The sequence below is a fragment of the Coregonus clupeaformis genome, chromosome 24 (genome assembly GCF_020615455.1).
Source record: "Coregonus clupeaformis isolate EN_2021a chromosome 24, ASM2061545v1, whole genome shotgun sequence".
Lineage (NCBI taxonomy): Eukaryota > Metazoa > Chordata > Actinopteri > Salmoniformes > Salmonidae > Coregonus > Coregonus clupeaformis.
In genome coordinates, this window is record NC_059215.1 from 54,779,821 (window position 1) to 54,923,999 (window position 144,179).

The window sequence follows — 144,179 nt, forward strand, 5'->3', positions numbered from 1 at the left end:
TGCGTGCGCTGCAGGATTTTAATCCATGACGGCGTAGTGTGTTACTAATGGTTTTCTTTGAGACTGTGGTCCCAGCTCTCTTCAGGTCATTGACCAGGTCCTGCCGTGTAGTTCTGGGATGATCCCTCACCTTCCTCATGATCATTGATGCCCCACGAGGTGAGATCTTGCATGGAGCCCCAGACCGAGAGTGATTGACCGTCATCTTGAACTTCTTCCATTTTCTAATAATTGCGCCAACAGTTGTTGCCTTCTCACCAAGCTGCTTGCCTATTGTCCTGTAGCCCATCCCAGCCTTGTGCAGGTCTACAATTTTATCCCTGATGTCCTTACACAGCTCTCTGGTCTTGGCCATTGTGGAGAGGTTGGAGTCTGTTTGATTGAGTGTGTGGGCAGTTGTCTTTTATACAGGTAACGAGTTCAAACAGGTGCAGTTAATACAGGTAATGAGTGGAGAACAGGAGGGCTTCTTAAAGAAAAACTAACAGGTCTGTGAGAGCCGGAATTCTTACTGGTTGGTAGGTGATCAAATACTTATGTCATGCAATAAAATGCAAATTAATTACTTAAAAATCATACAATGTGATTTTCTGGATTTTTGTTTTAGATTCCGTCTCTCACAGTTGAAGTGTACCTATGATAAAAATTACAGACCTCTACATGCTTTGTAAGTAGGAAAACCTGCAAAATCGACAGTGTATCAAATACTTGTTCTCCCCACTGTATGTATTCACCCCCTCTGCTATGAAGCCCCTAAATAAGATCTGGTGCAACCAATTACCTTCAGAAGTCAAATAATTAGTTAAATAAAGTCCACCTGTGTGCAATCTAAGTGTTACGTAATCTGTCACATGATCTCAGTATACACACTACTGTTCACAAGTTTGGGGTCACTTAGAAAAAAAAATTGTCCATTAAAATAACATCAAATTTATCAGAAATACAGTGTATACATTGTTAATGTTGTAAATGGCTATTGTAGCTGGAAACGGCTGATTTTTAATGGAATATCTACATAGGCGTAAAGAGGCCCATTATCAGCAACCATCAGTCCTGTGTTCCAATGGCACGTTGTGTTTGCTAATCCATGTTTATCATTTTAAAAGGCTAATTGATCATTAGAAAACCATTTTGCAATTATGTTAGCACAGCTGATAACTGTTGTGCTGATTAAAGAAGCAATAAAACTGGCCTTCTTGAGACTAGTTGAGTATCTGGAGCATCAGCAATTGTGGGTTCGATTACAGGCTCAAAATGGCCAGAAACAAATAACTTTCTTCTGAAACTCATCAGTCTATTCTTGTTCTGAGAAATGAAGGCTATTCCATGCGAGAAATTGCCAAGAAACTGAAGATCTCGTACAACGCTGTGTACTACTCACTTCACAGAACAGCGCAAACTGGCTCTAACCAGAATAGAAAGAAGAGTGGGAGGCCCCGGTGCACAACTGAGCAAGAGGACAAATACATTAGTGTCTAGTTTGAGAAACAGGCGCCTCACAGGTCCTCAACTGGCAGCTTCATTAAATAGTACTCGCAAAACACCAGTCTCAACGTCAACAGTGAAGTGGCGACTCCGGGATGCTGACCTGCTAGGCAGAGTTGCAAAGAAAAAGCCATATCTCAGACTTCCCATCTTAATCTTTTATTTTTATTGGCCAGTCTGAGATATGGCTTTTTCTGCAACACCACTAAGCAAGGGGCACCACCAAGCAAGTGGCACCATGAAGACCAAGGAGCTCTCCAAACAGGTCAGGAACAAAGTTGTGGAGAAGTACAGATCAGGATTGGGTTATATGAAAATATCTGAAACTTTGAACATCCCATGGAGCACCATTAAATCCATTATTAAAAAATTGAAAGAATATGGCACCACAACAGACCTGCCAAGAGAGGGCCACCCACCAAAACTCACGAACCAGGCAAGGAGGGCATTAATCAGAGAGGCAACAAAGAGACCATAGATAACTCTGAAGGAGTTGCAAAGCTCCACAGCGGAGATTGGAGTATCTGTCCATAGGACCACTTTAAGCTGTACACTCCACAGAGCTGGGCTTTATGGAAGAGTAGCCAGAAAAAAGCCATTGCTTAAAGAAAAAAATAAGCAACCACGTTTGGTGTTCGCCAAAAGGCATGTGGGAGACTCCCCAAACATATGGAAGAAGGTATTCTGGTCAGATGCCCAACACCTCTCATCACCCAGAGAACACCAGCATCATGCTGTGGGTATGTTTTTCATCGAATAGTTATGCACACTTAAGTTTTCCATTTTTTTGTCTTATTTCTTGTTTGTTTCACAAAAACAAATATTTAGCATCTTCAAAGTGTAAATCAAATGATACAAACCCCCCCAAAAAATTGTTTATCCCAGGCTGTAAGGCAACAAAATAGGAAAAATGCCAAGGGAGGTGAATACTTTCGCAAGCCACTGTATCTGTATGTGTGGAGTACAGAGACGAGGTAGTCATTCAAAAATCATGTTAAAAACTATTATTGCACACAGAGTGAGGCATGCAATTTATGTGACTTGTTAAGCAAATGTTTACTCCTGAGCTAATTTAGGCTTACCATAACAAAGGGGTTGAATAGTTACTGACTGAAGACATTTCAGCTTTTCATTTTTAATTCATTTGTAAAAATGTCTAAAAACATAATTCCACTTTGACATAATGGGTTATTGTGTGTAGGCTAGTGACAGAAAAAATATCAATTTAATCAATTTTACATTCAAGATGTAACACAACAAAAAGTCAAGAGGAGTGAATACTTTCTGAAAGCACTGTATTTACATTTCCACGCTATGAGGTTGGAATAATACTGTGATAATGATAATGCCCTTTTAGTATAAGAGCTGTTTGAAAAGAACGCCTGAAATTTCAACCTGTTTTGGTGGGAGGGAGTTTTGGCCTTCAATGGTGACATCACCATGCGGTAAATTAGTTAATAGACCAATAAGAAAAAGAGCTCCAAACATCTCTGCCAATAGCTAGGTTTCCATCCAATTGGCGTCAAATTTCCATGTGAATATGATAAGATCTGCATAAATAAGATATGCGCATATCTTTCCCACCAGAGATGTGTTTCCATCAATTTGACTTGTTGTGGCGAAAAGTCTGTGCGTGATGAAGTAGAGCACCTAAAAATAACTTTGCGGTTAAATTCCCATGTACCTAATAAAAAATACAAGTTAAATGGGTTTCCTAAAAATGTTGCATTATATAGTGAATGTGCCCCCTCTGGTATTGGAATGTGCACTCTAGCCAACAGTTCCCAGATAGCCTACATGATGAGATTATTATGGACAAAAGAGCAAGATTATTTTAATTTGTCAAATGGCAGCCAAGCATCGATCATCATGGCTCCAGAATAAGACCCTAGATATTTATTGGAAAGGAGCATCAAGCTCATCACCTTGCACTTTCACCACCCTGTGAAGTTCATCATAATTTAGTTCATCTGTATTGTAATAAACACCATGTCTTCCTGAGTCGTAGTGGGAGGACCACACAACATGTCATCACGTGACTCCAAGTTTACTTCCATATGATGGTTATTATATCAATATTTGTGCATAAAAGTGTTTCAACCGCCATTTCTCGCATACTTAATTTTACGCCCACCTTGTCTAGAGTATTTTGTTTTGTTGACATTTGGAAAGTTTACCGACAAATTTGCTTTTTCCATTAGGCCTGTCTTGACATTTTTTATCCGACAAGTACTTTACGCGATTAAAAAGGTTGGATGAAAACCTGGTTACTAACAGCACATTTTCAGTTTCCCCCTCCCCACTCAAACCACTCACAGACAGTCCTAGCACATTTCTTGCTTGAGAGATTGTTCTTTGCTAAGAAACTATTTTTGTTTATTTTGACCATTTTAATTTAAAATAATCACAGTAAGGTACATAATTGTTACCCAGAAATGATTTGATATTGAGATAAAAACGGCTGCATTGGACCTTTACTGATATACTACATCAACTATGACTATAGTCAACTCATCCTTGACCGCTGGCTATGTCCCTTCCGTCTTCAAGAGAGTGAGAGTTGCACCCCTTCTCAAAAAACCAACACTCAATCCCTCTGATGTCAACAACTACAGACCAGTATCCCTTCTTTCTTTTCTCTCCAAAACTCTTGAGCGTGCCGTCTTTAGCCAACTCTCTTGCTATCTCTCTCAGAATGACCTTCTTGATCCAAACCAGTCAGGTTTCAAGACTGGTCATTCAACTGAGACTGCTCTTCTCTGTGTCACGGAGGCTCTCCGCACTGCTAAAGCTAACTCTCTCTCCTCTGCTCTTGTCCTTCTAGACCTGTCTGCTGCCTTTGATACTGTGAACCATCAGATCCTCCTCTCCACCCTCTCCGAGTTGAGCATCTCCGGCGCGGCTCACTCTTGGATTGCGTCCTACCTGACCGGTCGCTCAGTATCAGTGTGGATGACGGATCACCACCTCAAGCTGAACCTCGGCAAGACGGAGCTGCTCTTCCTCCCGGGGAAGGACTGCCCGTTCCATGATCTCGCCATCACGGTTGACAACTCCGTTGTGTCCTCCTCCCAGAGTGCGAAGAGCCTTGGCGTGACCCTGGACAACACCCTGTCATTCTCCGCTAACATCAAGGCGGTGACCCGATCATGTAGGTTCATGCTCTACAACATTCGGAGAGTACGACCCTGCCTTACACAGGAAGCGGCACAGGTCCTAATCCAGGCACTTGTCATCTCCCGTCTGTTGGCTGGGCTCCCTGCCTGTGCCATTAAAAACCCCTACAACTCATCCAGAATGCCGCAGCCTGTCTGGTGTTCAACCTTCCCAAGTTCTCTCACGTCACCCCGCTCCTCCGCACACTCCACTGGCTTCCAGTTGAAGCTCGCATCTGCTACAAGACCATGGTGCTTGCCTACGGAGCTGTGAGGGGAACGGCACCTCCGTACCTTCAGGCTCTGATCAGTCCCTACACCCAAACGAGGGCATTGCGTTCATCCACCTCTGGCCTGCTGGCCCCCCTACCTCTGCGGGAGAACAGTTCCCGCTCAGCCCAGTCAAAACTGTTCGCTGCTCTGGCACCCCAATGGTGGAACAAGCTCCCTCACGACGCCAGGACAGCGGAGTCACTCACCACCTTCCGGATACACTTGAAACCCCACCTCTTTAAGGAATACCTGGGATAGGATAAAGTAATCCTTCTACCCCAACACCCCCCATTTTTTTTATTATTTTGTAAAGTGGTTAAAACTCACCTTGTCCGAGAGAGAATTACACAGCTATCAAAACACCACGCCAAGGTAAGCCTACACCAAACACACAATTAATTAGATTTATTTTATTTTATTCCCGTTGTGAAAGATGAATGGAACCATTTATGTATTTTTATGGGTATTATGACGCGTCCACTTTGGCGGACTATAGAACAGTGTCTGGTCTTGAGTGTGAAGTCACCAGCTCTGCTGGTCAGCTACTGTGTAGCAACCTAGCGCTGCCAAAAGCCATGGTCTGCCCTAGAAAGTCGAATGTAAATTACGATCGCCAGAACTGCTCCCCAAAAGATGTGATGGACAGTTTGGGCTCCAAAATGTGTTTCTTATGATCAAATTCGATCCCCACAGCGAATTAATTGAAAATTCGCTACAAATCGAGATATTTAATTAAATTGTGATCCACTCTGACTACTACATTTGTAGTCACACAGGACCACGTGCTGACACAGACCAATCACAAGCCAGCAGGCTACAAGGAGGCTCGCTCTCATGCCATAGACATTAATTAAGGTTACCGCTCCGGTACCGCTTGCCGTGCCTTGGGTGGCTGGAGTCTTTGACTATTCTTTGGGCCTTCCTCTGACACCGCCTAGTATAGAGGTCCTGGATGGCAGGAAGCTTGGCCCCAGTGAGGTACTGGGCCGTACTCACTACCCTCTGTATCACCTTACGGTCGGATGCCGAGCAGTTGCCATACCAGGCGGTGATGCAACCAGTCAGGATGCTCTCGATGGTGCAGCTGTATAACTTTTTGAGGATCTGGGGACCCATGCCAAATATTTTCAGTCTCCTGAGGGGGAAGAGGCATTGTCGTGCCCTCTTCACAACTGTCATGGTGTGTTTGGACCATGATAGTTTGTTAGTGATGTGGACACCAAGGAACTTGAAGCTTTCGACCCTCTCCACTGCAGCCCCGTCGATGTGAATGGGGGCGTGTTCGGTCCTCCTTTTCATGTAATCCACGATCAGCTCCTTTGCCTTACTCACGTTGAGGGAGAGGTTGTTGTGCTGGCACCACACTGCCAGGTCTCTGACCTCCTCCCTATAGGCTGTCTCGTCGTTGTCGGTGATTAGTGATTAGGCCTACCACTGTTGTGTCGTCAGCAAACTTAATGATGGTGTTGGAGTCGTCGTGGGGGAACAGGGAGTATAACAAATCATTATGGTGGGAGACTATAACACAGTGTTAAGTACCTCCATGCCCTAAAGGAAATCACTCTACAAACTATCATCACCATGCCCTTAAGGAAATCACTCTACAAACTATCATCACCATGCCCTTAAGGAAATCACTCTACAAACTATCATCACCATGCCCTTAAGGAAATCACTCTACAAACTATCATCACCATGCCCTTAAGGAAATCACTCTACAAACTATCATCACCATGCCCTTAAGGAAATCACAAAAATTATGGACACATTAGAAATAGTGGATATTTGGAGACTAAAAAACCCTGACCTAGTGAGATATACATGGAGGAGACTTAATCAAGCTAGTCGTCTTGACTACTTTCTTGTCTCTTTCTCTCTTGCATCAAAGGTTAAAAAAGTATAGATAGGAGACAGAATGCGATCGGATCATCATCTAATTGGCCTTCACATACCGCTTACAGAATTTCCACGTGGACGGGGATATTGAAAATGTAATCAAAGTCTACTGGAGGACAATTTATTTTGAACTAAGACAAAATAATTTATAACTGAGTACAATATAGGTTCAGCAAATCCGCTTATTGTTTGGGATACCTTAAAATGTACCTTCAGAGGTAATTCAATCCAATATTCATCAAGAATAAAAAAGCCGTTTCTGTCTAAAAGAAACAAGACTAACAAGGGAAATACATTAACTAATAGTACAGGTAGATAGCAATACAAACGATACTACAGAGATACACAATATGTTAGAGGAAAAACTAAAAGAACTGGAGGAACTTATTCAAGAACGATCTAATGTAATCTATTACAAAAATACAGCAAACTGGATGGAATATGGAGAAAAATGCACCAAATTCTTCTTGAATCTCCAACACAGGAACACTACCAAAAATAATTTGCAGAAACTCGTTGCTAAAGACGGAGTCACCTATGATTCTCCGAATGATATTTTAAAAGAGGAAGCTAAATATTTTAAGCAGATGTTTTCTTTTCCGTTTCATCCTCAACCTCTGAATGACGATTACTGTAAGGAATTATTTCCCAATAATACAAAAGATGGAAAATTAACGAAATGTACAAAAAGATCAGTGCAAAGGCCAAATTACAGAGGAATAACTTTTTTAGACTATTTCGTCCTTTCAGTCTGGAAAACCCCCAGGGCTTGATGGCACCAGGGCTAGATGGCACCAGGGCTTGATGGCATACCGGTAGAGGTATATCAAGCCTTTTTTATATACTCAAAGCGCCATTATTAGCTTGTTTGAACTACTCTTATAGAAATGGTAGTCTGTCAGGTACTCAGCAGGAAGGTCTGATTTCACTATTATTAAAACAAGACCCAGATGGCAAATATAAAGATCCAGTCTATCTAAAAAAACTGGAGGCCTCTTACATTTCAATGTTGTAATGCAAAAATACTAGTGAAATGCATAGCACTCAGAATTAAAAAGGTTTTACCAGGTATTGTTCAGGTTTTTTACATGGACGATACATTGGAGATAATATACGACAACTACTAGAAACAATAGAACAACATGAAACATCTAAGAAGCCAGGCCTGGTATTTATAGCGGATTTTGAAAAGTCCTTTGATAAAGTAAGACTGGATTTTATTTATAAATGCCTGGATATTTTCAATTTTGGTAATTCTCTTAGAAAATGGGTAAAAGTAATGTATAGCAACCCTAGGTGTAAAATTGTAAATAGCGGCTACTTCTCAGAGAGTATTGAATTGTCAAGAGGAGTTAAACAAGGGTGTCCGCTCTCACCATATCTATTCATTATGGCCATTGAAATGCTAGCTATTAAAATCAGATCAAATAACAACATTAGAGGATTAGAAATCCAAGGCTTAAATACAAAGGTGTCCATGTATGCCGATGACTCAAGTTTTATATTAAGTCCGCAAGCTAGATACCTGCAATGTCTCATTGAATCTCTAGATAACTTTTCTGGACATTCTGGACTAAAACCTAATTATGACAAGTGTACAATATTACGTATTGGATGTTTAAAAAATACAACTTTTACATTACCCTGCAGTTTACCTATAAAATGGGCTGACGGTGATGTAGACATACTTGGTATTCATATCAAAAAATATATAAATGAGCTCTTCACAATGAATTTCAATAGAAAACGTGTAAAAATAGACAAGCTCCTGCAACCATGGAGAGGTAAATACCTGTCTATTTATGGAAAAATGCCCTGATTAACTCCTTAGTCATATCTCAGTTTACTCACTTACTTATGGCGCTGCCTACTCCTGATGATTCATTTTTCAAATCGTATGAGGAAATAATATTTCACTTTATCTGGGATGCTAAACCAGACAAGATAAAGCGTGCCTATCTATATAATGAATATGAACTGGGTGGGCTGAGATTGTTAAATGTAAAAGCACTAAACCTCTCTCTAAAAGCTTCACTTATACAAAAGTTTTACTTGAACCCTAAATGGTTTTCAAGTAGATTACTAAGAAAAGCTCATCCATTGTTTAAAAATGGCCTTTTTGCCTTTGTGCAGATTGCCATGTCTCATTTTTGATTAATTGAAAATGAAACATTTTTCAAAGTATCTGTCTTTTTCAAAAACCATTGCAGAGCTGGTTACAATTTAAATTTCATCCCCCTGAAAAGATAGAACATATATTACAACAAATATTATGGCTGAACTCAAATGTGCTGGACTCCAATTATTTATTGAAAAATGTTTGAAAGGGGTATTTTGTTTTTAAATTATATAGTAAATTGGAATGGTAGAGTTATGTATTTTATGGAGTTATCAGAATTGTATGGGAAGGTCTGCTCAATCCAAGATTACAACCAGTTGATTACAGCATTACCCCCAAAAATGGAGGAGGCAGATGGCAGCAGGAGGAGGTAGGGAACTGGTCTGTCTGACCAATATAAAGGATCAAAACTGGCGGAGGAATAAAAATAGCATAATGAGGAAAGTATACCAGTTTCATTTGTGGACCAGTATGTTGACAGCTGTGCCAACAGATTGCAAAATAGTTGTAAGAGATTTTTGATGTACTGATTCCATGGTACAAGGTGTATGAGTTGATCTATAAGATAAGATTCAAGAATTTTCAGCTAAAATTATTGTACAGAATTCTTGCCACCAACAAAATGTTGAATAATTGGGGCATACAATCATCACAGCTCTGCAGATTTTGTTGTGAGGATACAGAATCAATAGACCATTTGTTTTAGTATTGCCCTCAGGTAGCCTGCTTCTGGTCTCAGTTTCAGGAATGGCTGAAAAAGCATAACATTAATCTAAAATTGACCCTAGAAATAGCATTGTTGGGAGATCTGGAAAGACCTGGTCAGTCAAAGACTAATATACTAACACTCTTAGTAAAAGTATTTATCTTCAACTCGCAATCTGTGGATTCTATTCGATTAGATAGATTCAAAATGTATGTTAAACATCACAGCATAGTTGAAAGATACAGTGCATTCGGAAAGTATTCAGACCCCTTGACTTTTTCCACATTCTGTTGCGTTACAACCTTATTCTAAAATTTATTAAATCGTTTTTTCCCCCCTCATCAATCTACACACAATTCCCCATAATGACAAAGCAAAAACAGGTTTTTAGACAGTTTTGCAAATTTATAAAAAAATTGAAAACGGAATTATCATATTTACATAAGTATTCAGACCCTTTACTCAGTACTTTGTTGAAGCACTTTTGGCAGCGATTAAAGCCTTGAGTCTTCTTGGGTATGACGCTACAAGCTTGGCACACCTGTATTTGGGGAGTTTCTCCCATTCTTCTCTGCAGATCCTCTCAAGCTCTGTCAGGTTGGATGAGGAGCGTCGCTGCACAGCTATTTTCAGGTCTCTCCAGAGATGTTCGATCGGGTTCAAGTCCGGGCTATGGCTGGGCCACTCAAGGACATTCAGAGACTTGTCCCGAAGCCACTCCTGCGTTGTCTTGGCTGTGTGCTAAGGGTTGTTGTCCTGTTGGAAGGTAAACCTTTGCCCCAGTCTGAGGTCCTGCGCACTCTGGAGCAGGTTTTCATCAAAGATCTCTCTGTACTTTGCTCCGTTCATCTTTCTCTCGATCCTGACTAGTCTCCAAGTCCCTGCCACTGAAGAACATCCCCACAGCATGATGCTGCCACCCCCATGCTTCACTGTAGGGATGGTGCCAGGTTTCCTACAGACATGATGCTTGGCATTCAGGCCAAATAGTTAAATCTTGGTTTCATCAGACCAGATAATCTTGTTTGTCATGGTCTGAGAGTCTTTAGGTGTCTTTTGGCAAACTCCAAGCGGTCTGTCATGTGCCTTTTACTGAGGAGTGGCTTCCGTCTGGCCACTCTACCATAAATGCCTGATTGTTGGAGTGCTGCAGAGATGGTTGTCCTTCTGGAAGGTTCTCCCATCTCCACAGAGGAACTCTGGAGCTCTGTCAGAGTGACCATCGGGTTCTTGGTCACCTCCCTGACCAAGGCCCTTCTCCCCCGATTACTCAGTTTGCCCAGGCGGCCAGCTCTAGGAAGAGTCTTGGTGGTTCCAAACTTCTTCCATTTAAGAATGATGGTGGCCACTGTGTTCTTGGGGACTTTCAATGCTGCAGAAATATTTTGGTACCCTTCCCCAGATCTGTGCCTCGACACAATCCTGTCTCGGAGCTCTACGGACAACTCCTTCGACTTCATGGCTTGGTTTTTGCTCTGACATGCACTGTCAACTGTGGGACCTTAAGTAGACAGGTGTCTGCCTTTCCAAATCATGTCCAATCAATTGAATTTTCCACAGGTGGACTCCAATCAAGTTGTAGAAACATCTCAAGGATGATCAATGGAAACGCTAACCGGATGCTTCACATTTATACATCTGGTGAAATATCTGGGTCATTGTCTATGGCGACGTTGGCTAGCTAAGTCAATTATGTGTATAAACCCTGGATGACTGACAGAGGGCGCTGTATTGAAGCCACCGCGAAGCCATCTTGGCACTCCTCCTCATTGTAAAACGTATTTTGGAAGCACACACCTATGAGGGGCCTCCGTGTTGAGGATCAGCGTGGCAGATATGTTGTTGCCTACCCTTACCACCTGGGGGCTGCAAGATACATACTGACAAGATACATGTCTCTACGCCCTACAAATGGGAGTTGTTGTCCACAAAGCGGCACAGCGGCCTGTCTCGCTCCCGCCTATCCTTTCTTTGGATTGGTGGATACATCTCATTATTGTAATCCTTTTTTGAATATTCGATGAGGGTTGTTGACGTCAACCACCTGTATTCAATAGAGAGATTCTATGCTACTAGCCTCATGCCATGAATATGCATAGCCATCTCTAGAAAATATCAGTACACTTGTAACAATTTAAGCATTCCGAAACTTCTATTATATCAAATAAATCTCACATTTTTTTGTTGACCAAATTCGACTCTCTCATTGACCTGCTGGAGGGAGACAGATTTTCCGCCAAGTTGGGCCTCCTCTTCCTCTCTGGGTTGACTCTCTCAGGCAGGATGAAAACGACTACATCACCCATGATCCTTTACTAGTTATGGCCAGTACAAAATTGCATGTATTTAAGTATTGTTGTAGTGGGGACAGTAACATAAAAAAATACTTTAAGGAAAAAATATGTATTTATTTTTTCATTTGTATGTTTAGCTCACATAATATAATTTAAAAGTATGCATTAAGTTGTCTGTAATAGAATGAACGTGCCAAAAACGAATGTAGACATTAATAAATGCATTGCTATAGCTTCCAAAATATGTTTTACAATGAGGAGGAGTGCCAAGATGGCTTCGCGGTGGCTTCAATACAGCGCCCTCTCTCAGTCATCCAGGGTTTATACACATCATTGACTTAGCTAGCCAACGTCGCCATAGACAATGACCCAGATATTTCACCAGATGTATAAATGTGAAGCATCCGGTTGGTGGTTTCACTCACTACCAAATATGGTGATGAGAGGAAGCCCATTGGCTGTCAAGTGGGAGAAGATGGAGCGAGATGGATTTTAGTCGACATTCTACTCATTTTTACATTTTACATTTTAGTCATTTTAGCAGACGCTCTTATCCAGAGCGACTTACAATTATTGACTGCATACATTCATCAATTTTCTCATCGATGAAACATTTGATCTCCATACAGTTTTATGTTTGCAAAACTAGAATATGTAACAAACAGAGTGGACTGCGCGTTGTAGACTTTACACGTTGCACAAGTTTCAAAAAATGACGTTGTTTAGAAGGAGTGCAAGGGCAAATTGAGTTATTGCACACACGCACTTCACAGAGTAGGCATTCCCTAACGGAAATATGCAAATAAATGCTAGAACGCGCCAATAGGATCTCACTAGATCGTGCTTGGCTATGCCCACCTCCTTGCTTGTTCTGCCCACTATGATCCATTTGCTCCCATTGGAAACGACAGGCTCTGGTCTATCTTACATTTTAGTCATCTAGCAGACGCTCTTATCCAGAGCGACGTACAGTTAGTTAGTGCATAAATTTTTCATACTGGCCCCCCGTGGGAAACGAACCCACAACCCTGGCGTTGCAAGCGCCATGCTCTACCAACTGAGCTCCAGGGGCCCTTGTGTTAGTTATAAAAATATTTGACATCGCGTACAAGTGTGATCAGGGATTTCTATTGGAGAAGCAGTTTCTAGCTATCTTCATACTGTACTGTCTTTGATAACATGCACAGTTGAATGAGTACAGACCCCTTTCTGTGTTTGCAAACATTGCCGCACAAGGGCGATGCGCGCAAGTTGGTGGTAGAACAAGGGGGAGTTCTTAAACAAGGCCAGCAAAAAAAGCCTCTATTTACATGTTGCTTATGAGTGCATTTCCCACTAGTTTTGAATTATAGTTAGATTTTAAGGCTCCGATAAATGTCCTGCTTAATATAATGTTTGTGTCATCATCGCAAATCAACTGCATTACACTTAAAAAAACACTTAAACTTCAACCAGTAAAATGGCTCTTTGGCTAGCTTTTGCTACTGCCTATATCAATTAGCGTTAGCATTGTAGCTAACATCTGCTGCATCAACATAGTTATCACAACCAAATATAATCTTAGCGACTGTTCAAGTAAGAATCAAAACATAATTGTAAGCGTATGAGAACTCCAAAAAGTTATTTTGTTTAGAAGTAATAAAAACGTTGAATGGGTGCCACTAGAGATCCTGGTTCGAATCCAGGCTCTGTCGTAGCCGGCCGCGACCGGGAGACCCGTGGGGCGGCGCACAATTGGCCCAGCGTCGTCCAGGGTAGGGGAGGGAATGGCCGGCAGGGATGTAGCTCAGTTGGTAGAGCATGGCGTTTGCAACGCCAGGGTTGTGGGTTCGTTTCCCACGGGGGGCCAGTATAAAAAAATAAAATGTATGCACTCACTAACTGTAAGTCGCTCTGGATAAGAGAGTCTGCTAAATGACTAAAATGTAAATGTGCAGATGGTGATGACATTCTTACTGCGACTCGCACGAATCTATGCGTGACGTAAGTGTGTCGTGTACTGGAAAAGGGTATATATGGTTAGTTATTAGGGTAGTGACAAATATACACTGTATGTCTTTTTTGGGGGGAGGTTCCCCTTTCCCATGTTGTATCACAAAGTGTAATGGATCTATACTATTGCTCAGTTGGGGGCAGTAATGCAACATATTGGATGCCAACCGCGGTTAAACCCCACAGAAGAAGAAGTAGAAGAAGAAGAAGCAGAAGAAGCGCAGTTTGAGCTACTCCAGGAAGTTTCGTTGCAGACTAGCTCAGAGCTGCCACCTCTCATTGTGTAACTCAAATTGAAGGTCGACCGGGGTACTGCAGGCTGCCATTAGCAGCTAAATTATCCTTCAATGTGCGATTTTAAAATAATTGGTTCAAGGACATATATCTGGTGTATTAGAAGCAATTATTGGTACCATGATTGTCTTCTAAACATTTTGTTCTTTACACGAAGATTGTCATTTTTCCATTCACTATAACGGGGATCCTGTTTGCAGCAAATAATGCCTGCAGTACCGAGGTCGGCCATGAACTTCCTTGGCTTCAATGACATGGGGCAGTCGTTCTCCCCTGCACGCCACTCGCCAGAAGGCCCAGAGCAAACATAGGAAGCGCAGTTGTTCTCGCGAGATCTAAACTTAACCAGCTCGCTAGTGCAAGATGGAGAAATGAAATTTACACGCATCTAAGGTAAGCAACTATATGCATATCCGCGTTAACATTGGGCTATAGTATGATGAATTGTTGAAATTAGGAGTCTTTAAAAACTGTGTTCATATTTGTTTGATAGTGCTAAGCAGGGGTCTGAAATGCGCTTCGTTTTAGGCTAAAATACGGACATTCTGCTGTGTGAACCGCCATTATTATTTTAGCCATGGACCATGCATAGTCCCACCAGAGGTTTCTGTATTTGGTCCCACCGACTGAAAAACCGTTGTGGCAAAGATCATTTAAATACACTCTGTGGTTGTGGTGCGCCATGCACGCGCGAAACAGACACTGCAGCTTGCGTGTTTTGTGAAAAGCTTGCTATGCTTCCTGCATTTTGTGGACCGTAAAGTCATTTGCAAGAGGCAGATGCCCTTTGGTTTGAGAATTACAATGAGTTAGTCGATTAACCATGTAAACACGAACCTCAGCGGCAGAGAATCACATATCCCGTTACGACTGTAACTACTAATAGTCTAGGATCTAGTCGAGATTGCAGATGAAAGTTTAGCAGAAAACCGACACCAATGTAAAAAGAGGCCAGCTAGCTAGCGAGTTATTAAGCTAGCTAGCTCTGGACATCACATTATGCCTGTATTTGGATTGACAGGTCGTTTGTTTGATGAGTAGATCATAGAAATGGTATTCAGAGCAGAACAGCCAGCACACATTCATTTATTACTAGTAAGTAGAGGTTGTTAGTTGATTTAGGTCAGATCAGCCCATTTGGATTTGAAATAAAATGATGTATTGTTGACATTGTGGGACTAGTCAGTAACATTTGAGTTGTTCATATTTGATTATTAATAAGCCCAGTCTTTTTTGTCAATTTCTCATGAGCCTTTAGATTGATAATTCATCCAATTTCACAATCTGCCGCCAATATTCAATTTTCTTTTATCTATGATGGTTCCCTCATACCCTTCAGATTCATTGAATAGATGGGTCTACCATGGTCTTAGTTCTTTTTTGTTCATCTATAGGTTTGGAATGTCCCCTCAGGGCCCCAGCTGTCCCCCAAAAAACATTTTGCTCAATAGATGTGGTTGTTTTTAGGCTTTCAGATTGTTTTAGGAGACCACACAAAACTATGCTAAGGAGGAAGAAATGATGTTGGCGCTAATGAACCAAAGCAGTTTCTGGTATGTACCAACTACTAGTAGTATTGTACTACTACTATAATTTACAATAATTATTTATCTCTTCTAACAATGTTGTTGTTCTTCTGTTATAATTGTATTATGCTGTTTATTTAACTATAAGAATTAGGGGATGACTTGAGAGTATTTATTTATACTAACATGTTTCATTTTACTTTGAATTGTAGCTAAAAGCATTTTGGGCATCAGAAAGCCATTGAATAGCAATACAGTCTAATTGATGTCAGACAGACAGCGGCAGATCAAGATTATTCCAGTGTCCCACTGTCTTCTAGAGACCATTGTTTTCCTTCTGACATCCTCCTGTCATATAGTGTGGTTAACCTTCTTGCTGCAGGGCTCTAAGGGGGCTTTCACACAATTTGTTTGGAGTGTTTTATTCCCCGAACTCTGGTTCGTTTAACCCAGGGGTGTCAAACTCATTTTAGCTCAGGGGCCACATGGAGGAAAATCTATTCCCAAGTGGGCCGGACCGGAAAAATCATGGTATATATAACTTAAAAACAACAACTTCAGATTGTTTTCTTTGTTTTAATACGATCAACATACAACATAAAGCTGGAGCCTGAGGACAGTGTGTCCAAAATAGTACAAGCACAACATCACTATTAATCATAAAACACGTCAAGTTTATTTGAAAAAGAAAAAGAAAAAGAACACACAAACACACAATGCCTCAGTGATTAACAGAACTGTTTCACAGATCACAGAACTATATCAGGGTGTCATTTCTCAGGCAGAAATGTAGATACAAATAATGAAATCCTGTTCCCCAAACAAGTGCAAGAACCACAGAGTCAAGAATAGGTTAAATATACAAATAAAATAAAAACAATTAAAAACAATAGCACATCAACATAAAAACATATAAACATAAAGCTGGAGCCTGAGGACAGTGTCCAAAAGCACAACATCACTATTAATCATAAAACACCAAGTTATTTGAAAGTTCTGAGGACAAAGAACACACAAACACACAATGCCTCAGTGATTCACAGAAGTATATCACAGATCACAGAACTATATCAGGGGTGTCATTTCTCAGGCAGAAATGTAGATAAAAATAATGAAATCCTGTTCCCCAAACAAGTGCAAGAACCACAGAGTCAAGAATAGGTTAAATATACAAATAAAATAAAATCAATTAAAAACAATAGCACATCAACATAAAAACAACATATAAACATAAATCTGAAAGCGTTGCTCAAACTCCCGTAACAGTCCCGTTATTTTATCTTTGAACCGCTTCATGTCTGCCACATGTTGGGTCGCGCACACATTTTTCAGACAGGGGAAGTGAGCTGCATCACCACCGGCAAGTTGCGTCTCCCACAATGACAGCTTCAACTTGAAAGAATGTATGCTGTCATAATACTGCGTGACAACTTTGTTGCGCCCTTGCAGCTGTTTGTTCAAGTTATTCAGGTGCTCTGTAACATCCACCATAAATGCAAGGTCCTGCATCCATTCTGCGGAATGAAATTCTAACACTGGTTTGCCCTTTTCTTCCATGAACTGTTCAATTTCTTCTCGTAAATCAAAGAAACGCCTCAGCACAGCAACTCGGCTTAACCATCTTACCTCAGTGTGGTATGGCAGGCCATAGATGTGGTCTTTCTCTCTGAGAAGGCTGTCAAACTGACGGTGATTCAGGCTTCTGGATCGGATGAAATTAACAGTTTGGATGACCACCTTCATGAAGTTATCCATCTTTAATGACTTGCAACACAAAGCCTCCTGGTGCAAAATACAGTGAAAAGTCAAAAAATCACGTCCTCCATTTGCAGATTGCACTTTCTCTCTGAACTTTGTCACAACGCCTGCTTTTTTCCCGATCATTGAGGGCGCACCATCTGTAGCCAGGCTGACAGCGCGGGACCAGTCCACTCCGACCCTGTCCAGCGCGCCGACGAGTGCGGTAAAATATCAGCTGCTGTCGTTGTATCTGTCATCGGCACCAACTCCACGAACTCCTCGGTGACGGTCAATGTGTCATCAACTCCGCGGATGAAAATGGCCAGTTGTGCAACATCTGTAATGTCCGTGCTTTCATCAATTGCAACCGAAAACGCAATAAATGACTTTACTTTTTGCTTCAACTGGCTGTCCAAATCCACTGAAAGATCGGAAATCCTGTCTGCAACTGTTTCTTGTCAGGCTGATATTTGCAAAAGCCTGCCGCTTTTCAGGGCACACAATCTCCGCTGCCTTCATCATGCATGTTTTTACAAATTAGCCCTCACTAAATGGTTTTGAAGCAACTGCGATTTCATTAGTAATGAGGTAGCTAGCTTTCACTGCAGCGTCACTGATGTCTCGGCTGTGAGTAAACACAGACTGCTGTTTCTTCAGACCCGCCAACAGTTCATTCACCTTCTCTCATCTCCGCTGTCCTTGAAAGTTGTCATATTTGTCGGCATGAAGACTCACATAGTGGCGACGAAGGTTATATTCTTTCAGCACTGCAACATGCTCTGAACACACCAAACATACAGCTTTCCCATTCAATTCAGTGAATAAATAGGATGACCATTTTTCTTGGAACACTCTGCACTCTGCGTCCACTTTTCTCTTTTTTGACAGAGACATATTGGGGCAATGAGGGTGCCAAAGCACATAATGTTAAAAGTAGAAGCCGTAATAAATATTGCGGGCAAAACAAAGTAGCTCATTGGCTGCACGTGATTGACCTACTTGCTCTGCCCCGGTATAAACAGTTTGCTTGCTTAACACAATTGCTATTGCGCCATCCAGTGGACGCAATTGGAACAGCAGTTAATTTTATTGAAAAATTGATTTTATACTTTACAAAATTATTATTATTTTTTTTTTTCAAAATCATCTCGCGGGCCGGATTAAACCCGTTTGCGGGCCTGATACGGCCCGCGGGCCGGACGTTTGACACCCCTGGTTTAACCCTTTTAGTTCGGTTCGTTTCGACTGGTGTGAACACTATCTGCACTCGGGAGCACACTAAACAACACACCGTGGTTTTCTCAAAAAGGCTGGTCTCGGTCCGATTCCATTCGTACTGTGATGCGGTTCGCTGCAGGTGAAAACGCAGTCTGGACCAAACACAGGAAAAGAACCAGAGGCGAGCTATATTATTGGTTGTTTGACTGCAAGCATTTGATGAAATGCACGCAGCATCATCATTTCATATCTCAGGAATATAGGCGACTGAATATAGCCTGTTCACCTCGCAGTTAGAGCAGCTATTGTGCTATTTCCTGTTCTTTTTGGAAGATCAAATTAGCTAAAGTAATATGACGATTGGGACACACAAGTGATGCTTCATGTCATGATAAACATAATTGGATTTAACGTGAGCATTTTGTGCAATAAACAAATTACTAGCATGAACACGTGATTTTGTTTAGGCCTTTTAGTTTGTTTGACATTTGGCAATATGAAACCAACCTGACCAAATGGAGGGGAAAAAAACAATGTAACAAAAAATCTAACTCTGATTCGAACTATAGCTCAAATAATTGGCCAAGAATGCATATACAGTGCCTTCGGAAAGTATTCACCCCTAGACTTTTTCCACATTTTGTTAGGTTAAAGACTTATTATAAAATTGATACAATTGTTTCCCCCCCCCCCTCAATCTACACACACTACCCCATAATGAAAAAGCAAAAACAGGTTTAAGAAGTGTTTGCTAATTTATACAGTACCAGTTTGGACACCTACTCATTCAAGGGTTTTTCTTTATTTTTTTAACTATTTTCTACATTGTAGAATAATATTGAAGACATCAAAACTATGAAATAACATATGGAATCATGTAGTAACCAAAAAAGTGTTAAACAAATCAAAATATATTTTATATTTGAGATTCTTCAAATAGCCACCCTTTGCCTTGATGACAGCTTTGCACACTCTTGGCATTCTCTCAACCAGCTTCACCTGGAATGCTTTTCCAACAGTCTTGAAGGAGTTCCCACATATGCTGAGCATTTGTTGGCTGCTTTTCATTCACTCTGCCGTCCGACTCATCCCAAACCATCTCAATTGGGTTGAGGTCGGGGGATTGTGGAGGCCAGGTCATCTGATGCAGCACTCCATCACTCTCCTTCTTGGACAAATAGCCCTTACACAGCCTGGAGGTGTGTTGGGTCATTGTCCTGTTGAAAAACAAATGATAGTCCCACTAAGCCCAAACCAAATGGGATGGTGTATCGCTGCAGAATGCTGTGGTAACCATGCTGGTTAAGTGTGCCTTAAATTCTGAATAAATCACAGACATTGTCACCAGCAAAGTACCCCCACACCATCACCTCCATGCTTCACGGTGGGAACCACACATGCAGAGATAATCCGTTCACCTACTCTGCGTCTCACAAAGACACGGCGGTTGGAACCAAAAATCTCAAATTTGGACTCCAGACCAAAGGACACATTTCCACCGGTCTAATGTCCATTGCTTGTGTTTCTTGGCCCAAGCAGGTCTCTTCTTATTATTGGTGTCCTTTAGTAGTGGTTTCTTTGCAGCAATTAGACCATGAAGACCTGATTCACACAGTCCCCTCTGAACAGTTGATGTTGAGATGTGTCTGTGACTTGAACTCTGTGAAGCATTTATTTGGGCTGCAATTTGAAACTGGTAACTAATGAACTTATCCTCTGCAGCAGAATAAACTCTGGGTCTTCCATTCCTGTGGCGGTCCTCATGAGAGCCAGTTTCATCATAGCGCTTGGTTATTGCGACTGCACTTGAAGAAACTTTCAAAGTTCTTGAAATGTTCCGGATTCACTGACCTTCATGTCTTAAATGATGGACTGTTGTTTCTCTGCGCTTATTTGAGCTGTTCTTGCCATAATATGGATTTGGTCTTTTACCAAATAGGGCTATCTTCTGTATACCCCCCGTACCTTGTCACAACACAACTGATTGGCTGAAACGCATTAAGAAGGAAAGACATTTCACAAATTAACTTAAGAAGGCACACCTGTTAATTGAAATGCATTCCAGGTGACTACCTCATGAAGCTGGTTGAGAGAATGCCAAGAGTGTGCAAAGCTGTCAAGGCAAAGAGTGGTTATTTGAAGAATCTCAAATATAAAATATTTTGATTTGTTTAACAGTTTTTTGGTTACTACATGATTCCATAGTGTTATTTCATAGTTTGTCTTCACTATTATTCTACAATGTAAAAATAAAGAAAAACCCTTGTATGATTAGGTGTATCCACATTTTTGACTAGTGTATTATTATTATTCTTTTTTAAACTGTCACATTTACATAAGTATTCAGTCTCTTTACTCAGTACGTTGTTGAAGCGCCTTTGGTAGCGATTACAGCCGTGAGTCTTCTTGGGTATGACGCTACAAGCTTGGCACACATGTATTTGTGGAGTTTCTCCCATTCTTCTCTGCAGATCCTCTCAAGCTCTGTCAGGTTGGATGGGGAGTGTTGCTGCACAACTATTTTCAGGTCTCTCCAGAGATGTTCGATCGGGTTCAAGTCCAGGCTCTGGCTGGGCCACTCAAGGACATTCAGAGACTTGTCCCGAAGCCACTCCTGCGTTGTCTTGGCTGTGTGCTTAGGGTCGTTGTCCTGTTGGAAGGTGAACCTTCGCCCCAGTCTGAGGTTGTGAGCACTCTGCAGCAGGTTTTCATCAAGGATCTTTTGTACTTTGCTTCGTTCAGCTTTGCCTCGATCCGAACTAGTTTCCCCAGTCCCTGCCGCTGAAAAGCATCCCCACAGCATGATGCTGCCACCATGCTTCACCGTAGGGTAGGTGCCAGGTTTCCTCCAGACGTGACGCTTGGCATTCAGGCCAAAGAGCTCAATCTTGGTTTCATCAGACCAGATAATCTTGTTTGTCATGGTCTGAGAGTCTTTAGGTGCCTTTTGGCAAATTCCAAGTGGGCTGTCATGTGCCTTTTACAGAGGAGTGGCTTCCGTCTGGCCACTCTACCATAAAGGCCTGATTGTTGGAGTGCTGCAGAGATGGTTGTCATTCTGGAAGGTTCTCCCATCTCCACAGAGGAAGTCTAGAGCTCTGTCAGAGTGACCGTCAGGTTCTTGGTCACCTCCCTGACCAAGGCCCTTCTCCCCCGATTGCTCAGTTTGGCCAGGCGGCCAGCTCTAGGAAGAGTCTTGGTGGTTCCAAACTTCTTCCATTTAAAAATGGAGGCCACTGTATCTTTGGGGACCTTCAATGCTGCAGAAATGTTTTGGTACCCTTCCCCAGATCTGTGCCTCGACACAATCCTGTCTCGGAGCTCTCCGGACAATTCCTTCGACCTCATGGTTTGGTTTTGCTCTGACATGCACTGTAAACTGTGGGACCTTAAATAGACAGGTGTGCCTTTCCAAATCATGTCCAATCAATTGAATTTACCACAGTTGGAGTCCAATCAAGTTGTTGAAACATCTCACGGATGATCAATGGAAACAGGATGCACCTGAGCTCAATTTCGAGTCTCATAGTAAATGGTCTGAATACTTATGTAAATAAGGTATTTTTTAATACATTTGCAAAATAATCTAAACCTGTTTTCACTTTGTCATTATGGGGTATTGTGTGTAGATTGCTAAGGGTTTTTATTTATTTAATCAATTTTAGAATAAGGCTGTAATGTAACAAAATGTGGAAAAAGTCAAAGGGTCTGAATACTTTCCAAAGGCACTGTAATGCTGGCTTCACCTTAATGCTGCAATTGCATGGGCAAATGGAAGAGTAAACCCAACAGTTCATTGCATTCATCTAATTAATTTTACTAGATTGCCAAAAGTATGTTTGCTCACCTGCTGATGTTTTACATTTACGAAGTGCTGCTTGCTAAATGATAGTGGAGACGAGTTCTGCCTACACTGGTATACCTTCGGCTCATTCAGGGGATAACATTACCCAGTAGTTACACGGTGGATGGATGGTGACTTGTGTTTATGTTTTAAAGAACTTAATAGAGGATCTATAGATACAAGTCTTGTGATAAAGAGAATAACTGGACAATTTGGTTGCTGGATAGGGGATAGATAAAAGGTGTGCACCAGTACTGGAAAAGGTAAAAGGGGGTGTTTTTGATAGTTACTATTTTCTGAAAATAATACTTTATGTGAACAAAAAAATTGTCCTCCACCCCACAAAGTATTTTGATACTTAATAACACACAGGAATTCAAATCCGAAATATTTCTGCAGTTAAAATTAAAAGATAAAAAGAGATATATGAACATATTTTAGAGGGAGGGATAAATGAACGTCCATCTCATATCACAGGTAACTAGCTACGCAAATTTGAGCAACTAAAACTCTGAAATACACCACCAACTCGCTGTCACGTTTGGTCGGTATGGGGGAATGATTCAGCGGGTTATTATACGTTTCGGCTAGCTAACCAACTGGCTAGCCAGCGCGTGTGCGGTAAGTGAGGGCGTCTTTTTATCCACCTCAAGCATAATATTATTGGAGGAGGTATGGTAAAACATAAACGACCGATTAGTTCACGTCTAGTCGGGTGTGACTGTTGCCAGCTAGCGAGTTGTGTGTATTTGTGAATTGGTAAGGATGCAGGGCAGGAGAGTACGGGCTTCTTGTGAGGCCTACTGCAGCCGGGCGCTAGATTTGACGGCGTGTTTAACCGTTTGAGGAATGGGGAAAAAAAACTCGCGGTAGCCGTGGTTGAATCGCTCCACTTTTCATTACTATGCTAGCCTCAGCATAACTTGTTAATTTGCTAGCGAGTTTACCACACATTCGTTAGATACGTCTTATTTTCTATTGCCTCTAGTATTTGATTTTTTTGTGTTGACATCCTCAAAAACAATATTGAAAAAAGTAGCTAGTTAGCCAGTTCCCCACTGTCTGCCAGCTAGCTAACTAGCTGCTAACTTACCTCCCACCCAGACATTTTGGCTTAACGCGAATTTACTCGTTTTCTTTCGAAGAGGTAGCAATTCATATTTATGATTAAAGTTTAGCTAGTTACCCGACTGAAATTGTTTTTCAATTAGCTAGATAGCCGCGTTAGCTAGTGAACAACTCCCTTTTTCAGCTAGCTAGCTAATCATTTCCTTACCGCAGTAGCTAGCGAGCTACAGTAACGTAAGCTAGCTAACAGTTGCCTAACTACCATTCGGTTGATGCTGTGTTTTCGTGTATGCTTCTTTGATAACGTAAGCTTTGTTTTGGATAACAACATGCTTGTCTGATGTTAGGCTAGGTTGCTAGCTAGCTAATTTTGTTACGTTGAGTATGACCCTTGGCCGCGCGTTATGTAGAGAACGTTAATGTTAGCTAGCTAGCTATTAGTTGGCCATATGACATTTTTTTTAAACAAGAACGCTGGTAGCTAGTTAGCCAACTGCGATGTTCTCGGATTCTGCGGTCTATTGGTGAACATTCTTTGTATTTTCAATACAAACGTTTGAATGCTTTTGAAGTACTTGCCCTGACAGGTTCAAGACATTAAACTGGTAACGTCATCATTCAGCTATTCAGTTATGTTGTAATGTAGATTAATATAGCTAATATACTGGTTAACTTGTTCATCAAGAGATTGTATCAGCAAGGTTTTCAAACGCTTCGAACCAGCTGAGCAAAGTCCCTGAATTCAGTCAATTGCAAACAGGTTGAGGGTTGCATGCAGCCATAGCCTTTCTGATTTGTCTGGGGTTTGTAGTGAACCAAGCCTTTTAGAGATAATGTGAAAATTACCCATGTTTGATCGTATGTTGCTCAGAGAAATACTGGTGGAAATGTGTGGATGTGCAACTACCCTTAGGCCTATACTTTTGAACCCACACTTGGCTGTCTTGCTCAGAAGCTGTGTCCAGACTGCTGACTGTTACCTAATTGTATAGGCTACCTGATTGGAGTCTGCACCACTGAGCAAATTGATGTATCTAGTTAGGCCCTCCTTGGTCTGTCTGTCTGTGTTGGCAGGGGGCATGTTAGAGTTCAGAAATCCACATTTTCATAACACAGACCATCCAAAAAATCTACATTTTAAACCATTTCACCTGTGTTTTATATTAAAGTAAAGTTTTTTTTTTGCTTCAATAGAGTGATCAGGGGCATGCAACTATAATTTTCCTTAACTGAAAATACATTAGTGCAACACATTAGGCATAAAATAGCTTCATTTTCATCAGATGACAACAGAAGTGCAACGCTATTTGGCTAGCAGCCACACAAGTAAATGAGCTGACAATGAAAAAGCAAGGTGATGCATGGCCATCATATTTCTAATGTTTATCATAAAAATAATGCAGCCAGCTACATTTCCTAATGTTTTGCTTGAAGTTAATCTTGCATTTTACTTGAGAAAGTAGGCTACACGAAGAAAAGCACCAGAGAAAAGTAGCTAGACATCAGCTGTATGCTGATTGTTTATTCTCATCCCAGTGAAGTGCAACTGAAGCGTCAAATTAGTCTGACACAGAGCAGAAATTACAAAGAGGCATTATAGATCTGCGTTTACAAAATGCAGCAAGATATTTGTTATACGTTATCTTTTTTTCTTCATGGAAAAACACAGAATTCTGCGTTAACACGACCCCTGGTTGGACAAGAGACACCCATTTTTCATGGGAGGAATGATTTTTGATTAGGGCCAAATGTCAAAATGAGTTTGTTATGACACTTCACACTATTCTCTCCCTTACAAGGGTTGAAAGGCTTGTAGGGAAATTAGTGCCTTGACACAGGAGAAAATGACTTTGATTCCTTCATATTGCCTGCATCTTTGTAATGTGAATGACTGTCTTTCTCTTGTTTTAGGCATTGTGAATGAAACATGCTGTTAAGTGGGTATTGCCAAATTACTTAACTGTAAGTGACACATGTATATTCTTCTTCTCTAAAATACACATTGCATAAGTTCCATTTCAGTCCGAAATCAATTAAACTTACCTTGTACTATTTAACTGCTCATTTCTGTTGATCAAATCAAATTTTGTCACATGCGCCGAATACAACATGTGTAGACCTTACAGTGAAATGCTTACTTACAAGCCCTTAACCAACAATGCCTTTTTAAGAAAGAATACCAAACAAATCCAAAAAATACAATATAAAATAATACTAAATAAAAGTAACAAATAATTAAAGAGCAGCAATAAAAATAACAATAGCGAGGCTATATACAGGGGGTACCGGTACCGAGTCAATGTGCGTGGGCACTGGTTAGTCGAGGTAATATGTACATGTAGGTAGAGTTATTAAAGTGACTATGCATAGATAAACAGAGTAGCAGCTGCGTAAAAGAGGGGGTGGGGTGGGCAATGCAAATAGTCTGAGTAGCCATTTGATTAGATGTTCAGGAGTCTTATGGCTTGGGGGTAGAAGCTGTTTAGAAGCCTCTTGGACAATTTCCATGGAAACACATGCATTGTTTTTCTACAGACTGCATGTTAATCTATGATATGTTCTGCATTCCAACAGGATTATCAGATAGAAGCTATTGACAATGAAGGTTGACAGAAGCAAGTTAAAGAAAACCCCCACAGAAGCTGTGAGTATGCATCATAATGTTGGCTCTGTCTGTAGTCCGTCTTGGACTCACTAGGAGGTCCCCAGGCCTGCACTCTGTGTACATGTCCTTTACAGTCCTCCCCCTCTCGCTCTCTACCACCCTCCAAACTCCTCTCTCGCCCTCTCTTCCTCACAGCCTGCGGACTGCAGGACGCTCATAGAGAAGCTCAAGGGATGCAGCGACGAGCAACTGCTGTTGGAGCTGCAGCACATCAAGACCTGGAATATTGGCAAGGTGAGCAGGAGGGTAAAATACCTAGGGGAGGGAGAGGCACTTAACAAATTATTTGTTAATGTCACACTTCTGGGTGACGTTCATTCTTTGTATTAGATCACATTTTCATACAGAGGCGGTACCTTACCCGATCAGGTAAATATATAGAAATGTTTCAGATTTCCCAGAACCAGTTTAAGAAATGTTTCAGGTTTCCCAGAACCGTTTTAAGCTTCCTCCTCATTTTTAATATTATGCGTTTTAGTCAAATCAAACTTCATTTGTCACATGCGCCGAATACAACATGTGTAGACCTTACCGTGAAATGCTTACTTACAAGCCCTTAATCAACAATGCAGTTCAAGAAAATATTTACCAAATAAACGAAAGTAAAAAATTATAAAAAGTAACACAATAACAATAATGAGGCTATAAACAGGGGTTACCAGTACCGAGTCAATGGCTTAATCTGGATCTGGGAAACCGGCACTGTGTATTAAACCGACATGACCCTGAATTGGGGTCACCTGAGACATATCCTCGTTCACCTGGGCTGTAGAACAAACAATCCTCTGACACGTAACAGTTATATTCATTACATTTCTATCTGTAACGTTCCACAACATTTGTCTGCTGAACGTGGCCCAGGTGTTGATGCTCAATCAGCAGAACGTTACCTGTATCTTAAGTGATTTCTAGAGTCCTCACCTGCCCCTCTCCTCTCCAGTGTGAGCTGTACCACTGGGTGGACCTGCTGGACCGCTTCGATGGGATCCTGTGTGACGCGGGCCAGACTGTGGAGAACATGTCCTGGCTGCTGGTGTGTGACCGGCCGGACAACGGGCAGCTCAAAGCCCTGCTGCTAGCCGTGCTCAACTTTACCGCCCTGCTCATCGAGTACAGCTTCTCCAGGCACCTCTACAGCTCTATAGAGGTAGGAGTAGGACCACTCTTCAGTTAACACAATGACCAGGGACAGTAGGACCACTCTCCAGTTAACACAATGACCAGGGACAGTAGGACCACTCTCCAGTTAACACAATGACCTGGGACAGTAGGACCGCTCTCCAGTTAACACAATGACCTGGGACAGTAGGACCACTCTCCAGTTAACACAATGACCAGGGACAGTAGGACCACTCTCCAGTTAACACAATGACCAGGGACAGTAGGACCACTCTCCAGTTAACACAATGACCTGGGACAGTAGGACCACTCTCCAGTTAACACAATGACCAGGGACAGTAGGACCACTCTCCAGTTAACACAATGACCAGGGACAGTAGGACCACTCTCCAGTTAACACAATGACCAGGGACAGTAGGACCACTCTCCAGTTAACACAATGACCAGGGTCATGTTCAGTAGGGCATACTGAATATTCAACTGTGGACCACTTCTTATCAGACAAGTTCAGGTTCCCTTAAACATTTTCTCCCTTCTGACACAACCCATTTGTTCACAATGACTCATTTGTTCACAATGACGCAGTTTCCTCTCCCATTGTGTGGGTGAAGCGGGCCTCCCTGCCTAGCTCTGTTGGGACCCCCCTGCCTAAAATAGTTTGACATCTTGGTTTAAATTGACAGTTTTTATGCCAGAGGGCCTAGGTGTTGCTTTGGGGGCCTTTGGAAAAAAATTATCTAGGAGACACATTGTGTAAAGGTTAAATTAATAAACTGTCTCCTTCTCTCTGGGTGATGCACCTGTCACAAACCTAGGTGGAATGAGCCAATCAGTCTCTCACTTTCTCTCCTCACAGCACTTGACCACCTTGTTAGCGTCGTGTGACATGCAGGTGGTTCTGTCTGTGCTGAACCTCCTGTACGTGTTCAGTAAACGCTCCAACTACATCACCAGACTGGGCTCCGACAAGAGGACCCCTCTACTGGCACGCCTACAACATCTGGCTGAGGTACCGTACAGGTGGCAGAAGAAGAACATGTTATCAGATATCCTGATAAAGACATGCTTGTTGATTGCTTGTTTATGCATGTCCATGTTAAGCCGACTAAACTTTGATTATGAGTGACAGAGCCATTTGTTTTTGGCTTTCAGTCTTACTGGTTTTCAACATGTAAGCCACAGCTTAATTTGTTGTTAGCACTTGGTGTTGTATTTCAAAACTAACTGGCCAACCGTATAGAGCAGTAGAGTAAAAGGTATTGTCTGTTAATGTATGTGCCTTGATATTTAGCCTAGGTAATGAAGTTACAGTGGGGGAAAAAAGTATTTAGTCAGCCACCAATGGTCCAAGTTCTCCCACTTAAAAAGATGAGAGAGGCCTGTCATTTTCATCATAGGTACACGTCAACTATGACAGACAAATTGAGAAAAAGAAATCCAGAAAATCACATTGTAGGATTTTAAATGAATTTATTTGCAAATTATGGTGGAAAATAAGTATTTGGTCACCTACAAACAAGCAAGATCTCTGGCTCTCACAGACCTGTAACAACTTCTTCTTTAAGAGGCTCCTCTGTCCTCCACTCGTTACCTGTATTAATGGCACCTGTTTGAACTTGTTATCAGTATAAAAGACACCTGTCCACAACCTCAAACAGTCACACTCCAAACTCCACTATGGCCAAGACCAAAGAGCTGTCAAAGGACACCAGAAACAAAACTGTAGACCTGCACCAGGCTGGGAAGACTGAATCTGCAATAGGTAAGCAGCTTGGTTTGAAGAAATCAACTGTGGGAGCAATTATTAGGAAATGGAAGACATACAAGACCACTGATAATCTCGATTTGGGGCTCCACGCAAGATCTCACCCCGTGGGGTCAAAATGATCACAAGAACGGTGAGCAAAAATCCCAGAACCACACAGGGGGACCTAGTGAATGACCTACAGAGAGCTGGGACCAAAGTAACAAAGCCTACCATCAGTAACACACTACGCCGCCAGGGACTCAAATCCTGCAGTGCCAGACGTGTCCCCCTGCTTAAGCCAGTACATGTCCAGGCCCGTCTGAAGTTTGCTAGAGTGCATTTGGATGATCCAGAAGAGGATTGGGAGAATGTCATATGGTCAGATGAAACCAAAATAGAACTTTTTGGTAAAAACTCAACTCGTCGTGTTTGGAGGACAAAGAATGCTGAGTTGCATCCAAAGAACACCATACCTACTGTGAAGCATGGGGGTGGAAACATCATGCTTTGGGGCTGTTTTTTCTGCAAAGGGACCAGGACGACTGATCCGTGTAAAGGAAATAATCAATGGGGCCATGTATCGTGAGATTTTGAGTGAAAACCTCCTTCCATCAGCAAGGGCATTGAAGATGAAACGTGGCTGGGTCTTTCAGCATGACAATGATCCCAAACACACCGCCCGGGCAACGAAGGAGTGGCTTCGTAAGAAGCATTTCAAGGTCCTGGAGTGGCCTAGCCAGTCTCCAGATCTCAACCCCATAGAAAATCTTTGGAGGGAGTTGAAAGTCCGTGTTGCCCAGCGACAGCCCCAAAACATCACTGCTCTAGAGGAGATCTGCATGGAGGAATGGGCCAAAATACCAGCAACAGTGTGTGAAAACCTTGTGAAGACTTACAGAAAACGTTTGACCTGTGTCATTGCCAACAAAGGGTATATAACAAAGTATTGAGAAACTTTTGTTATTGACCAAATACTTATTTTCCACCATAATTTGCAAATAAATTCATTAAAAATCCTACAATGTGATTCTCTGTATTTTTTTTCTCATTTTGTCTGTCATAGTTGACGTGTACCTATGATGAAAATTACAGGCCTCATCTTTTTAAGTGGGAGAACTTGCACAATTGGTGGCTGACTAAATACTTTTTTCCCCCACTGTATATGAATAGGTTTTAGGAGCTGTTCTGAGTCTGTGTGATTTTGTTATCCCTGTAGAGTTGGGGAGGGAAGGAGAATGGCTTCGGTCTGGCCGAGTGCTGCAGGGACCTGCCTATGACGGTGAGGCTGAACCTTTATCTTTGTCACAATCTATAAAGGCTAGCGGTCTCCAGACAATTGGCTCATTTGCTTTGTAATGATTACTTTTCCCATTATGACTGTCAAATGATACTAATGATGTTTGTTTTCATCAACCCCCCCGACTCACCTATCCTCTCCTCTGTTTGCATCACTCACCCCTCCCTATCCCCCTGTCTCTCTCCCTGCCCCCTCTTTGGTGGCCTCCCTCTCCTTCCACATCTCTTCTTTTGGCCTCCCTCTCCTTCCACATCTCTTCTCTTGGCCTCCCTCCCTCTCCTTCCACATCTCTTCTCTTGGCCTCCCTCCCTCTCCTTCCACATCTCTTCTCTTGGCCTCCCTCTCCTTCCACATCTCCTTTCTCTTGGCCTCCCTCTCCTTCCACATCTCCTTTCTCTTGGCCTCCCTCCCCTCTCCTTCCACATCTCCTTTCTCTTGGCCTCCCTCCCCCATCCCTGTAATGGTGACCTGAGCAGAAGTACCCTCCCAGTGCCACCACACTGCACTTTGAATTCTACGCTGAACCTGGCCCTGAGGTCAAAGTGGAGAGGAAGGTAAAGACTGACACATTTTCTTGTACTGTACCAGAAAGCAAATATTAGTGTGCAACTAATGCATGTCCCTGGTCTTTAGTAAGTAATGTCTTGTTATGAGTGGATTTATTGACCATTTGTGAACTTTCTCTCCGCCCAACAGAACAGCAGTAACACATTACACTACATTCACATCGAACAGCTCGACAAGGTAAGGGACAAATGTTGTCTATTTTCTCCGAGCATTTAATTAATTTAACCGAAGACTGTGAAAAATAGTCAATTTCCCCTTTAATTCGTTTAGGATTAAGTTGCTTTTCTGACGTTGATCCCACATTCATATTAAATCATTTTCCTGATGTTCTATCTTGTCCTGCTCACATTCTTCCCTGTTGTCTTTCCAGATCTCTGAGAGTCCCAGTGAGATCATGGAGTCTCTGACGGTGATGTACAACATCCCTAAAGACAAGCAGACCCTGCTGTTCACACACATCCGACTGGCCCATGGCTTCTCCAACCACAAGAAGAGACTACAGGCTGTACAGGCCAGGCTACACGCCATCTCCATACTGGGTAAGAGGGAGTGTAGTGTGTGTGTGCTGCCTCGATATAGTTCAAAAGAGGTTATAATTGATTGGATTTATATAGAACTTTTCCAGACTCTCAAACCGTCATTTACCGCCTCCAATGATATGGTGGTTTCCTTCAACCAATGTTCAGTCGGCCGTCAGTGCTTATGTCTCTGTGTTCTGATGTTTACCTGTGTTTCCGTATTGTCTATGTCTGACGCATCAAATTCAATTTTCCCTCTGGGGATCAATACAGTTAATTAATTTCATCCATTTCATGAGTTTGCGTGGTAGCTAATTGTATTGTGGCGTTCTCTCCCTCCACAGTGTACTCCAATGCACTCCAGGAGTCGGCCAACAGTATTCTCTACAACGGCTTGATAGAAGAGCTGGTGGATGTGCTACAGATTACAGACAAACAGCTAGTGGTAAGAAATTAAGTTTACCCCTCTCTCCTTTCCCCTCGGTCTATCCTGCTGCCCCTAATGGATTGGTGGGTCTGTGTCACATACCAATAGCAGGTGTGAAATTGGAGCCAATATTGTGACTGCAATCATGTCATATTATAGACCAGTATCAGATGTCACTGGATTGTAGTTAATGTAACTAATACAAGACAGCGATCACTGCAATGTGGTCAGATTTTGTCCAATGTTTTGGAATTGCATGACAATACAATCATGATTGTCTTGGCATTGTATATGTCCCTAAAGTGTTCCCACAGTCCTGGAAAAAAATGATATCCTGAAAAGTCCATGAAAACAGACCTTTAGGCCTATATGTAGGCCTCTATGCAGCTCTGTAGTTTCATGAAAACCCTGTCTCTTTCCTCAGGACATAAAGGCAGCGTCATTACGTACCTTAACATCCATAGTGCACCTGGAGAGGACACCCAAGCTGTCCAACATCATCGACTGCACCGGCACAGCCTCCTACCACGGCTTCCTACCTGTACTGGTGCGCAACTGCATACAGGCCATGATCGGTGAGTTGTCTGTCAGTGGAAGAGGATCATTGGTCGATTTGTACTTGGACTGGTTTTGATGCCAGTCCAATGAGAAGACAAACATTTACATTTTAGTCATTTAGCAGACACTCTTATCCAGAGCGACTTAGTTTGATAGGTACAAACAATGGAGTAACACAACGTGAGATCTGGGGTTATGGTCGGATATGACTGTTGTACTAAGCTCTGAAAAGAAACTCTAAGATCTATTCTTCTAGAGTCTATGGGTATTTCAGTTTCCCGTCACTATGCCTGTCTGTGTGACTGAGTAAAATCCAGTGGCGGCTGATGGACCCAGCTCTAGGAAGCAGGGCTGCCTTAACAAATGGGCAACTGCATCAAAAATAATTGATTGAAGTGACCGTTGAACAGAGATCAATATCCCTGACTGTGCCTCTAACCTCCTGCGGTGGGTGTGTTTGTCTCCTCAGACCCTCTGATGGAGCCGTACCCGCACCAGTTTGCCACTGCTTTGTTCTCCTTCCTCTACCACCTGGCCAGCTACGACGCTGGGGGGGAGGCCCTGGTGTCCTGTGGGATGATGGAAGCCCTGCTCAAGGTAAAGAAACACTCGCTCACCTGGCGTCTACTCACCAAGCATACTCGTATCCTTTTTATTCTGCTGAGCTGGCCTGGTTTCCCTATGTACATATGCTGCGCAGGTGTCTGATATTTTCAAGATCTGTTGATCGCCCAAAGATGTCTGTGTATGTCCGGTCCAGCATACTCGCTCGCTCTGCAAAAAGGCTGAACAGACCTAAATATATCCTTCCTGCTTATGTTGCCCGTAGGTCATTGTTTTTTAAGACAAGAATAGGCTTGGTCTGTGAATCTGGTCTATGGTGTTTGGATGCACCCAGTCTCAGCTCCCTCTCCCTCACTTCCTCTGTAGGTGATCAAGTTCCTGGGGGACGAGCAGGACCAGATCACGTTTGTCACGCGTGCGGTCCGAGTGGTGGACCTCATCACCAACCTGGACATGGCAGCCTTCCAGTCACATACCGGCCTTACCATCTTCATCAGCAGGCTGGAGGTAGGGTCCTGTACACAGGCACGTACACACCTAACACACAAGGGCAGGCTCCTCTGCCTATCTCTTTTGCCCCCAGCCAAAAACGCTTATATTAGTTTAAATTGACATGTTGGTGCCAGAGGGCTTTGAAGTTGCTTTGGGGGCCTTTGTGACCCACCTGGGAAATAATAAATGTGTTGCATAAATAACCTGAGTGGGTGACGACACACCTCACTGCCTGGGATCTGACGCAGCACTCTAGGGGCTCTGTATTTTGCTCGGAGTCATGGCTTGAACAACCGTGTGCCAAACTCCTGTACACTCTCCTCCTCTCTCTTCCTCCTCTTTCTTTTTATCCCCCCCTCCCCCTCTTTCACTCTCTATCCATCTTTCTCTCCTTCTCCCTCTCTCTCTCTCTCTCTCTCTCTCTGCAGCATGAGGTGGACCTGTCGAGAAAAGAGTGCCCTTTTGTCATCAAGCCAAAGATCCAGAGACTCAACTCTACCGTGGAATCTGAGGACATGGACACGGACGCGGACGGCCAGTCAGAAAGCGGTAGGCTCCTTTTCTTTTCTGTTGTCAATCAACTGTTCTGTACATCGGGCTATAGCCCTACATTTGTTGAAGAGACCATATTAAGGGATCAACATGGTTATAATAGCACTAGTTTAAGGTGTTAGTCTAAAAAAGATACCTTGTTTTGGTCAGTCAATATAGATCCATTTGATTTGACTTTTGCTGAGGGTTAAACTGTATGTGGACTTACTGTCCAGTGATTTACATTTTTTACATTTGTCATTTTAGCAGACGCTCTTATCCAGAGTGACTTACAGTTAGTGAGTGCATACATTTTTCATACTGGCCCCCCGTGGGAAACGAACCCACAACCCTGGCGTTGCAAGCGCCATGCTCTACCAACTGAGCTACAGGAGGCCAGTGATGGTTCTATAATAGTTAGCTAGCTACGTGCTGTAGTGTTATGGTCGCTACCAACAAACTAATGAGCTCCCAAAACTAGAATGAAAAGAGTTAAATGGTCTCCATTTTTCCACGTTTTCCTTTCCTTTGTTATGGGTGATAATATAGATCCAGAGTTGGCTGTTGTGGCTGCTGGCTCTGGTGTTGTGGCTGCTGGCTCTGGTGTTGTGGCTGCTGGCTCTGGTGTTGTGGCTGCTGGCTCTGGTGTTGTGGCTGCTGGCTCTGGTGTTGTGGCTGCTGGCTCTGGTGTTGTGGCTGCTGGCTCTGGTGTTGTGGCTGCTGGCTCTGGTGTTGTGGCTGCTGGCTCTGGTGTTGTGGCTGGGTGTGGTGGTGTTATAACTGAAATATAATAAGAACTGGAGACTGCGTCCAAGATGTCCAACTGTTATTTTCAAGGTAATATACTCACGTTCACAGAACGCCAATTCATGAACTGTCTATATCCTGCTTGCATCTGGTTTATATGGACCAACATCACATGCGCACTAGCACTGTGTGCACAGGAAGCAGCGATGACGTTATCCAAAAACATGGTAGACATTGGATAAATCTAAAATGTTAATATCTTAACAGTGATTAGGGGGGGAATAGACCTCAGCTACAATGATTTGAGTAATTCAATGTATGTTTTGTGCACGAAGGTGATGACGTGTCTTATTAGTAATTTTCCAATCTGACTTCTCTGTGGCCGTCTATGGAAATGGTCTTTCTGGGCCGGGCGTCAATTAAATATAGGGACGTTAACCGTTAATTGGTTAGCTGCCGAAAAATACATTTGACCAGTCATGCTTATCGGTCTATAGATTAATTTGCATAATTTAGTGGAATTAAATTGGCGTGTTTTTATTATCGTTAGTCGTCACGCATCTTATTTATCACGCATACAGAGCCTAGTTTGAGGAGCAGAATATCCTATCACCTATCAGACAGCGCCAGAGTAGCTCCTCACTGGAGTGAAACGTGCTTTTGTAAGGCCAGTCATTGTGCAACAAATAACAATTCTAAATGCAATCACTTTAACTTTGATGGCCACAATTTAAAAGGAAAAATATTTCTCAATCTTAACTCATAATTAAAGCGCCCCTCCCATTTGCCATGGGAGCCTAGTTTGAGGAGTGGAGTATCCTATCACCTGATAGTACAGTCATGGTCAAAAGTTTTGAGAATGACACAAATATAAATTTTCACAAAGTCTGCTGCCTCAGTTTTTATGATGGCAATTTGCATATACTCCAGAATGTTATGAAGAGTGATCAGATGAATTGCAATTAATTGCAAAGTCCCTCTTTGCCATGAAAATGAACTTAATCCCCCCAAAAATGTTCCACTGTATTTCAGCCCTGCCACAAAAGGACCAGCTGACATCATGTCAGTGATTCTCTCATTAACACATGTGAGAGTGTTGACGAGGACAAGGCTGGAGATCACTCTGTCATGCTGATTGAGTTAGAATAACAGACTGGAAGCTTTAAAAGGAGGGTGGTGCTTGAAATCATTGTTCTTCCTCTGTTAACCATGGTTACCTGCAAGGAAACACGGGCCGTCATCATTGCTTTGCACAGAAAGGGCTTCACAGGCAAGGATGTTGCTGCTAGTAAGATTGCACCTAAATCAACCATTTATCGGATCATCAAGAACTTCAAGGAGAGAGGTTAAATTGTTGTGAAGAAGGCTTCAGGGTGCCCAAGAAAGTCCAGAAAGCGCCAGGACCGTCTCCTGAAGTTGATTCAGCTGCGGGATCGGGGGCACCACCAGTGCAGAGCTTGCTCAGGAATGGCAGCAGGCAGGTGTGAGTGCATCTGCACGCACAGTGAGGCGAAGACTTTTGGAGGATGGCCTGGTGTCAAGAAGGGCAGCGAGGAAGCCACTTCTCTCCAGGAAAAACATCAGGGACAGACTGATATTCTGCAGAAGGTACAGGGATTGGACTGCTGAGGACTGGGGTAAAGTCATTTTCTCTGATGAATCCCCTTTCCGATTGTTTGGGGCATCCGGAAAACACCTTGTCAGGAGAAGACAAGGTGAGCGCTACCATCAGTCCTGTGTCATGCCAACAGTGGGCTCACTCACAATTTTGCCTAAGAACACAGCCATGAATAAAGAATGGTACCAACACATCCTCCGAGAGCAACTTCTCCCAACCATCCAAGAACAGTTTGGTGACGAACAATGCCTTTTCCAGCATGATGGAGCACCTTGCCATAAGGCAAAAGTGATAACTAAGTGGCTCGGGGAACAAAACATCAAAATTTTGGGTCCATGGCCAGGAAACTTAATCCTCAAGAGGCGGGTGGACAAACAAAAACACACAAATTCTGACAAACTCCAAGCATTGATTATGCAAGAATGGGCTGCCATCAGTCAGGATGTGGCCCAGAAGTTAATTGACAGCATGCCAGGGTGGATTGCAGAGGTCTTGAAAAAGAAGGGTCAACACTGCAAATATAGACTCTTTGCATAAACTTAATGTAATTGTCAATAAAACCTTTGACACTTATGGAATGCTTGTAATTATACTTCAGTATACCATAGTAACATCTGACAAAAATATCTAAAAACACTGAAGCAGCAAACTTTGTGAATACCAATATTTGTGTCATTCTCAACTTTTGACCACGACTGTAGTCAACGGTAGGCAGTTTATCAGCGCGTCACCCACCACTTTGCAATGTGAGCTTGAGGCAGGAATTATCTGGAAGCTTTACTTCAAATAATGAGGCATGTCTTACCTTGTTTCAAAGTAGCCTTGTGAAAATCCATCCATAGAAAATACTTCCTGATGCCAATAACAGAATTGCGTTTTGGCAAATGTTTGATTATTATTATTTTTTTAGCTGCTTCATTACTGGAGTTGCGTGTTCAATGATAGGCTATAGCATTTTGACTGTAAGATGATTTGCTTGTTATTGTTGCATGTTAATGAGGGTCAGTTAGTCGACAGAAAAATTGACTGATGTACATCCCTATGCAGTACCGAAGCAAAACTGTAGGACCAGTCGAAACCGTGCTTCTAGACTGGAACCCTGGCCCCTCGGGTGTTATGGCTGTGTGTTGTGGCGTTATGGCTGTTAGCGGTGTGGCGTTATGGCTGTTAGCGGTGTGGCGTTATGGCTGTTAGCGGTGTGGCGTTATGGCTGTTAGCGGTGTGGCGTTGTACTGTTATGGCTGTTAGCGGTGTGGCGTTGTACTGTTATGGCTGTTAGCGGTGTGGCGTTGTACTGTTATGGCTGTTAGCGGTGTGGTGTTGTACTGTTATGGCTGTTAGCGGTGTGGTGTTGTACTGTTATGGCTGTTAGCGGTGTGGCGTTGTACTGTTATGGCTGTTAGCGGTGTGGTGTTGTACTGTTATGGCTGTTAGCGGTGTGGTGTTGTACTGTTATGGCTGTTAGCGGTGTGGCGTTGTACTGTTATGGCTGTTAGCGGTGTGGCGTTGTACTGTTATGGCTGTTAGCGGTGTGGCGTTGTACTGTTATGGCTGTTAGCGGTGTGGTGTTGTACTGTTATGGCTGTTAGCGGTGTGGTGTTGTACTGTTATGGCTGTTAGCGGTGTGGTGTTGTACTGTTATGGCTGTTAGCGGTGTGGTGTTGTACTGTTATGGCTGTTAGCGGTGTGGTGTTGTACTGTTATGGCTGTTAGCGGTGTGGTGTTGTACTGTTATGGCTGTTAGCGGTGTGGCGTTGTACTGTTATGGCTGTGTGTTGTGGTTGCTAAAACTGTGTCTTCCTAACAGTGTCAGAAGAGAGGATGGAGAGCAGCCCTGGTCCCTCAACGTCCTCTGGCTCCAGACCTGAGACAGACCACCGAGCACAGAGCAGCACTGCCAGCACGCCCCGCACAGGTACAAACACCCTCAGCTTAGACTATCACAGGCTCAGTCAAGCACACACACGGGCGCTCACACTCATATGTGTTCCATCTCCCATGTGTTCTCTCCCTCCAGGCGTGCAGTGTATTCCCCAGAGAGCAGCTCTTTTGAAGTCGATGTTAAACTTCTTGAAGAAAGCCATCCAGGACCCTGCCTTCTCTGATGGCATCCGTCACGGTGAGTGAGCTATGATAACCAGACTCTAAAAAGCATGACCAATGGACATACTCTAGACTTAAGCTATCTGGGGGAAACTGGCCCTATATGGTCAGATGGGTTAAGGTTGTAATGCTTAAAATAGGTACTGGTGCTTCAACAAAACCATGATGTAAATGTATTGTGTGAATGCCCCCTGGACTAACCTCCTTGTCTCTCTGTATGGCCTCTCTTCTCCAGTCATGGACGGGTCCTTGCCTACCTCACTCAAGCACATCATCAGTAATGCAGAGTACTATGGACCTTCTCTCTTCCTGCTGGGTGAGTACTCAGGTCACACAACATGCTTCAGAGAAATCTTCGATGAGATGCATTATATTATACAGTATGTTTAGTAATATCACTTGATCATTGAGACAATTCTGCAAAGTCCATCAAAGCATATGCCAGGTTGATGTTAAGAGGCAGAAAGGAATAGTATAATTAGTATGTTCAGTTTTTTCTGATTGTAAAAATGTCTCTTGTCCCCCCCCCCCCCTCTCTCTTTCTCTCTCCCTCTTCCACAGCGACGGAGGTGGTGACAGTGTTTGTGTTCCAGGAGCCATCTCTGCTCTCCTCCCTGCAGGATAACGGCCTGACTGATGTCATGCTGCATGCCCTGCTCATCAAAGACGTGAGTCTCACAGCACTCCCTCCCCTCTCGGCTCACCCCGCATTCAGGCACTAGTCGCAAAAAAACTTTTCTGCAAGTGAAAGCATTAGTATAACGTCCAATCCCCTTTCTCCCCCTCTGAAATGTGGAAGGATTTAAACCAATCTAAACCGATCACTGTCCCGCCAACATTTTTCTGGTTGGCTGGACGAATCTGGGCAAAGTGGAACGTAGAAAATAGAGCATTGTGAGATAGCAACACAAAGCGGGATATGAAACGTCCACTCCATGGTCGTCAATGTAGGTTTGCTTTGATAAGTGCGAGGGAAGTTTTTGTCGCTGTTGTCTGAATGCGGGGTCACTCTTTCTCTCAATCTTTTCTCTCCCTCTCTTTGGTCGCTCAGCGGATCTCCCCTCTCATCTCCTCTCACTGCTCCCCCTCTCATCTCCTCTCACTGCTCCCCCTCTCATCTCCTCTCACTGCTCCCCCTCTCATCTCCTCTCACTGCTCCCCCTCTCATCTCCTCTCACTGCTCCCCCTCTCATCTCCTCTCACTGCTCCCCCTCTCATCTCCCTCTTCTCCGCTCCTACACATTTGACATATTTAAATGTCACATTGTCTTTTTCAACAGGGTCATACATAAACAACAGTGTAACCAGTGGACATAGCGCCTACACTGCCTAGCTTTCTCCTCCCCTCCTCCTCCATCTCCTCCCCTCTTCCTCCATCTCCTCTCCTCCTCCTCCATCTCCTCTCCTCCTCCTCCTCCATCTCCTCTCCTCCTCCTCCATATCTTCTCCCCTCCTCCTCCTCCCCTCCATCCATCCCTCCTCTCCTCCTTCCCTCCCCTCCATCTCCTCTCCTCCTCCCCTCCTCCTCCATCTCCTCTCCTCCTCCCCTCCTCCTCCATCTCCTCTCCGTCACACAGCGTTGCATTAAACAGTCATTCTCCCTCCTTGGTTTCACCGCTTCCTCTCCTCCTTTCCTCCCTCACTCTTTCCTCCTGTTTTTCCCCCCACTCCTGATTGCCTTTACGTTTTGGTTCTCTGTGCGTACCCTCCCTTCCCCCTAACCTCGTACCCTCCCTTCTCCCTTCCCGCTACCCTCGTACCCTCCCTTCCTCGTACCCTCCCTTCCACCTAACCTCGTACCCTTCCTTCCTCCTACCCTCGTACCCCTCGTACCCCCCTACCCTCGTACCCTTCCACCCCCTAACCTCGTACCCTTCCCACCCTAACCTAGTACCCTTCCACCCCCTAACCTCGTACCCTTCCACCCCCTAACCTCGTACCCTTCCACCCCCTAACCTCGTACCCTTCCTTCCCCCTAACTTCGTACCCCCCTAACCTCTTACCTCCCTCCCCCTGACTTCGTATCCCCCCTAACCTCTTACCCTCCCTCCCCCTACCCTCTTTCTCTCCTTCCCTACCCTCTTTCTCTCCTTCCCTACCCTCCTTTCCTCCCTTCCCAGTCCCCTTCCTCCCAGTTGTTCCCTACCCTCGCCACTCTGTCTCTCACTCGCTCTCTCTCTTCCTCCCCTTTCTCTCTCTTTCTCCCTTTTCTCTCTCTCACAGTCTCTCTCTCTGCAGGTCCCGGCCACCCGGGAGGTGCTTGGTTCTCTCCCTAACGTGTTCAGTGCCTTGTGCCTGAACGCGCGAGGCCTGCACTCCTTCGTCCAATGCCAGCCCTTTGAGCGCCTCTTCAAGGTGTTGCTGTCACCTGACTACCTGCCTGCCATGAGACGACGCCGCAGCTCTGACCCTCTGGGTGAGTTGGGGGTGTGTGTGTTAGTTATAGCAATCTAGTACAGCGAGAGAGACCTTTGAGAGAGCGTGAGAGGTGTGTTAACTTAAAGGAAGCTACTATATTGGGACACTATTCACTCTGTTGAAAAATACAGTACCAGTCAAAAGTTTGGACACCTACTCATTCAAGGGTTGTTCTTTATTTTAAATATTTTCTACATTGTAGAATAATAGTGAAGACATCAAAACTATGAAATAATGGATATGGAATCATGTAGTAACCAAAAAGTGTTAAACGAATCAAAATATATTTTATATTTGAGATTCTTCAAATAGCCACCCTTTGCCTTGATGACAGCTTTGCACACTCTTGGCATTCTCACAACCAGCTTCACCTGGAATGCTTTTCCAACAGTCTTGAAGGAGTTCCCACATATGCTGGGCGCTTGTTGGCTGCTTTTCCTTCACTCTGCAGTCCAACTCATCCCAAATCATCTCAATTGGGTTGAGGTCGGGTGATTGTGGAGGCCAGGTCATCTGACACAGCACTCCATCACTCTCCTTCTTGGTCAAATAACCCTTACACAGCCTGGAGGTGTGTTGGGTCATTGTCCTGTTGAAAAACAAATGGTTGTACCACTAAGCCGAAACCAGATGGGATGGCGTATCGTTGCAGAATGCTGTGGTAGCCATGCTGGTTAAGTGTGCCTTGAATTCTAAATAAATCAGTGTCACCAGCAATACACCCCCACACCATAACACCACCTCCTCCATGCTTCACGGTGGGAACTACACATGCAGAGATCATCCGTTCACCTACTCTGTGTCTCGCAAAGACACAGTGGTTGGAACCATTTTTGACTCCAGGCCAAAGGACAGATTTCCACCGGTCTAATGTCCATTGCTCGTGTTTCTTGGCCCAAGCAAGTCTTTTCTTCTTGGTGTCCTTTAGTAGTGGTTTCTTTGCAGCAATTCGACCATGAAGACCTGATTCACACAGTCTCCTCTGAACAGTTGATGTTGGGATGTGTCTGTTACTTGAACTCTGTGAAGCACTTATTTGGGCTGCAATTTCTGAGGCTGGTAACTCTAATGAACTTATCCTCTGCAGCAGAGTTAACTCTGGGTCTTCCTTTCCTGAAGCGGTCCTCATGAGAGCCAGTTTCACCATAGCGCTTGATGGTTTTTGCGACTGCACTTGAAGAAACCGGATTGACTGACCCCCCCTCCACAAATGCACTTTTAACAAGGCACACCTGTTAATTGAAATGCATTCCAGGTGACTACCTCATGAAGCTGGTTGAGAGAATACCAAGAGTGTGCAAAGCTGTCAAGGCAAAGGGTGGCTACTTTGAAAAATAAAACATATTTTTATTTGTTTAACACTTTTTTGGTTACTACATGATTCCATATGTGTTGTTTCATAGTTTTGATGTCTTCACTATTATTCTACAATGTAGATAATAGTATAAATAAAGAAAAACCCTGGAATGAGTAGCTGTGTCCAACCTTTTGACTGGTACTGTAGGTGTGTGTGTTTATAGGAATGTATACTGAACGAAAATATAAACGCAACATACATTATGCCTGCCCGTACCATAACCCCACCGCCACCATGCGGCACTCTGCTCACAACGTTGACATCAGCAAACTGCACCCACACAACGCCATACACGTGGTCTGCGGTTGTGAGGCCAGTTGGACGTACTGCCAAATTCTCAAAAATTATGTTGGAGGCGGCTTATGGTAGAGAAATGAACATTCAATTATATTTACATTTTTGTCATTTAGCAGACGCTCTTATCCAGAGCGACTTACAGTTAGTGAATACATATTTTTTTATACTGGCCCCCCGTGGGAATCGAACCCACAACCCTGGCGTTGCAAACACCATGCTCTATCAACTGAGCTACATCCCTGCCGGCCATTCCCTCCCCTACCCTGGACGTTGCTGGGCCAATTGTGCGCCGCCCATGAGTCTCCCGGTCGCGGCCGGCTGCGACAGAGCCTGGATTCGAACCAGGATCTCTAGTGGCACAGTTAGCACTGCGATGCAGTGCCTTAGACCACTGCGCCACTCAGGAGTACAATTATCTGGCAACAGCTCTGGTGGACATTCTTACATTTTAGTCATTTAGCAGACACTCTTATCCAGAGCGACTTACAGTTAGTGAGTGTATACATAATTTTTTTTTTTTCATACTGGCCCCCCGTGGGAATCGAACCCCCAACCCTGGTGTTGCAAACGCCATGCTCTACCAACTGAGCTACATCCCTGCCGGCCATTCCCTCCCCTACCCTGGACGATGCTGGTCCAATTGTGCGCCGTCCCATGGGTCTCCCGGTCGCGGCCGGCTACAACATAGCCTGGATTCGAACCAGGTTCTCTAGTGGCACAGCTAGCACTGCGATGCAGTGCCTTAGACCACTGTCAGCATGCCAATTGCACGCTTCCTCAAAACTTGAGATATCTTTGGCATTGTGTTGTGACAAAACTGCACATTTTAGTGGCTTTTTATTGTTGCCAGCACAAGGTGCACCTGTGTAATGATCATGCTGTTTAATCAGCTTCTTGATATTCTACACCTGTCAGGTGGATTAAATATTTTGGCATAGGAGAAATGCTCACTAACAGGGATGTAAACAAATGTTTGACAAACGTTTGACAGAAATAAGCTTTTTGTGCATGTGGAAAATTTCTGGGATCTTTTATTTCAGCTCATGAAACATGGGACCAACACTATACATGTTGCGTTTATATTTTTATTCAGTGTAGTATGGCGACACTATACACTGTTGATTCAGATGTCTGTATGTAACCATGCTGGTGTGTGTGTGTACAGGAGATACAGCGTCCAACCTGGGCAGTGCTGTGGATGAACTGATGAGACACCAACCCACTCTGAAGACTGACGCCACTACTGCCATTATCAAGGTGGGTTTACAATGACATGTACAGGAGGCCTGGAAAAACTGTTATGATCAGCACCATTGATCAGGGAAAAACTGAAATGATCAGGGAAAAAATTGAAATGATCAGCACCATTGATCAGGGATGGGAGTGAGTACTCCAGTACAGGTTTGTATTCGATTACTAATAATCGAATACAAGTACTCAATTTACAAATACAACTATTTTAGCAGGTTAAATGTATAAGAACTGACAATTTCCAACTAAGATGTTTATTATTTTGGAGTATGTCAAGTGCAGTGACTATGTTAAAGTTGTGTATCAGAACCACCAGTAATTTGGAAAAACCTTTAGCATACTGCAAACTTTTTTGGCCTTCAGCCCCATTTCACGCTAACATGTGATTACTCAATTACTCAAAATGATTGTAGTGCGTGCTCAAACACTCATTCAAAGGCCCATCCCTACCATTGATCATGTCTAGACTTCTAGTTGTAACTCAGCATGTGACTTGACCAGGAAAAACTGAACTCTTATTGCGGCTTTTAACTAGGGACAGAGTTCAACTGGTTCAGGTCACATGGTCACAAAAAAACTAGGACCCTAATCATATAGATTAACCTTGTAAACTGCTTAGTGAATTAGCACAACATTATTGTTTCTGTAACAGGAACAACTCATTATTTATGCCTAGAGGGGTTTTTACGGTATGGTAAATTAACACACCCTTGCCTTGTTTACACTAACACTCAAACTTGTCTTATCTTGCCAGCACTGACTTTGCTGATGGCTATTTTATTGAGGAACATTTTTCTTACTATGACTGTGATATGTGGTTGTCTCACCGAGCTATCTTTAGATGAACGCACTTAACTGTAAGTCGTTGTGGATAAGAGCGCCAGCTAAATGACTAAAAGGTAAACTGTCCTCTCCCAGTTACTGGAGGAGATATGTAACCTGGGCCGAGCCCCGGAGTACATCTGTCAGAAGCCCTCTATCCAGAAGACTGATGGCACCGTCACCGCGCCTCCCGCCCGCTCCTCCCACGCCGCCGAGGAGGCCTCCAGCGAAGACGAGGAGGAAGAGGAGGCGCTCCATACCTTCACCCAGCAGCAGGGGGAGCCAGAGAGCAACAGACAGTCAGTGCCAGTTGAACTGTATGACATACCAAATCAGAGATGTGATTCTTCCTGATCATTTCAGGATTTATTGCTCCTGATATTATTATTTTTCTCTATATTCATAAATCATTTATGTATTTACATTTTGTTACATGTTTGTGATCGGTAGTTGGGATAATGGGGTTTCTGTCGTTTTTCCTATAGGGTTGTTGGCACTGAAGAGAGGATACCAATTCCTCTGATGGATTACATTCTGAATGTGGTACGTGTGTTGATGCACCTTCTCTGGTTATTTTAGTGTGATGAAACTATCACCTGCAATAAAGCACACTTAAATCAAGACCCTCTACACTCACCAAAAATTGTCAATGAAGTGATGACAGACAATTTTAGTCTCTCCAAGATCACATTATGACATTGTTTCTCTTGTGTTCAAAATTAATCTGAACATTTGTACAAAATAATGACTTCTGGGAGCATATAACGGTGTGCACTATCGTCTAATCAAACACTTTTTGGGACGTGCTTAGTCACTGTCACTAGCCGGCTACCACCTGGTTACTCAACCCTGCACCTTAGAGGCTGCTGCTCAATGTATATAGAGATATGGAATCACTGGTCACTTTAATAATGGAACACTAGTCACTTTAATAATGTTTACATATTGTTTTACTCATTTCATATGTATATACTGTATTCTACTGTATTCTAGTCAATGCCACTCCGACATTGCTCGTCCTAATATTTATATATTTCTTAATTCCATGATTTTACTTTTAGATTTGTGTGTATTGTTGTGAATTGTTAGAGACTACTGCACTGTTGGAGCTAGGAACACAAGCATTTCTCTACACCCGCACTAACATCTGCTAAATATGTGTGTGTGACCATACCCCTTAACCTTCCCCTGTTGTGTTCCTTCCCAGATGAAGTTTGTGGAGTCGATCCTGAGTAACAACACGACAGACGACCACTGTCAGGAGTTTGTCAACCAGAAGGGTCTCCTGCCCCTGGTCTCTATCCTCGGTCTGCCCAACCTGCCCATCGACTTCCCCACATCAGCTGCCTGCCAGGCTGTAGCCGGGGTCTGCAAGTCCATACTGGTGAGACCTGCCACTGGGGATATGGGGTTGGGATGGGAGGTGTGTGGTTATGATATGGGGATAGGAAGCCTGCCAGGCTGTAGCCGGGCTCTGCAAGTCCATACTTGTGTGACTAAGAGATGTGGGGATATGATTTCAGGGAATTTGTTAATGATTGATCTCAAGCAGAGCTGAAAAATGGACTAATGACTCTTTAGAATATAGTACCTGTGCTATTGTGATGGTAGGCTTATATTCCTGAGGTTCTGACTGTGTTGTGACTAAACTCCAGGGAGACCTGTTAAATGTAACACAGTTCAGTCTCTGGTCCCTGTGACTGTGCTGTATTGATACTGAAGCGTTGCTTGTTGTCCCGTGGTCCACAGACCCTGTCCCATGAGCCCAAGGTGCTCCAGGAGGGGCTGTGTCAGCTGGACAGCATCCTGTCGGCCCTCGAGCCGCTCCACCGCCCCATCGAGGTCCCCGGGGGTTCCGTGCTGCTCCGAGAACTCGCCACTGCCGGTCACGTGACCGACGCCACGCTGTCGGCCCGCGCCACGCCACTGCTGCACGCGCTCACCGCCGCGCACGCTTATATCCTGATGTTCGTGCACACCTGCAGGGTAGGACAGGTAAGATACCTGGAAACCAATCAGCAAGGACCTCTCATTATGTCACACCACACCTGTAGCCCACAAAGTAGAGGCTGTAGATTAGGTTTTGATGTTTGTATTAATTTAAAGATGTCAACAGCATATAATCAACCAACTGTAGAGGTACTGCAGCCTCACGGTCTGTGGATTTTAGAGAGCACCACCTCTGTGGATTTAGGGCGCACCACCTCTGTGGTTTGAGGTAATTGTTGGGAAGGAGTTGCTTGACTGTGAGTGGTTTAGTATTGGTGTGTGCATTAACCGTCCCCTCTTCCCCTGTGTGTTGTGCAGAGTGAGATCAGGGCCATCAGTGTGAACCAGTGGGGCTCCCAGCTGGGTCTGAGTGTTCTCAACAAGCTGAGCCAGCTCTACTGCTCTCTGGTCTGGGAGAGCACCGTGCTGCTGTCCCTCTGCACACCCAACAGGTACGCTACCTCTGATAAGCCTGTCTGATACGCTCTCTCTCTCCTCCTGGCTCTAGCTCTCTTTAGCCCTCTATCTTTTGGCCTTTGGGTTCTCACTTGTTCTCTCTCTCTGCCCCTCCGTCTTGCTGTGTGTGTGGCTGTATCTCTTCCTCAGCATGCATTCAGTCGACAGAACACAGTAACTCTTTCTCTCCTGTGTCTCTCCTCTCCTCCCCCAGTCTCCCCCCAGGCTGTGAGTTTGGCCAGGCTGACATGCAGAAGCTGGTTCCCAAGGAGGAGAAGCCGTCTGGCAGCACCACAGCCACTGTTTCCGCCTCTGGATCCAGGAGAACTGGTAACGGAGACCCCCTACTACTGAAAAATAACAAAAAATAAAATTATCAAATGGCTAAGAATGATAATTCATGAAAGCAATAGGACATTTGTTGGGCAATGTTTGGCAGTGTGCTTTAGGCAGTTTGTTTTTCTTTTTACATTCTAAAAACAACTGTCAACTTTGGAATGTTGGAGTTTGTTGGGCATCGTTTGAGCAAGAAAGGAATGTAGAAGCATATTTTAGCCAAACTTTCTCTTCCAGCACAGCCACCTCTAGCTCTAAACACTAGCCCCCCCCTCGCTCTCCCTAGCTGAGTCTGAGGCTGTTGCTGTGGACCCCTCTGCCACGGGTCTCCTGGAGGGGATAGGGTTGGACGGGGATACGCTAGCCCCCATGGAGACTGACGAGCCCACCGCCGGCATCTCTGACCCCAAGACCAAGTCCAAACTGACCCCCGCCATGGCTACACGCATCAAGCAGATCAAACCCCTGCTCTCCGGTGAGAACATCCAGGAGTTATCTTTTTATTTTATTATTTTTCACACCATTGTCTATTTGTAAAATGGTAGTCCCATCAAATACAGCAATGTACTGTCAGAATCTCTGCGTTAGTGAAGAAAGGGTGTATGTTTCCTCTGTCTATAACTCTCTGGTGAAGGTTGAAACACCTCCGTTGTGACTGCTGATTCTATATTTTTGAATGCTGGCTGTCTCTTTCATCCTGGTGTGGTAACTCTCCCCTCTCTCTACTCCAGCGTCGTCTCGTCTGGGCCGGGCTCTGGCCGAGCTTTTTGGTCTGCTGGTGAAGCTGTGTGTGGGCTCTCCAGTCCGCCAGCGTCGCTCTCACCACGCCACCAGCACGGGCACAGCCCCCACCCCTGCCGCCCGGGCCACCGCCTCCTCCCTCACCAAGCTGCTCACCAAGGGCCTTAGCTGGCAGCCCCCGCCCTACACCCCCACCCCTCGTTTCAGGTACTCTACTATTATACCCCCACCCCTCGTTTCAGGTACTCTACTATTATACCCCCACCCCTCGTTTCAGGTACTCTACTATTATACCCCCACCCCCTCGTTTCAGGTACTCTACTATTATACCCCCACCCCTCGTTTCAGGTACTCTACTATTATACCCCCACCCCCTCGTTTCAGGTACTCTACTATTATACCCCCACCCCTCGTTTCAGGTACTCTACTATTATACCCCCACCCCTCGTTTCAGGTACTCTACTATTATACCCCCACCCCTCGTTTCAGGTACTCTACTATTACACCCCCCGCCCCTCGTTTCAGGTACTCTACTATTACACCCCCACCCCTCGTTTCAGGTACTCTACTATTATACCCCCACCCCTCGTTTCAGGTACTCTACTATTATACCCCCACCCCTCGTTTCAGGTACTCTACTATTATACCCCCACCCCTCGTTTCAGGTACTCTACTATTATACCCCCACCCCTCGTTTCAGGTACTCTACTATTATACCCCCACCCCTCGTTTCAGGTACTCTACTATTACACCCCCACCCCTCGTTTCAGGTACTCTACTATTATACCCCCACCCCTCGTTTCAGGTACTCTACTATTACACCCCCCACCCCTCGTTTCAGGTACTCTACTATTATACCCCCCACCCCTCGTTTCAGGTACTCTACTATTATACCCCCACCCCTCGTTTCAGGTACTCTACTATTATACCCCCACCCCTCGTTTCAGGTACTCTACTATTACACCCCCACCCCTCGTTTCAGGTACTCTACTATTATACCCCCACCCCTCGTTTCAGGTACTCTACTATTATACCCCCACCCCTCGTTTCAGGTACTCTACTATTATACCCCCACCCCTCGTTTCAGGTACTCTACTATTATACCCCCACCCCTCGTTTCAGGTACTCTACTATTATACCCCCACCCCTCGTTTCAGGTACTCTACTATTATACCCCCACCCCTCGTTTCAGGTACTCTACTATTACACCCCCCACCCCTCGTTTCAGGTACTCTACTATTACACCCCCACCCCTCGTTTCAGGTACTCTACTATTATACCCCCACCCCTCGTTTCAGGTACTCTACTATTATACCCCCACCCCTCGTTTCAGGTACTCTACTATTACACCCCCACCCCTCGTTTCAGGTACTCTACTATTATACCCCCACCCCTCGTTTCAGGTACTCTACTTTTATACCCCCACCCCTCGTTTCAGGTACTCTACTATTATACCCCCACCCCTCGTTTCAGGTACTCTACTATTATACCCCCACCCCTCGTTTCAGGTACTCTACTATTATACCCCCACCCCTCGTTTCAGGTACTCTACTATTATACCCCACCCCCTCGTTTCAGGTACTCTACTATTATACCCCCACCCCTCGTTTCAGGTACTCTACTATTATACCCCCACCCCTCGTTTCAGGTACTCTACTATTATACCCCCACCCCTCGTTTCAGGTACTCTACTATTATACCCCCACCCCTCGTTTCAGGTACTCTACTGTAACTCATAACGGCTACCTTGGTTGTGTCCTGATTCTCTACCGTCTCACGAAACGTACACCTTCACACACTCTTATGTTCGAACAGTGGTGGAAACTTCCTTTAGCCAATGCTTACATGAATCCAATGCACACTTCTGGAGAAGGATAGAGAATGATGAGACAACCCCCAAGGCTCTTCTATAGACCTGAGAGGATTGGATAGGAATCAGATGTGTGGTCTCATGGTCATGATGTCTCTGCTCTCTCTCTATCCCTCCAGGCTGACATTCTTCATCTGCTCGGTGGGTTTCACGTCCCCCATGCTGTTTGATGAGAGGAAGTACCCCTACCACCTCATGCTGCAGAAGTTCTTCTGCTCCGGAGGACACGACGCGCTCTTCGAGTGAGTAGACCACCCTCAGTTAATAGCTGACTGACTTGCATTACTGGTACTTCTTTCCATTGAATTTGTCAGACGACCTGTAGCTACTGTTAATTCGAAATGACACGACGACTAGGTTCCAGTTTAACAACATTTAATTCACCGTATTTCCACAGTACACAGTTGCCATTGCACTCAGGCCAGGTCCATCCACAGAGAGACTACCACACAGGCATACTAATAACAGACTGATAGCACCGTAATAACAGAAATATAGGGATACTTACAACATGAACTTAACAATCTCCCACTTTTCTTTAAAGACAAATAAAACATCAACAAAATAATTAAATGTCCCAAGTATTATTTAAGTTACCCATTTACAAATGGGTTGTGTGACAAAGTTTTAACTTTACATTACTGAGTGCCTTTAGGAGCACAAGACCGGATGCTCCCTTTTAAGTTAGACAAGTCAGCAAGCTGTTCCTTTGTGGCCGACCACAGAATCCGCTGGATTCTCTGTGCTTGAATAAGTTCCTTGATGCAGCTTATCTCAAGACAAAGACTTTTCTCTGTGACAGACTTGGTTGACTTGACAGCATCAACTAAGGAGTAGTTGTCAGTGACACAAACTACAGGTAGAATGTGCCGTTTTCTCACCAGTGGTAAACTCTGAACAGAGTTGCCAGAAAGTTGGCATTGTCAATTCCATCCGCAAGAGCAAGGGTTTGTCCAGGAAGTGTGCTTCGGACAACCCTTCTGATCCTCCCTTCACCCATTAACACCATTAGATGTCCACCTTGTGTGCCTCCATCTCTAAGGTTCCCTAGGGAAGCATCACTGAAGACAACTGGTTTCAGAGAGTCATCTTTTCCAACATGCTGAAACTTTAGTCACTTGTTGTGATTTCAGTTTACGAACAACTTTGTTTTCCACATGAATGGTTTGTACAGTGGCATGTTTTGTGTTGTATGCCAAGTTGCAGCCATCAAACATTACATCAGGTCTACTCTGTCTATGACCTATCTTTGACCTCAATTGATCAGCTTCAATTCCACAGAGAGGGGAATTCCTTTGTACGGCTCTTGAAGAAGGTCGGATGTGAATGTCCCTTGACAGCTCTGTTCCCTGCAAAAATGCAGATTTTATGTGTATGGAATTTTTCTGGCAGATCACTGTCAGCAGCAATCTGAGTGACTCTGTGGCGCATGTCGGTGAGTATTTTGGGAGTTATTTAGCAGCCAGCTCCTCAAAACCAACTAGATGTGCTTTTGGCACTATTCCAGTTAAGGATTATTTAAGGGTACACACCCACCTTGTTGAGACACGTTTTTGGCCCATGTCTTTGACTTCCTCATCCAATTACTGAGCTCATCTAGTTTAGCTGAGTCAAATGACACGTCCTTTGTTTCAAGTACATCATCATTTTGAATGTCATTCTGTTTTTCTCGATTTTTCCATTGGTTCAATTCTGAGATGATCTACAAGTGACAGGTCAGCTGACCCTGTTGTACCAGAAAGTGTAGCTGGTTCAGAGTACTGCAAGTTGTAACAGTTCTGGTGTTTTCCTTTAGGTTTTCCTGCTCGTCCAATGACTGTTGCTGTGTGTGGAATACCACTTTCTCTGTCCATGTATTTAAGTTTGTCCAGTTTTCAGATTGGAACAACCATGTTGTCTTAACACGTGGCTGTTGTTGAACGTTTTCCTAATTTGAACCCTCAACAGTATTACCCGTGTCATGGTTGAAGGTCTCTGCTCCATTTCCTGTGTCAGTTTCAGTGTCCATATCATTGGATGCGACATCTAGTATGTTTGTGTCTGTTAATGTGTCCTTTTGGTCATTTTCAGTAGGAGGCTGATTCTCAGCAACAGCCCCTCCATCTTGTTGATCATTTACTTTCCGCAATCTTGAGTGATGCACCCTGACAATGGTGCCTCCGTGCCTCACAAATATCACCATACCATCTTGGCCAATGACGACTCCCGGTCCTTTCCACTCTTAAGTCAACTCGTTTGTAGTACACTTTGTTTCCAGTCTCGTACTTCTCATCGGTGGGTCGAAGCCGTTTACGCAGAGCCCTGCGAATTCTCTGAACACTGCTTCAGTGACCGCTTTTCTCGCTGCATGTATTGCTGAAAGGTGCTTTCCCGCCCATGCACTCACACTGGTCCCTTCTAGTGCTGGTAGCTTGTCAACCAGTACAGAGGGAAGATTAGGGTTCTGCCCAAACACTAGTAAGCATGGGCTGTAGCCATGAACATTGTGCATAGTTTTTTTTGCCATCAAAGCCCAAGCTAGGGCTGTTTTCCAGTCACATCCATTGTCTTGCTTCACTTTCAGCATAATCTGTGAGTGTTTGATTATGTCTCTCCAGAAGTCCATTGCTCCATGGACTCTATGCACCAGTTGTCTTTTATTTCCATGTTGAATTTCTCTGCCATTTCTCTTACTTCATCGTCATTGAATTCTCCTCCATTCACTGTACAATTTCTGGGGCGGGCCATGCACACTTATCCAGGAATTAATGAAGTGCTTGACGATTTTACTGGGTTTCTTTGTATTCACGATGCTTCCAGCACTGAAGCGTGAAGTGGTGGATTATGTGAAGGTACCACACACTTGGTCCTAACTCATGGAGATCTACAGCCACTGTTTCATTGTACTTGGAAGCCAGTGGCAAACGCAACAGCTGGTCTGGGCTTAGGTTTGCTGTTCTTCTGGCATGTCTCACAACTGTTAACTGTCTGCCGTAGAATGGAAATACTCTCATCATTATTATTCCCAGAACTGCTGAGTCACTTCTGAAGTCTCAACTGTAGCATGTCCAAACGGTTTGAAGTTTTAAGAATACTTTGTGTTTTTCCTCTGTGGTCATGTTCTCTGTGACTGTCAATCGCCATGTGCTCTGTGTCCGTCAGAATCTCATTTTTACATGGACTCTGTGTGATGTCTTTGTCTAAAATGTTTACACAATAGTGGCCTGAGGTAGTAAGTTAAAGGGTCACTGGTTGTTTAAACATCACTGCCTTGTTATTTTTTATGTCTAGAACAGCCCCTGCCTTCTTGAGGGAAGCTTTGCTTAATATTAAAGGGATATCTACAGGGACCACCTCTCTTTCAATGTGACACTGTCTGACCAATTTTTGCTGGTATCTTGACTCTCTTGGTAGAATGGACGATTCTCCCATCTCCAAATTTGAAAGCTGTGTTGCTTGGTGTGTCTCATATTTTGTACTACTTTCATATTTAGTTCACTGACATAGCTATCAAGCCATTTTGCTCCACACACTGTGCGTGTACATGCAGTATCAATCACAGCAGATCCTAAGGATTCAACTATAAAGATCTCAGTATCAGAAGCAGATTTGTTTGACAACAGTGTAATGTTACACTGCTCTGTCTCTGTTTACATTTTCATCTGTTAGTTTAACTTCTCATTTTTATGAGGACCGTCTTTAACCCAATGTTAAGTGCTTTGACAAATAGCAAATTTTGATCTCCTTCCATACCTGTCCAGTGGATTTGTGCCGGGCAATGGCGCCCTCGTCTGGTTGTCTTGAGAACGTGACTTGTTGGGGCCTTCTCTCTGCAGCTCAGTGTAAGATGCTGGGTATCTCACTTGCATTCCATCTGTTATTGACAGACTTTTCACCCCCAAAAATATTTTGTGCCGACTTCATTGACGCAAAAGGCAGCACAGTACAAGCAGTGAAAGCCAACTGTTTCTCCCTACCATCCAGACAGGCAGTATCTAGCAACGTGAAAGCTTAACACTGCATCCGGGAGAACCATGTCGTACTTGCGCATCCTATTGTACCACTCTTCGAAATCAATTATGTAGTCCGTCATTGCAACCGAAATGTCTCTAGTAACACTGTCAATGTTTGAATACGCCTCGTAGGCACAGTCTTTCTCTTCTTTAAGAAACACAGATTCCAGTGCTCTGATCAAAGATCCCATACTGTCATCCTTGTTCAAATCCTCAATGGATATTTCCAGTGCTGTATCTCTCTCTCTCTCCCCTCCAGCGATAATACCACCGCAAGTGCTTGCTTTTTCTCGTCCAGATTAGTAACCCGTGTCCAGATTCCAAGTTCATTTTTCCAACTTTCATACGACCTCTTCTCGTCGAAGCGAGGTGGCACACTGTAGTTATTAACCATCCTCTGCTACCAATGTTAACTCAAAATGACACGACGACTAGGTTCCAGTTTAACAACATTTAATTCACCGTATTTCCACAGTACACAGTTGCCATTGCACTCAGGCCATGTCCATCCACAGAGAGACTACCACACAGGCATACTAATAACAGACTGATAGCACCGTAATAACAGAAATATAGGGATACTTACAACATGAACTGAACAGCTACAACCAGGCGTATTACTGTTGCTGCTCAGCTCAGACCATAATATCTGACTGACTGTACATATGGCACTGCCTTATTGTCAGGATTATCAATAGAATGATTATGAGTAGGGCTTTGAGTTTTCCCTGACAAGGACAAATTCGGTGCCATGATTGTGAGTGTATCAAACCAGAGCTCATGTTTCTCTGCCCGGCGGCGCTGACACATCTCTCCTTTCCCCTCCTCTCCCCAGGACATTTAACTGGGCCCTGTCTATGGGGGGTAAGGTGCCCGTCTCTGAGGGCCTGGAGCATGCAGAGCTGCCAGACGGGACAGGGGAGTTCCTGGATGCTTGGCTGATGCTGGTTGAGAAGATGGTGAACCCCAGTACCGTGCTGGACTCACCCCACAGCCTGCCTGTCAAGGTCCCCGGGGTCACCCCCACCACCCCCCAGTTCAGTGCCCTGCGATTCCTCATCGTCACTCAGAAGGTAGGGGGATTGGTTAGTGGGGTGTGTTTTTTTTTTTTTCTATGTGTGTGTGTTACATGAATAAATTAGATTTTTTTTTAGATACACGTTTCAAAGAAAACAAACGTTGTTCCCTCTCTAATCCTTAGCCACTCTCTCTGCCTCCCATCTAGGCGGCGTTCAGCTGCATCCGCAGCCTGTGGAACCGGAAGCCCCTTAAGGTGTACGGGGGCCGAATGGCTGAGTCCATGTTGGCTATACTGTGCCACATTCTGAGAGGAGAACCTGTCATCCAGGTGTGTGTTCTTATATGAAAGGTGCGGTGGCACACCAGAAGAGATAAACTGATGGCGAAGTATTTGTAATGTAAACTCATTTTCTTTGTGTCAAATAATCCTTTGAGGGATGGTCGCTAGGGGCACGTAATTAAATGTCATTAATTCCTTCCAGGAGCGCCTGGCCAAGGAGAGGGAGGGCACGGCCCGTCCAGAGGAGGAGGGAAGTCCTGGGGCCTCTACGCTGCCTGTAGGTTCCAGCTCTGGAGGTGAGAGGGAAAGGTTTATTTTCAATAAGGCAACATTACATGGTATTAATGGCAGCAAAGGCTGAATTATTTGATACAATTTATTTTGTATACACACGAAGGATAAACGCACAATAACTATCCAACAACACATTATGATTTACACCACTTTAATGTAAAATCCAGGTGCAGGTGGATCAGGAGGGGCCCCTGGAGCAGCAGTGAGTGCAGGAGAGTGCCCTGCCGGGTCAGTACCAGGACCGGCCATCGGAGGCAGTACAGCACCACCTGCACCAGGGGGGGCAGCAGAGGACTCCACTAACACTACTCCCAGGAGAGAGCCACCGGTTAACCAGGCTCAGCTACAGCAGGTGAGGGGACAGGAGGGAGGAGGGTGTGGCTTTCGGTCCGTGTGTGTTTTTGGATTCCTTTAGATTTGGGACCGTTTGTTCATAGAAATGCCAGTTTTTGTCAAAGTTTCCTCATAGACAGTTTTTGGCATTGAACATACATCATTCGACAACTTTGATAGATATAACTGCTAGCATTGCTAGATACTGTTGAGCGCATTGATTTGATGGATTCTGTTGCACATTCACAGCACTGTTAGCATTGGTTGAAATTGAACTGTTCTGTTGTCAACCTCTTGTCCCCTTGAACCCTCAACTTGGTGTGGCCTGCTCCACTTTGTCTTGTTATGACAGGGTCAGGGAGGAGGCAGAGAGAGGCAGCCAAATGTCAACCAGCAGCAGCTACATCAGGTATACAGCTAGCTGACTCCACACCCAGCCTCAATCTGAAAAATAGGAACGGAGTCGATTTATACGTAGTCTGTTTTCTGAGTATGGACATGCTTCCCCTACGCTGAGCTGAACTTGCACGTTCTAGACAGCGCAAATAGGCGCGAGTAAACATTTGACTAGAATTGAATCTGATCTCTTGTGTTTGTAATGGGGTCACGGCTGAAGGGGGCCGGGAGGGAGGGAGGGGAGGGAGCAATAGAGAGTGGGAGGGCGGAGGCACACTTTAATGTGAAAGCAAAACACGTTAAATAAAATGGAGGGAATTGTAAAACATTGAGGCATGAGAACAGGGTAGAGGGCCTGATGACTGGGTAGAGGGCCGGATGTGGTCCTATGTAGAGATTAGGGAGGATGTGATGTTATGTAGAGGTTAGGGCCGGATGTGATGTTATGTAGAGGTTAGGGGAGGAGGTGATGTTATGTAGAGGTTAGGGGAGGAGGTGATGTTATGTAGAGGTTAGGGGAGGAGGTGATGTTATGTAGAGGTTGGGGAGGAGGTGATGTTATGTAGAGATTAGGGGAGAATGTGATGTTATGTAGAGATTAGGGGAGAATGTGATGTTATGTAGAGGTTAGGGGAGGTGGTGATGTTATGTAGAGGTTAGGGGAGAATGTGATGTTATGTAGAGGTTAGGGGAGGATGTGATGTTATGTAGAGGTTAGGGGAGGATGTGATGTTATGTAGAGGTTAGGGGAGGTGGTGATGTTATGTAGAGGTTAGGGGAGGTGGTGATGTTATGTAGAGGTTAGGGGAGAATGTGATGTTATGTAGAGGTTAGGGGAGGAGGTGATGTTATGTAGAGATTAGGGGAGAATGTGATGTTATGTAGAGATTAGGGCCGGATGTGATGTTATGTAGAGATTAGGGCCGGATGTGATGTTATGTAGAGGTTAGGGGAGGATGTGATGCTATGTAGAGGTTAGGGGAGGTGGTGATGTTATGTAGAGGTTAGGGGAGGTGGTGATGTTATGTAGAGGTTAGGGGAGGTGGTGATGTTATGTAGAGGTTAGGGGAGGATGTGATGTTATGTAGAGGTTAGGGGAGGATGTGATGTTATGTAGAGGTTAGGGGAGGATGTGATGTTATGTAGAGGTTAGGGGAGGAGGTGATGTTATGTAGAGGTTAGGGGAGGATGTGATGCTATGTAGAGGTTAGGGGAGGATGTGATGCTATGTAGAGGTTAGGGGAGGATGTGATGCTATGTAGAGGTTAGGGGAGGTGGTGATGTTATGTAGAGGTTAGGGGAGGATGTGATGTTATGTAGAGGTTAGGGGAGGATGTGATGTTATGTAGAGGTTAGGGGAGGATGTGATGTTATGTAGAGGTTAGGGGAGGATGTGATGCTATGTAGAGGTTAGGGGAGGATGTGATGCTATGTAGAGGTTAGGGGAGGATGTGATGTTATGTAGAGGTTAGGGGAGGATGTGATGCTATGTAGAGGTTAGGGGAGGATGTGATGCTATGTAGAGGTTAGGGGAGGATGTGATGCTATGTAGAGGTTAGGGGAGGATGTGATGTTATGTAGAGGTTAGGGGAGGATGTGATGCTATGTAGAGGTTAGGGGAGGATGTGATGCTATGTAGAGGTTAGGGCTGGATGTGATGTGTAAGAGTGATGATAGAACATAATGGATGATTTTGAAATGTACACTGAGTGCACAAAACATTAGGAACGCCTTCCTAATATTGAGTTGCACCCCTCCCTTTTGGCCTCAGAACATCTTCAGTTTGTCTGGGCATGGACTCTACAAGGTGTCTAAAGTGTTACACAGGGATGCTGGCCCATGTTGACTCCAATGCTTCTCACTGTTGTGTCACGTTGGCTGGATGTCCTTTGGGTGGTGGACCATTCCTGATACACACGGGAAACTGTTGAGCGTGAAAAACACAGCAGCGTTGCAGTTCTTGACACAAACCGGTGCGCCTGCCACCTACTACCATACCCTGTTTAAAGACACTTAAATATTTTCTTGCCCATTTACCCTCTCCATGGCACACACACACAATCCATGTCTTAATTGTCTCAAGGCTTAAAAATCCTTCTTTAACCTGTCTCCTCCCCTTCATCTACACTGATTGAAGTGGATTTAACAAGTGACATCAATAAGGTATCATATCTTTCACCTGGATTCAACCTCTGTCTGTCATGGAAAGAGCAGGTGTTCCTAATGTTTTGTATAGTCACTGTATATAATGCTGAGATTGACTCACTGATCACACTGTGCCTTAGCCGTTGGTCTGCTCCTTTTCTCACTCTGTTTATCTCTCGCTCTCTTTTTTGTGCTCTCTGTTATGCACTCTCTCTCTCACTCACACACACACACACACACACACACACACACACACACAAACATCAGCAGTCACAGTGCTTTACAGATACCCAGCCTAAAACACCAAAGAGCAAGTAATGCAGAGGCACGATGGCTAGGGAAAAACTCCCTAGATGGAATTGTTCTCTAACCCTGTCCTGTGACCTGTTTCTCCTCTAACCCTGTCCTGTGCTCTCTCTCTCTCTCTCTCTCTCGCTGTCTCTCTCTCTTTCTCGCTGTCTCTCTCTCTTTCTCGCTGTCTCTCTCTCTTTCTCGCTGTCTCTCTCTCTCTCGCTCTGTCTCTCGCTCTCTCGCTCTCTCTCGCTCTGTCTCTCTCTCTCGCTCTGTCTCTCGCTCGCTCTGTCTCTCGCTCGCTCTGTCTCTCGCTCGCTCTGTCTCTCGCTCGCTCTGTCTCTCGCTCGCTCTGTCTCTCGCTCTCTCTCGCTCTGTCTCTCGCTCGCTCTGTCTCTCGCTCGCTCTGTCTCTCTCTCGCTCGCTCTGTCTCTCTCTCTCGCTCTGTCTCTCGCTCGCTCTGTCTCTCTCTCGCTCGCTCTGTCTCTCTCTCGCTCGCTCTGTCTCTCGCTCTCGCTCTGTCTCTCGCTCTGTCTCTCTCTCGCTCTGTCTCTCTCTCTCTCGCTCTGTCTCTCTCTCTCTCGCTCTGTCTCTCTCTCTCTCGCTCTGTCTCTCTCTCTCTCGCTCTGTCTCTCGCTCTCGCTCTGTCTCTCTCTCTCTCGCTCTGTCTCTCGCTCTCGCTCTGTCTCTCTCCTCTTTAACCCTTGTTCTCTCCTGTGTCTAGCTGATGGACATGGGTTTCTCCAGAGAGCATGCCATGGAGGCCCTGGTCAACACCAGCACCATGGAGCAGGCCACAGAGTACCTGCTCACACACCCTCCTCCTCTACTCAGCGGAGCCGTCAGGGTAAGACCACATACACACAAGACACATGCACACTCAGCCACGTTCCATTGACACACTATATGCTCATATTACACGCACACACACAGGAACACGCACATGCACCAGAACACGCACATGCACCAGAACACACACATGCACCAGAACACACACATGCACCAGAACACACACATGCACAGGTACACACACAGGAACACACACGTCCCCTCCCGTAATGTGTATTAAGTGTACTGCTCTGTTCGTTTGTCTGTAGGACATGACCATGTCAGAAGAGGACCAGATGATGAGAGCCATCGCCATGTCTCTGGGACAAGAGGTCAGCATGGAACAGCGCTCTGATTCGCCCGAGGTGCGCCGCCACACACACACAGACACGCCCCACTCACAGGCATACGGAGAGAACATATTGATGAATGAATGGACGACGGCTCATGAATGAATAACCAGGACCCCCTCCAGAAACAAGCTGTGGAGTCTACAATACACCCTAGGCACTTGTGTAGATCTGAAAGTATTGGATAGGTGTGTAGCCTAGCGGTTCAGAGCATTGGGCAAGTAACCGAAAGGTTGCTGGTTTGAATCCCTGAGCCGACTAGGTGAAAAATCTGTTAATGTGCCCTTGAGCATGGCACTTAACCCTAATCGCTCCTGTAAGTCGCTCTGGATAAGAGTGTCTGCTAAATGACTAAAATGTAAAATGATAGTGTTTTCCACAAGCACATGGAGTAGCCAGCCAAATAGAAGAAGTATCCAGCCAGGCTCCTCCGGTTAAGACATCTTTGCCCAGCAAGTGCTATTTTGGTGGCCTCTGGCACATTCTAATCCTAGATTAGATTTTCAACCAGCAAATATCAGGAAATAACACTACTTTTTTTCACACTTTTACAGTGTTAGTTTCATCAGCTGTTGTACAACATGATATAATTCACAGGGGAAAAAATATTTTGACTATACTGGGCCTTTAAAGAATCATGTAAGAGTCTGCAATACAGGTATGGTAGAAGAATGAAGCAGGTGTTAAACATGGGCTTTGCTACACTGAAAGCAGCAGTTGACTACTCCATTGCCAACACTCCGGTTAAGTCAGTAGACCTATATCAATCTTTTGAAAATACAGTTTAAGTATCAATAGGTTTAAAACAATGCAATCAGTTTTCTTTTATATTTTGGACCACTAGCCTACCTATCGTTCCTGCAGTTAGGAGGATTCACCGTCTTTTATAAACTAGTCAAGCTTGCATCTGCTATTTACTGTGCTTTGATTGAGGAACAGCGTCACCACTCCTTGGCTGCATATGAAACACGCCAGGGTCCAACGGTAACTTTTTTTCTCACTGGCCCATCAGAATTTCATTGGGGTCATGCAGGGCCTATAGGTTGGCATGCTTTCTCTCTATAGACCTATTCAGCTATTAATAGGCTACATTTGGTTATTATGATGTGTTAAAAAGCTGTGTAATATAATTAATATAAGTCATGACTCTATTATTTAGAATTGCATTGTATTAATTGCTTTCATTTTTGTTTAAAGTATGTATTTTTTTAGAAGATTTGAAAATAGGATGCTGCCCCTTTAAGACAAATGTTCCAAAAGAGATCTCAAAATGACTATGGTAGGCTAGCCAAGACTAATGCTACGTGTCTTTTTGCAGACTATCAACAGTAGCCAGCATATTGCTAGTATGTTCACTATCGAAGGTTTACTTTCCCTGACAGTAAATAAGCTCAGTGAGTAGATTGATTGGCATGTATTTTTGCTCTGTGCAGCTCGTGTGCTGTGTGACGGCATCAACCTATGTACTGCTCGAAGTTGTGACTCGCGGGAGAGTGGTGGTGCTTGAATGAACGGCCAATCATATTGCTCAAATACAAATAGCATGACATTTACGTGTGTAGTCTTCAATGGTAGAGCGCGACAGAGCAGGCAAATGTTGAAATGGAATGAAAAGATGAGCTGAAAAGTTATTGGCCCACATGTTTTTACTGTGAGACATTTGAAACCCCACCTCTTTAAGGAATACCTGGGATAGGATGAAGTAATCCTTCTACCCCCCAGCCCCCCAAAAAAAAAAATAATATATTTGTAAAGTGGTTAACCCACTGGCTATAGGGTGAATGCACCAATTTGTAAGTCGCTCTGGATAAGAGCGTCTGCTAAATGACTTAAATGTAAATGTCGGACCCTGCATGCAAAAGGAAAATAAATGAATGTGCCAGAAAACAATTGGCTAAGTGGATTTCGACTCATCGTTACCACATATTGGACATGCAAATTCCCTCACATTAAATGGGATGTGTAAATTCATGCACTCTCCCGCAGTGTAAAGAAATTTGACTGCGACCACAGTGCACACAACACACACACACACACAGGTACAGAGAGGCGGGACAGACAGTCAAACCAGCAGTGTGTCCCTGTCATCGCTCACTTTGACTGACAGGCTCCTGTCCTATCAATAGATCGCTAGAAGTTGCATGTATTTTTTCTTCTTACTAGCGAATTGAAAAGTAGCCTAGTTAATTTTAAGTGGAAAAAGTACCCGGCGGAAAATGACTCTGTAATCGGCTGTATAGCCGACAGCCGGCGCTAGTGGAAAACACTGGGTATAGACAATATCGTAACTAGAATTATATTTATTGTTGCAGCGCCACATTTTAATTTCATAGGTTTGGTGAAATATTAGCCAAATTGCTTTTATCTATACGGTTCTCTCAGATCTATACACAAATTGGTTAGGGGTTGTTTCTGAAACTTGGCCAACACCACTTCACCCCCACAGGTGCTCACATTCCCTCCCTCCATCTTTCTCTCAGGAGGCGGCGCGTCGTCGTGAGGAGGACGACAGGAGAGCCAGGGAGCGTACGGAGGAGGAGGAGGCTCGCTGCCTGGAGAGGTTCCTGGAGGCCGAGCCCCTGGACAGTACGGAGCTCCACGCCTTCACTGACTCCATGCTGCCCGGCTGTTTCCACCTGCTGGACGAGCTGCCAGACACAGTCTACCGTCTCTGTGACTTGCTCATGACCGCTATCAAGAGGAGCGGCCCCGAGTACAGGGACCTCATCCTACGACAGGTCGTCAACCAGGTACGTGTAATACCAACCGGTGAATGCCTTGGAGTAGTGATGAAGATTGCAAATGTTGTCACTGTTAATGACCTCTGGGTCTAAAGCTGTAGGCTTGTCCTTGTGACCGTCTACACCAATTATGTGAGTTTTCTGTGTCCTGTATGTGTGCAATGTCAAGGTGTGATCTACTACAGCATGTGAACTTTGACATGTATAGGTGTGGGAGGCAGCAGACGTGCTGATCAAGGCAGCAATACCCCTGACCACCAGCGACACCAAGACGGTGTCAGAGTGGACCAGACAGATGGCGACCCTGCCCCAGGCGTCCAACCTGGCAACACGCATCCTGCTGCTCACACTGCTCTTTGAGGTACCGACACACACACACACACACACACACACACACACACACACACACACACAGAGAGAAAAACATCCTACTGCTCAAACTAATTTTGTGACAGAGAAATAGATGCACTGTAATTCCTTCCTCACACACACCCACCGGCCCTGAATGCTGATCCATGCTGTCTTCTGTTTCCTGTAGGAGTTGAAGCTGTCGTGTGCCAGGGTGGTGGAGAACAGTGGGATCCTCAATGTGCTCATCAAGCTGCTGGAGGTGGTGCAGCCCTGTCTGCAGGCTGCCAAGGAGCAGAAGGACATCCAGACGCCCAAGTGAGTAGCACCCCCCAGAGCTGTGTGTTTAGAGAGTTGGGCCAACTTTTAGAATTTTGAATATTGTTCTAATTCAGTTACATAGCATTATTTAAATATTTCCCATCTAGTTATAATGGGAGTTAACATGGCTGCCATAAAATGTTGAAGTGTCATTCATGTAAATGCATCATAATGCAGAAACACCAATTGTCCAAGTCTCTAAATACATGGCTCTGCCACCCCCTGGCTAAAGGACCGCTAGAGAGATTACCTAGCTAGCTAGCACACGTGCAGAAATGAATGACCATCAGAAATATACTGTCCTGCTAGAAATGGCAGCATGAACTATCTTTGTTTTTTTCTTATTAGAGCGATACTTTTTCCCGTACTTAGGTGATGTAAATGTATAAGCGTTGCGCCTGTCAGACAAAACGCAATGTACAACACGACTGAACGTTGTCTGTCCGACTCTGTACAGGTGGATTACTCCAGTGCTGCTGATCATTGACTTCTACGAGAAAATGGCTGTTTCATCCAAACGCAGAGCGCAGATGAACAAGGTAAGAGGATCGTCCCCGTGCAACATAAAGATTAACCCACATTATAGGATATGTGTGTGATTACCATCGTATCGCCATGTCTGGTCTTTCACTCAACCTTCTCTCACTACAAAAAAAATACTTTTTATTCCCTGCTCTCATCCTTCCGTCCCCCCACCCCCTCCCCTCTCTCCAGTACCTGCAGCCCAACGGTAATAACTGGCGTTGGTTTGACGACAGGTCGGGGCGCTGGTGCAGCTACTCTGCCTCTAACAACGGCACTATAGACTCAGCCTGGAGGGCCGGGGAGAGCAGCGTACGATTCACCGCCGGACGCAGGAGATACACCGTACAGTTCAACACCATGGTCCAGGTACAGAGATAGATATATACATACTCACTCACTCAATGGCCAGTTTATTAGGTACACACATCTAGTACCGGGTCGTACCCCCCATTGCCTCCAGAACAGCCTGAATTCTTCGGGGCATGGATTCTACAAGGATTCCACAGGGATGTTGGTCCATGCTGACGCGATGGCATCACGCAGTTGCTGCAGATGGGACGGCGGTACACCACCGCCACCAGCCTGTACCGTTGACACCAGGCAGGATGGGTCCATGGACTCATGCTGCTTACACCAAATCCTGACTCTGCCATCAGCATGACGCAACAGGAACCGGGATTCGTCGCACCAGGCAATGTTTTTACAGTCCTCAATAGTCCAGTGTTGGTGATCAAGTTCCCACTAGAGCCGCTTCTTCTTGTTTTTAGCTGATAGGAGTGGAACCCGGTGTGGCTGTCTGCTGCAATAGCCCGTCCATGACGAGGATCGACGAGTTGTGCTTTCTGAGATGCCGTTCTGCACACCACTGTTGTACTGCGCCGTTATTAGTCTGCTTGTGGCCCGCCTGTTAGCTTGCATGATTCTTGCCATTCTCCTTCAACCTCTCATCAATGAGTTGTTTTTGCCCACAGGATTGCCGCTGACTAATGTTTTTTTGTTTGTCACACCATTCTCGGGAAACCCTAGACTCTGTCGTGCGTGAAAAGCCCAGGAGGGTGGCCGTTTCTGAGATACTGGATCTGGCTGGCCTGGCACCGATGATCATACCACGCTCCAAGTCTTTTAGGTCACTTGTTTTGCCCATTCTAATGTTCAATCGAACAGTAACTGAATGCCTCTATGCCTGTCTGCCTGCTTTATATAGCAATCCACGGCCACGTAGGAGCGATTCATTCTCGTGAAAGTAGTGGTGTACCTAATAAACTCGCCGTTGAGTGTAGAGTCTCTTTTTTTATACAGACCACTCAAACAAATGAACAGAGTCGACAAACAGTGGAGCATATATTTTTATCATCAGACTTAAGAATACTTTAATAAATCCTGGTCTTAATAGCATGCTCAATGGAGAGTATTCATTGAAAGTGCTTTTCAGTCCAGTTATGGGCATAATTTGGGTCTGGGAAACCATTGCCTTCTATATTATTGTTAAATTCCAGGTGAATGAAGAGACTGGTAACCGTCGTCCGGTGATGCTGACGGTCCAGAGAGTGCCTCGCGTTCCTAAACCTGCCAAAGCTGGCAGCATGACGGACTCGGAGAGGGAGGAGGGGGACAGGGGCAAGGTAGAGGAGACACAGACAGACCCAGGTAATGATTGGATCAACTACTACTAGATAGGAGCTACCATTCTAGTATAGCCTCAAACAGATACCTGAGACTGATGACAGGGACAGGGGCAAGGCGTAGGGTAGAGGGACCCAGATAATGGACATATACTGCCTTCTACAGTGCCTTCAGAAAGTATTCACACCCCTTGACTTTTTCCACATTTTGATGTTACAGCCTGAATTTAAATTAAGATTTTGTGTCACTGGCTTACACACAATACCCTATAATATCAAAGTGGAATATTTTTGTTGTTAATTAAAAATGAAAAGCTGATGTCTTGGGTCAATAAGTATTCAATCCCTTTATGGCAAGCCTAAATAAGTTCAGGAGTAAAAATTTGCTTAATTCACATGATGGGTTGCATGGACTCACTCTGTGAAATAATAGTGTTTAACATGATTTTTGAATGACTACCTCATCTCTGTACCCCACACATACAATTAGCTGTAAGGTCCCTCAGTCGAGCAATGAATTTCAAACACAGATTCAACCACAAAGACATGGGAGGTTTTCCAATGTCTCGCAAAGAAGGGAAACTATTGGTAGATGGGTAAAAAAAAAGCAGACATTGAATATCCCTTTGAGCATGGTGAAGTAATTAATTACACTTTGGATGGTGTATCAATACACCCAGTCACTACAAAGATACAGGAGTCCTTCCTTACTCAGTAGCCGGAGAGGAAGGACACCGCTCAGGGAATTCACCATGAGGCCAATGGTGACTTTAAAACAGTTAGAGTTTAATGGATGTGATGGGAGACAACTGAGGATGGATCAACATTGTAGTTACTCCACAATACTAACCTAAATGACACCGTGAAATAAGGAAGCCTGTACAGAATAAAAATATTCCAAAACATGCATCCTGTTTGCAGTAAGGCACTAAAGTAAAACTGCCAAAAATGTGGCAAAGAAATGTATTTTATGTTTTGACTACAAAGTGTTATGTTTGGGGCAAACATATCACTGAGTACCACTTAATATTTTCAAGCATGGTGGTGGCTGCATCATGTTATGGATATGCTCGTCATCGGCAAGGACTAGATTTTTGTTTTTTTGTTGATTTAAAAATAAACTGAATAGTGCGGAGCACAGGCAAAATATAACCTGGTTGTCTGCTTTCCAACAGACACTGGAAGACAAATGTACCTTTCAGCAGGACAATAACCTAAAACACACGTCCAAATATACCCTGGAGTTGCTTACCAAGACAACATTGAATGTTCCTGAGTGGCATAGTTACCGTTTTGAGTTAAATCGGCTTGAAAATATATGGCAAGACTTGAAAATGGCTGTCTAGCAATGATCAACAACCTACTTGACAGAGCTTGAAGAGTTGAAAAAGAATGAACAAATATTTACAATCCAGGTGTGGAAGCTCTTTGACTTAACCAGAAAGACTCACAGCTGGAATCGCTGCAAAAGGGGATTCTAAACATATATTGACTCAGGGGGTTGACTACTTATCTAATGAAGATATAATACTGTTTTATATTTCATCTTTATTTTTCAGATTTTTTAAGGATTAGTGTAGATCAACAACAACAAAAAGATAATTAAATCAATTTTCGTCCCAATTTGTAATACGGCAAAATGTGGAAAAAGGGGTGTGAATGCTTTCGATAAGCACTGTAGATTTATAGCTTTGGAAGAAATATGAGCAACTCCAGTGTTTTATAAGCAAAATGTTAAGGTGAAGTGTTTACCTTTTTATTAGACATTGCTATAGTCACAAAGCCCACTTTGTTTAGATGAAAAATGTATGCATACCATTTCTCTAGTTGTATACCATAGTCAAATCCCCCTCTGTCTCTTTCAGACTCTGCCCCATTAGCCGTGGAGATGAGTGCTCCTAAAGACGACAACGCTACCACTCAACTAAAGGAGTCCTCCTCCGGTCCCTCTGCTCCTCCCGCCCCACTGGACCCCACGTCTGAACGCACCGGGGCAGGAGGAGCCATCGTGGTGCAGGGCCTGACTGAGGACATGACCACAGTGCTCATCAGAGCCTGTGTCTCCATGATCAGTGTCCCCGTGGACCCAGACACACTCCACGCCACACTAAGGTTCCTACTTTTATTTTGTTATTTTATGTCTGGAATCTTATGGAAAACAACAGCCTCTTGCTAGGTGCACACTTGAATTAAAGGGTAACTACACCCAAAAATCTACATTTCTCAGATTTTTCCCAGACCTCAAAAGTGGTTTCCTGATTTGGTTTAAGCATCGTTGTGGACTTGGAACTAGGCTTGGGCGGTATACCATATACCGGGGTATTTGGAAATAGCCAAAGGATGTTTTTTCAATACTGTCAATGTTGTTTAAACTTTCTTTGACATTTTAATTTTTATACATTTGAATATTTGTAGCTACTTTTTAAGTTAATACCTGCAGTCAACTTGTGCAATACATTAGGAGATAAGGAAGATCGAGTTCATTTCACGTCACACAATCTTTCATTATGAAGCTTACTGGTTGTCCCCAGTCACGTGGTGTTTACAAGCATACAACGATGAGAGACCGGAGCCTTGTGAGTCACTCACTGTTGTGCAGTAGTATGGAATTCACAACTAAATGTTTACCAGCTAGATATCTTATAACTATTAAGTTGTGCTAAATTCTCTGCAGTTGTGCATTTTTGGTTTGCTAAGTTATTAGCTTGTTAGCTAAGTGGTTAACCTCTTCCATAGTAAAGTTTTGCTTGGTAACAGCAGAGAATCCCCTCCTAGATCAAGAGCCTTGCTGTCTAATGTTTATTTTGTGCGTGCAGCAAACTGTGAGTAGCATTTTTGAGCTAGTTGTATAACGTTGAGCTGGGATGTCTGTCCTGCAAATAATTTAGGTCAGAGACTGTATAAAATGTTCGCAATGCGCTCGTTAGCATTCTCTATGGGATTCTACATCTGTTTGTTAGCATTGCTAACCTTGAGATTACAAAGGCTCAGTGGGGTTTGGAAATAGCACTCCTTCTGTTCAGTGCCGTTATTACCGAATATCCCGCTATGGCACAAGGTCGGTATGAAGGTATGACAATATTGATACCTCCCAAACCTCCAATGTTGTGGCAATTCATCTTGCAGTAAAACTGTAAATAAGACTTTAATCTTGAAGATGAAATGTATTTAAAAAAAACTTACTTAGGAAATAGTCCAGATCATATAATTTCGCTGTGTATTTCGGATGGAATCAAGGCATTAGAATGTGCTAGATGCTACCAAAATGGAGGTAATATCGGCAAAATATTTTGAACCCAGGCCCGGGGGTACCTGACTGTCTACTTTTTCTATTTGGCTGGCTACTCTATGTACTTGTTGAAAGCTGAAAAGGGTCAAGAAAAGTGCTGTACAAATCAAATGTAGTAGTTTATTTTACTGATCCAAAATGGGAAATTGGTTTGCGGCAGTCATAAAATGACACTTGAATCACAACTGCAAGTACGTAACATAAAATGCATCTATATATAAATTGCACAGGAAGGACTGGCATCAATTGGACTAAATGTGTTTTTATAATTCTTCTTCAGGCTGTGCCTGCGCCTGACGAGGACCCACCACTACGCCATGATGTTTGCTGAGCTGAAGAGTACCAGGATGATCTTGGGGCTGACGCAGGGGTCGGGGTTCAACGGCTTCACACCCCTGGTCACGCTGCTGTTCAGACACATAATCGAGGACCCCGCCACGCTACGCCACACCATGGAGAAGGTACTGGAACACTTTAACCTATTATTTCCACTATTTTCTGATCAGTGCAGCTAAAGGCAAGGATAAACTGAGAGGAACACACTTTAGACTGTTGAGATAAACCCCCAGTCAGTGTTAAAATGTAGTGCAATATAGCCATTTGGGATTTGCACTGAGTGACTGTCTGTCTGCCCTTTCTAGGTGGTACGGTCAGCAGTGACCAGCGGGGCGGGCAGCACCACGTCAGGTGTGGTTTCAGGCTCTCTGGGCTCCAGAGAGATCAACTACATCCTGCGTGTTCTGGGCCCTGCCGCCTGCCGTAACCCAGACTGCTTCGCTGACACGGCCAACAGCTGCGTCCGCATCGCCCTGCCCGCACCCCGTGGAGCTGGTACGGGTATGTTAAAACACTCTGATAGGGGGAAAAAATGATATTTCAATGTCCACAGGTCTATCCGGCTTGAAGGACCATGCTAAACAGTGTGGTGTGGTGACCAAATCTTTATGAAACCACTTCTGAATACGTCTTGAATATCTCAGACAGACCTGTGGCTAGTCAACTATCCGCTTGCACCTATAGCTCTCAGCTAGTGCACCTATTTTACAGTGTGACTTAATGTGATGGTGTGTGTGGTTGCTATAAGTGTTTAGTTGTTGAGGTCTTTCTCTCGCTCTGCTCAGTGTCAGATGATGAGTTTGAGAACCTGCGTATCAAGGGGCCCAACGCGGTGCAGCTGGTGAAAACCACCCCCCTCAAGCTGTCTCCACTGCCCCCCATCCCTGACACCATCAAAGAGGTCATCTATGACATGCTCAACGCCCTGGCCGCCTACCACGCTCCTGAAGAGGGTAAGACACTCACACAAGCACCCTATCCCAATTTGGGTTTACTCCATACCTTGCATCCTATGTCCTCGCCACCACCTCAACTGTATTGGAGAAGGTCCAAGGTCCCTCCCCTCGGTTCTTAGTCTCTAATGCATTGGGAGAAGGAGGGGAGGAGAGAGGATGCAAGGAATCGACAAAAGATTGAGACAGCGAGCCCTGTAGCCATACACTGAGTGTACAAAACATTAAGAACACCTTCCTAATATTTAGTTGCACCCCCTTTTGCCTTCAGAACATCTTCAGTTTGTCTGGCATGGACTCTACAAGGTGTTGAAAGCATTCCACAGGGATGCTGGCCCATGTTGACTCCAATGCTTCCCACATTTGTGTCAATTTGGCTGGTTGTCCTTTGGGTGGTGGACCATTCCTGGTACACACGGGAAACTGTTGAGTGAAAAACACAGCAGCATTGCAGTTCTTGACACAAACCGGTGCTTCTGGCACCTATTACCATACGTCCTTCAAAGGCACTTAAATAATTTTTCTTGCCCATTCACCCTCTGAATGGCACACATACACAATCCATGTCTCAATTGTCTCAAGGCTTAAAAATCCTTCTTTAACCTGTCTCCTCCCCCTCATCTACACTGATTGAAGTGGATTTAACAAGTGACATCAATATGGGATCATAGCTTTCACCTGGATTCACCTGGTCAGTCTACGTCATGGAAACAGCAGGTGTTCCTAATGTTTTGTACACTGTGTATGTTGCCTTGTAGCTACATGTGTGTAAAGTGGAAGGTTCTGTGGGCTAACTTCCTGTGTGTGTCTCGTGTAGCTGAGCGTCCAGAGGAGCCTGCGGTGGCGGTGCCGGTGCCCGGGGGGCAGGACCTGTGTCAGATCCTCCAGGATGATGATGTCTACCAGCAGTACAGACTCACCAGACAGGGCAGTGACTTCGACTCACAGTCCGCTTTCCACATCAACGTAAGTGTCATGTCTGGCTGGCTGTTTGAGAGTCCTTCTGGCCATGGTCCTGTTTCAGTAGGGGTTTTGCAAAAGAAAACAGAAGATGTGTTCTTATTGGAAGTTCAGGTTATACCTCTCCGTTTCAAAACGTTTTTCCACCGATTGAACAGGACCCAAGAGTGAGTGTTGTCAATGGAAACGTATGTTTTGAAAACTGCTGTATTAGTCTAGATGTGGTAGGTCATATTTCCCCCCCCCTCTCCTCACTCTCTCAGGCCCAGGTGTTTACTGCGGATGGTGCTGTGGCTGACTCGTCTCAGTCTGGCACGCCCCAGGGAGAAGGTGAGACACTCCCTCCCTCCTCTTCACCTCCAGCCTCTACTGGTACTGACCGCATTTACATCCTTACATTTCTCCCCTTGGTTTGATTACATTTTAGGATGAAAATATACAATATAGTGTATTTACACAAGATTTAATTTAAATGTATTGAAAGTATGACTTTTTTTTTTTTTATGAAAAATTTATGCACTCACTAACTGTAAATCACTCTGGATAAGAGCGTCTGCTAAATGACAAAAATGTAAAATGTACAAAATTTAATAAAATGATTTTGTCACAAGTGTATTCTTGAAAATGTGTTCTAACATGCCTATAAACACCTCTCTGCCCCCGCTTGATCCTAACTCTCTCTCCTCTTGCCTCCTCTCCCTCATGTCCTCTCCCCAGCCTCTACTCCAGAGGAGATGCGTGAGGAGAAGAAGGAGGTGGAGGGTGAAAAGGGAGCCAGCTCAGAGGAGGTTAAGGGGGCCAAGCCCTTGATGCCCACCTCCACCATCCTGAGGCTCCTGGCAGAGCTGGTCAGGTCTTATGTGGGCATCGCCACCCTCATAGCATCCTACGGCTACACGGCCGGACAGTCTGAGCTCATCAAGGAGGTGGGTTGGTTCGCCTGGACAAAACGTCCATTTTTCGCAATCTATTTGTATTGAGATTTTTACTACACTTAATACATTTTGCATAAAGTACCCAAAGGGATCAAAGCTTTAAGTTAGCGTTTCCTAAACTCTGTCCTCGGGACCCCAAGGGGGTGCACGTTTTGGTTTTTGCCCTAACACTACACAGCTGATTCAAATGATCAAAGCTTGATGATCAGTTAATTATTTGAATCAGCTGTGTAGTGCTAGGGCAAAAACCAAAATGTGCACCCCTTGGGGTCCCGAGGACAGAGTTTGGTAAACCCTGCTTTCAATACTTGAAAACGCATTGTTGATAAACTCCTGTTCAACTCTTCCCATCCCTGTGTTGCCATAGCCATTACTTCAACCTCATCTGAGGAAATGTAAAAAAAATTGTTTTGTTCTTTTAGTTGTTCAAATAATACAAACAAAAGACAACATACAGACTCACACAAACATCAACGGCGTCACACCTGCCCAGACCCACCTGTTCTCACCCCTATCTACAGAGCATTGTTTCTATTTGACCGGACTCAAGTCCTCTCTCTGTGCCCTACAGGATTATATGTATATTTTAAAAACAAAAAACGATGTATTAAATAAGGCGGCGGCATTGGTCTTAAGCCGAAAAAGAAAGCAAATTCACATTGAGCACCACAATGCCTACTCCACTCATGCTCTACCAAGGTTTTCCATCACACTTTGACCTACTAAAGTAGCGATGTTGGTCCATTGTACTTCAAACAACTTGTGTAGGCAGGTTGCTTAGGATTCAAACCTTCTCAAACAGTCTAATTCAGACTTAGAGGAGGTGCTCCCACAATAATGTGAGTTTGTACTGCATACAATGTAAAGTATTGGATTCTACACACACCAAAAGCTTTGCTTTCATACTTACAAGATTGAGTAAGCTGTTTTGTCTTGTAGTGATGTGGTGTCTGCCTGTATTTCCTTCAACCTTTATTTTGGCAATACATAACAAATATTTTTGGGTCAGTAGGTGCCCAACAGAACAGTAGGTAGTGGTGTGTAGTACACAGTCACTCCATATAGATAGAGGTCTTTACAGCCTGTCTACATTCCTGGTTTCTGTAATCATTAGCTTACCTGTGTAATCTTGACCTAAGCTCAGAACCACTTGTTTTGAAAACATGGTCCTGTTTTATCGATTGCTGTGCTCTGTCAAGTTAATATGTAGTCTAAAGTTATGTTTGTATTTCTATTTGCAGTAGAGATTGTGACGCTAGAATAATACACATTTACACTAGGCCTATATCTAAAAATACATACAGCCTAATGAGATAGATACACACACAGTGCATTCAGAAAGTATTCAGACCCCTTCACTTTGTTACGTAACAGCCTTATTCTAAAATGGATTAAATTGCATTTTTTCCTCATCAATCTACACACAATACCCCATAATGACAAAACAAAAACAGGTTTTTAGATATTTTTGCAAATGTATCAAAATAAATAAAACTGAGATTACATTTACATAAATATTCAGACCCTTTACTCAGTACATTGAAGCAGCTATTACAGCCTCAAGTCTATTTGGGGAGTTTCTCCCGTTCCTCTCTGCAGATCCTCTCAAGCTCTGTCAGTCTGTCAGTCCAGGCTCTGGCTGGGCCACTCAAGGATATTCAGAGACTTGTCCTGAAGCCACTCCTGCGTTGTGTGCTTAGGGTTGTTGTCCTGATGGAAGGTGAACCTTCGCCCCAGTCTGAGGTCCTGAGCGCTCTGGATCAGGTTTTCATCAAGGATCTCTCTGTACTTTGCTCCGTTCATCTTTCCCTCGATCCTGACTAGTCTCCCAGTCCCTGCCTCTGAAAAATATCCCCACAGCATGATGCTGCCACCACCATACTTCACCGTAGGGATGTTGCCAGGTTTCCTCCAGACGTGACGCTTGGCATTCAGGCCAAAGAGCTCAATCTTGGTTTCATCAGACCAGAGAATCTTGTTTATCATGGTCAGTGTCCTTTAGGTGCCTTTTGGCAAACTCCAAGCGGGCTGTCATGTTCCATTTACTGAGGAGTAGCTTCCGTCTGGCCACTCTACCATAAAGGCATGATTGGTGGAGTGCTGCAGAGATGGTTGTCCTTCTGGAAGTTTCTCCCATCTCCACAGAGGAACTCTGGAGCTCTGTCAGAGTGACCATCCGGTTCTTGGTCACCTCCCTGACCAAAGCCCTTGTCCCTCAATTGCTCAGTTTGGCCGGGCGGCCAGCTTTAGGAAGAGTCTTGGTGGTTCCAAACTTATTCCATTTAAAAATGGTCCACTGTGTTCTTGGGGACCTTCAATGCTGCAGAAATGTTTTGGTACCCTTCCCCAGACTGTGCCTCGACACAATCCGGTCTTGGAGCTCTACGGTTAATTCCTTCGACCTCATGGCTTGGTTAATGCTCTGACATGCACTGTCAACTGTGGGGCCTTTTTATATAGGCACGTGTGTGCGTTTTCAAAATCAATTGAATTTACCAGAAGTGGACTCCAATCAAGTTGTAGAAACATGTCAAGGATGATCAATGGGAACAGGATGCACCTGAGCTCAATTTTGAGTCTGAATACTTATCTAAATAAGGTTTTTCTGTTTTTTATTTTTAATATATTTGCAAAAACGTTCAAACTGTTTTCGCTTTGTCATTATGGGGTATTGTGTGTAGATTGAAGAACATTTTTATGTATTTAATCCATTTTAGAATAAGTCTGTAACGTAACAAAGTGAAGGGGTCTGAATACTTTCCGAATGCACCGTACATGCACTGAACAAAAATATAAACGCAACATGTTTCATGAGCTGAAATAAAAATCCCAGAAATTTTCCATACACACAAAAAGCTTGTTTATCTCAAATTTTGTGGACAAATTTGTTTACATCCCTGTTAGTGAGCAGTTGTCCTTTGCCAAGATAATCAATCCACCTGACAGGTGTGGCATATCAAGAAGCTGATTGAAAAGCATTATCATTACACAGGTGCACCTTTGTGCTGGGGACAATAAAAGGCCACTTTAAAATGTAGAGTTTTGTCACACAACACTACCACAGATGTCTCAAGTTTGGAGGGAGCGTGCAATTGGTATGCTGACTGCAAGAATGTCCACCAGAACTGTTGCCAGAGAATTTATTAATTCTGCTACCATAAGCTGCCTCCACGTTGTTTTAGAGAATTTGGCACTACGTCCAACTGGCCTCACAACCACAGACCATGTGCCCAGGACCTCCACATCCAGCTTTTTCACCTGCGGGGTCATGTGGAGCGGGGTGCTGAGAAGTATTTCTGTCTCTAATAAAGCCTTTTTGTGGGGGAAAAACTCAATCTGATTGGCTGGCCTTGGCTCCCCAGTGGGTGGGCCTGGCTGCCAAGTGGGTGGGCCTTTGCCCTTCAAGGCCCACCCATAGCTGGCCCCTGCCCAGTCATGTGAAATCCATAAATTAGGGCCTAATGTTATTTCAATTTACTGATTTCCTCATATGAACTGTAACTCAGTAAAATCTTTGCAATTGTTGCATGTGGCGTTTATATTTACCAGTCAAAAGTTTGGACACACCTACTCATGCAAGGGTTTTTCTTTATTTTTGTATATTTTTTACATTGTAGAATAATAGTGAAGACATCAAAACTACGAAATAACACATATGGTATCATGTTGGAGCCAAAGTGTTAAACAAATCAGAATATATGTTATATTTTATATTCATCAAAGTAGCCACCCTTAGCCTTGATGACAGCTTTGCACACTCTTGGCATTCTCTCAACCAGTTTCACCTGGAATGCATTTCCAACAGTCTTGAAGGAGTTCCCACATATGCTGAGCACTTATTGGCTGCTTTTCCTTCACTCTGCGGTCCAACTCATCCAAAATCATCAATTGGGTTGAGGTCGGGGGATTGTGGAGGCCAGGTCATCTGATGCAGCACTCCATCACTCTCCTTCTTGGTCAAATAGCCCTTACACAGCCTGGAGGTGTGTTTTGGGTCATTGTCCTGTTGAAAAACATGATAGTCCAACTAAGCGCAAACCAGATGGGATGGCGTATCGCTGCAGAATGCCATGCTGGTTAAGTGTGCCTTGAATTCTAAATAAATCACTGACAGTGTCACCAGCAAAGCACCATCACACCACCACCTCCATGCTTCACGGTGGGAACCACACATGCGGAGATCATCCGTTCACACCCACCGTGTCTCACAAAGACACAGCGGTTGGATCCCAAAATCTCAGATTTCCACTGGTCCATTGGGCTCCCGAGTGGCGCAGCGGTCTAAGGCACTGCATCTCAGTGCTTGAGGCGTCACTACAGACCCCCTGGTTCGATTCCAGGCTGTATCACAACCGGCCGTGATTGGGAGTCCCATAGGGTGGCGCACAATTGGCCAAGCATCGTCCGGGTTTGGCCGTTGTAGGCCGTCATTGTAAATAAGAATTTGTTCTTAACTGAATTGCCTAGTTAAATAAAGGTACAATTAAAAATGTGCGTGTGTTTCTTGGTCCAAGCAAGTCTCTTCTTCTTATTGGTGTCCTTTAGTAGTGGTTTCATTACAACAATTTGACCATGAAGGCCTGATTTCACGCAGTCTCCTCTGAACAGTTGATGTTGAGATGTGTCTGTTACTTGAACTCTGTGAAGCATTTATTTGGGCTGCAATTTCTGAGGCTGGTACTCTAATGAACTTATCCTCTGCAGCAGAGGTAACTCTGGGTCTTCCATTCCTGTGGTGGTCCTCATGAGAGCAAGTTTCATCATGGCGCTTGATGGTTTTTGCGACTGCACTTGAAGAAACTTTCAGTTCTTGAAATTTTCCAGATTGACTGACCTTCATGTCTTAAAGTAATGATGGACTGTCGTTTCTCTGCTTATTTGAGCTGTTCTTACCATTATATGGACTTGGTATTTTACCAAATAGGGCCATCTTCTGTATACCACCACTACCTTGTCACAACACAACTGATTGGCTCAAACGCATTAAGAAGGAAAGAAATTCCACAAATTAACTTTTAACAAGGCACACCTGTTAATTGAAATGCATTCTAGTTGACTACCTCATGAAGCTGTTTTGAGAGAATGACAAGTGTGCAAAGCTGTCATCAAGGCAAAGGGTGGTTACTTTGAAGAATCTCAAATATAAAATATATTTTGTTTTGTTTAACACTTTCTTGGTTACAACATGATTCCATGTGTTATTTCATAGTTTTGATGTCTTCACTATTATTCTACAACGTAGAACATTGTAAAAATAAAGAAAAACCTTGGAATGAGTGTGTTCAAACTTTTGACTGGTACTGTGTGTGTATATACAGTTGAAGTCGGAAGTTTACATACACCTTAGCCAAATACATTATTTAAACTCAGTTTTTCACAATTCCTGACATTTTAATCCTAGTAAAAATTCCCTGTTTTAGGTCAGTTAGGATCACCACTTTATTTTAAGAATGTGAAATGTCGGAATAATAGTAGAGTGATTTATTTCAGCTTTTATTTATTTCATTTTACATTTACATTTTAGTCATTTAGCAGACGCTCTTATCCAGAGCGACTTACAGTTAGTGAGTGCATACATTTTTTTTCTTCATTCTGGCCCCCCGTGGGAATCGAACCCACAACCCTGCCGTTTCAAGAGCCATGCTCTACCAACTGAGCTACACGGCTCTACAAGGTACTTCATCACATTCCCAGTGTGTTAGAAGTTTACATACACTCAATTAGTATTTGGTAGCATTACCTTTAAATTGTTGAACTTGGGTCAAACGTTTCGGGTAGCCTTCCACAAGCTTCCCACAATAAGTTGGGTGAATTTTGACCCATTCCTCCTGACAGAGCTGGTGTAACTGAGTCAGGTTTGTAGGCCTCCTTGCTCGTACACACTTTTTCAGTTCTGCCCACACATTTTCTATAGGATTGAGGTCAGGGCTTTGTGATGGCCACTCCAGTACCTTGACTTTGTTGTCCTTAAACCATTTGCCACAACTTTGGAAGTATGCTTGGGGTCGTTGGCCATTTGGAAGACCCATTTGCGACCAAGCTTTAACTTCCTGACTGATGTCTTGATGTTGCTACAATATATCCACAATTTTCCTTCCTCATGATGCCATCTATTTTGTGAAGTGCATCAGTCCCTCTTCGGCTTGCAAGTTACCCCCTTTTTCCTCCAAACATAACGATGGTCATTATGGCCAAACAGTTATATTTTTGTTTAATCAGACCAGAGGACGTTTCTCCAAAAAGTACCATCTTTGTCCCCATGTGCAGTTGCAACCGTAGTCTGGCTTTTTTATGGCGGTTTTGGAGCAGTGGCTTCTTCCTTGCTGAGCGGCCTTTCAGGTTATGTTGATATAGGACTCATTTTACTGTGGATATAGATACTTTTGTACCTGTTTCCTCCAGCATCTTCACAAGGTCCTTTGCTGTTGTTCTGGGATTGATTTGCTCTTTTCACACCAAATACGTTCATCTCCAGGAGACAGAACACGTCTCCTTCCTGAGCGGTATGACGGCTGCGTGGTCCCATGGTGTTTATACTTGCGTACTATTGTTTGTACAGATGAACGTGGTACCTTCAGCCGTTTAGAAATTGCTCCCAAGGATGAACCAGAATTGTGGAGGTCTACAATTTTTTTCTGAAGTCTTGGCTGATTTCTTTTGATTTTCCCATGATGTCAAGCAAAGAGGCACAGAGTTTGAAGGTAGGCCTTGAAATACATCCACATGTACACCTCCAATTGACTCAGATGGTGTCAATTAGCCTATCAGAAGCTTCTAAAGCCATGATGTCATTTAATGGACTTTTCCAAGCTGTTTAAAGGCACAGTCAGCCTTCTGACCCACTGGAATTGTGATACAGTGAATTATAAATTGTTGGAAAAATTACTTGTGTCATGCACAAAGTAGATGTCCTAACCGACTTGCCAAAACTATAGTTTGTTAACAAGAAATTTGTGGAGGGGTTAAAAAACAAGTTTTAATGTCTCCAATCTAAGTGTATGTAAACTTCCAACTTCAACTGTATATATTATTTTAGTAGCAGGACTGGAAAGTCCTTTATTCCATTGATGAGTATGAATTAGGCTGTTTGAGAATGTTTGAATCCTAAGCAACCTGCCTACTAATGCTGAGCGATTAGTGCTCTTGGCGGTCGGTTCGGTTTCTGTTCGATTATTAAAAACTGAGTTGCTCGACCATGTGTTAGAAAAAATATGTTGGTGTTGTCAGAAATGCTACAAAAGGTAGCACGTTGTTAGTTGTTAATGGACAGAAATAAGCACGTGAGAGTGATTAATTATACGTTTAATCAAAACTGTTGCCCCTACAAACTTATTCAGTCCAAAAGGTGGCAAGTCACTTTATGGACGCTGTAGTCTCGTTCTTATCTGACACCTAGTGGTGAGCTAGGTCGGGGAAAGAAATTGTATTTTTCCCTAATGCTATTGACCCTGTTAAAGTCCAGTATGTGGTTCTCGGTAACAGCCGGATGTCTCATGACGAGGGGCAGGGAGTGTGTTTACGACATTGGTGTCATATTGGCTTAGATATAATGGTAGGAAGATGTGAATTTAACATTGAGTTTCAATGAAAGCATATTGTCGTGCCAACCGGCTTTATGTAGAAGTTTGTCCAATAGGTTCCTCAGTATTGTCCTTACTCTAGTCCTCTCTTCTCTCCTGGCCATTTTGCTGGACCACCCAGGGGTCCAACTCTACTTTTCTCTCTCCTTATGCTGCACTGTTCTACTGTATATTTGTTGAGTATAATATTTGTCCTCCTGACTCCCTTGGCTTTCTCTTGCTCTCTCTCCACCTGCAGGACTGTAGTGTCTTAGCCTTCGTGCTGGATCACCTGCTGCCCCACACCCAGAGCTCTGAGGATAAGGACACCCCAGCCCTGGCACGTTTGTTCCTGGCCAGCTTGGCAGCCGCCGGCACGGGCACCGACGCACAGGTGGCCCTGGTCAACGAGGTGAAGGCCGCACTCAGCCGGGCGCTGGCCATGGCAGAGGGCACGGAGAAACACGCCAGGTTTGTGTGTGGGTTGGGTGTGGGTGTCAACCTTACATTTACATTTTACATTTACGTCATTTAGCAGACGCTCTTATCCAGATATCCAGATCTTACCCTATAGCCAGTGGGATAACCACTTTACTTTTTTTTTTTTGGGGGGGGGGTGGGGTAGAAGGATTACTTTATCCTATCCCAGGTATTCCTTAAAGAGGTGGGGTGGTGCGTGCTATGCCGCTGCATATAACTATCAGTTAAGTAGAACTATAAGAAATCTAAGATGTGTAAAATAAATGATATCCAGATCAGGGCTCTAGCTATGTATTTGGTTTGCCAACTTGCTAGCTAAGTGGCTAGATGTCAATATCAAGCTTCTTGGTTACAGCAGAGACATTCAAGATCCCTGTTGCCTAAAATTGTTTTGTGCGTGAAAATAATAATTGATATATAGAAATAGTGCCCCTTGAGTACACGTTCGGTAATACCGGAACCCCGGTATGGTACAGAGACTGTATGAAAATCTGGATACCACCCAACCCTACTAGCTATTACTGTTATGTAATGAGTAATATAGCCGTCAGTGCCAGTTAATGCTTTGACTTTATTATGCAGTTTATAATAAAGATGTACTGACAACCCCCCCCAGGCTCCAGGCAGTGATGTGTATCATCAGCACCATCATGGAGTCGTGTCCATCCACCTCTAGCTTCTACAGCACGGCAGCAGCCAAGACGCAGCACAACGGCATGAACAACATCATACGTCTCTTCCTCAAGAAGGGACTGGTCAACGACCTGGCTAGAGTACCACACAGCCTCGACCTGTCCAGGTACACACCCCACTGATCCTCTTACTCTCACCCTCTTACAGAGGATTCACATTGATAACTGCTAGGGCTGTGGCGGTCGTGACATTTTGTCAGCCGGTAACTGACTGCCGGTCTCACGGTAATTTACCTTTAATTAACAAACATGTTTAGCATCCACGAATACAAGCTTTATATATTATGATTTTATAGTAAGAAGAATATGTTAACATACAGGTACAGTAGCTAAATATATAAGAAATGTTATTGTTCTCAAACAATTGCAGAGTGAGACGAGTGTGCGCATGGAGCGGGCTAATCTGTGTTGAGTGTAAAAGTGATCATTTGAGCGGGTCCTATATGCTTAATTTAGACTTAATTGTCAACTTTAGTTGTGATAGGCCTATAAACCTGGGAATGTCTTAGAAATCAAAACATAAGGACTGCATGCAACTATGTTGACGATTTGGAAGCACTTGCAAAAAAGGCATGCGCTCTGTTCCTTGCGCCTCCCACTGAGAGAGAGAGAGAGAGAGAACATTGCATGGCTGCTCTGCTTGTGTGGTAAGCAAGTTAGGAGCTATCTAATCAATGGAAGATGGAATTAAAATGAATTTAAAAGTGAAATGAGAAAGAAAGGCTACAACGACCAAACAGAGTTGTTGCTTTTAACTGTAGTTGCAGTAACGTTATGTATGCTAGCCTCAATTAGCCTAGCTTAACTAGCTTCTCTCGGTTTGATGCAGTCAAGATGGGTGCTATGTAATTTACATTGACATTTTAGTCATTTAGCAGACGCTCTTATCCAGAGCGACTTACAGTCAGATGGGAAGATCAATAACTAGCAAGAAGCTTTAGTCTTCTAAGGTGGCTTAACAGTGCTCGCCATCTCTCTCTTTCTGTTCCTATTCCTGTGTCACTCATAGTGCACACACTCACCGCACGGCCCCTCCCCTCCCCTGATCACTAGCGCTGTGCGCGCTCTGTTTCTCGCTCTCTCCCTTTCTCCGTTCCGGTTAATAAAGTACTAAAACAATCGTGTGTTGGACCCGACCGGGTCACTGTTTTAAAAATGTATTTGTTCATATTGTTTGTTCATATTGGCTGGGAAACCCCCAGGTCCATTTCGGAACGTGACCTCTAACCCATCGCCATTTATCCACATTCAGATTATTCAAATGCAATCATGAAGTGTTTGTGATTTTCGATTGCATTTGCATTGATGTCAGAGTGATTTAGATGGACAATAGAGCGCAGAGCAGGGGTTGGAACCAGTTCAGGGAACAGAACCGGGAACGGAAGTGATCTATACTGTTCCGGAATATAACCGTTATTTTAAAAGCATGGGAACCGGTAAATTTTTTACATTCCGGGCAGTACCACAAAAATTGCAACAAAGCACTTATGCAAAGCTCTCTGTCACTCAGAAACGTATTCCAGTGTCTGCCTGCTGGAAATCTTTGCCAGTGCATGTGCAGGCTACCTGCCCCTCCCCCTCCGAAGCATAGGTTACTGTAGCCTACTGACGACGTTACAAGCTTGATTCAGAAATTAGGGAGATCTTTTTAATTAGAGAAGAATGGATTAACTTTTTCAGTGCTAGTTAGGGATACTATAGTTATCACGTTTCACGTTGGAATTATTAACTAGAAAAAGGTGTGTGTGAAATATATATATATATATATATATATATATATATATATATATATATATATATATATATATATATATATATATATATATATATATTATATATATATATAAATACAATTCTAGTGCTGTTCTGCACACACACGCTTGATAGCTCTGCTCCAACGATAAATTCTTATTTACAATGACGGCCTGGCATCCATTAGGAAGTTGGGTACTACCAACACATCGGCGCCATTCATGTAGGCCTACAGAGCGCAGAATAGGAGGAGATTACCTTGACTCAATGGTCATGTGGAATTTGACTGTGTGGCGGTAATTCGGTCACCGCAACAGCCCTAATTACTACATTATAGTAAGGCTTTACATTTACATTTTAGTCATTTAGCAGACGCTCTTATCCAGAGCGACTTACAGTTAGTGAATACATTATATATATATATATTTATTATTTTTATTTTTTTTATTTTTTTGTTTATACTGGCCCCCCATGGGAATCGAACCCACAACCCTGGCGTTGCAAACGCCATGCTCTATCAACTGAGCTACATCCCTGCCGGCCATTCCCTCCCCTACCCTGGACGACGCTGGGCCAATTGTGCGTCGCCCATGAGTCTCCCGGTCGCGGCCGGCTGCGACAGAGCCTGGATTCGAACCAGGATCTCTAGTGGCACAGTTAGCACTGCGATGCAGTGCCTTAGACCACTGCGCCACTCAGGCATCAGTGAAATCTCCCCATGTGGGTGTTTCTTCCAAAAAAGTTGCAAAACAGCACATTGATTGATAGCCTGTCTAGCCACAGCTGGCTAGTGAGAGCTTCTCTCTCCCCATTGGTCATTGCAGTCTGAAATTTGCATAACGTTCACACTTTCTCAACTTGTCGCCAATTATCAAGTCGCTGAATGTCTCCTCGTGTTTCTTCCTTCCGTTGGGAAGGAATGATTTCCGGTATTTCTGCATATTTTCTCACCATTTATTTATTTGATCTCAGTCCCAACATGGCCAACACGGTGAATGCAGCTCTAAAACCCCTAGAGACTCTGTCCCGTATCGTCAACCAGCCCAGCAGCCTGTTTGGAGGGAAGGGGGGATCCAGCAAGAACAAGACTGAGCATGACACTGTGGGAGCTGCCAGGGACTCAAACAGCAACACACAAGGTACCACAGATGACACACACACACACACACACACACACACACACACACACACACACATACAGTGCCTTCAGAAAGTATTCAGACCCCTTGACTTTTTCCACATTTTGTTACGTTACAGCCTTATTCTAAAATGTATTCAATCGGGGGGGTTTCTAAGCAATCTGCACACAATACCCCATAATGACAAAGCGAAAACAGGCTTTCAGAAATGTTTGCTAATTTATTAAAAATAAAAAACAGATACCTTATTTACATTATTATTCAAACCCTTTGCTATGAGACTTGAAATTGAGCTCAGGTGCATCCTGTTTCCATTGATCATCCTTGAGTTGTTTCTACAACTTGATTGGAGTCCACTTGTGGTAAATTCAATTGTTTGGACATGATTTGGGAAGGCACACACCTGTCTTTATTACGTCCCACAGTTGACAGTGCATGTCAGAGCAAAAACCAAGTCATGATGTCAAAGGAATTGTCCGTAGTGCTCCGAGACAGGATTGTGTCGAGGCACAGATCTGGGGAAGGGTACCAAAAAAATGATGCACCATTGAAGGTCCCCAAAAACACAGTGGCCTCCATCATTCTTAAATGGAAGAAGTTTGAGCTGGCCGCCCGGCCAAACTGAGCAATAGGGGGAGAAGGGCCTTGGTCAGGGAGGTGACCAAGAACCCAATGGTCACTCTGACCAAGCTCCAGAGTTCCTCTGTGGAGATGGGAGAACCTTCCAGAAGGACAACAATCTCTGCAGCACTCCACCAATCAGGCCTTTATGGTAGAGTGGCCAGACGGAAGCTACTCCTCAGTAAAAGGCACATGACAGCCCGCTTGGAGTTTGCCAAAAGGCACCTAAAGACTCTGACCATGAGAAACAAGATTCTCTGGTCTGATGAAACCAAGATTAAACTCTTTGGCCTGAATGCACATCTGGAGTTAACCTGGCACCATCCCTATGGTGAAGCTTGGTGGTGGCAGCATCATGCTGTGGAGATTTGTTTTCAGCGGCATGGATTGGGAGATTAGTCAGGATCGAGGCAAAAATGAACGGAGCACAGTACAGAGAGATCCTTGATGAAAACCTACTCCAGAGCGCTCAGGACCTCCGACTGGGGCAAATGTTCACCTTCCAACAGGACAACGACCCTAAGCACACAGCCAAGATAACGCAGGAGTGGCTTCAGGACAAGTCTCTGAATGTCCCTGAGTGGCCCAGCCAAAGCCTGAACCTGATCGAACATCTCTGGAGAGACCTGAAAATAGCTGTGCAGCAACGCTCCTGATCCAACCTGACAGAGCTTGAGAGGATCTGCAGAGAGGAATGGGAGAAACTCCCCAAATACAGGTGTGCCAAGCTTGTAGCGTCATACCCAAGAAGACTCCTGCTTTAATCGCTGCCAAAGGTGCTTCAACAAAGTACGGAGTAAAAGGTATGAATACTTATGTGATATTTCAGTAGTTTTTTTCAAATTTGCAAAAATGTCTAAACCTGTTTTTGCTTTGTCATTATGGGGTATTGTGTGTAGATGGAGAATAAAAAATATATAATCAATTTTAGAATAAGGCTGTAACGTAACAAAATGTGGAAAAAGTCAAGGGGTTTGAGTACTTGCCGAATGCACTGTGTGTATATAGATATATATAGACACAACACTTTAAAGACTTTATTTGAATCCACCAAAAAAAGGATCCAAACATTTCAAAGGTCCCTGTATGCATGGCACTCAAGGGTACAGAAAGCACCTTCTCCAACAGCTAGGCTGCTCACTACAGCTGAAACAGAGCATTACCTATCCAGTAGCTTTGCCCTAGTTTTTGTCAGGCCCACAATCTGGAGGCCACGCACTGCAAGCCTGTGTATGTGGCCGAGACTGCCAAATATCAGCGCCACCAGCTTGCACCTCCGCCCGAGGCTGTCCAAGCGTGCCACGAGGGGCTGGTATTTAAGCAGCTTCTCTGCAAAGGCCTGCTCCATGTAGCTGTCAAATGAGCAGCCCACTTCCACCTCCCCCCAGAACAACAGTATCCTAGTGTATTTGGCACACAGGAAAACACAATCAAAAACCTCAAACCAGCTTCCCCTTACACAAGAATGTTTATACGTGTGTGCTGTTGGTGAGACTACTTGTCTCACCTTGCTGGCTATCAGGTCAACAAGGTGGTCATGTCTAGCAATGTACAAATCCTTGTATGAACACATGTTCGAACTCATAAACACATATACACATGTACTAACAAATATGTTCACACTACACACAAACACGTACTCCACAGAAGCAAAGGGAAATAGAAAAGTCACATTTAGACTGTTCTAGGCTTACCGTTGCGTTCATCTTACTGGATCCATGCTCATTGCAGGTGACTCGGGTGAGGTTGAGGGGACTCTGGTGGAGGGCAGTCACAGGGTCCAAGGGACAGACAGTGACCTGATGGACGGAGAGACGGAGGGAGACACGGTGGTCATCGCTGGACAGCCGGAGGTGCTCAGCACCACGGCCATGCAGGTGGAGAATGAGTTGGTGGATCTGATAGACGAGCTGTTGGAGAGAGATGCCGGCGCCGTCAACAGCTCCATTATCGGTAAGCAAAGCAGTCTGCTGTCCAGGAGTCTCTTATTTATTTTTGTCTGTTCAGAAGGGTGAAATGTTACAAAACCTTCAGGTAGAAATACGTTTTGTAGAACAGCTGATTGTCTGTCCTGCAGAATTGGGCATAATTTCCACTCTATTGCTTACATCTCTATCGGAAATATTCTTAACGTTTCACCCTCTGAATACACCACTGGGCTCATCAGAGTGATGGTATCAATAGAAAGGGGCGGGCACATACAATACAGTCTTGGCGGTTTGTTTTTGATTGGTTGTTTGTTCTGTCACTCAGTGGGACGTAGCAGCGGTGAGGACGAATCACAAGAGGACGTGTTGATGGATGAGGCGCCATCCAATATCAGTCAGGCTTCTACTCTACAGACCAACAGAGAAGGTCAGTGCTGGCTCTGATGTTTTCTTTTCACATTGTCCTCTCCAGCATGGCTCCGACAGTTATGGTGGCCAGCACAGCACAGCACAGCTTGGCTTGGCTCGGATCTGTCATAAAGATACATTAAATAACTATTTAATTTGTTCTATTTAGTACTATGGGTTTATTAGTGTGAAAAGGGTCAAAGTGTGTTGGGTCTCACTCACTGTCCTCCCTCCATCTGTCCTTCACTGCCTCCATTTCTCCTTCACTGTTCTCTCTCTCTCCATCTCTCACTCCATCGCTCCTTCACGGTTCTCCATCTCACCCTCCAACTCTCCTTCACTGTTCTCTATCTCTCCATCTCACCCTCCATCGCTCCTTCACTGTTCTCTCTCTCTCCATCTCTCACTCCATCGCTCCTTCTTTTCCTACCGTAGACTCTATGAACATCCTGGAGCCCGAGGATGAGGAGCACACGCAGGAGGAAGACTCCAGCGGCAGCAACGATGATGAAGACAGCCAAGATGAAGAGGAGGAGGAGGAAGAGGAGGAGGACCAGGTGAGGAAAAGGAGGATAAGTTTGGAGTGTTTTTGTTGTTTGGACCGTGCTTGATTTAGTAACCTTTTATTAGACCTGAAGAGTTGCATTGGCTCTGGCTTAGTGGGCTAATACAGGGGAGATCTGGGTGTGAACCTGCTCGGTCACATTTGAACGGTTTCCGTTCACTTTAGAATTAGTTTGACACTATGTAATGTCAAAAAAAAATATGCCATGTTCTCTTTGTCTCAGGATGATGAAGAAGGTGATGAGGATGACGATGATGAAGGGTCTGAGATGGAGCTGGATGAAGATTTCCCAGACATCAACGCTGCGCCACACATCCGCTTCGAGAGGTTTGACCGCGACGATGACCTCATCATAGAGTTTGACAACATGTTCTCCACCACCGGTGAGTCATCTTGGTGTTTTATTCATCTTTGTTTTCGTAGTCTTTGTTTTTAATATATAGATAGATTTAGAAGGCAACGTATGTTATTGGACTGGGCCCATACTTATAAAGCTTCTTGGCGTAGGACTGCTAATTTAGGATTAGTACCCCCGTCAATATAATCATATTCATTATAATTGAAAAGGCAGACCTGATCCTGGATCAGCACTCCAACTCTGAGATGCTTTATGAACACAAGCCCTGATATCTCCAAGTAGATTTCTAGTCTGTCTCTTTGAAATCCTCTTGAACAACTAAGACTACAGACACACAGCCGTACCAATAGCTGGAATAGTTATGTAGCTGTAATAATATATAGGCCAGATTATAGTAACCATATAAGTATGTAGAATGACGGGGCTGTGTCACTACGTGTCCCCCTAATGTCTGCAACTGTTCTCTCTGTTTATCGTGTTCCCATCAGCTGACATCCCTCCCTCCCCAGGCAACATCCCCAGCTCGCATCCCCTGATGGTGCGCCACGCCGACCACGGCTCCTTAACGCTGGGCGGAGCGGGCACCAACAACCGTCTGGCGCAGGGCATGGGTCGCAGCCAGAGAACGCTACGCCAGCTCACCGCCAACACGGGCCACACGATACACGTCCACTACCCTGGGAACAGACAGCCCAACCCCCCACTCATCCTGCAGAGGTGAGACAGATGCTACAATTAATGAATGGATTAATTCATGGGACTTTTCCTAGGTCGTGGGTCAGATTCTGTCAAATACTTGAGCTGCCTTTGGTTTAGTTTGCCAGGTACAAAGGGACTTTTGGAATAGTCCCCCAAGTGCATACTCCAAGATAAATCAATTGCACCTCAAAAACAAAGTATTGACAAGAATTGTTCTACTCATGTGTTTGACCCAGGTCCATTTCCAAGGAGGTCATGGGTTCATGTCTGTTTTAAAGATAATAAGAGTGTATATGCCTGTACCTTCCCTCACCTCTAGACTGCTGGGTCCCAGTGCTGCAGCAGACATCCTGCAGCTGTCCAGCTCTCTGCCACTGCAGTCCCGTGGCCGTGCCCGGCTCCTGGTGGGCAACGAGGACGTGCATATCATCGCCCGCTCCGACGACGAGCTGCTGGACGATTTCTTCCACGAGCAGAGCAGCACCGGAGGACAAGCGGGTAGAACACTCACTCACTGTCCACCAGTCCACTCTGCTCTATGGGCTGCTTTCCCAGACCCATGTTAAGCCTGGTCCTGGATGTAGAAATAATTTCATTGGATAAGTAGTCCAGGACAAGGCTGAATCTCTGTGGGGAAACTGGTTCCTAAGGGCTTATTATGTGCTAGGAGCCCCAGTCAAAGCTTTGATTTCCATTGTGTTGAATTCCTCGTAACTCTGTATATATCCTGTCTTTCTAGGCACTCTGTCCAGTATCCCCACTGCCTTAACCCGATGGACTGATGAGTGTAAAGTGCTGGATGCTGAGAGCATGCACGACTGTGTAGCAGGTATGACACATCTTCTACTAGTCTGCTATTGGGACTGACACATCATTATTGTATTCCCTGATTCTCACATTGTTGCTGAACCATGCAGTCACACACACACACACACACACACACACACACACACACACACAGTACACCTCACCCCTCTAACCCCACCCCTGTCTCTCTCTCCTTCCCAGTGGTGAAGGTTCCTATCCTGCAGCACCTGGAGACTCTGAGAGACGAGGAGCTGGAGGAGAGGAGGGAAAGAAGGCGTAGACAGCTGGCTGAGGAAGAGGAGGCTAAGCAGAACGACCGAAGGTCAGGAGGAGGAGAGGAGCCCAGGGAGCAGAGTCTGCAGGGCTCAGGACTGGGGACGGTCAACGGTGCTGTTGGAGAGACCACTGCTGGTACTGGCACTTTCTGTTTTGAAATGCCTCCACTTTACTTTTGCAAGTAGAAGAGTACTTTTTTTGTAACATTGCTTTTACCGGATTCCTTCGAAGTTTGAAGCTTTAACTTGTAAACATTCTGCTAAAGTGAATACTTACTTTTCGGATAATTTTCTGGTCATTTTCAGTATATTCTTCTTCTGTGCATGTCTTGAGTAGCCTAACCCAAACCCTCTGGACCCTTCTGAAGCCAGTGGACAGACGGGTGGTCGGATAGATTAGCGTGCTGTGGGCTGAGGTAGTAGTTTGTATAGTTTTAGGATCACACCAGATCTGGGAGATGACTATACAGTCTACTGTCTTTCCTACGGCAACGCCATGGCTACCCAACTATTACCATGGAAACCACAGGACTGCCATCTTAGCGTGGACGGTTACTCTGCAACTGATGGTTGCTTTGTATGTAGTGATGTTGAAATGTAATGTGCTTTTGTCCGCTTGTTGTACGGATGGAACCCATACCCTTCTGTGGCTGTGCTGTGGTGAGGTAGTAAGTTGTGTTGTTGTTGGGGATCAGGATAGTGCACCCCGTACGGGAGATAACTATACAACTTACTGCCTTCCTCAGTGCTGCCGAACAACGTCTCACAGCAATCTCACTCAGGAAAATAAGCTTTGGACCATTGATGTCATTGTTACCCCTCTAACTCAGTGCTCCTCAAACCTCTCCTTGAATACCACAGCCAGTTCCCTGTATTTAATCTACAGTACTAGCACACCTGTAGGATCTGTTTCTGTACTCCTCTGTAACTGAAGTAGTGAACCTGTTGCTCCCTACTGAGTTAGTTTCACTCAACCCCTCATCTCCTGTTCTGTGTATTGTGACATCAAGTGAACCTATTACTGAAAATCAGAACTGTTTGTCAGTTGTCCCCTCTGTTCTGTGTGTCTTCCCTGGCTCAGAAGGTGAGCCCCAGGGCAGTGGGGTGTCCTGTCTGGATCCCCCAAGGGTCTCCGAAGGTTTCCTCACCGCGCCCCCCTCAGGAGAGGTCACCCCCACCACCCCAGCCCCCCACGAACAGGCCCTGGTCTCCCTGGAAACCGCTATCTGCCAGCAGGTCCACCAGCCAATCGCAGACCTGCTCCTGGCCGAGTCGCACGCCAATTCACTGGCCGCACTGGCGGGGGCGGGTCTGCCTGCCCTGGCGGCATCATCCGATAGGCCGAACTGTGAAGCTGAGGCGTCCCAGATGGAAATGTCCCCGGCGCCCACTATTGGTGAGAGAGGAGGAGGAGGAAGGAGAGGAGGAGCGATGATGGATGGAGGCAGGGAAGGTAGACTAACTTTGAAACTGTAAAAAGTATTGGTATGTTTGTTATAGCTCGCCCGGAGCACCGGTTGGCGGAGTTTGCACATTTGAGACCATTCCATTGGTCTTGTCCAGCCAGGGCACCAGGCTGGCTAAAACGAATGTACCCTCTCACAGAGTGATTTGATGAGCAGTAAGGACACACATCTGTATTTGCAGTGATGCTGTTGACTAATCTGTCCGACAACAATCTGTCTCCTTTTAAATATACCCTTCATGGCAAACTGCAACATTGCTTCAAAGGGTTGTGCTAGGGTAGATATCGGAACAATGCATGTGTCAAAATGCAACCACATTGTTTTTCCCCAGGCTGTTGCCTTCAGCCTATGAAGAGTTGTTTAGTGTATTAACTGACAATTTTGCTCTTCTCCTCTCCTTCCTCCCCTGTCCTGCCCCCCAGCCTCCCTGAGTCCAGACATCGTGGAGACCTCAGAGCCTGCAGCGGTGGGCGTGTCACAATTGGAAGGGTCTCCCATGGATACCAGTAGCCCCGCCTCTGCCACGCAGGAAGAGCCCGTCCCCAACCCCACCCAGGCTGTTCATCTATCTCAGGAGCTGTCTGGGAGTGGAGACAGCGGACTGACGGACAGGCACACAGACGCAGAGACAGGGTGAGGGTCTTAGAAGAAAATACTAACGATACATTCCAAATTCGAACCCTAGCCCTTACTCCTTTGGCAATTGTCTAGATCTAGAAGATTTGGATAGGTTTGTATCAAACATGATGGAAATTCTACCTCACCTATCAGAGGGCAAGATGGAGCTATTACTGTTCCATATTACTTATATCAATGTGATCTGTTTAGATCACATCAGATACAAATAAATGTGATCTGTTTAGATCACATCAGATACAAATAAATGTGATCTAGGCAGGGGCTCTGAGGGAAAGATGAGCTAAACAAAACTATTTTTCTCATGCCTCCCCCCTTCCTCTCCCCCTTCCTCTCTCTCTCTCTGTAGCTCCACCACTGTCTCCTCCCCTGGAGAGACCATGCCCCGGAGTGACCGTGCCAACAGCCAATCCCAGGCCATCCAGGAAGAGCCCCTCCCTTCCACCAGCAATGAGGATGAGGACCCACTGGCAGGTAAGAAGAGTCTCATTCCCTCTAGCTCAGTGATGGGCATCCCTCCTGGAGAGCTAACCTCCTGCAAGAATAAAACACCTGATTCTACTACTCACCTGTTGCACATCAGGACCTTTATTTGATCTAGATTGTTAGAGCAGGGTTGGAGCAAAATCATTCATACACAGTAGCTCTCCAGAGGGAGGGTTGGCCACACTTATTCTACTTCATGCACAGTAAAGCTCTACATTTCTACACTCACTCCCCCCCCCCTCTCTCTCTCTTTCTCTGTCCAGGCATCAGTCTACCAGAGGGTGTGGACCCGTCCTTCTTGGCAGCTCTTCCAGAGGACATCCGTCGTGAGGTGCTCCAGAACCAGCTGGGTATCCGACCCCCGGCGCGCCCCCCTCCCTCCTCCACCCTCCCCTCCACCACCACCCCTGTACTGGGAGGAGGAGCCGGGGTCACAGAGGTCAGCCCTGAGTTCCTGGCTGCCCTGCCACCTGCAATACAGGAGGAGGTGAGCAACAAAACTTAGGACTATTAAAAAGCGTATTATTTAACCAGCAATGTAATTGGAGGACTGAGAGAACTGTGTAAGAAGTATTTTGAAGACTTTATGAATTCTCTATATAGCCTTTATAAGTTGTTTAACTTATTTTGGTTTAAAGTGGGACCGGTGTAGTTCTAGATGGTTTCTAGAAGCCTAACCCGCCTCCCTCTCCTTCCTCTCTCTCGCCACTCTCTCACCTCTCTCTCGCCTCTCTCTCACCTCTCTCTCGCCCCTCTCTCCCTCCTCCCTCTCACCCTCCTCCATCTCTCCCCTCTCTCCCTCCTCCCTCTCTCTCCCTCCTCCCTCTCTCTCCCTCCTCCCTCTCTCCCCTCTCTCCCTCCTCCCTCTCTCCCCTCTCTCCCTCCTCCCTCTCTCCCCTCTCTCCCTCCTCCCTCTCTCTCCCTCCTCCCTCTCTCTCCCTCCTCCCTCTCTCCCCTCTCTCCCTCCTCCCTCTCTCTCCCTCCTCCCTCTCTCTCCCTCCTCCCTCTCTCCCCTCTCTCCCTCCTCCCTCTCTCTCCCTCCTCCCTCTCTCTCCCCCCTCCCTCTCTCCCCTCTCTCCCTCCTCCCTCTCTCCCCTCTCTCCCTCCTCCCTCTCTCCCCTCCTCCCTCTCTCCCTCCTCCCCTCTCTCCCCTCTCCCTCTCTCCCCTCTCCCTCTCTCCATCCTCCATCTCTCCCCTATCTCCCTTCTCCCTCTCTCCATCCTCATCTCTCCCCTATCTCCCTTCTCCCTCTCTCCATCCTCATCTCTCCCCTATCTCCCTCCATCTCTCCCTCCTCCCCTCTCTCCTCCTCCTTTCTCTCCCTCCTTTCTCTCCTTCCTCTCTCTCCCCCTCCCCTCTTTCTCCATCCCTCTCTCCCTCTCCCCAGGTGTTAGCGCAGCAGAGGGCAGAGCAGCAGCGTAGAGAACTGTCCCAGCAGCCCACACAGGGCGACATTCCCCTGGACCCTGTCACCTTCATCCAGACCCTTCCCTCAGAGCTTCGTCGCTCCGTCCTGGAAGATATGGAAGACAGCGTGCTGGCAGTCATGCCCCCGGACATCGCCGCTGAGGCAGCCGCGCTGCGCCGCGAGCAGGAGGTGAGTGTAAGATTCAAACCTTTTCCTACACACTATCACCAAGTAACAAAACTGTGCCAACTCGCATAGAATGTCTTCGATAAAAGAACAACAGAATTGATCAAATACTGTTTTGGCTACATCATGTGTCATTTCATCATTGCATTGATTGTAAATTTGACATCACCAGGCTCGTCAGAGACAGCTGATGCACGAGAGGCTGTTTGGCCATAGTTCCAGCTCGGCCCTGTCGGCTATCTTGAGGTCGCCTGCGTTTACCAGCCGCCTGGGGGGCAACAGAGGAGTTCAGTACACCCGCCTGGCCGTGCAGAGAGGAGGGACCTTCCAGATGGGAGGAGGGGCCAACCACAGCAGGTGAGAGGGACAGGATTGGTGTGAGGGGAGAATTTGTCTGCGTGATTCATCGGTTTTAAAGTGTGCGTGCACGTTACATCTTAAGTTTCCGTCTAACGTGTCCTCTGTCCTCTCCCTAGGCCGTCCAGTTCCAGTGTGGACTCTCTGCTGCGTCTGCGTGGTCGTCTGCTCCTGGACCACGAGGCCTTGTCCTGTCTCCTGGTCCTCCTCTTCGTAGACGAACCCAAACTCAACACCAGCCGTCTGCACCGCGTGCTCCGCAACCTGTGCTATCACTCTCAGACGCGTGGCTGGGTCATCCGCAGTCTCCTCTCCATCCTCCAGCGCAGCAGCGAGAGCGAGGTTTGTGTCGAGACCACCCGGCTGGAAGATGCCAGAGGCAAGCGGACCACCGCCGGTCAGGGAGGTTACAGTGGGAGTAAAGGATCTACGACCACAGCTACCGCTGCCTCCTCCCTCTCCTCCTCTTCCTCCTCTTCTCTGGAGTTGATCAACAGGGTGGAGTCTCGTAGCTCCTCCCAGCTCTCCTGGCTGTCTGTTTCCATGGATGCGGCGCTCGGCTGCCGCACAAACATTTTCCAGATCCAACGGGCGTCAGGGCGGAAGCACGCCGACCGGCACTCTGCTGGGGGGACGTCAGGAGGGCCCGGGGGGACCCTGGGAGGAGGGGTACAGGGGGTTACAGCTGGGGTGACGTGTGCAGGGGGAGGAGGGTCAACTGTACACATCCACCCTCAGGCCGCCCCTGTGGTCTGTCGACACGTACTGGATACTCTTATCCAGCTGGCCAAGGTAGGAGACTGTTTAGTACTCTGGGTGAACATGGTACTTCTCAGGGAAAGTGGGTCTGGAATCTGTATCAGTCATTCATCTTAGGGCTCCAAAACTTTGTGCAGGTTTTTCTGAATGGTGTGTTTGATAGATAACTGCCAGATGACCAGAGCATTTGTACGTCATGGTCTTTAAATCCGGTTTGTTTTTACTTTGAAAGTGGGTTTGAAAATGTTACGGAAATAGTGCATTTTCAATGTAATGCGTCTCTTAGTTAGTCCAGGTCATTAACCTTGTGTGTTCCTATCTCCAGGTGTTCCCCAGTCACTTCACCCAGCAGCGCTGTAAGGACCTGCTCTCCTCCTCCACCTCTGATCTGGACTCACGTCTGTGTGCTGCTGCCTCCATCGTCACCGGAACAGCAGGAGGAGGCTCTAGAACTACTCAGACCTCCAACACCCTCTCCACTCCCTCCTCAGCCCAGAACTCCATCGGCGGGGGCGCCTGTGGAACGGCCATCACCCCCCAGTCCCTGGGCATCTCCACCGACTTCTGGGACCTGCTGGTGAAGCTGGACAACATGAATGTGTCGAGGAAAGGCAAGGCCTCCATGAAGACAGTTTCCCTGGGGGCTGGAGGGGAGGCCGAGGGGGCTCAGTACAGCCTGGAAGCCTCTCCGCTGGGCCAGCTGATGAATATGCTGTCCCACCCCGTGATACGACGCTCCTCCCTGCTCACCGAGAAGCTGCTGCGTCTCCTCTCCCTCATCTCCATCGCCCTGCCTGATAATAAGGCTACGGAAGTCCCAGCTGGACACCCAACGCCGCAGTCTACCACAACCGGAGCTGGCAATCCCGCCACTGCCACCAGTGCAGCCGGTGCTCCGGGCTCGGCCTCAGCCTCTGCTCAGGGGACCACCGTAGGGGTGGTGTCAGGAGCTCAGGGCTCATCTTCCACCGCTATAGTGTCCATACCCACCTCTACTGGAGCCAGCGCCACAGGTGGGAACGCACAGCAACTTCACTTCAGAAGCAATTCACTGACCTCGGTTTATATTTGACTCTGATAAAATGAGATTAGCTTTGTCACTAAGGGGAGTTTGGTCTTGTCTACCCGGCAATACTAATAGTGTCAATGTTTATCTATGTGAACGCTACAAGGTAACGCCCCATAGTAGAAGACTATAATGTGATTGTGATGTGTGATTGTGGTGTGTGTGTGATTTTGTGTTTTGTCTCAACAGGGAAGCATCGAGCGACCGTGCTCTGTGTTGAAAGTGACACCAAACTTGCCTCCACTGGACTCACTGAGAAACAACTGCAGCTCTCTGTCGAGGTACAGAACAGAATGCCCCCAAAACCAAAACTCGGTTCCTAACTGGGAAGGCTCATAGCTCTCTACATAGCTAGGTGTATCTGTTGGTGTAGTAGAAACTGTTCAGAAGTAGTGCACTACGTCCAGGCACTTTCAGGTGCGGGGTACAAAACAACGTCTAGTCATGTCCCTACAGTACACTACTTTTGACCAGAGCCCAGGTACAGTAGTACTTCAAATCAAATCAAATCAAATCAAATTGTATTGGTCACATGCGCCGAATACAACAGGTGCAGACATTACAGTGAAATGCTTACTTACAGCCCTTAAGCAACAGTGCATTTATTTTTAACAAAAAAAGTAAAAATAAAACAACAACAAAAAAAAGTGTTGAGAAAAAAGAGCAGAAGTAAAATAAAGTGACAGTAGGGAGGCTATATATACAGTGGGGTACCGTTGCAGAGTCAATGTGCGGGGGCACCGGCTAGTTGAGGTAGTTGAGGTAATATGTACATGTGGGTAGAGTTAAAGTGACTATGCATAAATAATTAACAGAGTAGCAGCAGCGTAAAAAGGATGGGGTGGGGGGGCAGTGCAAATAGTCCGGGTAGCCATGATTAGCTGTTCAGGAGTCTTATGGCTTGGGGGTAGAAGCTGTTGAGAAGTCTTTTGGACCTAGACTTGGCACTCCGGTACCGCTTGCCGTGCGGTAGCAGAGAGAACAGTCTATGACTAGGGTGGCTGGAGTCTTTGACAATTTTGAGGGCCTTCCTCTGACACCGCCTGGTATAGAGGTCCTGGATGGCAGGAAGCTTGGCCCCAGTGATGTACTGGGCCGTACGCACTACCCTCTGTAGTGCCTTGCGGTCGGAGGCCAAGCAGTTGCCATACCAGGCGGTGATGCAACCAGTCAGGATGCTCTCGATGGTGCAGCTGTATAATTTTTTGAGGATCTGAGGACCCATGCCAAATCTTTTCAGTCTCCTGAGGGGGAATAGGCTTTGTCGTGCCCTCTTCACGACTGTCTTGGTGTGTTTGGACCATGATAGTTTGTTGGTGATGTGGACACCAAGGAACTTGAAGCTCTCAACCTGTTCCACTACAGCCCCGTCGATGAGAATGGGGGCGTGCTCAGTCCTCTTTTTTTTTCCTGTAGTCCACAATCATCTCCTTTGTCTTGGTCACGTTGAGGGAGAGGTTGTTATCCTGGCACCACACGGCCAGATCTCTGACCTCCTCCCTATAGGCTGTCTCATCGTTGTCGGTGATCAGGCCTACCACTGTTGTGTCGTCGGCAAACTTAATGATGGTGTTGGAGTCGTTCCTTCGTGTTTGTCTGTTTTCTTCTGTTTGGTTCATAATGAACACCCCCCAGGCTTGAGTAACACCAGTGGGAGAGTCTCCTGCCAGGCTAATATAGTGCCTCCCACCTTTTTCTACCCCAAGCTCTGTCTGACAACGGCGTCCTACGTCGAAATGTAGGCCTGTTTCTAGGTCCTGAAAGTAAATTCTCAGATCAGGGCTCCTTTTTCTTTGTCTTTAGTTTCCTGGGTTGTCACCTGTTGAAGTGTCCTGGGGTAAGGAATGTTTTTTTGGCTTGAGTAACACTCTTCCCCTCCCCAGGTGCTGACCAGTCACTCGTGTTCAGAGGAGGGTCTGGAGGATGCAGCCAACATCCTGCTCCAGCTGTCCAGAGGAGACGGAGCTACTAGAGACACAGTGCTGCGTCTGCTGCTGAGTGGAGCTAGACACCTGGGATACACGCTCTGCAAACAGATCGGTTAGTATGCCACATCATACACACAACCATATACAGTCAAGCTGTTTGTAGCCTTACAAAGCTGACACTACACACACTACCAATGGTTGCGTTCGGTTCATTTTCATTTAAGATTTCACTTATGAACCAATGGAATGGTCAATAAAATGCATTAAAAAAAAAAAGGTTTAACAATTACTTGAGAGCGAACTCAATGTGTATCTACTGATGGTGTTAAATTTAGTTTTCTGGACATAATGAAAGGTGTTCCGCAGGGGTCAATTCTGGGTCCTGAAATGTTTACTGTTTACATTAATAATATTGACTTGTCTGTAAAGAATTGTAACCTGCACTTGTATGCCGATGAAACTGTTGTTTATGCCATTGCCCCCATGGTGGACAAGGCTCTATCTGAACTACAGTCTGACTTCATTGTATTACAGAAAAACTTTATTGACCTGAAATTAGTATTGAATGCAGGTAAAACTAAGTGTATGTTCTCTAGAGCGCATAAAAATAACTCTGATTTAAGCATATGTACTTTAGATGGGGTCGATATTGATAATGTCCCTGCTTAGAAATATCTGGATAGATGAAAAGCTGTCTTTTTAAAAACCATATTGACGATTTCGTTAAGATAATAAAAATGGGCTTCTATAGAAATAGGTCATGCCTGTCACTAAATAGTAGAAAGCAGATTATTCAGTCGACGTTCCTATCAGTCCTAGACTATGGCCACATCTATATGGACGCATCTGCCACTTCATTAAAGCTGTTAAATGCAGTTCATCATAGCGCACTGCACTTTGTTACGGGTGACTTTGTATTTGTGCTCATCACTTCATTCTCTACCAGAAAGTTGGTTGGCCTTCTTTGATGTCATGTAGGTTGATACATAGATATATTTTCATTTATAAAGCCCTTTTACAAAAACACCCACTGTACCTAACATCATTACTAAACTTTATACTTATGAGTTACCAAACCCGGTCTCAGGGATGGCTAACTCTGGAAATTCCTTCAGTCTTTATGGAGTTAGGGAAATCAGCTTGCAACTTATTTGTGGAACAGTCTTCAAAATGTTCTTACATTTGATGTTCTGGTGCCTCTAAGTCAATTCAAAAAGCTGATTGAGGACCTTATTATTGATGAATGTCTTTGTTTTTTATGAATGTTTGTCTTCCTGCTGTGTGTTTTCGGTCATTTCTGTAATTCAGGGCTCATCTGTGAGAGACCTTGGTCTCAGTATGACTCCTTGATAAAATAAAGGTTAAATAAATAATGTGCAAAGGTAACCCACTTACTGTCCTGTCTACTCCCCCTCTCTCCTCCTCCAGGCACGTTATTGGCCGAGCTGCGTGAGTACAACCTGGAGCAGCAGAGGAGAGCCCGGGCCGACGCCCAGTCACCTGACGCCCCTGCTGAGGATACCTCCCTCTCCGCCAGGCTGAAGGCCGGCAAGCTCTCGAGCAGGTAAAGCGAGCGAGAGCCTTGCGACAGACAGACGGGGGTTAGGGGTCAAGCTCTCTAGCAGGTGAAGCGAGGGGGTCTGGGGACAGATGGGGGTTAGGGGTCAGGGTAAAGTTCAAGCTCTCTAGCAGGTGAGAGAGGGTCTGAGGACAGACGGGTTAGGGGTCAGGGTTAGGGTCAAGCTCTCTAGCAGGTGAGAGAGGGTCTGAGGACAGACGGGTTAGGGGTCAGGGTTAGGGTCAAGCTCTCTAGCAGGTGAGAGAGGGTCTGAGGACAGACGGGTTAGGGGTCAGGGTTAGGGTCAAGCTCTCTAGCAGGTGAGAGAGGGTCTGAGGACAGACGGGTTAGGGGTCAGGGTTAGGGTCAAGCTCTCTAGCAGGTGAAGAGAGAGGGTCTGGGAACAGACGGGTTAGGGTCAAGCTCTCTACCAGTTGAAGAGCAAGGTTCTGGGAACAGACAGACGGGTCAGGGTTAGGGTTAAGCTCTCTAGCAGGTGAAGAGAGAGGTTCTGGGGAGGACATAGTACCAGATGCTGTTTTTCTTGACCCAGATTAAGCCCACACCTAGACAAAAAATCATTTTCAATTTTAGTCCAGGGGTAGGCTTCTCAATTGCTTTTTAGTCAGCTTAATCTGTGTCTGGGAAACTGGGCCTCAGTGTCGAACTCAAGTAGTCTACATACTAGGACAGGGAAGACTGTGTGAAAGGACTACTTCTAATGGATTTCATTATCTTGAGACTAAATGCCCAGTATTAAGGACAGTATCCTGTTGAGGCAGCTATGTGATTAGGCTGACATTTAGCTCTCTTAAGGACACTCCTCTCTGATGAAAGTGTCATAGTAATGAATAGTCATCAGTGGTTCTCTCCTCCTAGTGCCAACTTGACCTATTCAGGTTTGGCTAAATACGACGCTTTAAATAGATGAGTCTGGGAGAATAGAGAGAAACCCACAGTGTAAGGCTTGAAATGGAACAAATCTCTTTTTTTATTTTTATATGGTTATGATACTCAAAAAGTTGAGGTTTAGGCGTATAAAATAAAAGGTTACTCAACAATCTGTCAGTGTCTGATCATTTAGGCCACAGCTTCTGCCTTGGTGTGTGTGTCTGTGTGTGTCTATACTCCTCTACCGCCAGTCCGTTTCTGTATACTGACTATACTTTGCCTTGTCGCCCATCCTCGCGTGCTGGCGGGGGCGCAGGTTTGACGGCTCTGAGAGCGTGGTGATCGTGGCAGCCCAGAAGCGTACGCTGGGCGGGCGGGAGCTGCAGCTGCCCTGCATGTCTTCCCTGACCTCAAAGACGTCCACCCAGAAGTTCTTCCTGCGGGTCCTGCAGGTCATCATCCAGCTCCGGGAGGACACGCGCCGCGCCAACAAGAAGGCCAAGCAGACCGGACGTCTAGGTGAAAGGAGTGCACTACTAAACACGCTCACATACACACAGAGTACCCCATTACACACAGAGTACCCCATTACACACAGAGTACCCCATTACACACAGAGGGTAAAATCATTCATAGTAATGGCTGAGTCATCAGTCTGTTAATGTAAAGAAATGAACCGTAACAAAACGTTTTATTTATGAGCAGGTTAATATGACCAGGAAATGCCCATTGAAGACGATACCGGTTGAGAGCTTTCTCTAGCAGGGATGTGATATCCCTGATTATCAGGAATGACAGCTTTTCTATCACATCTCTGCTCTGGGTGTTATGTAACTGGTCTCTCCTGTGAATCCAGGCTCCACCAGTCTGGGCTCTGCCAGCAGTATCCAGGCGGCAGTCCGTCAGCTAGAAGCTGAGGCAGATGCCATCATTCAGATGGTGAGAGAGGGGCAGCGGGCACGCCGTCTGCAGCAGGCCCCCCCGCCCTCCGCCTCTGTCACTGCCGTCGCCACCGCCGCCGGATCCTCCGTGGCCGCCCCTCATGCCCCCGCCGCTGCCCCCGGCACGGCGAGCGCTGCCACGGTTAGCATGATTGGCCGCATCGCACTGACAGAATACTGCAACTACTGAGCAAACATAACTAAATGCAAACATGCATATTGATCCATACACTCACACATTACTGCTATTGACTACATGACGCATACTGACGACGTGCTTATTCTTTAGACCTGGCTTCAAATAGTACCAGATGGGTGTTTTTTTGGCACTTTTGGGACTCATTGCATCAGGCAAGCTCAATCAAGTGTAGCTGAAGTATTTGAAAGAAGGCAAATACTATTTTAACCAAGGTCTGATTACATGCATACTGACCATACGCTCACACTGCTATCAATTACATCCCCATGCATATTGAACTTACTCTACAGGCATGTAAACTGACACTGCTATTGACATCGTCATTGCATTTACAATCAGCCTACAGTACAGCCCAACATCCATACAGCTGACATGATGAATGATGACAGTAGCTGAAAACAGACAGAGATATGTACTGCAAATGATCCACTGTATTCTGACGGCCTGTCTCCTGTTATTGACATGTTCCACTGGCGGACGGTCTGTCTGAAGAGTGAATGCATCAGACCTGGGTTCAAATACTATTTGAAGTCATTTCATATACTTTATCTGAGCTTGACTGAGAGAGCTGAGAGAGCCTGGCTTATTGGAAACAATAGAATAGAGTAAAGAGAGCAGACCCTCAAAGTATTTTGAAGATTTCAAATAGTATTTGAACCCAGGTCTGGAAGGGATGTGCTGGCTGCTCTCTTTACTGTATGATATGATGTGTGTATTGGCTGGCTGTCATGGCTTCATGCTTTTTGCCCCCCCCTCCTCCCAGTCTGTCTCTGTCTGCAGCCTTATGAGAATGTCATTGTGCATCAGCATGGCACACTGGTTTTCTGCTTTACTGGAAAACTGTCAGCCTTGTGTTGAATTAATCTCCTTTTTTTCTCTCTTTCTTTCCCTCTTTTTTCTTTCTCCCTCTAACTTGTTCGCTCTGTTTCTCACTCTTTCTTGCTCTCTCTCCTCTCTTTTTGCCCTCCCTCCAGTCCTCTCTCCAGTCGGAGGTAGGGTCAGTGTCTGAGCCCCAGGCAGCCCAGAGGGATGATTCTCCCATGGATGTAGACCCTGCACCCCTGGGTTAGACAGGCCTCCACTACAGTCACCACTATAGTCCTCCACAACACACGTTCCAGCTCATCTTTATTGCAGTCACGCTGTGCAGATCAGATTTCACAACGCCTTCGAAAAGTGTTTCAGGAAACACATTCATATGGTATAGCAAAGTTCTGAGAGCAACGTGACTGCAAAGAAAGACAACCTTGAACATGACCAGAGGCCCTCAAACCACAACATAAATACCATGCTTTAGGGAGCGTGATTCTAACATTATTGTGTTTGGTATTTCTTGCTCTTGTGCAGATGAAGAAGGCAACAGCCAATCAGAGACAGAGGAGCGTCTCCCGGACCTCCCCCTGCTGAGCGAGCAGCTACTATTGGACGAGCTGTGGGACATGCTCGGGGAGTGCCTGAAGGAACTGGAGGAGTCACATGATCAACACGCTGTTCTGGGTACGTTAGGTTTACAATATTGAAACTCACATGGGTAAAACTAGGGCCCTGAGTTTTTCCTGAGTGTGACATCTGTATACTATGTGTTAACAATATGTATCTGTCGTAGAACCTCCATTGGAAAACCATATGTCCTGAATTTTGCAGTCATGCAATGAAACATGATCAACCCTCAGCCCATACGAAACAGGAAACGTTTTCAAATGGAATGTTTTGTACTTACTGAACACAACCTTGGATAATTACCTTGGTCTAAGGCACTGCATTGCAGTGCTAGAGGCGTCACTACAGACCCGGGTTCGATCCCAGGCTGTATCACAACCAGCCGTGATCGGGAGTCCCATAGGGCGGCGCACAATTGGCCCAGCGTCATCCGGGTTAGTGGATGGTTTGGCCGGGGGGGCTTTACTTGGCTCATCGCGCCCTATGGACTCCTTGTGGTGGGCCGGGCGCCTGCAGGCTGACCTCGGTCGTCGGTTGAACAGTGTTTCCTCCGACACATTGGTGCGGCTGGCTTCCGGGTTAAGCGGGCTGGTGTTAAGAAGCGCGGTTTGGCGGGTCATGTTTCGGAGGACGCATGACTCGACCTTCGCCTCCCGAGCACGTTGCAGCGATGAGACAAGATCGTAATTGGGGGAAATAAGGGGGTAAAAAATAAATGAATAATCCTTTCACAGGATTGATGACGTAGTCTACTCACATATCGCCCCCTCTCTCTCCCTCAGTTCTTCAGCCGGCGGTGGAGGCCTTCTTCCTGGTCCATGCCACAGAGCGGGAGAGCAAGCCCCCTGTCAGAGACACCAGGGAGAGCCAGTTGTCCCACATCAAAGACGAGCCTCCCCCTGTCCCCCGCACCCCTCACCCCCGCCACCCCCTCCTCTCTGGACCCCTTCTTCTCCAGGGAACCCTCCTCCATGCACATCTCTTCCAACCTGCCTCCCGACACACAGAAGTTCCTCCGCTTCGCTGGTGAGTTTTGGGACTACAAAGGAGGCTATGGGAGGGTATAGCAGGGTATTTCCTCCAATGATTCCTCATAGGAGACGAGAGCAAGGAGTGGAAATAAATAATTGAGAGATTCAGCCTGGATCATTTTGGAAAGCCCACGTGTGTTAAAGACCTACAGTGCAACTGAGATGTTTTTCTCCCTCCCTCTCTCCCCCCTACAGAGACTCACCGTACGGTGCTTAACCAGATTCTGCGCCAGTCCACCACCCACCTGGCCGACGGACCCTTCGCTGTGCTGGTTGACTACATCCGCATCCTCGACTTTGACGTCAAGAGAAAGTGAGGAAGGCTTTTCTTCTGGGGCATCATCTGGGTCATGTTCATTAGAGGGAGGGACACCCTGGACCTGTCCAAAAATAAACTCTCATTTTGTTTTTTGTTTCAAAACAGTTTAAAAAATGTTTTCAGTTGGATAAGGTCAATAACTGATCCTTTGGATGGAAGCGTGCCTCTTTCATGATAACATTTTAGCTTCTTTTTTGACTGATTTATTGAGTCCCCCTCCCTCTCCCCAGGTACTTCCGTCAGGAGCTGGAGCGTCTGGACGAGGGTCTGAGGAAGGAGGACATGGCTGTCCACGTCAGGAGAGATCACGTGTTTGAAGACTCCTACAGAGAGCTGCACCGCAAGAGTCCCGAGGACATGAAGAACAGACTGTAAGGAACAGGGACTCTTCTTTCCGCCTCCCTCTGTCTCGTAGAGTTTCTCTGTCTGTCTCTCTCCCTCTGTCTCTTAGTGTTTCTCTGTCTGTCTCTCTCCCTCTGTCTCTTAGAGTTTCTCTGTCTGTCTCTGTGTTTCTCTGTCTGTCTCTCTCCCTCTGTCTCTTAGTGTTTCTCTGTCTGTCTCTCTCCCTCTGTCTCTTAGTGTTTCTCTGTCTCTGTCTGTCTCTCTCCCTCTGTCTCTTAGAGTTTCTCTGTCTCTCTCCCTCTGTCTCTTAATGTTTCTCTGTCTCTGTCTGTCTCTCTCCCTCTGTCTCGTAGTGTTTCTCTGTCTCTCTCCCTCTCTTTCTTAGTGTTTCTCTGTCTCTGTCTGTCTCTCTCCCTCTGTCTCTTAGTGTTTTTCTGTCTGTCTCTCTCCCTCTGTCTCTTAGTGTTTCTCTGTCTGTCTCTCTCCCTCTGTCTCTTAGTGTTTCTCTGTCTGTCTCTCTCCCTCTGTCTCTTAGTGTTTCTCTGTCTGTCTCTCTCCCTCTGTCTCGTAGTGTTTCTCTGTCTGTCTCTCTCCCTCTGTCTCTTAGTGTTTCTCTGTTTGTCTCTCTCCCTCTGTCTCTGTGTTTCTCTGTCTGTCTCTCTCCCTCTGTCTCTTAGTGTTTCTCTGTCTGTCTCTCTCCCTCTGTCTCTTAGTGTTTCTCTGTCTCTGTCTGTCTCTCTCCCTCTGTCTCTTAGAGTTTCTCTGTCTGTCTCTCTCTCTCTGTCTCTGTGTTTCTCTGTCTGTCTCTCTCCCTCTGTCTCGTAGTGTTTCTCTGTCTGTCTCTCTCCCTCTGTCTCTTAGTGTTTCTCTGTCTGTCTCTCTCCCTCTGTCTCTTAGTGTTTCTCTGTCTGTCTCTCTCCCTCTGTCTCTTAGTGTTTCTCTGTCTGTCTCTCTCCCTCTGTCTCTTAGTGTTTCTCTGTCTCTGTCTGTCTCTCTCCCTCTGTCTCTTAGTGTTTCTCTGTTTGTCTCTCTCCCTCTGTCTCTGTGTTTCTCTGTCTGTCTCTCTCCCTCTGTCTCTTAGTGTTTCTCTGTCTGTCTCTCTCCCTCTGTCTCTTAGTGTTTCTCTGTCTCTGTCTGTCTCTCTCCCTCTGTCTCTTAGAGTTTCTCTGTCTGTCTCTCTCTCTCTGTCTCTGTGTTTCTCTGTCTGTCTCTCTCCCTCTGTCTCGTAGTGTTTCTCTGTCTGTCTCTCTCCCTCTGTCTCTTAGTGTTTCTCTGTCTCTCTCCCTCTGTCTCTTAGTGTTTCTCTGTCTGTCTCTCTCCCTCTGTCTCTTAGTGTTTCTCTGTCTGTCTCTCTCCCTCTGTCTCTTAGTGTTTCTCTGTCTCTGTCTGTCTCTCTCCCTCTGTCTCTTAGAGTTTCTCTGTCTCTCTCCCTCTGTCTCTTAATGTTTCTCTGTCTCTGTCTGTCTCTCTCCCTCTGTCTCTTAGTGTTTCTCTGTTTGTCTCTCTCCCTCTGTCTCTTAGTGTTTCTCTGTCTGTCTCTCTCCCTCTGTCTCTTAGTGTTTCTCTGTCTGTCTCTCTCCCTCTGTCTCTTAGTGTTTCTCTGTCTGTCTCTCTCCCTCTGTCTCTTAGTGTTTCTCTGTCTGTCTCTCTCCCTCTGTCTCTTAGTGTTTCTCTGTCTCTGTCTGTCTCTCTCCCTCTCTCTCTTAGTGTTTCTCTGTCTCTGTCTGTCTCTCTCCCTCTCTCTCTTAGTGTTTCTCTGTCTCTCTCCCTCTGTCTCTTAGGGTTTTTCTGTCTGTCTCTCTCCCTCTGTCTCTTAGTGTTTCCCTCTCTCTCTTAGTGTTTCTCTCTCCTCTCTCTCTCTCTCTCTCTATCTCCTAGGGTTTCTCTCTTTCTGTCTCTTAGGGTTTTTCTTTTGTTCTCTCTGTTTCTGAGGGTTTCTCTCTCGCTCTGGTCTCTCTCTTGTCTTTCTCTCTCAGGGTTTCACTCTATTTATCTGGCTTGCTTCTCTCTTTTTGTATTTGTTCTGCCTATTACTCCACACAACAGAATGACAGTCAAGTGCACTGATCTCGTACATCTCCCCCCTCTCTCTCTTCATTCCTCTACCCTCTCCCCCACCAGGTACATAGTGTTTGAAGGAGAGGAGGGTCAGGATGCCGGAGGCCTGCTGAGAGAGTGGTACATGATCATCTCCCGGGAGATGTTTAACGCCATGTACGCCCTGTTCAGAACCTCGCCCGGCGACAGGGTCACCTACACCATTAACCCCTCCTCCCACTGCAACCCCAACCACCTCAGCTACTTCAAGTTCGTAGGTCGCGTAGTAGCCAAGGCCGTCTACGACAACCGACTGCTGGAGTGCTACTTCACACGGAGCTTCTACAAGCACATCCTGGGCAAGAGCGTCAGGTAACACACGTACACACACTACTTTTGGTCCCACTAGGGCAAATGGTGTTCAGATCATCGAGATGTACTTGTAGGTAGCTAGAGATGTGTGTTATGTTAACTGTGGCGTATCAGCTTCCAGTAGTTGATTGAGCACGTGTGTGTTGTGTCTTCAGGTACACAGACATGGAGAGTGAGGACTACCCATTCTTCCAGGGCCTTGTCTACTTGCTGGAGAATGACGTCTCCACTCTGGGCTATGAGCTGACATTCAGCACTGAGGTATGTCCTTTGTGTGTGTGCTTGTCGGTGTGTCTTGGTGTGTCTTTTTTAAATGATCCCAACTCAGAAAACTGCTAATTATGCAACTGAGTGCCTCAGGATGGTTATAAAGAATCTGACTGACCTAAATGCTGACTGATGCCAGCCCATGACCCAATATTAAATTGGATAAATCATGTTAGTTACATTTCTCTATAGCCAGTGACCCCATAGATACTATTAAATTATGTGGAAGCTCTGCTGAACTGTTTCCCTCAATCTCTCTCTCCTCCCTCTCTTTACTCCCTCCCCCTCTCTCTCTCCCCCCCCTCTCTCTCTCTCCCTCCCCCTCTCTCTCTCTCCCTCCCCCTCTCTCTCATCCCTCCACCCCACTCCCGCTTTCCTCTCTCTACCTCTCTTTCCTCTCGCATGTCCCTCCATTCTCTCTCTGTCCCTGTCTCTCTGTCTCAGGTCCAGGAGTTTGGTGTGTGTGAGGTACGGGACCTGAAGCCTAACGGAGGCAACATCATCGTCACTGAGGAGAACAAGAAGGAGTACGTCCACCTGGTCTGTCAGATGAAGATGACTGGTGAGACCAGACACAACACCATCACACCAATCACATGTATTATAGAAAACCCTTTTTACACCAATCACATGTATTATAGAAAACCCTTTTTACACCAATCACATGTATTATAGAAAACCCTTTTTACACCAATCACATGTATTATAGAAAACCCTTTTTACATCAATCACATGTATTATAGAAAACCCTTTTTACATCAATCACATGTATTATAGAAAACCCTTTTTACATCACCAATCACATTTATTATAGAAAACCCTTTTTACATCAGCAGTTGTCACAAGGTGCTGTACAGATACCCAGCCTTTAAAAGTACATATTTAATTGGCATAGTACATTTGTGAACATTCGGTCAAGCAGCCAGAGGAATATTATACAATTATACATGTCATACTTTTATTAGAGGTGTCCTTATAAACTAGGAGCATACGAAGTCAAATGTACATCAAGACTTTGTCTGGAACACTGTCTGTAAGAACACGTAAAGTATGCACCTTCACGTTTTGACCTGTCTGCTGCAAGAAAGGGAAAAATAAGACCTCCTGTAAGGGAGATATTGAAGTCTGTTTTGTGTGAACCTGCCTTCTCTCTCATAGGTTGCTCGGCAGAACAAGTCTTGTCGTAATGAAGTACTACTTGTGTAGCCTTGTAAGTGTTTTAAATCTATACTCCCTCTCTCTCTCTCTGTCCCTCCCCCTGTAGGTGCTATCCGTAAACAGCTGTCAGCCTATCTGGAGGGTTTCTATGAGATCATACCCAAGAGGCTGATCTCCATCTTCACAGAGCAGGAGCTGGAGCTGCTCATATCTGGCCTGCCCACTATAGATATAGACGACCTCAAGGCCAACACAGAGTACCACAAGTACCAGTCCAGCTCTATACAGGTAGAGAGGGGGACACACAATACAGTACAACTCTCACACACACACTCACTGACAGAGTACACAAGTACCAGTCCAGCTCCATGCAGGTGCCTACATAGATGCAAACACCAGGGTCGTATTCATTCATTAGAGCAAAATGTAGCGAAACATTTTGCAACGGAACACGAAGACGAGTGTTTCTTATTGGACAAGTTCTGATGAATACGACCCAGGGACTAACGATGTCCCACAGTGCCAGATGACAGTCTATTAGTTGTATTATATACTATGCATTCATATTGGTGATGTGCTACTGGGGCTGTGATCTTGACTGTTCCTCAGATCCAGTGGTTCTGGCGGGCCCTGCGTTCCTTCGACCAGGCGGACAGAGCCAAGTTCCTGCAGTTTGTGACGGGCACGTCCAAGGTTCCTCTGCAGGGCTTTGCAGCTCTGGAGGGCATGAACGGAATACAGAAGTTCCAGATCCACCGTGACGACCGGTCCACCGACCGCCTACCGTCAGCTCACACCTGGTAAAGACATATACACATGCACTAACGCACGCGCTGACGCACTGCTCACACCTGGTTAATAACACACTTACAACTGGTACAATTAATGAATGCTAGACCAGCTGTGCTGCAATCTGCTCGCTAAGGGCAGAATCCTGATATCTACTTTTTTGTTGCTTAAATTAAGGTTTGATGTCAAAAGAATGTAGTTAGTTATGTATGTAGATCTCAAGTCTGCATTCAGCCAGCTCGATATGATAGAACTTCAATTACTCTGGTAAGTTAGTTCTAAGCGCTACCATTCTCAATTCCCTTATAACCCATTTCTCTCCTCCTCTCCTGTAGCTTTAACCAGCTGGACCTCCCAGCCTACGAGAGCTATGAGAAGCTGAGACACATGCTGCTGCTGGCCATTCAGGAATGCTCAGAGGGATTTGGACTGGCTTAGACCTACCCACACGGAGACTCTTAACACGCACACAATTTAGACTTGCATACTCTGATGACACATAGACACACAGACACATCGTCACACACACACTGGCGCTATCATAGACATTACTGGATGACTGGGAAAATGGTATCTAGACGTACAACTGGTTCCTAATCCATATATAGAAACAGACAGACCAGCAGAGTGGTATGATTAACTGACTGACTGATATTACCTACTACACACAGAGCCTCATGTCAGTAGACACAGACCTGTGCCTGGTATGTCTCCCTCCCCTTCCACATTAAAATGGCAGAAACCTGAGCGCGAGCACATTGAGGATTAAAACCTGGACTAATATCAAAGACATTTTCTCCATTTAGTTTGATTTCTCTGTACAAAAGGTTTTGGAGTTTATTATTTCTCTTTTTTTGTTCTTCTCTGGCTGTGTAAAAAAGGAGAAGGATGTTTGTGTGTGTGAACAGGATGGTTATAAAAACTTTGGGGGAAAAATGTTGGCTGTTTTTGCGAATTTGTGACCTCATAAGCCTTGAAGATGGGGGGGCATTTTTATGGGGAAGGAAGGAGAAAGAGGGGAAGAAAAAAAAATAAACTTGAGAAGTTATGAAAAAATTGAAATGCACTTTTCAAAGTTTTGTGGTGTTTTTAAGGAAGGATGGTACAAAACAATGAAGAAAACAAGAAAGGAGATGAAGACATGAACCACATTCTAGAGTCGTTTTGGCTATTAAATCACTGACCCAGCCTTGAGCCTTTGAATCAGAGTGAAATAACTACATGAATAAATGTATAAAATGGAGTCCCATTTGTCTCTTAACATTATTATATATTGTAACCTATCACCCTTCATCTGAAACAAACTATAGCCAATCATACTAGACCTTAATTATAAAAAGATGTACTCTTCTATTAGTGTGCCATCTCACTAATGCAAATTATTTGAAACAATTGTATAATTTTGTGAAGGATCTCTTCCCTGAAGATTGTGCTCATCCTTATGGTAATTTTGAATTGTCCTTGAGAGTTCCCTGGCAGATCAAATGTAAAGCCAGTCATAGTGAACCTCTCCAAAGAGCCTGGATGAGTCACAGCATGGGACCAGTCGGAATCCACCCTCACAAGGTCTCTCAAGTCCACACTGACCACCAGCAGAGAGAATCTTAATGAACATGTGTAACAGAATTCCATGCAACATTTCAGCAAGGTTTATTGGCCTGACACTTAGCTATGAGGAAAAATGGTTTTCTATTGTAGCTTTATCATGCTCCTGGCCTTTGCTATGTGTAAGTGGATACTGAAGAATGACAGTAGGACACATTACCAGATACGGAGCCACTGCGCTGTGGTGAGGCTGCAGAGAGAAGCAAGCAGCTGCAGAGCAGTGGGCTGACTTCAAGAGCTGTCACCATCTCACAGCAGTCCTGGCCTGGTTCCGGATCTGTTTGTGCCGTCTTGCCAACGCCTATGGCCATTGTCACACGGTGACAGCACAAACAGGTCTGGAACCAGGCTAGCTCTGTCCTGTTCAGACAGGCTGGTGCAACTAGCATGCTGATATGACAGTGAAATGGTCCTCCAGGCACCAGCTGCCTTGTCTTTACCATTGGTCATGTAACACAGAAGGCGCTAGCTAGTCTATGTGCCTGCAGCACTACAGGTCTGCAGTGTGGGTCTCACCTCAGCCCCACTGTCTCTCACTGATGATGGAAGTGACAGGTCCAAGAGTGGGCCATTCATTTGGACAGGGTGGCAGTGAGTTGCGTTTTGATTGGGGCATTTTGTCACATGGTTCATGTTGTGATTCAGTCACCCCAGAAGGTATTGATTTGCAGCATCGCTCTTGGATTCATCATGTGGTGGTCTCTTCTCCATTGCAATATCCTCCTGTCGGGTTGGTTCCTAATGATTTCCCCATGACTGAAAAATGTATGCATTCACAAACTAAGTCGCTCTGGATAAGACCGTCTGCTAAATGACTAAAATGTAAAAAATAAATAAAAACAATTGGTGATGAGATTGTGTTTTCTTCCTCATCAGCCCCTGGTCAGAAGGACAGCGAGAGAGAGCGAGAGATCGGTCATGTGGTCAGAGGTGTCTTGTGCTCTGACAGTGTAAGCTGGTCCCCAAGCTAATGGCACACAGCAGTGTCTGATGTGTGAGACAGAATGAAATGCTAGCCGTCTGGACCAGGGCCCGGTTTCTCGATAGCGATTGTTAAGTTGGCGCACAGGCTGGTCCCAGCCCCTTGGCGCTTCACTGTTGCCAGGTGTTTAGTTGTTTTGCAACTTCAGACATAGTCTGTTCCTCTCCACTGTAGCAGAACACATGTCCTTGAGCGCGGTTTAACAAAGAGGCAGTGTGTATGTGTCTGTGAGAATCACAAGTCTGTCTCACCCTACTCCCTAACATTCCTCACATGAATCACAGCTTGTTATGTTAAACAATTTATATCAGTACAGTACAAACCTATTATGTTTAATCATTAGTGCATTCTTTCTAAGCTAGGCATCACATCTAGTTATAAGAAAATAGACCCCCACAATCCCCCTTTTCACACCCACTGGGTGTGAACCCAAAATAAGAGAACCCAAAATAAGAAATTTCAGGGAAATTTAGGAATCCCCCTATTGACACCCTCTAGGGTGTCACTCATTAAAATACAATACAAACAAAAATAATCACACTTTTATTAATAGGCAATAATGATAATAAAAAAGCCTTCAGTCCTTCCATCTACACCCAACTTGTACTAGGTTGGCTACCAGCCACCCAGGAACTTTAAACCTTCACATAAGGAAAGACAAACATTCACAATGGTCAACTTGATTAATAAAGCATAAAACACACAGATTAATACATTTTGGCCCCCTTTAGACACCCTCTAGGGTGTCACTCCACCACCTCACCAATAGCAAACCAAGGGTCATCCTCAGTCAACTTTATCTCAGTGTCTGCATCTCCTTCTTGAGCCCCTAGGAGGGGCATCATACCAGCCGATTCGAGCCGAATGCACGACATCTGTAACAGACTTTCTCAGACAAGGAATTACAGTGGGGAAATTAAGTATTTAGTCAGCCACCAATTGTGCAAGTTCTCCCACTTAAAAAGATGAGAGAGGCCTGTAATTGTCATCATAGGTACACGTCAACTATGACAGACAAAATGAGAAAAAAAATCCAGAAAATCACATTGTAGGATTTTTAATGAATTTATTTGCAAATTATGGTGGAAAATAAGTATTTGGTCAATAACAAAAGTTTCTCAATACTTTGTTATATACCCTTTGTTGGCAATGACACAGGTCAAACATTTCTGTAAGTCTTCACAAGGTTTTCACACACTGTTGCTGGTATTTTGGCCCATTCCTCCATGCAGATCTCTCTAGAGCAGTGATGTTTTGGGGCTGTCTCTGGGCAACACGGACTTTCAACTCCCCTCCAAAGATTTTCTATGGGGTTGAGATCTGGAGACTGGCTAGGCCACTCCAGGACCTTGAAATGCTTCTTACGAAGCCACTCCTTCATTGCCCGGGCGGTGTGTTTGGGATCATTGTCATGCTGAAAGACCCAGCCACGTTTCATCTTCAATGCCCTTGCTGATGGAAGGAGGTTTTCACTCAAAATCTCACGATACATGGCCCCATTCATTCTTTCCTTTACATGGATCAGTCGTCCTGGTCCCTTTGCAGAAAAACAGCCCCAAAGCATGATGTTTCCACCCCCATGCTTCACAGTAGGTATGGTGTTCTTTGGATGCAACTCAGCATTCTTTGTCCTCCAAACACGACGAGTTGAGTTTTTACCAAAAAGTTCTATTTTGGTTTCATCTGACCATATGACATTCTCCCAATCCTCTTCTGGATCATCCAAATGCACTTTAGCAAACTTCAGACGGGCCTGGACATGTACTGGCTTAAGCAGGGGGACACGTCTGGCATTGCAGGATTTGAGTTCCTGGCGGCGTAGTGTGTTACTGATGGTAGGCTTTGTTACTTTGGTCCCAGCTCTCTGCAGGTCATTCACTAGGTCCCCCCGTGTGGTTCTGGGATTTTTGCTCACTATTCATTTGATCATTTTGACCCCACGGGGTGAGATCTTGCGTGGAGCCCCAGATCGAGGGAGATTATCAGTGGTCTTGTATGTCTTCCATTTCCTAATAATTGCTCCCACAGTTGATTTCTTCAAACCAAGCTGCTTACCTATTGCAGATTCAGTCTTCCCAGCCTGGTGCAGGTCTACAATTTTGTTTCTGGTGTCCTTTGACAGCTCTTTGGTCTTGGCCATAGTGGAGTTTGGAGTGTGACTGTTTGAGGTTGTGGACAGGTGTCTTTTATACTGATAACAAGTTCAAACAGGTGCCATTAATACAGGTAACGAGTGGAGGACAGAGGAGCCTCTTAAAGAAGAAGTAACAGGTCTGTGAGAGCCAGAAATCTTGCTTGTTTGTAGGTGACCAAATACTTATTTTCCACCATAATTTGCAAATAAATTCATAAAAAATCCTACAATGTGATTTTCAGGATTTTTTTTCCTCAATTTGTCTGTCATAGTTGACGTGTACCTATGATGAAAATTACAGGCCTCTCTCATCTTTTTAAGTGGGAGAACTTGCACAATTGGTGGCTGACTAAATACTTTTTTCCCCCACTGTACACAGGCAGTACAGCACATTAATATTAGAAACACAACTACTAGGTTCAGAAATCCAGTAACCACCAATAGTTGAATACTTGCCAAACCAATCACCCAACCAGGAGAACAGTCAGTTTCCCTCCATTTCAGCCATGCACTTCATTTCAGCTGATAGTTTATCTAAACCAACTAGTCAGGACTGGTATTGTTAGGGATAAACATACAACAATAGCTTAACATTCTATAGACACCACCCCTTTCTGCCTGATCTAGAGCCAACCTCTTTTTACGAAGTCATAAGAGTGAGATGGCGGATAATTGTTCAAAAGATCCCTTCTGTTGCATCCCTAGTCCAGCCAATAAATCGTTGTTGGTCGTAATAGATATAATTAATCCAATTCACAATTTGGTTTATTGTCACCCACCAAAAGAACGTGGTAGTAAACCCTTCCCCTAATTGTTTCATAGCTCGGTATCCATCCGATACCCCCCTTGGTAGCCCAATCGCATCCATCTAAATAGGGCTATTCTCCTTCTTGTTAAAACTCCTCCTACATCTGTTTAATCATTGGTTCCTGGTGACTAATTCTAACTAGCTGAACCAGTAGAACCAGGGGCGCATGTATCTAGCCACCCCCTTTGGAATTCACTGCCTTTACTGGCACACGCCCACCACACATCGGTTACAGGGGCTGTAAGGTTCAGAATTCTCTCCTGTGCTTCCGAACTTAAGTCTCCAATTGATAATTGGTGATGTCTTTGTTTCTCTTTACCCCCCATCTGGATGTTCAGCCCTCCTCGGTCTCATATCCCCATCCCCAAGTGTATTTAAACACTTGAGTCTAGGAACAATCCGCCGTGGGGGCCAAACATGAATATAATAGGATTTTATAATCCCAATTTGCTTATTGACATGTACCCCACCCGTTGGCTACGTCCCTAACCCTTATTTTGAATCTGACAGTCTGCCCTTCTCTGACTCCTATTTTGTAGGCCACTCGTCCTTGACGGTCAGTATGTCGGGTCGCTTCTCTTCTCTTTTACTTCTTAACAATGGTAAGGGCATAGCATAATTGGTGGTGGATCTTGACATATCAAGACCATTACCGAGACTATGATGCAACTCAAGTTATCCATATTCCCAAAAACCGCCAACCCTCTCCTGTCCTCAGTCTTTCTGCTTGGTACTACCCCATACTCACACCTCTATAAACACCCCACAGTGATGAAAGGTCGGGGTAGGGGATCTTCGTTAACAGAGTTTACCCCCAGACCCTATTGGTTCCAGTTCTTCTCTTTAACTCTGTGTATGTTCAACGGTGTTGGCATGTGGGCCTACCTTTTTGCAGTGGGTAATGTTGACCCAAGTGGCTCTCTCAGCTATTCTAATGGCAAAGGCAGTGACCAATATAACCTGATAGGGCCCTTCCCAACAGGCCTGCTTCCAGTTTTTCTTCTTTAGGGACTGGATGCTCACCAGTCACCTGGTTAGATAGAGTGGGTCACCTTCTCCTTTAGTTCACCTGTGGGGCACAAAACCTCTGACATACGGGTGTGGTTAATAAATTATCTTCACACATGTTCAGCTCTCAATTTTTTTAAAAGTATTTTGTCCTCTCCTTCGTATATATTTATTATTTAATCCTACATCTCATTATCATCTCCTACCATCCCCCTTTTGACACATGTTTTGCCCATGTGTCAATATTACCACCTACCTAAACAATCACTTAGTTAATATTGGTAATTTATCATCCAATTGCCATCCCTTATTTATTTTTGAGACTGTCCCTTGCTTCTTTATTGCTCCTATCTTCCTGATCTCATTACTAAATAAAAGATTTAGGTAATAGCTGTTTCGCATTAGATTGTGCCTTCCTCTGATTACTGCAGCTCATTGCATTAATTTAGTTTCAAATACCAACTTGTTGTTTATTAAAGCATACTAAAAATGAAATGTAAATGACAACATTTGATAATACCTCAATTTACTTCTATCCCGTAAAAGTAATCCAAGATTAGTACAATTTACTAGCAACAGGTATCCCTCATTCAGGGAAAGCTCTCTCTCTCTTCTGTTATTTTATGGTTCAAATCATATATATTATTACCAAATTATAATCTTCTTCACACTTTTCACAGTATTATAAATTACCCTCAACTTAGTAAAATAAACTATCTTAAAGTCCTCCTCTCATGCCTTTAGAATTTACTAGTGTGGATGATTAATTAACACCAGAAGGTTAAAACAGAGTTCAGAGGCAATTGAAATTATTCAACGAACTGTTCCATCCCATAGTATACCAAACATGACCATTATTCTAAATATTTCATAAATGTTACTTATCCCAAGTGTTCATTAAGTCCTCATGACATTCATTCTCATAAAAAATCATATATACCCCAAACTCAGCCAAAACCGAAAAACTCCATAAAATTCACTGTGCGTGCTCTCCAAGACCTATCACCCTTGACCTGCTGAAAACCCCCCAAAATTGAAACAACAAGGCTTTATAAACATCATACTAGGTGTGTTGTTTTTTGTTTGAAAAACCCAATTTGAAAAACCACAACCACAAATAGCCAGGCCCCACTTAAATACTGCCTAACTTCACTACTGCTCCCCCTAGCCCTGGGCAACATTCCAATGAGATAAGCTAATTATCTTTCTCCTGGTTATAATTTTTGTTAACCTTCAATTACCATCAGTAATCTAAAGATGGTAGTACACACAAAACATGATACAGATATCCCCAGTCCTAACCCATCAATAATAGTTTGTATCAATCTAATTCCTCATAACTAATCCATAAAACCACTCAAAATTCCTAGAGTATACAATTATTATTTAATTGATTACCCTAACCATGATTATTTAATTGATTACCCTAACCCTGCTACATGTGATCTCATCTCAAATGATCCATTATCAATTATTTGATCAACCCCCTAGGAAAATCTGTCTCCTCTTCTATTGTTCCTGTCCCCCCTGTAAATGTCATTTCATTTTTTTAGCCAATACAATCACAGTTACATCAAAAGTAATGCAATGTCTATATTAGGGTGTAAGGTAAATTATTCCTGTTTTCTTTTTCAGCTAAACGTTTTATATCCCTCAGTTAATGGTATTTTCTCCCTAATATATCTTCATACTCTTCCTCTTTCCCTAAATGAGATTTAATCCCTTGCCTTTCCTCTACTATCCTTCTATCATTACTGGATCAATGATAATAACTGTAATAACTATTAATAATAATTGTAATAACTATTTCACATTAAATTGTGCCTTTTTCTGATAATGTTATAATTGTAGCCTATTGCATTACTTTAGTTTAAAATATACGTTTGTTTATTTAACAAATCTAGAACCCACCACAGGCTGGCGCTATTCCCCCAGCACAACAGCCAAAGCCACTTGCATCCCCTGGTCCCCGTAACGAAAATAAATTATCGTTCTAGAATTCACCAACTATTTGCATACACCACTGGCGTCAAGCAACCCATCGAATAAAGCAATAACAATTAGAATTTATCAAAGCACTGCCTTCCAGTCAAGCATTCAGACCTCCACTTGAAATCCCACAGCTCAACCCAACTCGCTTGACTGTCTCTATTTTTTTCTCCTGCTAACCAGAGCCATAAATTATTCTCCTTTGTCCTCAACTCAATTTTCACAGCTCTATCGCCATTTCAGTTCGCTATTCAATTTCTTTAACTGTTCTCTCTGATTAGGCCCTAATTAATAAAACAAATACTTGCTATCGTTGATAAGCATACATTTAATGATATTCCTATCATTTGAACTATGTACTGTCTCTCACCCCTCCCCTTGCTCCTTCCTACACAACGGGGAAGGCGCGGGACCTTTTAACATATTTTCATAGACGTTTCTAGAATACTTCTACTTAAGCTATCTAATTCAACCTTTCACATTTCTCAATCCACGTAGTAATCTAGGTCTATAGCCCTAATGCGAAAGCTTTACCCACTGTCCCTACCTGTGTTCGAACCCGGGACCCTCTACATACATCGCCAGTCACTCCACACATTCCGCGATGCTTTCAAAGTAAATACTTCCAGTTCATAGAGCAAGTGACGTCACCAAATGAAAATCACACTAGCTCTCACCTCATTTAGCAACACAAAGTAATGCTCTCTCTCTCCCTTCACCCATTCTCTATTGAATAAGTGAGTCTTTCTATTTAACCCCAAAACACGCTACAAATCGTCCATTCAACATCACCAAACCAAACACTCCGTAGCATCCGGTCACCACCCACACCAGCCGTTGAATTCACTCATACACACAGACTTCACCTCATGCCACCGAAATGCCCAACAAAACATAATAGTTCAATGGAGCCCCCTATTGGCTCTCCACTGTTTATACATTACTTCCATACCCACATTAGTTATGGTCCGATTACCCGTTAAACCTTATCACATGATCAAACAACGGCACAAACTTAAACTCATATGGGGCGGCAGGCAGCTTAGTGACCAAGAGCGCCGCGCCAGCAACCGAGAGGTCGCCGGTTCCAATCCCCGAGCCGACCAGGCGAAAAATCTGTCGATGTGCCCCTGAGCAAGGCACTCAACCCCAATCGCTCCCATAAATCGCTCTGGACCAGAGCGTCTGCCAAATGACTGTAAATGTAAATATTCTCTACTTTCTCACCCATGACGTACGTCTACGTTTGGGTGAGAAAGTTCATACGTATATATCGTTAGAAATGTGTAGGTACCTCTCAAACAATCGCCCCGTGGTGTTCCCAGCCAACTCCCAATCGACACAAATCACCCCCTTGTCTCTCCTGACTCTCCAAAAGCCACTCGCTGTCTACAGCCCCTCCCCTCGCGTTTTCCTCCTTTTGTGTCCAGTCGGAACAGGTTTTGTCTGTTTTTCGTTTTAATTTGTAATATTCGTCCGTTATTTAATTATTTAAAGTACGTCTATCTATTTATTTAAGTCAAATTATTCCCACCTAATTAGTTAAAGTCGGTGCATATTTATATTTCAACGATAAACCAAATTATTTCAGTCTAATTATTTAACCAGTATTTTGCAGGGTCAAACATAAAACGTTAAATTAAATAATAAACCAAATTGCTTCAACTTAATTATTTAAAACCAGTATTATGCTATGTCAAACATCAAACATTAAATCAAATAATAAACCAAATTGCTTCAACATAATTATTTAAAACCAGTATTATGCTATGTCAAACATCAAACGTTACAGTTCAATCATATCAGTTCAAACGTTTCAGTTTAGTCATACTAGTTATTCATTATTTTACCTTTATGTTCCCAATTGTTATTAACGGGTTATACGGTTTAAGCAACCACAAACCCAACAGTTATTCACAAATTATACAGTTTGGACAGCCACAGACGTCTTTAATTCCTAATTAGTTTTCTATCAAGGTATACAGGTTCATTAATTTTAGTAACCCGCATTCCCTCTTTTATTTCGTCTGCAAACACTATTTTATTACACTGGGATCATTCACACTCTCATGCATACGACACCCTATACTTTAAAGTGCTCCTCCGATCTGGGCGGTACCCCCAAGTACAGCTCCCTGCTGAAGCGCAACACTATAGTGTACTTTAAAGTGCTCCTACGATCCTAGCCGTACTAGTTACGGACCTTGCCGATAGCGCAACACTATCTACAATTTCCCGAACCTAGCCGTACCCTCGAAGTTACGGACCTTGCCGATGTAATTCTTCGAACCTAGCCGTACCCCCGTAGTTACGGACCTTGCCGATAGCAATTACTAATTCAATTATTCCCTGTATCTTCGAACCTAGCCGTACCCTCGTAGTTACGGACCTTGCCGATAGATTTCAGTATTTTCCCCGAACCTAGCCGTACCCCCGCAGTTACGGACCTTGCCGGTAGAACAATACTCTATGGTACCATGGTTTAACATCACATTCACCAAAGGTTTGCATGTCACAATATGGTGCTTATCTACTCATAATAATTCCATAATTTAGTTCACTTACATCAAACAGGTGTTTCACAAATTTAATTTGGATAAAGCCAATGTGCAGAACTTTTGTTATATAACAATAGGTGTCTGCTTACCTGTTTTTAGTAGTCCGGACTCTTTGTGAAACACACTGTCCAATGACAGATGTCCAATGGGCCGGACAATACCCAGCGAAGTCCCTTCTACCAGATCACAGTCGGTGGTCACCAATTGTTAAGTTGCATCAATTCAAATCTGGTATTAGGAACAAAAGAGGTCAATACACGTCTTCTAAAATAGACTAGTATTTTAATTAATGCAAAACACTTCAATGGTAAATATGATGTTGGTATATACGGGTCCACTGAAATACCACGCAGGGCACTCAGAGAACTGATCCATTGTTCTAAGTTCTTCTCCAAATACTCTGACAGAGATAGTTCACGCTCCCTGCCGGCCAATCAGAGTAGAGACTGAGCGTGGTTTAGACTTACTCAGCCTATCGTTGGCGCACAGGCTGGTCCCAGCCCCTTGGCGCTTCACTGTTGCCAGGTGTTTAGTTGTTTTGCAACTTCAGACATAGTCTGTTCCTCTCCACTGTAGCAGAACACATGTCCTTGAGCGCGGTGTAACAAAGAGGCAGTGTGTATGTGTCTGTGAGAATCACAAGTCTGTCTCACCCTACTCCCTAACATTCCTCACATGAATCACAGCTTGTTATGTTAAACAATTTATATCAGTACAGTACAAACTGTGATGTCACGAGAGGCTACACAGCTTTCAGCGGGATTGCTCAAGTAGTGCAAGGAGACCAGGTTCAACCAAAACAAGGATTTTATTAAAGGTCTTGGGAAACTAACGAAAGTATAACACAATTCTGTTCTCTGGTGGCTCTTTAAGGGTTAACAGTTCAGGGATGTCTCTTCCACATCCAAAATCATAACTCTCCCTCGCTCAAATAACGTTTCCCCAGTCTTACTGTATTCCACGTTGCAGCTAGTGGCCAACCCAGCAAAACGTCCTTCCAAATGTCCCACACGTATTTCCACAGGTGCATATATCCAAAGGTGAGTATTTCCCCAAAGGTAAGTATCTCCAAATCCTTATATTCCTCCTGGAAGTGGACGTGCAGCACTCTTGTCCTCCAGAGAGCCCAGCTTGGAGACCGTGTCTCTTCCCTTCAACAAACCTTCAGCTCATCACCTCCTGATTGGTTTCAGCTGCGTGGGAAGATTGGCCATAGAGGGGTTGGAGTTCCCGACCATACCAGCAGATGGAGCCATAGCTGTCTGGGTTTGCAGCCATCTCAGGGGGATGTAACGTCCCTCCAGGACACAGCCTCTCGTGACATCACACATCCCCCTCCTCGGGACCGACGTCCTCGTCGGGGTAAAGGCAGCGAAGAAGGCATCACGCCGGGAGAGGGCGTCCGCATTGCCGTGGTGCTTGCCAGCCTGCTCTCTCTTCAACTCCTCCACCTCTAGGACCAGGGACTCAGCCTCCTGTTGTCTCTCCTTGAGTTTCTTACTGAACGCATCAGCCTTGGTTTTAGCAGAGTTTAGCTTCTGTTGAGCAGCTTTCAGTTCCTTCTCTCTCTCTGCCTCCGCATTCTTCATCTTGTTCTCCAACACCTTGTACTTCTCCTCTGCCTTCTTCTGGACCTCCTTACTACTGCGCAGGGTCTCCTCACACTCCTCGATGGTCCTGCGCAGCCTCTCCAGCTCCTCCTGTTGCTTATGGAAGGAGCTCTGTTGGAGTTTAGCCTGGAGGATATCTAACTCTTCTGTCTTCATGTCTAACTGTTGCTTTAACAAACGATACCTCTCAGCGGTCCCCTTCAGACCAGACAGTTCTTTGTCCAGATTCTGTAGCTCCGTCTCTGTGTCGGTCTGGGCACCTGCCATCCCTATCAGAGCCCGGGCGGGAGTGAGTAATTCGGAGGATTGCACCGGAGCCTTCCCAGGATGAGTTTTGCCTCTCCGTTTCCGAGGTACTCGGGTTATCCTCTCCTGAGACTCTCTCCAGAGTGGGTAAAAGGCTGGGCAGTCTCGTCCAATTAGGACAGGGACGGGGAGGGAATCAACCACCCCGCCGTCGTGTGTATGGTTCCCCCGTGTGCTGGTCATTGTAAGTTCAGTAATGGGGTATTCTCTGGTGTCCCCATGGACACAGGAAACTGGGAGGACTTTCCCCGGGGTCAGACACGTTGGGCCCACCAAATCCTTACGCACCAGGGTGGCCCGGCTACCAGAATCCAGTAAGGCCTCCACATCATGGTGATTCACAGTTACCGGGCAGGTGGGGGGTCGATCTGGGCCGCCATCTACGACTCCCAAGAGCGAGGCAAAGCGGTGTGTGGGTGCTGAGCTGGAGGACTCCGCAGTGGGCATAGGTTCATCGGCTGGTTTCCCACACTGCCAGGAGATATGTCCCATCTCCCCACACCGGTAACACTGTCGTGTTTCCCCCTCCTGGTGTACTCTTCTTGGACCCGCCTGGTTTCTGGCTCCCCCTGGAGCCGGGATAAGTCCTGACGTGGCTGGGTTCGAGACCTTGGGGGTCCTTTGGACGGGTTCTTCCCATTTGTGGTGGGGCCGCCCTCCTGGGGTCTTTTCGGGAAGCATTCAGCATCTCCGCTGTGGCCTGGTACTTTTCCACAGCTTCCACGGTCAGATCAGCCGTGGTCAAGGCCTGTTGACTGATGAACCGTTTTGCCTCATAAGGCAGGGCGCGTAGGTAACGATCCACCACAACGGCCTCCACCACCGCCGCTGCTGTATTCCTCTGCGGATCCAGCCATTTCCTTGCGATTCGGACAAGTTCATGCATCTGCGCCCGAGGAGGTTGGTCTGGTTGGAAGGTCCAACTGTGAAAGCGCTGGGCCATACCAAACTTTGTGAGTCCATATCTGCTGAGGATCTCAGACTTCAGGGCATCATAGTCAGTAACCTGGTCAGGGCCCAGGTCCCGGACAGCATTCAGCGATTCCCCGGTTAGAAAGGGGGCTAACAGACCAACCCACTGTTGCTTGGGCCAGGCTTCCCTAGTGGCCGTGGCCTCAAATGCATGCAGGTATGCCTCAATGTCATCGGTAGCTCCCATCTTAGATATAAAGTCACTTGCCTTTATTGGGCGGGTATTTTGGACAACCCTCTGTCTCTGCAACTGCAATTCCTCTGCCTTCAGAAGGTTGGCTTTCTTTTGCTCCTCCAAGAGAGCCACGTTTGCTTGCATCTGGGCTTGCTGGCCAGCAACAAGGGCTTTCAATATGTCCTCCATTTCAGTCGGCGGGGAGCCTACGGCCAACTTGGAAAACTGGGTGATCAAACCTTCGGTATCCTCCTCTGACATGCACTATTAACGCTTGAGCGTGCCCGTATTCTCCACCATCTGTGATGTCACGAGAGGCTACACAGCTTTCAGCGGGATTGCTCAAGTAGTGCAAGGAGACCAGGTTCAACCAAAACAAGGATTTTATTAAAGGTCTTGGGAAACTAACGAAAGTATAACACAATTCTGTTCTCTGGTGGCTCTTTAAGGGTTAACAGTTCAGGGATGTCTCTTCCACATCCAAAATCATAACTCTCCCTCGCTCAAATAACGTTTCCCCAGTCTTACTGTATTCCACGTTGCAGCTAGTGGCCAACCCAGCAAAACGTCCTTCCAAATGTCCCACACGTATTTCCACAGGTGCATATATCCAAAGGTGAGTATTTCCCCAAAGGTAAGTATCTCCAAATCCTTATATTCCTCCTGGAAGTGGACGTGCAGCACTCTTGTCCTCCAGAGAGCCCAGCTTGGAGACCGTGTCTCTTCCCTTCAACAAACCTTCAGCTCATCACCTCCTGATTGGTTTCAGCTGCGTGGGAAGATTGGCCATAGAGGGTTGGAGTTCCCGACCATACCAGCAGATGGAGCCATAGCTGTCTGGGTTTGCAGCCATCTCAGGGGGATGTAACGTCCCTCCAGGACACAGCCTCTCGTGACATCACAAAACCTATTATGTTTAATCATTAGTGCATTCTTTCTAAGCTAGGCATCACATCTAGTTATAAGAAAATAGATCCCCACACGATGGAATTAAGGCTTAAGAGTGTTTTAATGATGCATGCGTCATTCCTACAACGGCCGAAAATGCAATATGGGTTTCCTAAAACTATGCAGAGAGAAGTGTTGTTGGAGGCATGTGTTGATACTGATAGGATCGAAAGAAAGGGAGCACTGCTCTCGGATCAGCTTTCTCCATTCAAATCTTACCTTAACATTATAATTATTTCTCAATACTGACGACGAATCAGCTTCTAGAGAGATATTACCACCTACCGTTGCAAATGTTGAAGCGGCTTATGCTAATACACACAATGCACTAAATCAAGATTTGGCACATAATTGCGCATATTTGAGGCTATACAAAATGAAATATATTGAGACAAATTACAGATAGCATAGAAGTAGCAAAATATAACTCAATTGATTGAGAATTAAATGTAGGCTATTTCAATATGATTAAAATTGGCATATGGCCTGTTTATATTTTAATGCAGTCATCTCGGGTTTCATTTAAAGTTTTTATACGTTGCTTGTTTGAATCTATTGCAAAGACATTGGCAACTATGTAGTCAACTTTGTTCTGAAGCTGTCGGCGGTAACAGAGAGACGGATAAAACGTGTGATTCTATATTTAGCGGATATCTTGTGAGTATAAAAAGATGCGGGAGGGCAAAAAAGCATCTGATGAGGCACAGCTGTTCTATGAGTGGTCTGAGGTAGGCGTTAGATTATGAGCATTTTGAAGTGCAACGTTAATGATGGTTTTGGGAAACGGCTCGGAGATTTAACGACGCTCCTACGAAGGTTCTAATGGTGAATTTAGCCTTAAAATGCTTTAGGGAAACCGTGCCCTGGAGATTGCATCTAATAATTCCTGGCAATATGCCCACTTTCCCCCACCTCCCTCTCCCCCATCCTCTTCCTCCATCCCCTGTCTTCCCTCTCCTCTATCTCCAGCCTGGTTTTATAGCAATCTCCCGTTACGGGCTCTAGCGGAACATTTGTCCCACTTGAGAACTTGCTGCTACAACAGAGGGAAATCTTCCAACAGTACTTTGCTCGCTTCTAGAGAATCCCCCTCATACAGCCAGCCTACATTATCTGATGGCTTGTTGGAGGCAGCCCATTTCTGATATTTCTTCCACTAATTGGTCTTTTGACCAATCACGTTAGATCTTTTTCAGACCTGATCTGATTGGTCAAAATACCAATTAATGAAAAAAAGATCAGAATTAGGATCCTGTGTAAAAGGCCGTGTGTGTGGCTTTGGCTGGCTGGCTAGTTCGCCTTCTGCCCCCAGGAGGATACCAGAACATGATTGGTGGGTGACAGAAGCTAATCTTTGAAACCATGGGCGCAACTTTGGTTTTAGAAGTGGTGTAGCTCAGTTGGTAAAGCATGGCGCTTGCAACGCCAGGGTTGTGGGTTCCTCCAGATGCATGCATAGGCCAAACTGAGCTCCGTACCGCATCGCCATGCGTCTCCCAAATTCTTGAACAATGCGGAGGTCTCCATATGCAGTAGCTCCACATTGACATGGTTGGTTGGTGGGGGCGGGAGGTGATGTATAAAAACAACAGCACAGCACTGCTCTGCGAAGCGCAAGAAGTATGAATGCCATGACTTCTGCAGAGGCTGTATCACCGTAAATGATGCACGGCCAATGCAGACATCAGATTGACCATGCAGTGCCTTTTAGTGTGGGGATCACTGCATGACAGAGGGAGTAATTTCATTCACTACGCATGACAGAGAAAACATACACACACACACACACATCAATGACTTTTACTATCCTTGTGGGGACCTAAAATTGATTATCATTCAAAATCATATTTTCCCTAAACCTAACCTTAACCATAATTCTAACCCTAACCTTAAAATAGCCTTTGTCATCATGGGGATGTGGGAAATGTCCCCACGAGGGAGAACTTTCTTTGTTTTGGGGATTTCCGGTACTCACTAGGATAGCAGTACACACACATACACACACGGTATTGGCCACACATGATTTAGACTAAGTGAAGGCTTCAGCTACAGTGTGCTGGCAGCTTGGGGATTTAGTTTCACCAATTAAAGTAGAAAATAATTTGTCGCTTCACACCGGGATTTAGCTGGCAGATGAGTGAGGGAATTTACGTTTTCGATTGCACTGTGCTGCCAGTTTCACAATGTATTTTGAGTAATTGTGTTGATATCAATTGTGGTTATACATGTCTTATGCATACAGTACATGTTGGTGTTATGACAGATGAATGAATGCTCCTTTTTTCGTCACTGTCTAATAATGTGTTGTGGTAGTTTATTTCATCACACAGTACTGACAGTCTAATAATGTAAATGTGGTAGTTTACTTCATCACACAGTACTGACAGTCTAATAATGTGTTGTGGTAGTTTACTCCATCACACAGTACTGACAGTCTAATAATGTGTCGTGGTAGTTTATTTCATCACACAGTACTGACAGTCTAATAATGTAAATGTGGTAGTTTATTTCATCACGCAGTACTGACAGTCTAATAATGTGTTGTGGTAGTTTATTTCATCACACAGTACTGCCAGTCTAATAATGTGTCGTGGTAGTTTATTTCATCACACAGTACTGACAGTCTAATAATGTGTTGTGGTAGTTTATTTCATCACACAGTACTGCCAGTCTAATAATGTGTCTTGGTAGTTTATTTCATCACGCAGTACTGACAGTCTAATAATGTGTTGTGGTAGTTTATTTCATCACACAGTACTGACAGTCTAATAATGTGTTGTGGTAGTTTATTTCATCACGCAGTACTGACAGTCTAATAATGTAAATGTGGTAGTTTACTTCATCACACAGTACTGACAGTCTAATAATGTGTTGTGGTAGTTTACTTCATCACACAGTACTGACAGTCTAATAATGTGTTGTGGTAGTTTACTTCATCACGCAGTACTGACAGTCTAATAATGTAAATGTGGTAGTTTACTTCATCACGCAGTACTGACAGTCTAATAATGTGTTGTGGTAGTTTATTTCATCACACAGTACTGACAGTCTAATAATGTGTTGTGGTAGTTTACTTCATCACACAGTACTGACAGTCTAATAATGTGTTGTGGTAGTTTACTTCATCACACAGTACTGACAGTCTAATAATGTGTTGTGGTAGTTTACTTCATCACACAGTACTGACAGTCTAATAATGTGTTGTGGTAGTTTACTTCATCACACAGTACTGACAGTCTAATAATGTGTTGTGGTAGTTTACTTCATCACACAGTACTGACAGTCTAATAATGTGTTGTGGTAGTTTATTTCATCACACAGTACTGACAGTCTAATAATGTGTTGTGGTAGTTTACTTCATCACACAGTACTGACAGTCTAATAATGTGTTGTGGTAGTTTATTTCATCACACAGTACTGACAGTCTAATAATGTAAATGTGGTAGTTTACTTCATCACGCAGTACTGACAGTCTAATAATGTGTTGTGGTAGTTTACTTCGTCACACAGTACTGACAGTCTAATAATGTAAATGTGGTAGTTTACTTCATCACGCAGTACTGACAGTCTAATAATGTGTTGTGGTAGTTTATTTCATCACGCAGTACTGACAGTCTAATAATGTGTTGTGGTAGTTTATTTCATCACACAGTACTGACAGTCTAATAATGTGTTGTGGTAGTTTATTTCATCACGCAGTACTGACAGTCTAATAATGTAAATGTGGTAGTTTACTTCATCACACAGTACTGACAGTCTAATAATGTAAATGTGGTAGTTTACTTCATCACACAGTACTGACAGTCTAATAATGTAAATGTGGTAGTTTATTTCATCACGCAGTACTGACAGTCTAATAATGTGTTGTGGTAGTTTATTTCATCACACAGTACTGACAGTCTAATAATGTGTTGTGGTAGTTTATTTCATCACGCAGTACTGACAGTCTAATAATGCGTAGTGGTAGTTTATTTCATCACGCAGTACTGACAGTCTAATAATGTGTTGTGGTAGTTTATTTCATCACGCAGTACTGACAGTCTAATAATGTAAATGTGGTAGTTTATTTCATCACGCAGTACTGACAGTCTAATAATGTGTTGTGGTAGTTTATTTCATCACGCAGTACTGACAGTCTAATAATGTGTTGTGGTAGTTTATTTCATCACGCAGTACTGACAGTCTAATAATGCGTCGTGGTAGTTTATTTCATCACGCAGTACTGACAGTCTAATATTGCGTCGTGGTAGTTTATTTCATCACACAGTACTGACAGTCTAATAATGTGTCGTGGTAGTTTATTTCATCACACAGTACTGACAGTCTAATAATGTAAATGTGGTAGTTTACTTCATCACATAGTACTGACAGTCTAATATTGCATCGTGGTAGTTTATTTCATCACACTGTGACACTCTGGCTCCATGGACTTTGATTATTGAGCCAGGGTTGTTCATTTTCTTTTGGGTGTATTTCTATGTTGGTTTCTAGGTGTTCATTTCTATGTTGTGGTGGTTCTTGATTATTCATGTGACTCCCAATCGGAGGTAACGAGTGACAGCTGTCGGCTCGTTATCTCTGATTGGGAGCCATATTTAAACTGTTGTGGGTTCACTGTGTGTTTGTGGGTTTTTGTTCCGTTTTCGGTCTGTTGTACCGTGGACTTCATTTGAGTCGTCTTTTGTTTTGTATTTGGTTACTTTGATTAATAAAGTCATGTTTCTTGGACACGTTGCGCCTTGGTCATACTTGGACGACATAGACGACCGTGACAGAAAAACCCACCACAAAAAGACCAAGCAGCGTGTCAAGCGGCAACAGGACCTACCTACACAGGATTTATGGACTCCCATAAAGGATTCATGGACATGGGAGGAGATTCTGGATGGTAAGGGGCCTTGGGATCAACCGGGAGAATATCGCCGTCCTCGTGAAGAGCGGGAGGCAGCTAAAGCCGAGAGGCGGCGATATGAGGAGGCAGCACGGAGGCAAGGCTGGAAGCCCGAGAGTACTACCCAAGAATTTCTTGGGGAGGAAGCGCCAGGTATGGAGAGAACGCTGGTGGATGTCCTCCTCGGCTGGGGACATATTACGCAGGAGGAGGCCGTCCCGGTACCGGAGGGCGATGAAGGGGGGGAGAACCTGGCAGGAGAGGAGCAACGGCATCAGCAGGGCCATCGTCGGAAGGACGAGAGGCAACCCCAAAAAATTTTTTGGGGGGCACATGGCTAGGGCGCCTGGGCAGCAGGAGGCTGCCACAGGGAGATGTGGAGAGAAGGCTATCGGATTACGGGAGCCATTGGCGAGTAGAGGGAGGGAAGTTGTTGTGGCACGGCGTGAGAGACTGAAGTGTGTTACCAGTCCGGTCCGGCCCGTTCCTGATCCCCAGTTAAGGCCAGTGGTGTGTGTTCTCGGTACGGACCGGCCTGTTCCTACTCCACGCACCAGGTCCACGATGTGCGTCGCCAGCCCGGCCCGGCCTGTTCCGGCCACTCGCACCAGGGATACGGTGCGCGTCGCCAGCCCAGCCCGGCCTGTTCCTGCTCCACGCACGAATCCTACGGGGTGCGTCACCAGCCCAGCCCGGCCTGTTCCTGCTCCACGCACGAATCCTACGGGGTGCGTCACCAGTCCAGCCCGGCCTGTTCCTGCTCCACGCACGAATCCTACGGGGTGCGTCACCAGTCCAGCCCGGCCTGTTCCTGCTCCACGCACGAAGCCTACGGGGTGCGTCGCCAGCCGGCCAGAGTCTGCCGTCTGCCCAATGGCGCCTGAACTGGCCGTCTGCCCAACGGCGCCTGAACTGCCCGTCTGCCCAACGGCGCTTGAACTGCCCGTCTGCCCTATGGCGTCTGAACTGCCCGTCTGCCAAGCGCTGCATAAGCCGCCCGTCTGTACTGAGCCTGCAAAGCCGCCCGTCTGCCATGAGCCTTCAGAGCCGTCCGCCAGACCGGGAGCCGCTAGAGCCTTCCGCCAGACAGGAGCCGCTAGAGCCTTCCGCCAGACAGAATCATACACCAGCTATGGAATCAGCAGGAGCCGACGCAGCCCATACTAGACTGGAAGCCCAGGTTCGGGGCCAGCAAGAGCAGCTCCTGCAGATGGGAGCCGCCCTGCTGGAGGTGATGACCGCAATCCGAGGCTGGGGTCCGCCTCCACCGCCAGCCGCCCAGCCAGCACCATCAGCCAGCCATGAGCAGCCAGATCCGTCAACCAGCCATGAGCAGCCAGATCCGTCAGCCAGCCATGAGCAGCCAGATCCGTCAGCCAGCCATGAGCAGCCAGATCCGTCAGCCAGCCGCGAGCAGCCAGATCCGTCAGCCAGCCATGAGCAGCCAGATCCGTCAGCCAGCCATGAGCAGCCAGATCCGTCAGCCAGCCATGAGCAGCCAGACCCGTCAGCCAGCCATGAGCAGCCAGATCCATCAGCCAGCCATGAGCAGCCAGATCCGTCAGCCAGCCATGAGCAGCCAGACCCGTCAGCCAGCCATGAGCAGCCAGATCCGTCAGCCAGCCATGAGCAGCCAGATCCGTCAGCCAGCCATGAGCAGCCAGATCCGTCAGCCAGCCATGAGCAGCCAGATCCGTCAGCCAGCCATGAGCCGTCCAGCCAGGATCCGCCAGAGCCGTCCAGCCAGGATCCGCCAGAGCCGTCCAGCCAAGATTCGCCAGAGCCGTCCTGCCAGGATCCGCCAGAGCCGTCTAGCCAGGATCCGCCAGAGCCGTCTAGCCAGGATCCGCCAGAGCCGTCCAGCCAGGATCCACCAGAGCCGTCCAGCCAGGATCCGCCAGAGCCGTCCAGCCAGGATCCGCCAGAGCCGTCCAGCAAGGATCCGCCAGAGCCGTCCAGCCAGGATCCGCCAGAGCCGTCCAGCCCGGATCCGCCAGCCAGCCAGGATCAGCCAGAGCCAACCAGCCAGGATCCGCCATTCAGTCCGGAGCTGCCCCTTAGTCCGGTGCTGCCCCTTAGTCCGGTGCTGCCCCTTAGCCCGGTGCTGCCCCTTAGTCCGGTGCTGCCCCTTAGCCCGGTGCTGCCCCTTAGCCCGGTGCTGCCTCTTAGTCCAGTGCTGCCCCTTAATCCTGTGGGGTTTAGTTGGGGGGTGGTCATTTGGAGGAGGCTACGTAAGCGGGTAGTGACTATGGTGGGGTGGGGACCACGACCAGTGCCAGAGCCGCCACCATGGACAGACGCCCACCCAGACCCTCCCCTAGACTGTATGCTGGTGCGCCCGGAGTTCGCACCGTTAGGGGGGGGTACTGTGACACTCTGGCTCCATGGACTTTGATTATTGAGCCAGGGTTGTTCATTTTCTTTTGGGTGTATTTCTATGTTGGTTTCTAGGTGTTCATTTCTATGTTGTGGTGGTTCTTGATTATTCATGTGACTCCCAATCGGAGGTAACGAGTGACAGCTGTCGGCTCGTTATCTCTGATTGGGAGCCATATTTAAACTGTTGTGGGTTCACTGTGTGTTTGTGGGTTTTTGTTCCGTTTTCGGTCTGTTGTACCGTGGACTTCATTTGAGTCGTCTTTTGTTTTGTATTTGGTTACTTTGATTAATAAAGTCATGTTTCTTGGACACGTTGCGCCTTGGTCATACTTGGACGACATAGACGACCGTGACACACACAGTACTGACAGTCTAATAATGTGTTGTGGTAGTTTATTTCATCACGCAGTACTGACAGTCTAATAATGTGTTGTGGTAGTTTATTTCATCACACAGTACTGACAGTCTAATAATGTATTGTGGTAGTTTACTTCTTGTTTCTTCACATATTCTAATTATTTAACAGTAGAGATACAGTATGTATGGTGTAAATAGGGGGCATATTGAAATGAGCTGCACTGTATTACTGTTTCCAGTAGGTGGTGGTTTTGAATTGATTTGATTAGGATCTCCATTAGCCGATGCCAATGGCGACAGCTAGTCTTACTGGGATCCGACACAACGAAAAATACATTACAGACAAAATACTTTACAATTTACATACATTTAAAAACATTAACATGTGGTGTGTGTGTGCTCATCTAACAGTTACACATACATGTCAGTACATACACTCAGAAAGTAGGTCACATGGGGGAGATGCGTTGTACCTTGAGGTGTTGCTTTATTTTATTTTTTTAACCAGGTTTGCTGTTCACTTGTGCTATATGAGATGGAAGGAAATTCCATGCAATCATTGCTCTGTACAATACTCTACATTTCCTTGAATTTGTTCTGGACCTGGTGGGGTAAGTGTGTGTGTCAGTGCTGTGTGTAAGTTGACTATTGTAGTGGTTTCAGGGGTTGTGTTGTGGATGGATGGTATGTGCCTGCAACGTTTCTTTGTTTTTTGGCTGCCAGGTCCACGGACAGCAGTGCAAAGTATTCCCCCAGAGGCAGGACCATGGACAGCTCCGGGGAATCTTCTAAACCGCAGCAGAGCAGCCACACCTGTCTCCAGTTATAATCAGTGCCAAACTGCAGACAGGTGAAACCAATCAGTCTCTCTACTTTAACCGCGCCCTGGGTTTCTTTCTTTGTCTTGACCCCGGCAGGTGAAGGAGTAGGAGGCTATGGGAGAAGCAGAGCGTATGGAAGGAAAAGGAGGCTTTAAATGACCAAAGAAAATAGGCTTATAACAAGAATTGAACTCCCTCAAAGACAAAGCTTGGAGGACCTTCCACGGTTAGCGAAGTATTTACTTTGTTTGTTTTGGGTATGATTTGTCAAGAACGCTGTCAAAGCCTGATCATAATAAACAGGTTTAACCCTTTACTTGGACTTGTGTTGTGCGTGTAAACCCTGCCTTGCAAAGAACGCGGCCCCGAAACCGCTACACTATGCAAACAAGTTGGAATTTCCAATACATTAAATGTTTCTTATAAAAACAAGAAGCGACGCAGTCAGACTGTCCTCAACTCTTAGCTATTTACCACGGACAGACCCCATCTTTACAACCATTGAATCAATATGTTTTGACTATGACAGCATACAATGTGTCATGGTCATTGAATTGAACAAGATCATGATGTTGTACTGTAGGACGGATTGGATTCAACCATTTCAATGTGGTTAGTTTCTAGGAGGGTTAGGGTAAATTTAGAAAGTACACTGAAATTAAAATTCTCTTCAACGCTTTTCAATTAGGAAAATTCGGATTTAGATTTTTTTTCTGAATTGACTGGAATTAAAATAGAATTGACCACAACCTTGGTTTCTAGCCTAGTCACTCAATTTTCCTGTGTATTTTTATCAACTGTCTGTTATGTGTTTTTCCAAGTTCAACCATTTTTAAGGGTTGAATAATTTGAATCAATTATTGGCTGGTAAGTATTGAGACACTACATGACCAAAGGTATGTGGACACCTGCTCGTCGAATATCTCATTCCACAATTATATATGGAGTTGGTCCCCCCTTTGCTGCCATAACAGCCTCCACTCTTCTGGGAACGCTTTCCATTAGATATTGGAACATTGATGCAAGAGCATTAGTGAGGTCGGGCACTGATGTTGGGCGATTAGGCCTGGCTCGCAGTCGGCGTTCCAATTCATTCCAAAGGTGTTCGATGGGGTTGACTTCAGGGCTCTGTGCAGGCCAGTCAAGTTCTTCCACACCGATCTCGACAAACCATTTCTGTATGGACCTCGCTTTGTGCATGGGGGCATTGTCATGCTGAAAGAGGAAAGGGCCTTCCCCCAAACTGTTGCCATCAAGTTGGAAGCACAGAATCGTCTAGAATGTCATTGTATTCTGTAGTGTTAAGATTTCCCTTCACTGGAACTAAGAGGCCTAGCATGAACCATAAAAAACAGCCCCAGACCATTATTCCTCCACCTAACTTTACAGTTGGCATTATGCATTCTGGCAGGTAGTGGTGTTCTGGCATCCGCCAAACCCAGATTCGTGTGTCGGACTGCCAGATGGTAAAGCGTGATTCATCACTCCAGAGAACACGTTTCCACTGCTCCAGAGTCCAATGGCGACAAGCTTTACACCACTCCAGCCGTATCTTGACATTGCACATGGTGATCTTAAGCTTGTGTGCAGCTGCTCGGCCATGAAACCCATTTCATGAAGCTCCTGACGTACAGTTATTCTGTTGACGTTGCTTCCAGAGAGAGTTTGGAACTCGGAAGTGAGTGTTGCAATCAAGGACAAAAGAGTTTTACACGCTACGCGCTTCAGCACTCGGCGGTCCCGTTCTGTGAGCTTGTGTGGCCTACCACTTCGTGGCTGAGCCGTTGTTGCTCCTAGACGTTTCCACTTAACAATAACAGCACTTACGGTTGACCGGGGCAGCTCTAGCAGGGCCGAAATCTCGAAATTGAGCTCTGGTGCATCCTGTTTCCAATGATCATCCTTTAAATGTTCCTGCAACTTGATTGGAGTCCACCTGTGGTAAATTCAATTGATTGGACATGATTTGGAAAGGCACACACCTGTCTATATAAGGTCCCACAGTTGACAGTGTATGTCAGAGCAAAAACCAAGCCATGAGGTCGATGGAATTGTCCGTAGAGCTCAGAGACAAAATTGTGTCGAGGTACAGATCTGGGGAAGGGTACCAAAAACGTTCTGCAGCATTGAAGGTCCCCAAGACCAGAGTGGCCTCCATCATTCTTAAATGGAATACGTTTGGAACCACCGAGACTCTTCCTAGAGCTGGCCGCCCAGCCAAACTGAACAATCGGGGGAGAAGGGCCTTGGTCAGGGAGGTGACCAAGAACCCGGTGGGCATTCTGACAGAGCTCCAGAGTTCCTCTGTGGAGATGGGAGAACCTTCCAGAAGGACAACCATCTCTGCAGCACTCCACCAATCAGGCCTTTGTCGTGACGTGACTTACTTTAATGTATGACTGTTATTTATCGAATCAACTAACTATGTTTAATTGTCACTCTATTAAATTAATCATGTAAAAAATTAACTCATTAGGAATTTGGGGCACCACGGAAGAAGTTGCTTAACGAGTTACCATCTCCCGAATTAAACTCTTAGAAGATATATGTTATATATCGATAACAGTCACTTATTAAATAATTACCTCTTATCAGTCTCATTCTGAACGTCGCATAATCCTTGAACCTGCAAGAACCCTAACCTTATTGATGAATCAGCAATACAGAAATTGGCTTAATTATTGATTTACTAACTAACTAAATAACACAATACAAACACACACACACACAGGTTATTGATTACTAACGTAATACAATGAAAACAGATACCTAGTGGACTGGACTAACATTAGCATGAATGCTTGGGTAGAAGGAGGGTCAGAGTGGAAGGGATAGACAGAGATTCAAACTATCGTTGTTACTTTGGAGACTACTCTCACAGTAATCATAATACTTATGCACCTTAATAACCGCTCATTCAGATTAGAAATGCAACATGTATTTACGTGTAGCTGTCTTCGATAGTTGAGTTGATAATGTAGGGCTCTGATTTGCCTACCAGAGATCCAAATGTCCTTGGTAAAGTTTCTGATTGTAGTGGTGGTTAGAATGGATACATCAGTGTACCCTGTAGTTCGTAGAGTTGATCTGTTAGATAGATATTCCAGATGTAACAACGGTTGTCTCAGAGGGATTGTCCTTCCCAACTCGTGTCTTTAGTGAAAGTTCTCTAGACAACTATACATGCCAGCTGCAGACTGAGATGATGAGGTCTAGTGCGTTGTCTTCTTCTTCACCTTGTGTAGAGGTTGAGAGTTTCAGAGTTTCTCCATGGTCTAACCATTTTGTAACGTTTAGCTCACGCTTCACGTCTGCTGGTCTTTTCCTTTGGTAATGGAGTTGTAGTTTTAAACCATTTTGCCATATTCAGCTCGCCCTGCTTGTCAGCTGGTCTGTAGAGTGTCAACCATTTTAAGCCGTGGGGCTTCCTGGTCTAACCATTTTAAGCCGTGTAGCTTCAGCTTAACGGTTCCTGGTCTGGTAGAAGTTCAACCATTTGCAACATCCGGCTTATTTTATAATCTGCTTGGTCTGAGATGAATTTCGTCTTTTTTCGAGGGGTTTTATACTTGAGTAGAAAAGGGGGCGTTTCATCATGTTTGTGCTCATCTGGGCGTGGCGACTGATTGAGAACAAATCAATATGGAAACAATAATCTCATCTAGAATGCTAAAATCACATTGTTATCTTCACAAAAGTATTATTATACTTAATCATTCGTTTTATACAACATTTGCCTAGCCGGCATCTTTGATCCTCAGCCCATGAGGGCAAGTCATGACACCTTTATGGTAGAGTGGCCAGACAGAAGCCACTCCTCAGTAAAAGGCACATGACAGCCCGCTTGGAGTTTGCCAAAAGGCACCTAAAGACTCTCAGACCATGAGAAATAAGATTCTCTGGTCTGATGAAACCAAGATTGAACTCTTTGGCCTGAATGCCAAGTGTCACGTCTGGAGGAAACCAGGCACCGCTCATCACCTGGCCAATACCATCCCTACGGTGAAGCATGGTGGTGGCAGCATCATGCTGTGGGGATGTTTTTCAGGGACCGGGAGACAAGTCAGGATCAAGGGAAAGATGAACAGAGCAAAATACAGAGAAATCCTTGATGAAAACCTGCTCCAGAGCGCTCAGGACCTCAGACTGGGGGTGAAGGTTCACCTTCCAACAGGACAACAACCCTAAGCACACAGCCAAGACAATGCAGGAGTGGCTTCGGGACAAGTCTCTGAATGTCCTTGAGTGGCCCAGCCAGAGCCCGGACTTGAACCCGAACAAACATCTCTCGAGAGACCTGAAAATAGCTGTGTAGCAACGCTCCCCATCCAACCTGACAGAGCTTGAGAGGATCTGCAGAGAAGAATGGGAGAAACTCCCCAAATACTGGTGTGCCAAGCTTATAGCGTAATACCCAAGAAAACTCGAGGCTGTAATCGCTGCCAAAGGTCCTTCAACAAAGTACTGAGTAAAGGGTCTGAATACTTATGTAAATGTGATATTTCCGTTTTTAATTTTGAATACATTTACAAAAATGTCTAAAAACCAGTTTTTGCTTTGTCATTATGGGGTATTGTATGTAGTTTGATTAGTTTTTGAGTAAACACTGTAACGTAACAAAATGTGGAAAAAGTGAAGGGGTCCGAATTACTGAAGATAAAGAAATCTCCTGAAAGCATTTTATATCTCATTCAATAGACTACTTCCAGTAGACTGTAAAGCCACAACACTTAGCACTCGTCTCTCTCCTGATGGTTTTAGACACAGAGAGAGGAAATTACTGCTATAGAGCAGCTCATTAATAAATAGTACTTTGTTTGTGGCAGAATGCTCTCAGACAAATACAGCTCTCCTGCTCTTCTACATAAATCACAGTATTACTGCCCTCTCTCACAGAGAGAGAGAGAAATGAGAGAGAGAGAGAGAGAAATGATCAAAGCAGGGGAACCAGGCTACTGAGAATGAAATGAAAGGGGGCCACATAGTGAGTTCATTACTGTAATTGGTTTAATGTTCCTAATTGGCAAAATGAGCTATATTTTTCTTAATGGCGGAATGGGCTTAAGTTAAGTGTATTCTTTTGCTGGGGATTGATGACAGTGATGAAGCATTCCCTTCGGCACAGTGGCACAGCCTTGCATTTTCATTAATTCACACTGACTGAACTCCTGTGATCCTACTCGAGGTGCATTCTGCATTGGGAGTGCCTAGTCTCGTGTTGCCATCCTTGACGTCAGGCCCCCTAAGAGGCGTTGGGCACCCCCTAGCCTCGGAAGCCTGTCTCATTCACGTGACAAGCCTGGGCTTCCGAGGCTAGGGGGTGCTCATCGCCTCTTAGGGGGCATGACGTCAATCTTTGATTTTTGGAGGGGGGATAATCTCTTATCCTATGTTTTATGGGGGTTTTCCTTTGATTGCACTTTTTAGTCTAGGACTAGGGTTAATTTAGGTCCTGGAGACCAGACCTTATCGTAGGGTTTACGATAAAAAATAAAGTTATATCTGGATCCTTAAAGGGTTCTTCAGCTGTCTCCATAGGATAACCCTTTGAAGAACCCTTTTTGGTTCCAGGTAAAACCCTTTCCACTGAGGGTTCTACACGGAACCAAAAAGGGTTCTACTTGGAACCAAAAAGGGTTCTCCAATGGGGACAGCCGAAGAACCCTTTAGGAACCCTTTTTTTCTAAGAGTGTACAGTACAACCTCTGTCTATTACAAGCTAGACGTTCAATTGCTCTCCACTGGAAGTATGTCAGTTCCCCCTCACTTGGTCATTGGTTAAAATAATTAATGTCAAGCCTGGCTCTTGAAAAATTTACTTCTATAGTGAAAAAGAAAGCCCCAGAGTTTCATGATATTTGGGAACTGTTTTGTGAGTTTTTGCAAACCGGTGATATTGTAGAAGCATTGGAATTGTAAATCTGTATATTCTTTATTTTTTAGGTGAATATTGGCTATAGTCGAAGCGTAATCTGCATTATCTGAGACTGCATATTATACTTTTTATGTATTTTTATCATTGGAAATGTGAAGACTTTATTATTTTAATTTTTCTGTGAATGTTTGGTTGTTATGTTTTTGTTTCTTTGGGTTGGGGGGGGTTATGTGTAAAAAATAATCATGTATTTCTGTAATTGTTGATTGTCCTATTTGGAACTAATAAATATATGTAAAAAAAAAAAAAAAAAAAAAAGAGTGTACAGTACAGCGTACATTGACAGTAAAATTATAATGCTTTTATGAAATTAATCATTTAACCTTTGAGTTTTAGGCTTGCAGTAAAAAAACAGTCTTTCACATAATTTATTGTATCCTATGTTTCCATGGTACAGAGACTGATCAGAAAAAGTCCCCTTCAGCACTGGCAGTATATCAAATGTTTGGAGGGGTGTTATAGCTGTGTTCCAAATGGCACCCTATTTCCTGCAGGGAAAATTCACCCTCTGAATGGCACACGTACACAATCCATCTCAATTGTCTCAAGGCTTAAAAATCCTTCTTTATCCTGTCTCCTCCCCTTCATCTACACTGATTGAAGTGGATTTATCAAGTGACATCAATAAGGGATCATAGCTTTCATCTGGACTCACCTGGTCAGTCTATGTCATGGAAAGAGCAGGTGTTCTTAATGTTTGTATACTCAGTGTATACAGTGAGTATATGTTTGTCTATTCTCTCTCCGCATATTCCCAGTTCAGTTCTGTGTTACATACTCCAGTGGTTCTTGTGTTTTTTTTTCCTTAGGAGAGAGATGGAGTTGTCTCTGGATCGCTTTACTCACTGGGCTCAGCTGGACTCACTGGGCTCAGCTGGACTCACTGGGCTCAGCTAGTCGTCAGGTACATATGAGATGGCCTTTGGTTACAGTACACACACACACAATTGGACCTAACCTCCCAATCCTGACACAGAACAGTAGTGACACTTTATTTCTAGTTTAAAGGTCAGGATGTATCTGAAGCTGAATAGTCCTCCACCTCTCAGGTCTAAGGGTGCATCCCAAATGACACCCTGTTATTGATGGGCCCTGGTCAAAAGTAGTGCACTATATAACGAATAGGGTGCCATTTGAGTCTCCTTTCCTTCTCACTGTGACATCATCCCTGCTCTCCACCACTGTATCCTTAGTCCCATACACTCTAACCCTCCCTCACTCACCTATCCCTCTCAACCTGGCCTAGCACTGTGTGTTCTCTCCGTGGCATTTCAAAGAAGCCAGGTGGCCACCTGACTCCCACTGTTTGGTCACCTGGCCAGATCGAATCCACCTCTGGAGCCTGCCCTCATCCCCCAGCCGGCCACGCCCAAGAGGAAGGCTGAGAGCCAGATGGTCCGACCAGCTGGAGGATGACCTACACAAGGTGGGACTCTACAACACCTCATCAGCCTGGGACATCATCAGCCTGGGACATTATCAGCCTGGGACATCATCAGCCTGGGACCTCATCAGCCTAGGACATCATCAGCCTGGGACATCATCAGCCTGGGACCTCATCAGCCTGGGACATCATCAGTCTGGGACATCATCAGCCTGGGACCTCATCAGCCTGGGACCTCATCAGCCTGGGACATCATCAGCCTGGGACATCATCAGCCTGGGACATCATCAGCCTGGGACCTGGCCTGGAACAGGACGGCATGAAGAGCCAAATGTCCAGACACAATGCTCCAATGAGCTAGCGAAGATGAGTTAGGGAGCGAGCGTGGTGGGCACTACTAAATTTCAGTCCCCCTACAGTACTTTTGGACCATCGTTATACCACATGCAATGCGGTGAACATCTACAGTTGAAGTCGGAAGTTTACATACACCTTAGCCAAATACATTTAAACTCAGTTTTTCACAATTCCTGACACTTAATCCTAGTAAAAAATCCCTGTCTTAGGTCAGTTAGGATCACCACTTTATTTTAAGAATGTGAAATGTCAGAATAATAGTAGAGAGAATGATTTATTTCAGCTTTTATTTCTTTCATCACATTCCCAGTGGGTCAGAAGTTTACATACACTCAATTAGTATTTGGTAGCATTGCCTTTAAATTGTTGAACTTGGGTCAAACGTTTCGGGTAGCCTTCCACAGGCTTCCCACAATAATTTGGGTGAATTTTGGCCCATTCCTCCTGACAGAGCTGGTGTAACTGAGTCAGGTTTGTAGGCCTCCTTGCTCGCACATGCTTTTTCAGTTCTGCCCACACATTTTCTGTAGGATTGAGGTCATGGCTTTGTGATGGCCACTCCAATACCTTGACTTTGTTGTCCTTAAGCCATTTTGCCACAACTTTGGAAGTATGCTTGGCGTCATTGTCCATTTGGAAGACCCATTTGCGACCAATCTTTAACTTCCTGACTGATGTCTTGAGATGTTGCTTCAATATATCCACATAGTTTTCCTTCCTCATGATGCCATCTATTTTGTGAAGTGCACCAGTCTCTCCTGCAGCAATGCACCGCCACAGCATGATGCTGCCACCCCCGTGCTTCACGGTTGGGATGGTGTTCTTCGGCTTGCAAGCCACCCCTTTTTTCCTCCAAACATAACGATGGTCATTACGGCCAAACAGTTCTATTTTTGTTTCATCAGACCTCTTCTCTCTTCATAGGACATTTCTCCAAAAAGTACAATCTTTGTCCCCATGTGCAGTTGCAAACCGTAGTCTGGCTTTTTTATGGCGGTTTTGAAGCAGTGGCTTCTTCCTTGCTGGGCGGCCTTTCAGGTTATGTTGATATAGGACTCGTTTAACTGTGGATATAGATACTTTTGTACCTGTTTCCTCCAGCATTTTCACAGGGTCCTTTGCTGTTGTTCTGGGATTGATTTGCACTTTTCGCACCAAAGTACGTTCATCTCTAGGAGACAGAACACATCTCCTTCCTGAGCGGTATGATGGCTGCGCGGTCCCATGGTGATTATACTTGCGTACTATTGTTTGTACAGATTAATGTGGTACCTTTAGACGTTTGGAAATTGCTCCCAAGGATGAACCAGACTTGTGGAGGTCTACAATTATTTTTCTGAGGTCTTGGCTGATTTCTTTTGATTTTCCCATGATGTCAAGCAAAGAGGCACTGAGTTTGAAGGTAGGCCTTGAAATACATCCACAGGTACACCTCCAATGGACTCAAATGATGTCAATTAGCCTATCAGAAGCTTCTAAAGCCATGACATCCTTTTCTGGAATTTTCCAAGCTGTTTGAAGGCACAGTCAACTTAGTGTATGTAAACTTCTGACCCACTGGAATTGTGATACAGTGAATTATAAGTGAAATAATCCATCTGTAAACAATTTTTTGAAAAATTACTTGTGTCATGCACAGTGGGGAAAAAAAGTATTTAGTCAGCCACCAAATGTGCAAGTTCTCCCACTTAAAAAGAAGAGAGAGGCCTGTAATTTTCACCATAGGTACACGTCAACTATGACAGACAAAATGAGGAAAAAAAATCCAGAAAATCACATTGTAGGATTTTTTATGAATTTATTTGCAAATTATGGTGGAAAATAAGTATTTGGTCAATAACAAAAGTTTCTCAATACTTTGTTATATACCCTTTGTTGGCAATGACACAGGTCAAACGTTTTCTAAAAGTCTTCACAAGGTTTTCACACACTGTTGCCGGTATTTTGGCCCATTCCTCCATGCAGATCTCCTCTAGAGCAGTGATGTTTTGAGGCTGTCGCTGGGCAACACAGACTTTTAACTCCCTCCAAAGATTTTCTATGGGGTTGAGATCTGGAGACTGGCTAGGCCACTCCAGGACCTTGAAATACTTCTTACGAAGCCACTCCTTCATTGCCCGGGCGGTGTGTTTGGGATCATTGTCATGCTGAAAGACCCAGCCACGTTTCATCTTCAATGCCCTTGCTGATGGAAGGAGGTTTTCACTCAAAATCTCACGAAACATGTCCCCATTCATTCTTTCCTTTACACGGATCAGTGGTCCTGGTCCCTTTGCAGAAAAACAGCCCCAAAGCATGATGTTTCCACCCCCATGCTTCACAGTAGGCATGGTGTTCTTTGGATGCAACTCAGCATTCTTTGTCCTCCAAACACGACGAGTTGAGTTTTTACCAAAAAGTTCTATTTTGGTTTCATCTGACCATATGACATTCTCCCAATCCTCTGCTGGATCATCCAAATGCACTCTAGCAAACTTCAGACGGGCCTGTACATGTACTGACTTAAGCAAGGGGACACGTCTGACACTGCAGGATTTGAGTCCCTGACGGCGTAGTGTGTTACTGATGGTAGGCTTTGTTACTTTGGTCCCAGCTCTCTGCAGGTCATTCACTAGGTCCCCCTGTGTGGTTCTGGGATTTTTGCTCACCGTTCTTGTGATCATTTTGACCCCACGGGGTGAGATCTTGCGTGGAGCCCCAGATCGAGGGAGATTATCAGTGGTCTTGTATGTCTTCCATTTCCTAATAATTGCTCCCACAGTTGATTTCTTCAAACCAAGCTGCTTACCTATTGCAGATTCAGTCTTCCCAGCCTGGTGCAGGTCTACAATTTTGTTTCTGGTGTCCGTTGACAGCTCTTTGGTCTTGACCATAGTGGAGTTTGGAGTGTGACTGTTTGAGGTTGTGGACAGGTGTCTTTTATACTGATAACAAGTTCAAACAGGTGCCATTAATACAGGTAACGAGTGGAGGACAGAGGAGCCTCTTAAAGAAGAAGTTACAGGTCTGTGAGAGCCAGAAATCTTGCTTGTTTGTAGGTGACCAAATACTTATTTTCCACCATAATTTGCAAATAAATTCATTAAAAATCCTACAATGTGATTTTTTGGATTTTTTTTTCTCAATTTGTCTGTCATAGTTGACGTGTACCTATGATGAAAATTACAGGCCTCTCTCATCTTTTTAAGTGGGAGAACTTGCACAATTGCTGGCTGACTAAATACTTTTTTCCCCCACTGTAACACATTGTTGGTAGACAATTTGGAGCATTTCTCCCCCAAGGGGCAATCTCTTTCTCACTATGCTCTTTAAAGAGATATAGAGGGTTGTTGAGAGACTACAGTAAACCATTGAAATAAGTTATTGCACCTGTTATTTTTCCTGAGGGAATTAAACATAAAAGTAGAACAGAGACAAAAAGACAGCTTCATATGTAAGATTTAGTTTCCTTTTATTTCCCTCTCTCTTTTATTCAGGCAGATGAAGACAATCTGTTCTGATTACTGATTACTGCTGCTGCTGTTGTTGCTGAATCCTTGGCTACCGGTAGTTGATATTTCATTGTCCCTCAGTCATCAGATCATTTGTCAAATTTAAATAATTAAAGGGTAACAAAGGACAATCTTGACTCAGGATAGGACAATTATTATCCTGAGACAAGATGTATTGTCCTATCCTGAGTCAAGATTTATTATCCTGACTCTGTCAAGATTTTCCTCTGTAACCCAAGTTTGTTCCGATAGTTCAATGACAAATTCTGTGCAAAACCTGCCTGCTTTGCGTATCAATGATGTGTGAAGATCACAAATATTCTCAACCACTAACTAAAACATTATGAGTCATGTTAATTTAATAATGTAGACCTCTTCTCTCCTCTGTCCCCCAGTTACAGTGACAATAATAATCAGTCTTTATTACATGTCAGAGAGCAGCTGATCCATAAAAGGCTGTTGCTACTTGCATGTGGTAAACATGCTTAAT

General features: G+C 44.9%; 1 protein-coding gene across 1 annotated transcript; it reads left to right on the plus strand.

Moving 5' to 3' along the window:
• The first annotated feature begins 14,522 nt into the window (after positions 1 to 14,522).
• LOC121537875 (E3 ubiquitin-protein ligase HUWE1) lies at positions 14,523 to 110,222 on the plus strand. The gene is given in 87 exon segments (XM_045207348.1): positions 14,523 to 14,607; positions 15,682 to 15,767; positions 25,522 to 25,572; positions 26,185 to 26,254; positions 26,411 to 26,509; positions 27,216 to 27,422; positions 28,251 to 28,403; positions 30,358 to 30,420; positions 30,915 to 30,992; positions 31,135 to 31,182; positions 31,376 to 31,544; positions 31,868 to 31,968; positions 32,375 to 32,525; positions 32,978 to 33,105; positions 33,439 to 33,579; positions 33,993 to 34,113; positions 38,268 to 38,375; positions 38,478 to 38,579; positions 38,799 to 38,879; positions 39,125 to 39,231; positions 40,802 to 40,979; positions 43,801 to 43,892; positions 44,805 to 45,007; positions 45,194 to 45,251; positions 45,916 to 46,092; positions 46,458 to 46,703; positions 47,016 to 47,149; positions 47,368 to 47,483; positions 47,776 to 47,964; positions 48,221 to 48,437; positions 50,220 to 50,342; positions 54,928 to 55,165; positions 55,318 to 55,440; positions 55,595 to 55,688; positions 55,854 to 56,038; positions 56,372 to 56,428; positions 59,576 to 59,698; positions 59,949 to 60,044; positions 62,510 to 62,779; positions 62,979 to 63,131; positions 63,309 to 63,436; positions 63,897 to 63,978; positions 64,154 to 64,330; positions 65,461 to 65,611; positions 67,452 to 67,698; positions 69,156 to 69,336; positions 69,517 to 69,712; positions 69,997 to 70,164; positions 70,982 to 71,130; positions 71,388 to 71,454; positions 71,842 to 72,050; positions 79,878 to 80,089; positions 80,715 to 80,897; positions 83,515 to 83,681; positions 86,034 to 86,255; positions 86,556 to 86,657; positions 87,074 to 87,195; positions 87,427 to 87,586; positions 88,050 to 88,278; positions 88,580 to 88,758; positions 89,000 to 89,089; positions 89,269 to 89,478; positions 90,424 to 90,795; positions 91,231 to 91,441; positions 91,794 to 91,918; positions 92,194 to 92,417; positions 93,319 to 93,528; positions 93,698 to 93,882; positions 94,002 to 94,674; positions 94,967 to 95,654; positions 95,897 to 95,988; positions 97,591 to 97,747; positions 99,064 to 99,199; positions 100,401 to 100,603; positions 100,941 to 101,167; positions 102,199 to 102,289; positions 102,572 to 102,721; positions 103,447 to 103,564; positions 103,566 to 103,690; positions 103,891 to 104,008; positions 104,245 to 104,385; positions 106,478 to 106,765; positions 106,921 to 107,026; positions 107,477 to 107,594; positions 108,297 to 108,478; positions 108,800 to 108,990; positions 109,315 to 110,222. Coding segments are annotated over 84 exon segments (13,839 nt in total). The 5' UTR covers positions 14,523 to 14,607; positions 15,682 to 15,767; positions 25,522 to 25,572; positions 26,185 to 26,209; the 3' UTR covers positions 109,418 to 110,222.
• The last annotated feature ends 33,957 nt before the right edge of the window (positions 110,223 to 144,179 follow it).